The sequence below is a fragment of the Peromyscus maniculatus genome, chromosome 3 (assembly GCF_049852395.1).
Source record: "Peromyscus maniculatus bairdii isolate BWxNUB_F1_BW_parent chromosome 3, HU_Pman_BW_mat_3.1, whole genome shotgun sequence".
NCBI classification, from domain to species: domain Eukaryota; kingdom Metazoa; phylum Chordata; class Mammalia; order Rodentia; family Cricetidae; genus Peromyscus; species Peromyscus maniculatus.
This window is the reverse complement of record NC_134854.1, coordinates 162,082,473-162,226,651: the sequence shown is the minus strand read 5'-3', so window position 1 is coordinate 162,226,651 and position 144,179 is coordinate 162,082,473. Positions and strand designations below refer to the sequence as shown.

The 144,179-nt window shown below is 38.5% G+C and overlaps 2 protein-coding genes across 24 annotated transcripts; one reads left to right on the top strand and one right to left on the bottom strand.

The window, feature by feature from the left end:
* The first annotated feature begins 4,286 nt into the window (after positions 1 to 4,286).
* LOC102909057 (solute carrier organic anion transporter family member 1A4-like) lies at positions 4,287 to 52,005 on the top strand. Of its 14 annotated transcripts, XM_076568197.1 has the most exons (18): positions 4,417 to 4,441; positions 5,518 to 5,674; positions 6,688 to 6,866; positions 8,001 to 8,100; positions 12,783 to 12,924; positions 16,164 to 16,296; positions 21,395 to 21,501; positions 24,900 to 25,046; positions 25,805 to 25,903; positions 27,782 to 28,003; positions 30,419 to 30,583; positions 31,708 to 31,909; positions 32,061 to 32,093; positions 36,738 to 36,903; positions 39,233 to 39,405; positions 46,067 to 46,131; positions 47,162 to 47,279; positions 50,187 to 52,005. In XM_076568197.1, exons 4-18 carry the CDS (start codon positions 8,041 to 8,043, stop codon positions 50,404 to 50,406), a joined length of 2,052 nt encoding a protein of 683 aa, XP_076424312.1. In that variant the 5' UTR covers positions 4,417 to 4,441; positions 5,518 to 5,674; positions 6,688 to 6,866; positions 8,001 to 8,040; the 3' UTR covers positions 50,407 to 52,005. The 14 variants fall into 14 exon arrangements, with proteins under 14 accessions (XP_076424315.1, XP_076424310.1, XP_076424321.1 ...); XM_076568200.1 differs by lacking the exon at positions 5,518 to 5,674 and having other exon boundaries at positions 4,287 to 4,441; positions 8,005 to 8,100; XM_076568195.1 differs by lacking the exon at positions 5,518 to 5,674 and having other exon boundaries at positions 4,287 to 4,441.
* Positions 52,006 to 62,728: 10,723 nt separating this feature from the next.
* Positions 62,729 to 142,569, bottom strand: Slco1b3 (solute carrier organic anion transporter family member 1B3). Of its 10 annotated transcripts, none has more exons than XM_076568193.1 (16): positions 142,489 to 142,567; positions 125,816 to 125,971; positions 120,729 to 120,795; positions 102,153 to 102,294; positions 96,543 to 96,675; positions 95,107 to 95,219; positions 93,530 to 93,676; positions 92,827 to 92,925; positions 88,350 to 88,592; positions 84,102 to 84,266; positions 82,742 to 82,937; positions 75,549 to 75,720; positions 73,850 to 74,031; positions 69,095 to 69,159; positions 65,827 to 65,944; positions 62,729 to 63,947 (listed from the first exon to the last, which is right to left on the bottom strand). In XM_076568193.1, exons 4-16 carry the CDS (start codon positions 102,235 to 102,237, stop codon positions 63,731 to 63,733), a joined length of 1,935 nt encoding a protein of 644 aa, XP_076424308.1. In that variant the 5' UTR covers positions 102,238 to 102,294; positions 120,729 to 120,795; positions 125,816 to 125,971; positions 142,489 to 142,567; the 3' UTR covers positions 62,729 to 63,730. The 10 variants fall into 10 exon arrangements, 7 of the variants coding, with proteins under 7 accessions (XP_076424308.1, XP_076424309.1, XP_042130190.1 ...); XM_076568194.1 differs by lacking the exon at positions 142,489 to 142,567 and adding an exon at positions 130,184 to 130,281; XR_013050218.1 differs by lacking the exon at positions 120,729 to 120,795 and having other exon boundaries at positions 66,454 to 69,159; positions 125,816 to 125,968; positions 142,489 to 142,530.
* Positions 142,570 to 144,179: the final 1,610 nt, after the last annotated feature.

Genomic DNA, 144,179 nt, shown 5'->3' with positions numbered 1-144,179 from the left:
CACAGACACACACACTGCAGAAGGGACAGCTGGCTGCAGTTGGTAAGAGTCTCCAGGGGTAAACATTGACTTTACCACTTATGACCTATGTGACCTGAGACAGTTGTTTGACCCCTCTGTGCTTTAAATCCTGTACTTTTAAAGTTGGGAGGGCAGTACGCATGTCACAGGGCTTTATGTAACCAAATGCACTGATATGCCAAAGTTTCCAGAATAATGCTTAAAATATGTGAAGAGTAACTCCAGTTAATGTTTATTATTTATAATCTATAATCTCCCATGATGTCCAGCTTTTTCAGGATAATGTGTTATTTAAATGAATTCAGAGCTGTGTCTTTCCAATGTAGCAGTGGTTCTTAGGACTCTTTTACACTTTTCTTATGTGTTAGTCAATCAACTGAACAACACATCATACATGGAGTCCAAAATATCACGTTGAGCACTAAATAATCTGGTGATTCAGAATGTGATGGCTTGTCTCTGTTGGCAAGTGGATTTCTTGACAGTAAGCCTCCAAACAGTTAGTCTTTTCCTTGTGGACACACCATGCTCTGTGAAGACCTGGTGACTATGGCTCCTTTTGCAGTGATGCAGAAGGGATAGGTTCATACATTCAAGTCAATAAAGAAACCAGTTGACTTGATGGCAAACCTTGTGTTTAGTGTGGTTCAGAGATATGAGTATAGGAAGTGAGAGCTGCTGAAATATGTAAGGACCTGTCTCCTGATCCAGTTGGAACAACACTAAGGACTTTAAATCTATTCTATATCAGCAAATATCTGTCATTGGTTGGATGTTGCTTGTGCACCATTTTATAATATGTATTAAGCATATTTAATTCCGCAGTGAGGATTATGGTTGTCTTGTCAGTGTTTATCTAGTCTCACATATATTTTCTCCCATGCTCTATCCATTCTGTATCTCAGAGACTGACATCTGAAGACTAAGGTTCCCTGTTCATCAGACTTTGCTAGGTTGTGTTATTGGGAAATATTTGTGTAACATTGGGATTGTGGAGAAGTGGGAAAACACCAGGGCTTTCCTAGCTTCCAGTGGTGGCTTTATGATCTTGAGAACCCCAGCCTGTTCATCTCAGCTCTTTCCCTTTCTGATACAGCCTTTACCCTGCTTCCCAGCTTGGCTTTCTAACTCTTCTTGTGCATTTGTGACTGTTTTCTCACATTAAATTCTTCTGGTATCTTTCATGAACTCTATTTTCTTACCTGTACTTTAAGAGTAGGTAATATTTTCATTTGTAGATAGTGAAGTTGAGTGACCTGTTCAAAAGCATGCAGATAGTTTGCAAACAGATCTTCAAACTTGTGCTTACTCTATGAACTATTATACTGCACCCAAATGACACAGGCATGAGAATAGTTTACATTAATCTGTTCCCTTTGACATTGATTACATCATGGCAATAGCTACTCATTACCAAATAATGATCTGTCTCTCCCAATAGCATCTAAGACCTCTTGAAAGCAAGCAAAAGCTACTTATCTTCATATCCCTCACATCTACTACTGTGTTTGGAATTCAGTAAAGCCTTAATAAATAATTGTGGAATAAATGAATAATATTCACTGCCATGACAGGGTGACTGTTTCATTCTAGCCCCATGTGGGGGTGCTGATGACAGTTTTATACTTCAGTCTTCATAACAGTCTTGCATGGTAGACATAAAGATTCCTGGCTTTTAACATAAATAGGCTAAAAGCCAATATAGACACGTCAGCTCATCTGGGAATAAAGTCAGAATGATGTCTCACACCTGACACTCTCCAGCTGTCTCCTCCTTTTTACTATGAGAATAAGAAGATGCATACATAATGGATTAGGGGAAAGTGCTGGGGTTTTGTTGGATTTCCAGATATGAGGAGTACATTGATAAGAAGTAAATCTTACATCTATGAGAAAAAGGGAGTTCAACCATTTTCTTCCATGAGATTAAGTGGAGATACATACATTTGTCCTTCAAACTATGCCTGTGCAGATAAAAGGAAGAGAACAACTGAGACAATCTGAAGAAATTATAATTTCTACTATATTGCTCTCTGAGAAAAACCAGTACTGACAGTGAGTGGTGTTAGGCATGCTTTCTTCAGGAACTTCAGCAACTGCCGAGGATGCTTCAGTCCACTTCGGTGCAGTTCCGGATGCAGGGGAGATCAGTGGAGACTTACAGATGAGGGGGGAATGTCCTCGAGAGGAAACAGCATGCCAGCTGTTCTAGCGCTAGCTAAGCCAGCCTGACATTTCTTGCTGGCAATGATGAGGGGATGCAGAAATGGACCAAATATTGAAGCAACTGGGTATCAGGTATATGATGGAAGAGTCAGGGCTCACGACCTCCCACACCACACCCTGTTGTGACCTGATGGGGCCTGCCTTGATGTCCGTGGCACATGCTACCACCAAGGGCTAGGCAGGTGTCCATGGTCAGTGCTGTAGTCTGATTCCATGTAGATGTCTGTAGGCCATGCTGCCACCAGGGGCCATACTGATCTGAGTGATCTTCACTGCCACCCGAGGCCATGGTGATGTTTGGGGCTGTGCTGCCACAGAGAAATTTGTCTGGGTCTGTGGTCCTACCGGGCTGGAGGCTGTGTTTATGTCCATGCTCTGTGTTGCCATCATGTCCATGGTCTGTGCTACAGCCTGAATCTTTGTTGATGCTCATAGGACATGCTGCCGCACAGGTGGCTGCTCTGCCACCTGAGGTCATGTTGATGTCCATGGTCTGGGCAGCTTTCCAGTGCCTTGTCTGGGTCTACGGTCTTACTGAAGCAAAGGGCTGTGTTCATGGTTTGTGCTATAGCCATAAACCAAGTGGAGGCCCATGATCTGTGTCCCCACTGAGTGAAGAGTGAGGAGGCTGCCTTTGCATCATACTGATGACTGAAGATGCACAGTTGAGAGGGAGAGACACGGAAGGCTTCTAACCCCCTAAAGTAGCAGCAGCTTAGATAGGAAGCACCAAAAGGAACTCTTAAAAGTGTGATGGGGATGCTGACGAGTAGCTCTGCACAATTGCTAGATGATGTTGGAGGTGTGGGGGGGGAAGGACTCAGGTCTATTTAAGGGGTAGGCTACTACAGATTTGACCATGCTCCACTGGGTGTATAATATATAAATATATATTATATAAAATATTATTATATATTACTCAAAGTGAGCTTTTTTCTTATTCTTGCTTTCTGCTTCTTTTTGGAGGTGTCATAAGAGAGGGTGTGGACATGTGAGGACTGGTAAGGGATTGTGATTGGGGTACATAATGTGAAACTCCCAAAGAATCAATAAAAATGTGATGTGGAAATAAACAAATATTGAGCACTCTCCACACTGGCTTGGCCTGTTTCCTGCTTTAAGTGGAAAGCACTGGGTTCCACAGGACTATCAATTAGAGAGCTTAACGCTGCCTGGTGAGAACTAAGTCAAAGCTAGTGTCTCAAGTGTGGGAACTGGACTTCCTGAAATCACCCCTTCATTCTCTAGATATGTTTGGTACAGGAAGCAACATTGATGTTCAGAGCTGGCTCCATTATAGGCAGAACTTATGTTTCAAATTTCCAATTCTGCTTCTCACTCTAGACTGAGAACACATCCTAAGTCACAAACTGACTAGATTGCTGGTAAGAGTTTTGTCCAGGTTCCAGTCTTGTTTTGCATGGTGAAACCACAGGAATGGGTAATGTTCTTGATGTCTGGTTAAATTCTCCCAAGAGCAGCAAATTCCAGATACCTTGAATGTAGGATATAAAAGTGTACCTAAATATGTCAGACTTAATAATTGGAATTCAGTATTGTTTCCTTTTATTTTTGACTGGAAAAATCTGACCAAAGTAAAACAATTTTCTAGGAATCAAACAAGTAATTGTTGATTCTCCATGTCTGTTGTGGATATCCCTCTGTATAAATAAAATACTGATTTGCCAGTAGCCAGGCAGGAGGTATAGGCAGGACAAGGAGAGAAGAGAATTCTGGGAAGTGGAAGGCTGAGGCAGGGAGACGCTGCCAGCCACCGTGATGAGAAGCAACATGTTAAGATACCGGTAAGCCACAAGCCACATGGCAACTTATAGATGAATAGAAATGGGTTAATTTAAGATATAAGAACAGTTAGCAAGAAGCCTGCCATGGCCATACAGTTTGTAAGCAATATAAGTCTCTGTGTATTTATATGGTTGAGTCTGAGTGGCTTCAGGACTGGCAGGTGAGATTTGTCCTGACCTCCTGACTGTGGGCCAGGCAGGACCAGGAAAACTTCAGCTACACATGTCCTTTCTTGGCTTGGTATTGGTTGAAAGCATTTCAGCTGGCCAGCACCCAATAGGCTGTCTCTAGCAGTTACAGGCAATTTGAGGATTCTGGGGAAAGGTGCTTTCATAATACTTTTGCTTTCCCTCACCAGGTAGAGGATCGTCTCCTCAGGCTTCTTCATGTATGTACTATTCGCTTGGCCATGGTAAAGCAAAGCCTTTGTTTCATTAATTCAATAATACAGAGTAAGGTGGAATGAACAGCATGCATTTTCTGATAATCACAAACTGTGTGTTTACTGAGCATGAGTGAGTGTGTTTTTTCACTTTGTAAAGAGTTGTATTCTCCTGTGATTGAGATGTTATTAAGGACCATCAACCAAGGGGTCCCCCCTCCAGGGTTTCTGCTCAGTGTGTTTAGAGTGCCAATACTGCAAGGTAGTTACTGTTCTGGAGATTTGCTTTGTAGTATTCTCACCTAACTACTTAGAAATTCTGCACTGTATTCTTAAAAAGTTTGAGAGAGCTGACGTTCCATCATACATCTTTACAATAACACAAACAATGTAAATGGTTCAGAGTTGTGGACTCTTTTGCTCGAGAATGAGAATGGTGTGTTCCCACTCCTCATGTGGATGCAAAAGAGGGGGAGATGTGTTGTCTCCTTAATGAAAGTGTAATGTCCTGTTTTCATGAGCATTGATGACTGATGAGCATTTGTCTGTGATACTGTGTGATCCTGGGAACAGAAGTCATTTAAACAATACTGTGCTAACAGAGGGACACTGTTCATGTGGCTGCCACTTTGTGCTCATTTCTCATTTAGGTTCAAAGTGCTCAGCAAGGGAATGTGACATGATTCAGCATTGGGTTACAAAGGATTTGTTGAATCAATGACAGATGTTGCTTTGTCTCTTCTCCTCAGTGGACATATTTAAAATGCATCTGAAAAGATTTAATGTTTTTCACAGAAAGTGTTGGCACATTAGAGGAAGGTGCAGGTTAGTTTAGTAACATTGAATCTGTTTTCAAGTGCTTGGCTTTATAGGCTTTATTTACAGTCAAGACACTTGTTTGTAAAACTGCTCTGACACAGTAAAAGTGTTTTGAAAGGAATCTTCAAGGTGGTGATAAAAAACTACCCAGATGATTACTTTGTGTGTATGGGAAGAGCCATCCAGTGACCTTCTGGATGTTAACTCCAGTTTCACTTGGCTAAAAAATGAAAAGTAGATGTTGAAGATGGTTATATTTTCAGCCACTAAGGAAAGTGAAGACAGCTTTGATATGAGAGAAGAATAAGTTCTCTTAGTGGTGGATAGGAAGACTATCCCAGGCTCCGAAATGTGCAAGGATAAAGAGAAGAAAGAAATGGCTGCTGAGAGATTTACTACAGATGAGGAAAAGAGAAGCAGGTGAGGGGAGTTGAGAGGTTGATGTTTCATCTATATTTGGTGCCAATTTAAATCATTAGTTTCCTCTCTACTGGAAATTGTTCCCTTCTACCATTCTTTCCAAAATCAGTATTAGGTCCTCTCAGGAAGTTAAGTGGACTTGAGTCTGGGAGGTTTCATACTTATGTCTGTTTAAAACCACCATGGCAGTCACTATCATTTTCATCCATATTTTATTAATTTTCTTCCTTATTCCCACAATATGGAAGTTGTACCTCAATGTACAAGGCCCCACTCTATCCCAGTGTACCTTTATTTATTTTAAAGAAATCATATCTTTGCCAGAAAAAGATTATGTTCACAGGGATTTGAAACAAGCAACTTTCTCTGGTGAGTGAGGTGTCTCAAACAACTTCACCTCTCTATAGAACAGCAAGATTATCTTGTTCTTTGTTCAATCTTGATGCTTCATGCTCATAGTAGGTGTTCAATAAGTATTCATTGTAACTGCAAGGTAGTAAATAGAACTAGGGTCATACATAATCCCTCAGTTGTGACTGGAATTTGAAACTCTGGTAAATGGATTAAGTGTTTTATAAACTTATAACTATTCTAAATTACATGTTGAACAAATGTTAATCAGAGGATATTTATAAATTAGTGCTGTGGATAATGCTGAGAAATAATGCTGGTATGCTGAAATAGATTTTTTAGAATAAATATAAAATTAAAATACTTAGATCGTGATGAAAATATCCTACTTTCAAGACACAAAATAGTTTGATGAGGCTAGTACAATTGAATAGAGTTCAAATAACTTTTCTGTATTGCATATAAATACTTGTATCTGTTTAACACCTATACATATATATGTTTGTCCATACATAATATGTAGGTCATAAATAACCATGTATGGATGTGTATTTAGGTGTCTGGTCTTTCCCTAAACCTTACATTTTTAAATCTGGAAGTTTTAACTTTGTTCCCGATCATAGATTTATTTGTTGATTTTACTTAGGTTATTTTCTCCCCAGGTTATGTGAGTCAACAGTACCCCAGAAATTGTTTATCTTCTTGAGACTCCAGGGAAGTCTTGGAATGCAAAGACCTCAAGAAGGAAGCCTGGTTAAAGGGCCTTTGTGAGCTCAGTGAAGCAGAGATTGAGAACAAACACAGTGGATGTCTTCAAGTTCTTAAAGGCTACAGCCTTCAAGTGAGTTCAAAGGGCATCACCTACATCTAATTTGCTTTGCTAAAGAATTGAAAAGCTTTATTTTAATCATGTTGTCATTAGCTTAAGGTCAGAGCCTAATAAGCTCTGAGACTAGCTTTAATATCACCATTTTTCAATAGAAATCAAACAAGCCAATCTTCCCCTATGGCATTATTTTCTAGGTTAGTCAGGATAAAAAAAAAATCTTCCTAGAAACATTTTATATTATTCAAGATATTGGTTAAAATTGTTCCTATTCAAGAGATTTTTGTGTGTGAGAACCTGTGCGTATGCAGTGAATACGTACATATGGGTTTGTGTATATACATAAGTATGTGTGCAGGTGCAGATGCACATATACAGGTGTGCATATCATGGAGACCACAAGTCAATGCTGAGTGTCTTCCTCTAGAATGCTCCACATTAGGGTTTTAATGAAGTCTATTCACTGAACTTGTCCGTTGTTCATTTGGTTAGAGTGCTAGGTTGGCGTGCTGCAGTGATTCTGCTGCCTGGGTCTTCCCAGTGTTGGGGTTATAGGTAGGTGCCGAGAAGCCCTGGTTTTACTTGGTTGCTAAAACTTCAAATTGAGATCCTCAAACTTATGAATCAAACTTGTTATCCACTGATCCACCTCCACAGTTGTGCTTGACATAAGCTAGGATCATTTGGGAAGAAGGAACCTCAATTGAGAAAATGTCCCAAGAGATAGCCTGATTGTCTAGCCTGTGGTGCATTTTCTCAATTAAAATTTGATATGGGAGGGCCCAGCTCACTGGGGGTGGGACCATCCCTAGGTAGGCAGTCCTGAGTTTTTTTTTAAGAAAGCAGGCTGAACAAGGTATGAGGAACAAAGCAATAAGTAACATTCCTCCGTGACCCTGGCATCTGCTCCTACATCCAGGTTGCTGCCATGAATTCCTTCCCTGACTTTCATCAGTGATGAACTGTGAGGTAGAATTGTGAGCTAAAATAAACCCTTTCCCCTCTAAGTTGCTTTTGGTCCTGGTATTTTATCACAGCAAGAGAAATCATGACTAAGACACCTAAGAAAGTTTCTCCTACTCTTTTATGAGAATGGCTCATTACAGTTCAGTATATAATTTATTTAATAACTGATTTTTTTTTGAAAAGACAGCGGTAAGCAAAAACATCTGGAAACAATCAGAAGAACATGGGAGAAACTGAGAAAAGGGTTGCAACCCATGGGGGAGGATGCTTTTCCAAGATGAAGGTATGTATTATTTAGATGTATGCATGAGAATCTTTTAAAGCAAACATTGAAAGTCCTTGTAATGTTGCTCAGCTTATATGAAATTTTCCAACATAAAAGCCATTTTGCCTAATGTGTTGTTAATTTATTGATGTAAAGAAGTTGGTTTTATAATTAATGGATGTCTAACCAGGATTATTCATCCAGGAAGATTTATCAGACTAATTTAGAGGAGAGAGTCATGACCCCTTAGGGGGTTGAAGACCCTTTCACAGGGGTCACTTAAGACCATTGGAAAACAGAGATCTTCACATTACAATTCCTAACAGTAGGAAAATTACAGTTTTGAATTAGCAAATAAAAATAATTTTATGGTTGGAATCAACAGAACATGAGGAACTGTACTAAAGTGCACAGCATTAGGACAATTGAGAATCATAGATTTAGAGGGTCTTAATGGAGGATGGGGTTTAAAGTGTTTTAGGTGTGTATTATGTTGTGTTACAATTTAGTCTGAGCTCAGAGGTCTACCCAGTACTCAGCCATCAGGGGTTCCTGACAGAAGGTCAGGGGTAATATCTGGGAAATAGTTCCCCAACAGAAATGCTATGTTGATTTCATGATCTAGTCAAATATTTTCTTCAAGATTTGGCAATACTACAATCATTGTTTTGTAAGAAAGATGTCTCCTCTGTTCACTGTTTTGGTGGTTTTCAGTAGTTTAGAGATAACTGTCCTTCTTGTAGTTCCAAAGGCATCTTTGCAGCACCAAATGTGAACTCGTATTAACCCAAGGAATCTGAGCACTGGCCTAGTCTCTGCAGAGTCCCTCACAGGTTCCTCTCTAAGCTTCTGCCCCCTCAGTCATCCCATCCCAAGCTCCTTTACCTTAGTCACATGTAGTGGACTCCATTCATTAATGTAAAAGAGAAGGAAGCCTCAGACACAGCCCTGGAAAGTATTTTTACCTGCAGTGATGCATGAATTATTGAGACTCAACCCCCTCAAGTTATCCTTCCATTCTTACATTATTCTGAGGAGCCCAAGTCCCCTGGCTCATGACCTTTGCCAGATGCATACCAGATGTGTCACTTTGTACAGCTGGTGCAGATTGTTGATACTTAAGTGTATTTCATCTGGGAAGGGTAATGGTAGCCCTAAATGTTAGATACACACATCATTCTGAGACCTCTGTGTGTGTGTGTGTGTGTGTGTGTGTGTGTGTGTGTGTGTGTGTGTGTGTCTGTGTGTCTGTCTCGGTATGCATGTGAGTTCTTACCCTTCAGTGCCATCCTATACTGGTGGGATGAGGGATTAGACCCAGATGCTCACACACACAGCTCCTCTATCACTGATCTATACCTCCTTCTCCACTGTAAAATATGTTAATTACTTTAAATTTATGTTTTATTGTATGTATAGAGACATTTTGCCCTCATGTATATTGATACACCACTTGTATGTCCGGTGTCCTTAAAGGCCAGAAGAAGGTGATGGATCCCCTGGAACTGGAGTTACAGGTGCTTATGAACCACAATGTGGGTGCTAGGAACTGAACCCAAGTCCACAGCAAGAGCAGTCAGTGATCTTAACTGCTGAGCCACATCTTCAACTTCAAAGCTTAGTATAATGATTATTAGTTACTAACATTAATAGCATTTATAGAGAAATATCACCATCTATTATTATAAATACTACTTCTCAAAGTTTGTCTGTGGTTACTGTCTTATTAGGGTTTCTATTGCTGTGAAGAGACACCATGACCCTGCAATTCAAAAAGGGAAACATTTAATTGGGGCTGGCTTCCAGGGTCAGAAGTTTAGTCCATAATCAGCATGGTGGGAAGCATGGGGGCCCAAGGGAGATGTGGTTCTAGAAAAGGATCCAAGAGTTCTAAATCCAGATAGGCAGGCAGCAGGAAGAGAGTGACACTGGACCTGGCTGGAGCTTCTGAAACATCAAAGCCCACCCTCATTGACCCACTTCCTCCAACAAGGTCACAGCTCCTAATAGTGCCACTACCTCATGGCCCAGCATCCAAATCTATGAGCTTATAGGGACCATTCCTATTCAAACTACCACAGATACTTTGGAGTTTAACAACAGTAGATACTGGTGTGGATGTTATGGGAAAATGTTAAAACCATGAGTTTACAAGTCAAAATTTAGAAGTAATTGTTTAAAAATAAATTAGACTGCTCTGAATTTAGAACTATCTAGAATGTTAGAGTGGTGAAATTCTCTACAGTGCCAGACTGAAGCTCCTGCTTCTTAAGTTTAGAAATATAATTTTTAAGAAAAGTGTCCCAGGACAGGGAGAATGATGACCTTAATGACCTTCAGTCATGCATGCACTGATGACTTCACCAGGCACCACTGGTTAGTTCTAACCCAGTACCTACACAGATGGCTCAGTTAAACTACATGGAACAAAAAAAAAACCTAAACCAAAACTCATGAACCTTGGAAAAGGACTTGTAGGAACTAAGGTGTTGATGGGGAAGAGAGGGGGAGAAGAGAGGAAGAAAGTAATAATCAGAGATGCCATATATGTATGAAATCACCAACGAGTAAATTCAGTTAATAAAATTTTTAAAGAAAAGAATGGAAAATTTCTCAAGGGGGTGGGAGATATCTCCATCAGTAAAGTACTTGCCATGGAAGCAGAAGGACGGAGTTCAGTTCTCAAGCCTACATAGGAACTAGACATGGTGACACTAGCTACAATCCCAGTGTAGGGGAAGTGGAGTCAGCAGATACTCGGTGCTCACAGACACCCAGCTTTGCCTCCTGGGCTAATTCTAGGCAGGTGAGAATCCCTGTTATTAAAAAAAATGTATAAATCTTGAGGAATTACACCTGTGGCTGTCTTCTGTCTCCCCATGTGCATATACGCACATAAACTCATCCTACACTAACATGCATACACATACACAAAGAAAGAAAGGATGCAAGAAAAAAGAAAAAAGAGAGCTCCCTTAGGAAGAATGAAAAGACTGCTCTAAAGGAGTTTGCTTCAGACTCTAGAGTGCTGAGATGACCAGTCAGAAGGACTGGGTTTGTAAATACAGATGTTGGGTAGCAGTGGACCTGAACAAGCATGGACACTGGTTTCTTTCACTTTCTCCCCAGAACTAAATGCTTTAGAGAAGGAGCAGTGTGCTTACTACCTGTTTAGACTTCTTCTTCAAAAACATAAATTGAATAAATGACCTTTCAAAGCTTAATTTTTAAAAATTTGATAGACTGTATGCTTAAGTGTAGGACCTGAGTTATAAAACTTATATTTAAATTATCAAGTGTCAATCACACCCTATGAAAGATCTGTTGTGGGAAGAGAGAACATCTCTGCAAATGCCATTTAGTGTCAAAAGACAAACTTCTAGAAAACTTTTAAGCTATATGGAACTTGGTGTTCACATTTGCCATTTTATTTATTTTTTGTGTACTTTTTCTGCTTAGGTTAATCCAGATTAATTGGTTCTTATGACAAAAATTTCCAAGCAGTAAATACTCATCTAACACAGTACAATTTACCTATTATTTCAGATGAGATAACACAGAAGTTCCAGAAGCTGGGATGATGACATTTGCCATCAACCAGCTACTGGAAGATAAGGGAAACAGGGATATTGTTTACTACATCATTCCAAGTGAGTTCATTAGTAAAAGGCAGGTAGGGAGGAGTATTATCAGGACACAGCCACATTTCACCCTGAACCCAAGAGACCCCCAAAATGTTCTGACCTGTGTTTACATGCCATGAATACCACTTGGACTACTGAGATAAAGGGTTATAGGGCATATTGCCCCAGGAAGAAAAATAAAACAGGTCACATTGCCTCCAGCAGTGAGAATGTAGCTTGTTGTTCTCAAAAACATAAAGAAGTCAAGGTGTTAAACTGACCAAGATATCCAGAAACCAGTCATTCCTGCAGATGGAACATAGTAGGCTTGCTGCAGAAATAATGCCATGGTATAATTCTGTGTTCTGTTCCTTCCCTTCTGTAAAGTGGACAACACTTGTCCTGCATAAATAGTATATAGACGTCAATAGCTGCATCTTACATAGAATAACTTCATGTCTTTCTGTGTGAATAAGGTACACTGATACATGAGCAAAACCATATCCACCCACAAAACTCATCATTGCTAAGTAGCTATTCTAACCCTGCTTTTCCAGAGTGTAGTGGTATTTGCTCCACCCATGACCTTGGGCTATAGGGCTTGAAGGAGGCAGTGATTCTTGCCCTTGCACATGACCTCTTAAGAAGAGATGAGAGGGGTCATGTGGTCCCTTCTTCCTTTTATTTATTTATTCTGGCATGATCAGACTCCTGACAACCTGGGAATTGAACTTGGTTCTTCTGGAGCATTAGTCAGTGTCCTTAACCTCTGAGCCACCTCTCTCAGGACCACATGGTCCCTCTCTCATCTCTTTTTCAGACGTTATGTACAAGGGCAAGAAGCACTACCTCCTTTGGGCCCTATAGCCCAAGGTCATGGGTGGAGCAAATACCACTACACGAGAGTTAGGACAGTGATAGAGCAGAGATTACACTTTAAGGCTCCTTCCATGTTCAAGAGCTGTATAAGTTGCATACAATCCTATATCTCATGGTAGAGGGCTTTTTGTCAGTAGATGGAGGATATATAATTGGAAAACAAAGTCCTCACTTTTTCTGAAACGTTTTTCTTCCTAGATGTTTCTGCTTTCATTAACAATGGCATATGTAGCCAAATCACTGTCAGGAGCTTACATGAATTCCATGCTCACACAAATAGAGAGACAATTCAATATCCCCACATCTATAGTTGGATTGATCAATGGGAGCTTTGAAATTGGTGAGTTATTTTTATATTTACTTATTATTATATATTAACATTCTCTCCTCATTTCCTGCCTTAGACTATTTGATTTAACTGAGTTACATGCTTCCTGATGTGATTGAATAGCTTAGTTTGGTTGTGAAGAAACTATTATTTAAATATCCCCTAATTTTCGCCATATACCCTGATATGGTCCCTTTTTTTCTGACAACTGGCATAAGATTTAGAGTGTTAATATCTAATTCTATCATTTGATAAGTCAAAGAGAACCTCAGAGCTTTTCTTTGGCATTCGAGAAGGTTGCTGTGGGAGCCTGGAGGAACTGGGGTCCTGAAGAAGAGAGCAAGTGCTTCTCTTCCCCCACTGTGTCTGTGAGGTTGACAGCTCTCCACTCCTAGTCACTTGTAAGATGAGGGTGCTTTCCTGTGTTTGAGTTGTGCCAGACAAGATTGCTAAGAGGAGTGAATGAACTTTAGCCCCCGAATTTGTGTAATGAACTGGGATACAAGAGTACAAAGGGTGAAGGAGGGAAAGATGCCCTCTTTAGACAAAGTGACCTGGAAGCCTCTATTCTTGTTATTTCCTTCCTTCAAGGTGAAATTGTCTTTAATGTATTTAATCAAAACAGAATAGAGAACCAGGACTGTGAGGTAGTGAACCCACACTGAGGATGCGCCATCCTGTCTCCAGGATCAATCTCCTTAGTGCTTGCTCTGCCCCTGTGTCCTTGGCCTTCACAGTGCAGTCAGGATGAATGCTTTCCATAAACATTTCACAGATTTAGTCATGTTCTAGTGTGTTAGATGCAGCAAGTGCAGCCCATCGGTAATCCAAGGTCTTACAGAACACATTGTGCTAGGGAGGTCAGTCTCCTGAAATAGTAAAGGTTTTCCAGGTGTAGAAGTGGACAGGTAAATGTGAAGGGGAGTTTGTATGGAGGATGAACTATCAAATGGTGTGTGGGGGGATGTAGTCAGCTCTGTATTATGGGAAGGTGAAATGTGTTAGAACATGATCCTGGAGAGATGTTGCAGGGATGAGAAATGTGTAAAGACTGTGGCTTGTTCTGGAGTATGTATTTTATTCCTCAGGTGGCAATGAGCAAGTATGGGATTGGAAGAGGGTATTGATCTTTCTATGCTGAGGACTCATATTGAAAACTCAATGACATCTGATTTCTGGATAATACTTTAGCTGTACAAAAGGAAACTATATAGGTAAAAAGGAATACAGTTACACTGAAGTATAATTATCAGAACATTTAAAAATCTTGTTAGGAAGGAATATTTGTGCTTTTTTAATAAGGCAAAAATTATCTACATCTGATTTTCAAATAATTATTGGTTGCATGGCCCTTTACAACAACCACAATGTCAGAAGCTACCATTTATACGTCTATTGGTGACAGAATCACAGCTCCTCATATTAATTACTACTGCTTCCTACACTACCATGAACAGAAACACAAATGCCCAGTTAATGATAATTTAAAATAATTCTCACTCAAGTCCATGGAAAACTCTAATTTCTGTGAATTCTGTGGGTTTTAAACTAAAGGTTAAAAAGTCCTATTTAAAGTAAAAAATAGTAACAATACCACTACTGGCTGTGCCAGGTGACTTAAGGGAAAGTCTTACATTGAAATAGTTGTGAGAAGAAGTAATTCACATTGGCCAGTGAATGCAGCATTCAGTGGGCTTTTACAAGCAACCTTCCCCTAGCCTGGAAAATACTTTACCTCTCTCCCAACACCTTCCCACCAATTATATGAAAACCACAGCAATGTAAAAGTCAATGTAAAAGGCAATCTAAGACTAATATGAGGAAGGGATGCTTTTCTTCTCAAACAATAGCGATTTCAGACAAGATTCTGTGTGTTCTTGTTGTGCAGCAATAGATTAGAAATATACCCAGAGACTTCAAATAATGAGTATCCTGAGACATTACCTTCTGAATGATGACCTCAATGACAAGGACTTAGGAGAGAGATGGGGTAATAAGGATACAGAGGTGGTGCACATACCATTCAAAATAATGCACCATCTCTTCTACATAGAAAGCAGACTAGAGAGAAATAGAATTGGAATAAAAACAGTCTTCAAATATCTTTGAAATATTTAAGATGACTGAGAGATTTGCTGTCATTAAAGAAGTGTGTTTGAATTTTCTGATCTTTCCTTTATGTACAGTATAAGCAGGGTAAATATTCTTCATTAAACTAAAAATACGTATTTTGTGGAATGCTTACTTATATTTGCTTCTTTTCAGTTCCTTTTTTTCTGTGAATAATACTGATGATTGGGCCTAGGGCCTCCCACACATGAGGCAAACATTCTATCACTCTATCTCCAGCCCCTTTATTAACTCTTTATTTTGAGTAAGTTCTCAGTAAGATGCCCAGGCTGGTCTTGAACACCATCTGTAGCCCAGGCTGACTTTGATCTTGTAGTCTTCTTCTCTTATCCTCCCTGTGACTGGGGATGGCAGGTCTGTGCCACCAGGCTACACTGGTTCTTTCATCTCTTAACACCTTCATCAAAGGCCTCTCTGTCAGAATAATATTTCCCACTGAGTTTATTTAAACATAAGCTTTCTGCTAAACCACAGAGATGGACTCCTGCAATCTAGGCCTAAGACCCAGTTGGAGGGTTAGGACTCTGACTTTCTCTCTGTTAACCCTATTACCTGGTCTAAGGAAAGATGTGACAATAGAAGCAGACATCCAGCCTAGCCATGTTGAGTATAAGGGGGGTTTTAAATAGTAAAGTTAAAAAACATGAATCCATTTGACTCTGCATAGAGCAGACATGAGAGGAGAGGTCAGAGGTGACATGCAGGCTGACATCTGCTTTTGTATCCATTCCCAAGGGCTGGATAATCCTGAAGAGTTCTTAATATTCTCCAAAAATGGAGCAGAACCCTCCCTCAGGGTCACAATTGATATATATATTTATTAAATTGATATCTATCTCTATCTCTATATCTATCTATATCTATATCTATATATAAATAAATAAATAAACAATATATATATTTTATAAATAAATAAATAAAAAATTTATATATATTTATTTATATATATATATATAAATAAATAAATAAAAAAAAAACAATGCTCAAAGCTCCCAAGCACCCATCCTATATCCTTAAGGTAGTTGTTAAAATTTTGCTCTAGACTCCAAATGCTGGAGAGGTTCTTGACTAAGATCTGCTATTACTTTACTGAAACAAACATTCTCATTCCCCTCTCCTAGGAAACCTTTTGTTGGTTATATTTGTGAGTTATTTTGGAACAAAATTGCACAGGCCTATTGTGATTGGTGTTGGATGTGCGGTTATGGGCCTCGGGTGTTTCTTAATATCGCTACCTCATTTCCTGATGGGCCGGTGAGTACTTCAGTCTTTGATTAAATTTTAGGTTCAATATTTTCCCTAAGGACATGAGGCTCAGAATTTCTTCTGTGGAAGTAGCAATGCTCCCCCAAGGTACAGAATGCTAATATGGAATTTAGAAGACATGGTCTCTGCTCTGCCGGTATGATTTGTGTATGTTGTAACCTTGGGTCTGTTTTTTAAGGTCCCATCCTGTCCATTGTGAAGTGGGAATTTGAGACATTGCTTTCATGAAGTTGAGACACTGAACAGATTCTCTGAATCTGCCAAAGCTTGTGCTGAGTCTTTCATCAGGGTTATTAGACACCCCAGTTACAAGGGGTCTACTGTTTGATATAATCACAGATTGGCAAGAGATAGACCAATGTGAATATTGATTTTTATTTTCATGCTTACCAGATTGTCTTACACAGAAAATTATAAAAGTTAAATTATGCTATCTCTTACTCTCTTTTCTGCTTTCTGAAGAGAGTTTCAGTTCTTTCTTCTGTTTGCTTGTGTGTGTCTTGTTAGTTTTTAACACCTTAATATTCAATGGTACACAAAATATATATTGTTATGGAGCTCGATGCTTTCTCTAGACTGAATGCTTAGCTCATGTCCCCATTAGATTGACTCTCTGAGTCTCTCCCTGTCTCTCTAGCCCTCACAGGCTGGCAGGGTGAACTTCCCTCAGAACAGGTCAGGGCTGCATGGTTGTTCCGGGCATGCCTCTCGCTGGTGTCTGCTGTTCTCCACCTGCCTCTGAACTGCAAACCTCTAGGCCAGCTCAGTGCCATTTCCTTGTAATTCCCCATCATTCTCTTCCATATGAATCTGTCTGCTTTTCCCCTCCTCTTCCTCTTCCTCCTCCCTCCCCCTACTCTTCTTCATCATTTCCTTCTTCTATCCTTCCTTTTGTTTTTAAGATCTTTCATCAATTTGACTTGTGTCAGTGTTTTCCCTGCATGTATACGTGTGAACCATGTGTGCGTCTGGGGCCCACAGAGATCAAAAGGGTGTCATTTTCCCAGGAAGTGGAGTTAGAGATGGTTGTCTGCTATCATGTGGGTGCTAGAAAATGAACCCAGATCCTCTTCAAGAGCAACAAGTGCTCCTAACCACTGAGCCATCTCTCCAGGCCTGCTTCGTTCTTTTTGTGACAGGGTCTTGCTGTGTAGCCCGGGCTGGAATTCACTATGTAGCTCAGGCTGGCCTCAAAGTCTTGGTGATCCTCCTGTTTCAGCCCTCCAAGTGTTGGTACTCCAAGAATGAGCCCCCACAACTTCCTTGCTTCACCTCTTTCTTTCTCTTACATACTCACTGGAGGAGCATCCTACTCTGCTTCCCTCTTACTCTCCCTCACTTCTTCCTGTACAGAAAAAAGATTCCCTACAGCCTTTGGAGACATTGCCTCAAAGTTTGTGTGTTTTGGAAGTAGAATTAGAGTTCTAACTCCTGTGACTGGTTTCTCTTTTAGCTCCACTGTCTGACACTGATGACGATTGGTTTACGATCTTTGCCACCTCCATCAGGTGCCTTCAGTCAGGACAGTCTGTAAAGTTTTTGTACTTTTTTTCCTCTTCTCCTTGAAGATACCTTCTTCCTTCTCCCCCTTCTTCTTCAGCTCCTATTTGAGCACTGGCACCCTAGATTTCATTCATATCTTGCCATCATTCTAACTTCATGTCTTCTCATCTCTTGGATCCTCCCTGGGAGATTTAACTTTGTCATCCAGGCTCTTCAATGGGCTTGTCACTTGTATTAGCATATTTCTGAATTTTTATTTTCAAGGACTCCTCTCTACCTCACATATCTCTTCTGAGGGGACATCTTGTTATATTTGAATCCAATATCTTTTCCTGTGTGACTCTCTTCATCAGTCTGCATGTCTCTGGCCCCTTCAAGTGTACCTATTATTTGTCTTTGACTTACTGTAATAGGTGTCCTCTATAGATGATGGCACTTGGTTATTTGTCCACATCTAAGAAAGAGTAACAACAGAAAGCTAACTAGAAATTCTGTATACAAGTGTAGAGTTGGTTAATGGGATTCTTTTGACTTTTTCAGTAGGATGAGTCAACAGGTGGTTGAGACAGGACTGGCTGGTGATTAAGATGGAATGGCTGGTGATTTATCTGGACTGGATGGTGATTTATCTGGACTGGATGGTGAATGAGCTGGACTGGATGGTTATTAAGCTGGACTGGATGGTGATTAAGCTGGACTGGCTTGCAAATTATCTGGAATGGCTGGTGATTTATCTGGACTGGCTGATGACTGAGCTGGACTGGATGGTGATTAATCTGGACTGACTGGTGATTGAGCTGGACTGGATGGTAACTGAGCTAGGCTGGCTGATGATTGAGCTGGACTGGATGGTAACTGAGCTAGACTGGGTGGTAATTGAGCTGCACTGGGTGGTGATAGGACTGGACTGGCTGATTTTGAGCTATCTCAGAAATGTGTGTAACTTGTGATCCTAGGTAGGAATTCTCTGCACTTGCTAAAGAGGTAGAAACTGACTACCATCCAGAAAGGAATGAGAACATCATCTTTTAGCGTGTGGAGTTTTACAACCTAGTGTTCTTCCTTTTTGTCCTCTGTGTCCTCTTTGTACCAGTTTGGCTCCTCTCCTGTCTGTGAGCATTTCCACTTGGAGAGATGGAGGATGAGTCTGAGGATCTAGCTATTCCTTATGTGCACTGTAACCCACACTTTAGACTTTGCTTTGTGTGTCCAGCCAGGCCCTGAATTGGGAGTCTCATCATGCAGCTTTCAGTGGAGACCTGGAACATACCTTGTTGCTACCTGAAGCATGATGGTTATATTCCCCTTACCTTCTGATTCGGTGGCCATTCTCACATCCACATCCCAAACTCAAGATTTGATTGAACTTAAATTGAGCACACTTTCAATCTCTAACTTACAGGTTTTTTTTATTTTTATCTATTTTGTTGTATATGTTGTGGTGGTGGAGTGTGTGTCCTTTTGTGTGAGGTCAGGAAACCACTCTCAGGATTAGGTTCTCTCTGCCTACTCCATAGGTTCTGGAATGCAATCTAGGTTGGCAGCCTTGTACACAAGCACCTGTACATGTAGAGGCACCTGGTATCTCACAAGACTTTTGTTTGTTTGTTTCTTTATTTTTTGAAATCAAGTCTCCTGTAGCTCAGGTTGGCCTTGAATTTACTCTGCAGTTAAGGATAATCATGAACTTCTGATCCTCTCTCTTGTCTCCATCTCCTGAGTGCTAGGATTATAGGCCTGGGCCACCATGCTTGGTTTTATTTCATGCTCAGGGTCAAACCCAGGATTGGTATTTGCCAGGCACCAATGTACCAATTAAGTTACATCTTCATATCTAAATGTCTTTATCTGTGAGGAAATGGCCATTCCCCTTTTCTATTTTGATACCTTTTTTCTGCCACTTTATTGTCATTTAGGGAATAAATGGACCTTGAGTGGACAACCAAATTTTAAGTGGATAATAAACAAAGTGAAGGATATTTTAGCAGAGGTGTTTTTGCAGGGAACTGAAAATATGTGGATGGAATTTTAAAATTATTTTTTACTTTCTATTCTATTCATGTTAATGTTAAGAAATATTTGACAATTATTATGTTTTCCTACCTTCTTCAAAGGGTGATAATTCTTTGAAGCTGATCTATCCTCATTGGGTCATGAGAAGAGAGACATAGGCTCTTGTCCACACTTCACTGGCAAACTATGTAGGGACATCAGGCAGGTGTTCTAAGAGGAAGTAATTCTTACTTCTGTGTTATAGTATGCAGCACAGAAGTTAGAATTTTGGGAAGTATACCTCTCTATTCATGCACAATTCAGCAGCCCATGGTTTTCTCTGGTTGTCTCTCTTCTAAAAAAAACACTTAGAAATAAAGAAAGAAAGAAACAAATAAATAAATGAAATCCAGCATACCTACAATGGAGAGGGACTTAGCTGACACATTCTCCTCTACTGTTGCTCTGTCATTTCTCTCTAGGACAAGCTGATCCTTGGTGATCTGATCGAGTTAAATGACCACAGTTTATTAGCACATTTGTCCCCATGACACTGCATGGTCAGGTGATCGATAATGTCATCTCTTGTTATGACATGTGGACTTTTTCTTCTGCTGGAGTTAATGAACACACAGGAGATTGATTGTTTGAATTTTCAGAAAAAAGGGTAGGACCACAGCTCAGAGAATACAGAGCAGGTGTCTTGATTTGTTGTGTTGTTTTGTCTTTCTAAAACTTTTGTCTTCTCAATTCTACTTTAGTGAGTCTCTTTTTCTTTCTTTCTTTTGTTCTTTGTCTCACACTAATGATTTCTAGGAAATAGTCATTTAGATATCACAGAAAGTTGATTTTAGAGAACTGAAAGCCATGTCACCTACATGTAGAGATGAGAGCTAACTGTAAAGAAGGGGCACGTTTTGGGTGATTACTGAGTTCTTTTGATGATGTATTACTTATTTTTATTCATTCAGGTTTTTTAAATTTTGAAGGGTTTTGTTTTTTTTTTGTTTATTTTGTTGTTATTTGAGATAGGCTATTGTAAAGCCCACTCTGGTCTCAAAATAGCTGCGTAGCTGAGGGTGGCCTTGAGCTTCTGTTGCTCCTATCTCCACCTCCAAAGTGCTAAGGTGACAGGCATGGACCCCCATAACCTGTTTGTGGAGTTTAGCCCTAGAACTACATGTCCAGCTTAAAGATACAAATTTCTGTTTCTACTTATTTATTTATCATTTATTTGTTTGTTGTTGTTGTTGTTGTTGTTGTTGTTCTTGTGTGTGTGTGTGTGTGTGTATGTGTTTGTGTGTGTTCAAGTGTAGCGATCAGAAAACAACTTTATGGAATCATTCCTCTCCTTCTATCTTATGTGATTTCCACGACTGAAGTCAGGTCATTAGGCTTGTGCAGCAAGTACTTTACCTGCTAAGTCGTCTTGCTGGCCTTGCAATAGGATTTATGATGATGACAATGACTGCTGTGGAAATGTGTCTGCACAGACTTTGGATGCTATGTGTTCAGGAAACTGGAGTTAGTAATCTATAGATGCTCTCATTGCACTCAGTTCCTCACAGCAATGTTTCGTGTGTCCACACAGATACGATTACGAAAAAACAATTTCACCTGCAAGCAATTTGTCCTCAAACAGCTTCTTGTGTTCAGGAGACGGAACCCAGACCTTAACGCCACCACATGACCCAAAAGGTTGACAAATGCTTCTTATTGCTTTCTGCTCAAGACTGGGCCACAGAATATGCTTTTATTAAGGGCTTTAGTATGACACTGGGTTTAGTAGGCATGTAACACAAATGGACAAACTTTAATTCCCTCTTCAGGAAAGGAAATTGTCTAATAACATAGAATACTCTGCCTCCTGAGTTTGACTATGCTTATTAAGACTCCTTTGTTTCCTAAAATGGGTGTTTTAAAAATAAGCCAAAGATATCCACTCCAGCAACATTGATGAATTTAGTCCCACAAGGGAAAATGGCTTAGAAGGATGGATTTAGACTCATGATGAGATCTATGTGATTAGTCTAGTTTGGTTTTCTGCTGCTGTAATAAAACACTGACTACAACTAACTCAGGAAAGAAAGAGTTATCTAGCTTTTAAATTGTAGTCCACCATGAGGGAAGCCAAAGTAGGAACCTAGAGGCACAGACCAAAGCAGAGACCACTGAGGAATGTTGCAAAGCTCCTCTGGCTCACTCAACTACCTCTTATACAGTCTAGTCCCAGCTAATCAGGGATAGTACCACCCAAAGCGGTCTGTTCAACCTTACATCAGTTGGCCAAGAAGAAAATGTCACATAGACAATTGAGATCCCTTTTTCTCAGGTATCTCTAGATTTGTCTCAAGTTGACAAAAAATAACCATCACAATGATTATACAAATAAGAATTAAAGACAGAAAGAAACATTCCCAGATCTGTTCTGTGTACCTGATGTACCATGGAAAGGCACATAACTATGTCAGTTCAGAATTACTTGATTATCCAGGAATTTCTCTATTTGTCTCCTTTTCACTCTTTGGCATTACTTTACATTTCAGTCAAATAGTGGTATTTTCCTGACTTTCTAGGGGCCCAGGCACTGCGGTCCTGGCTCCTGCCCTTCATATGCTGTATTAGCAATTTTCCCATCACTGTGATCAAGACCCCAAAGAACAACTCAAGGGAGGAAAGGTTTGTTTTTACTCAGTGTTTTAGAGGGTTCAGAATATCATGGTGACATGAGTGTTGGGTGATGCTGTTCTTCACTTCCCTTTTGGGCAGGAAGAATAGAAAACGAGATACAGGAAGTGGTAAGATATAGCTCCTCTGGACATGCCACCCCCATGTCCCACTTGCTCCAATTAGGCCCACCTCCTACCTTTCAGTACTTCTCAACACTGCCAGTCTTATAACTCTATCAACAGATAATATGAGTCCATGAACAAATCAAGTCAATGATTGGATCAGAGCCATGGGGACTTGTAGAGCTCTGTACATGAACTCACAGACACAGCCAGATATGTAAAATTACTTATTGCATATATTCATTATTTTTCTTTTAATACAATACCGTGGCCACGGGAACTTATACACAAAAGAATATATTTGTGCTTATGATTCTAGAGCAACAATTCTCAATCTTCCTAATGCTGGAACCCTTTAATACAGTTCCTCATATTGTGGTGACCACCAATCATAAAATTGTTTTTGTTGCTCCTTCATAGCTGTAATTTTGCTACTGTTATGTATCATAATGTATATATATGTTTTCAGATGATCTTAGGTGACCCCTGTGAAAGGGTCATATGACCCCCAAAAGAGATGTGACCCACAGGTTGAGAATGGCTGTTCTAGAGGAGTGAGGATCAATCATGCCGGGGAGGATGGCAGCAGGAGCAGGAAATTAGGAGCTCACACCTCAACTATCAGCATGAGGCAGAAAGAGCAAACTGGAGGTAGAGTGAGGCTTCAAGCTCTTGAAGCTCATCTCCAGTGACAGTGTTCCTCCACCTCTCCAAATAGCACCATCAACTGAAGACTATTTAATATTGGAACCTCTGGAGGATATTTCCATTCAGAGCACCACAACATTCTTACAGAGGGCCTGATTGGTTCCCAGCACTGACATCAGGTTGCTCACAACCCCCTGTCATTCCAGTTCTGGGGAACTGGGTGCCCTTTTCTGGCCCTCTTGGGCAACTGGACACATAAGGTGCACATATGCACATGAAGGTATACACATTTGCATACATATTTTTAAAAGTATTTTTAAAGCCACATATGCTAACAGCCCAACACATTTCCTGAACTCATAGTTTGGAGTTGTCTCAGCAGAATCACCTCAGGCCAGAACATCTCCATCTTATGCAAGATCCATGCCAAAGAAATTACAGCAATCTCCAAGACGTGGACTGTCACTATTCTTAGGGAGTCAGTGGAGAGTCAAAGAGCAGCCATCTCTGAAGCTCTGAGCCACAGACACCCTCTAAGCAAAGCAAGCAGAAACAGTGGCCTCAATGCTAGCCTGTTCTCACCTCCTGAACTGACCTTTGAAAAGCTACCCTTTGTTCTCCTTGCATTTTGGTGGATAAGTTAAAATCTCCCCATATGCAGAGCACCCGCAAAGGATTTGATTCTTCCCAGTGTCTGATACGTTCAGTTCTACTTTAGAAGAGGTTTGAGTGTCTCCCTGTGATCTGTAGACAGAAATCATCATGTTGATGGAAGATAAGAAACTCAATTCCTAGAGATGGAAACTGGGTTTGCTTTAACCAGGAGTAAATAAGAATTAAACCTTGTGACCCAGTCGAGCTGAGGACATTTATGAGCAACCTCTGTCCAGTCCACAGTTCAGGGTACATTGTCCTTAACTTCCCTGGTAACACAATGTCAAGCTTCCATAGGGAGTGGAAGTTCATTTAGCTTAGGACAAACTTGGGAGGTGCATACGAACCTTCAAAGATGCCTCCTTTTGCCTTTCAAGTCCATTTGGCCTACTTTGTATTATTCCTCTGATTAACTGCTATTCAATCTGCTGGTTGATAGTAAAAGATAGAATTTGCAGAAAAAGTGTATGTTTACTATTTTGTACTATTCAGTTAAATATTTAGTTTCTACAAAGTAATTGAAGCTGTCAGGAATTCAAACTTGCATTAATCTTCTCTGTGTTGTACATGCTCCTTTTTCCTTCCTCAGAGTTAGAGAGGAGTGAGGTGATACACATATTAACTAACTGGGTTCACTGGTTGATGGAAAACTGAGTCCCTGGAGGTGAGGGTAAATTCCTAGCTTTTACTTTTTGCCTATTTCTATGGTGTAAATTATCACAACCAGTGTATTGTCACACTGAAGAGGTGTCTATCTATCGCATCTTCTCTTCCACCCAAGTGGTAACTGGCTCCACCACAGCACTTACACTCCATTGCTAATTATTCTTTCAAATACACAGTAGGGATGATTCACAGATTCACAGCCAGCATAGTTATGTAAGTCATGTGATGGTCATCATGGGCTTGTGACCCAGAAACACTTAAAGAAAATTTTGAATTAAATGTCAGTAACAATTGCTTGTCAAAATGCTCATTCAATTTTCTCTTGTTTTAATGTAGAGTGTGTAAAAGAAGTTAAATCCTTAATGTGGATATATGTAATGATAGGAAATCTTATCCGTGGAATTGGTGAAACACCAATTATGCCCTTGGGTATTTCCTATATAGAAGATTTTGCCAAATCTGAAAATTCCCCTTTATACATTGGTAAGTTTGAAAATCAGACTTGGGATAATTACTAGAATAGCAAGTTCTGAGAGGGTAGAAATTAGTTATTGATTTGGACACATTGTGGTTTCCAGAACGGTAAACAGAGTGGTATGGAACCATTGGTTATAAGATTGTTCAATGGGGGAATTAAACTGTAGCTCCAGACAAGCTGCTTTGGAGGTTTTGGTCTATGTCACTGGCTGTGTGTTTTGGAGGCCTGTCATGAGGCAGCTCATTATGGTGGAAGGGTGGGTGGAGTGAAACCATTCATCTTATGACTGGGAAGCAAAGCAGAATGCCAAAGTGGCTATGGTTCTACTCCAGATGACCTGAATACCCATCACCATGCCCTGTATCAGAAGGGTTCGTTCAGACTCCAGTGGTATCCCCTGGGAAACAAATCTGTAATATATGAACTTCTGGGGGTTATTCCATATTGAAACAATGAGAAATTCTTTCTCAATATTTATAGAAGCAAATGTATGTACATGCGACACATATGTACACGTAACATATGTATGTACATATAATATACATAACAAGCTCAATTTTTATATGTTGAATATATAAGAATATCTGAGGTAGTGGGGTGTAGCTCAGTTATAGAGTACTTGCCTAGCCTACTGAAATTGGTACCCAGCTCTGCAAAGGATAGAAGAGAACTCTAAGATTAAAAACAATTCAATCTAAAGGCTTTTTTTGTGCAAGCAAATCTTTGTGTGGTTGTGTAACTTCCTATCTTTGTTTACTTCTAGGAATTTTAGAAACAGGAAAGATTGTTGGCCCTTTGATTGGACTTTTATTGGCATCCTTCTGTGCAACCATTTATGTAGACACTGGGTCTGTGAATACAGGTAAAATACATTGTATTTATACAGCCCAGTCTCCAGAGTGTGGGAGAATGCTCCAGATTGCTATACCACTGCCTTCTTTAATTATTGTTTAGGCATACCATCACCACTTACAGATTGCAGACCTAAGAGGAGCAGAAGTAAGGATAAAATGTCACCTTCTGATCAAAAATCCACCATTCTCCCAGCACAGTTCAGCCACACCTTTGGTCTCAAAGATTTACTCACACAGGTTTTTCTCAATGAGGCAGTCACCAGGGAAAATGAAACAGATCTTTCTGTTATGTGATAAGCACCAGTTAAAAGGTTTTACATAACAGACAGAAATACTCATTCACTGCTGGAAAATATATTGCTGCCAAGGGGCCCATCCTCCAGCAGGCCAGAAAAACTAGAGAGGAGACAGAATGGATGAACTACTGGACAGATGCACTTGGGCTCTGAGGGCCAAAGCTTAATTCCTCATTGTATTTTTCTATCTGCTGACTGTTCTTACTCTGTTCTTTTCTGTTATGTTCATTTATGCTGTTGTTTTTCTCTTCCTCCTCCAAGCTGTTTTCCTTCTGCGTCTTTGCTGGTGTTATCCATTTGCTTCTTCCCTGGCAGTTCGCTTCTGTTCCTTCCTGATGTTTTTTCTGCTACATCTTACCTTCTCCTATCTCTTATGTTTTCTTAGTCCTCTTATCCCTCCTAATAAAAAGATACCTGTTCAAGAAAAGATTACCTCACAATCACGTTATGTATTTTCCAAGAAGTAATTAAAATCTTTACATAAGAAGAAATGGCATTAAGATCACAAGTTACATGTTTTCCTTAGAAGCCCACAAGCAGTTAAACATTTTCCTTTGTATTAATTTTCCCACCATAACATCTTTATCCTAAAGCCATGACTCTTTTATTACTTATTAACAAAGTTTTAAGCAAGCTCAGTATAATTCAGCCAGTCCCTTTTGTACTGGCAGGGAGCTGTTTGCAATTTCAGCAAAGCACATTTATATTCCTGAGAAACTTTAAATGAGTGGTCAGCCAAGAATTGATTTTTCTTTATATACAATAGAGTCATTTGATTTCCTTTCACATTGTTTTTTCACATACTGGGATCTGTGATTAATTCTGTAAGTTACATGACCATGGAATTCAGGCCTAACATTGGGTGTAGGGACATAATTCTTTAATCATCAGCCTGTTTTTTCACAGTTAGAAATCATGGCTCTACAATACATGAAACATCCTTGTTCTATCCTCTGTAAATCTCATATTTGGGGAAGGTGACTTTTTGCCTATATTTGCCTTCTTAGTATCTCTTATTGGAGCAATTAGCAGAGTAACATAAATCATGTCCCTAATCATCTTTACTAACTGTCCTAACCACCTGTATCTTTTAGGTTCAGAAAGTCCAGTTAAATCATTGACTCAACTAAGCATCATAGAGCAGCAATAACTCTTAGCCACTGAGCTGTCTCTCCAGTCCCCTTCCTCACCCACTGTGATGTTTTGAGATATGACTACATCAGGTTAAGCCCAGTTCCTTAAATATGTCTCAAATCCTTTTTCTAATGAAGCTTTAACTATTATGCCATGTAGCAATTCGGAACCTATTATTCTTAGTTAATTTTAATTTCACCCAACTGATCAACCTCAGACACTTTCTCTAAAGGTCTGAATTCTCCCAGCAGGGTGGCAGATACCTGCAATCCCAGCATTTAGGAAGCAGAGGCAGGGACCACAGTATACAGACAGCCCAAACAAGAACAAACAAGGGAATAGTTTACAATAATACATAAATTCTGTGTTTAGATGGCTTAGGGTCCTTAATAATTTTCTGCAGTTTACGCGGGAAAGAATGGTGCAAGCTAATAAAATGTCTGTATTTCTCCACAGATGACCTGACCATAACTCCCACTGACACACGCTGGGTCGGTGCTTGGTGGATTGGCTTTTTGATCTGTGCAGGAGTGAATGTCCTGACCAGCATTCCCTTTTTCTTTTTCCCTAAAACACTCCAAAAGAAAAGACTAAAGGTTAATGTGGATGTGACTAAAAGTGACAGAGAAGAGAAACACCAAAGAAAAACCAAGGAGGAAAAACGTGGAATCACTAAAGGCAAACAGGAAAACTTTAAACCCTGTATTTGGTTTAGATGGGTCTGCAGTTAGTGGAGTGTTTGTCATGCTGTGCTGAGTTAAGATAGTTTGTCACTAATGGTCCCTACTCAGATGTGTTAAACTCCTTCCAAAGTTACCACTTGGGAGCAATTGATGCAATTTGTAAGCAGCTTATCTTTGATTAGACTTTATGAAAAGTTCAAGTCAATCTGGACACTCAATAACCAAATATAATTTCCTCATCTGTTTTGAAAAGCCTATTTTATACAAAATATTAGTTCAAATTAAAAAAAAAAAACATGAATAACCAGAAATTCAAGCTAAAGATAATGGGAGAGAAATATCCTCACTAAGGCAACAGTGTAGTTTGATAATAAAAATATCAGTTTAGTAATGAGCATCTCGAAATTAAGGCTGGAAGAGAAAACATAAGAAGTAACATAATTCTCTGTGTTTGAAGGTGTGTGATAGTTTCCAGGAGAACTGTTCCCTAAGGAACAGACTGTTGTGAAACAAGCAGGAATGTTATTAACCTGAGATGCAGAGTAGTAACACTTCTGTGAGAGACTAAGGTGGGAAGCTGAGTGTTCAAGAATCCCCGTTCTTATACCTTGGCACTAATTTTACTGCTGTGTGTGTGGTGACCCCTGTAGTATTCTCAGGAGATTTGAGTTAGTGCAAAGGGGATGTGGATTGAGCTCTGGGATCCTTTCTTTCTTCCTTTCTTCCTTCCTTTCTTCCTTCCTTCCTTCCTTCCTTCCTTCCTTCCTTCCTTCCTTCCTTCCTTCCTTCCTTCCCTCCCTCCCTCCCTCCCTTCTTTCTTCTTTCTTTCTTTCTTTCTTTCTTTCTTTCTTTCTTTCTTTCTTTCTTTCTTTCTTTCTTTCTTTCTTTCTTTCATTTTTTGCTTTTTTGAGACAGGGTTTCTCTGTGTAGTATTGGTGCCTATCCTGGATCTTGCTCTATAGACCAGGCTGGCCTTGAACTCACAGAGATCCACCTGCTTCTGCCTCCTGAGTGCTGGGATTAAAGGCATGCGCCACCAAGTGAGCTCTGGAGTTCTTAAAGTGTATACTTGGAGGATAGGAAGGGGCTATTTCCTTACATGTAAAATAAGTGTAACAGCAAATCATATTTTCGGGTTTCTGTGCTGTTCTGGTACAGACTACTGTGGGGAGTTCTTTATTGATGATATCTCTGTTTCTTCCTCCACTCATAACCTCCACACCATTGCGCACTGAATAATCACACATCTCCCTAAAATGTTATTGACCATAGCTGGGGAGCCAGTCACACTGGAAGCCAGTTCAGAGGCTTGAACATTCTTAGACTCATGATCATGTTAATGATTCTCTTGAAAGGGCTAACACTGATTGTTATGTGAGGCTGTGTGGTCTGCCAGGTCAACCTGATTTTCAAAACTAGGAAAGAGCTTAGCATAGTATAAGACATAGATAAAATCAATGTGAATTGTGGAGATTTGTTTAAGAGAAAAGAGATGTTAGCAAATATGGGTGAGTTCAAAAGCTCCTGGGAATTCGACTGCAACTCTCTCATTCCTAAAGATGGATGTGGCCACTAGAGATTACTTCTTTTTATTAACTTGCTCTAACTATACTTCTAAATGATTTCTTCTTGATACTTTACTCTCAAAAAATTAGACAATTTATTAAGGATAGTATAAAATTAGAAAATAAAGGAAGAAAACATGAAGACAGGGAAAGCAAAGTAACAAGTAAGTGTGAAGTTCATTATCTTCTGTGAGATCTAATCCATTTACTAGAAATGGGCTACAAACTCAACTCTCAGTTTTTAAACAGGGAGACACTCTGGTTAAGTTAGTCAGAAGGTGGTTGTTATACACCAAATGAGTCATCATTCCTCACAGTGAGATCTCTGTGTTGAGATGTTTAAAAATACCACTAGGTGCTTCTAATGTTCTGTTGTGAAGAACTGTGGGAATGTTGTGGTTAACTGAGCTGCAGCATGATTCCTGCAGCCTTCCTAAGTTTTTAGCATGTCTGTTCTTGTACAAAAGAGTGATAGCATCAGTGTCTGAACTTAAATTTCATCAAAGAGAGTCTTTTGCAGAATCCAGAGAACAGACTAGTCACTCTGTAGTGAATACAGGATATTAATAGAAGGAAAGGAGAAAAAGAAATGAAATTGTGTGGTCATAGATGTGGTTCCAACTCCTTACAGTTTTGTTTGATGGCAATTGGGTTCTGATTCTTATATAGCCAGTTGTATCACTAACTTCTAGAAGCTACTTAAACAATGATATAGGACATTAGCCCCAAGGGGTAAAGATTTATCAAATGCATTTGTGTTACACCCAGAATCTGTGAGAAGATTTCAGAACACTGGACACAAAGTGCCAGGTTATCTTGATTGTCTCAACACTCTCTTGTTTCAGATTTCTTGCCTTTCATGAAGAGCCTCTTCTGCAATCCAATTTACATTCTTTTCAGCCTCATAAGTGTGCTCCAGGTCAATGCATTTATCATTTCATTTACCTTCATGCCTAAATTCCTGGAACAGCAGTATGGAAAATCAGCTGCAGAAATAATCTTTCTCATAGGTATGTAGTCTCATTATTTCTTTAGTACCACTTCTCCCTTCCACAGGAACATGACAAACAGTATCCCCAAGGACTTACTAAACAGTATGATAAACTGACTAGGAAATTATAAGGAAATTGAAATCTGTTAGCATATTTGTAAATTTCTTCTTTCTAGTCTCCAGGGAAATCAAGAATGGATAGGGAAAGGAAGAGGCCAGAAATACCCTCTCTGTTCTCTCTCCAACCAGAATGAAAGTCATCATTGTTATGGAAATAATTGATGATGTTCATAACAATCACTTTTCAGATAGGCAATATGTTAATTCACAGAGGAATGCAGAGTTATTTCACTGGGATTCTGTATCTTACTTCCAAATTTTACTTCTGGGCTTCAATTCTTGCCTTACTAATTATTCCTAATTCATTTGCTTGATCCCTTGGTGATCTGAGGAGTCAGTGCAGCCACACTCTGCTTTCTTGTTAGATCACAAAACCCAGGGATCCTACCCAACTTTGGATTTTTCCTTGGTTCATTTACTCTTGAAAACTGACAATCCTAGGCTGGCAGCATCCACATTATCTAGAGTTCTCTGAAAGTCCAAATCCTAGCCCCTACCCTCAGATTTATAAAATTAAATGCAATTACATGGAGCTATAAAGGATGGACAAATTCTTCCAAGTCTGGGGCTGGTGTTGTATGCAACCTAGCCAGGATTTTCTCTTCCCTTTTCTTTTTTCACTTTGATTTTTTTGGCTGAGGAAGTACAATCAAGAAGAAAGAATTTGGGCCCACATAAAGAATGCACAGAATTGCTTCATTTGGTAAACATGGATTCAGCAGTGACCTTCAAAATTACCTGGGACTGAGTCAAATTTACAATAAATATAGTGGAAAGAAGTACATGAATATCTAATGTGTGTGTGTGGTGGTTATAAGGTGTTTATAACTTGCTTCAAATAATTAACTAATGCCAGTTGTCCTTATACAGTGCCATTACAGGGCAATTGAAATATGCGAGTGAGTAGGGGTTAGGATCATTGTATATTAGAGCTAAATAATTTAAGTAAAATGTATTTAAAAAGTTGAAAACATAATTATTTTTCTTCTGTCTTTATAAATACTATTTAATTTGCATTTATAGGTCTTTATAGCTTACCTCCAATATGCATTGGATATTTAATTGGTGGCTTGATTATGAAAAAGTTCAAGATTACTGTCAAGAAAGCTGCATACATAGCATTCTGCCTATCCTTGACTGAGTACCTTTTATGTTTTTTAAACTATATGTGGACCTGTGACAATTTCCCAGTTGCTGGCTTAACTGCATCTTACGAACATGAACGGTATGTTATTTCCTGAGGAGGATCATAATATTTTTATAATTTCTATTCCATTTTCTTCAAGTGTTGTGTATGACCAGGTCATTTATTACAACTAACGGTGGTCATCTATGGTTAACTTGTATTTTTCTTCCACCCACCTATCCAATGCCAGCCCACATAGGCCATGGAGTCCTGAGGACCACCGGTAAGTAAATTTATGACTCTGTACATATCGGTGGTCTGATTTAAAGTACAATAAAGAAAACAGCCTAGAACTTTGTAGCTTAAATTATCTATTTATTTTATATCCCAGATAGCTTTACAAGGTGGCTATACAGGCCAACAAACTTTCATAGGTTTCTAAAATGGGCACGAATTAAGCATAGTTGAATTTAGTATACAGTAAGTCAAAAAATGTGTATATATATATATATATATATATATATATATATATATATATATCCAGGAAAGTTACATCTCATGTACTCTGTAATATTAGACTTTATATTTTAAGTGTTGCCTGGTCATACTCTGTGTAGCTAGAGTTTTTTTGTCTTGTTCACAGTCAGGACAAATCTCTATCACCCGCCAGTCCCACAGCCACTCAGACCCAACCAAGTAAACATAGAGACTTATATTATTTACAAACTGTATGGTCGTGGCAGGCTTTTTGTTAACTGTTTTTATAGCTTAAATTAATCTATTTTTATAAATCTATACCTTGTCACATGGCTCGTGGCTTATCGGCATCTTTACATGTTGCTTGTCATAGCAGCCTGGCAGTGACTACTTTTGTCTTCTTCTTCTTTTTTCTTTTTTTTTTTTTTTTTTTTTTTTTTTTTTGGTTAGTCCTGCCTATACTTTCTGCTTAGCCACGGGCCAATCAGTGTTTTATTTATTGACCAATCAGAGTAACTTGACATACAGACCATCCCACAGCACAGCCAAGTGTAGACCATCTCAGACACCTGTACTCAGGCCCATGGTCTTAATCATCTTTTATGCGGACCTGTTGGGTAAAGCCATGAGGCACCCGAGAACGGGCTCCCACAGGACATACAGAACATCCCACAGCACATTTCTTTTTCTTTCTTTCTTTCTTTCTTTCTTTCTTTCTTTCTTTCTTTCTTTCTTTCTAAAGGGGAAGGTTTTAACCTTAACAAAGTAAAATTATATATAATTTGGGAATTTGGGCGTAGCTTTTCTTACTACTTTTTGTTGGAGGGGGGCGCTGTATTTTATGGGGACACAAAGAAAAATTTAGGATTATGGAATAGTCCATGAGGGTGTATCATCTGAGCCAGTTGCCATTAAACCACTCTGGCTGTTGGATCATCTGGGCCATGGTGTCATCGGAGACCTTTCAGGGGGTCTTGGCTGGTCAAACCTGATTCATCTTAATCTGGAACAAATCCATAGCCTATGGCTTTCTGTGGGAACAAAAGTAGAGTCTCTTTTTTAAAGTAACATATCTTTACATCTAAATTTTAAAGTCAAGGAATCTTTAAAATATACATATTGGTTTAATTCAACATCTTTTATGATCAAATGTTTTTTGGTAGTTAAAAATCCCAAAGACAACATAATCTAGATTTTTTATATAATATTTATCTTTATGTGGCTTATTTTTTTATTAATTTTATTGTTTCTTTAAAGACTTTATTTTTTAAAAACTATTTATTTATATAACTGTATATATCACCTTTTTGTCTCTTTTAAGCCTATGTATTTTTTACATATATTTTATACATGTAAACTACTACATCTGAATCTGTCTTATTGTGAATCTATTGTTTTAAACTGCAGCATTTGTAAGACTGAAACGGTGTTATGGCTGTTGGCTCTGCCCACCTCAGTTTTCCAACATGGCGGTGGTACGTTTACCACCAGCTCTGGGAGAGTTTTCCTGCCTTGCCCACAGTTAGGACAAATCTCTGTCACCCACAAGTCCATAGCCACTCAGACCCAACCAAGTAAACATAGAGACTTACATTGTTTACAAACTGTATGGCCATGGCAGGCTTTTTGTTAACTGTTCTGATGGCTTAAATTAAGCTATTTTTATAAATCTATACCTTGCCACGTGGCTTATGGCTTATCGGCATCTTTACATATTGCTTGTCATGGCAGGCTGGCAGTGACTCCTTTTGTCTTTGTTGTTGTTGTTAGTCCTGCCTATACTTTCTGCTTAGCCATGGGCCAGTGTTTTATTTATTGACCAATCAGAGCAACTTGACATACAGATCATCCCACCGCACAGCCAAGTGCAGACCATCTCAGACACCTTTACTCAGGCCCGTGGTGGTCTTAATCATCTTTTATTTGGACCTGCTGGGTAAAGCCACGAGGAACCTAGAACGGGCTCCCACAGGACATACAGAACATCCCATAGCAACTCTGTATTACCATGTGAAATTTAAAACTTAGTTTAAGGCACAGGTACAGAATCATCCAATCAGTTAAAATAAAATAAAACATATGCATGGAAGATCCTTTAGAAGTCCTGGGGAAATGACTCAGTGGTAAGGTGTTTGCTGCTCAGGTACAAGGACCTGAGTTCAGATCCCCAGAACTCATTTAAAGCTTGTCCTTGGCACAATATATCTCAGAACAGCATGTCTGGTTATGCAAACCACTCTGTTTTCTAGGCTAAATGAAGCATCTATCTTAGCAATGTAAATGCAGATTTTGTTCCTGGCCCTTTTTCATTATTTCCCATCATGGAGATCAATGAGAGATTACCATCTTCATTTTTAACTGTAATATCACAGTATTTTTCTATGTGGTAGTCAATGTTTGATTCTGAAGTAATTGAAAAAGCAGTTATGTGACCACCAGAGCAGATAACTTGTGTGCCCAAAGCATAGTACAAAGAACACACATTGATATTTGGATGATTTCTGAAATGTTTCTCTGTAGCTAGAGTTTTCCTGCCTTACCCACAGTCAGGACAAATCTTTGTCACCCGCCAGTCCCCAAACCAAGTAAACACAGAGACTTATATTGGTTAAAACTGTATGGCCGTGGCAGGCTTCTTGCTAACTGTTCTTATATCTTAAATTAATCCATTTCCATAAATCTATACTTTGTCACGTGGCTCGTGGCTTACCAGTGTCTTCACATGCTGCTTGTCATAGCAGTGGCTGGCAGTGACTCCTTCTGCCTTCCTGTTCTTTCTTTTCTCCTCTCCGTTAGTCCCGCTTATACTTCCTGCCTAGCCACTGGCCAATCAGTGTTTTATTTATTGACCAATCAGAGTAATTTGGCATACAGACCATCTCACAGCACTTCCCCTTTTCTTTTTTCTTTTTAAAAAAGGAAGGTTTTTAACCTTAACATAGTAAAATTACATATAATTTGGAAATTTGGGCGTAGCTTCTCTTACTGCTTCCTGCTGGAGGGGAGCGCTGCATCTTATGGGGGCACAAAGAAAATTTTAGGATTATGGAGTAGTCCATGAGGCTGTATTGTATGAGCCAGTTGCCTTCAAACCATTCTGGATGTTGGATCATCTGGGCCATGATGTCATCAGAGACCTTTCAGGGGGTCTTGGCTGGTCAAACCTGATTCATCTTAATCTGGAACAAATCCATAGTCTCTGGCTTTCTGTAGAAACAAAAGCAGAGCCTCCTTTCCAAAGCAACATATCCTTACATCCAAATTTTGAAGTCAAGGTACATTTAAAGTATATGTTTTGGCATAACTCAACAGCTTTTGCAATCAAATGTTTTTCTTCAGTTACAAATATCAAAGAGAACATAACCCAGATTCTCTTTGTGGTAGCCATCTTTACGTGGCTTATTTTTTATATTACCTCGGGCCTATTGCTTTAAAGTGCACCATTCTAAGCCTGAAATGGTGCTGTGGTTGCTGGCTCCGCCCACTTCAGCTTCCCAACATGGTGGTGGTACGTTTTCTGTCAGCTCTGGGAGCCATCAACTCTCAGAAATAGTGGGTCGATGCTTCTATCAAAGCAGTGTGTAGCCCAGAAACCTCTTTTTTTTTTTTCTGTTTTGTACTACCAAAGGCTAAATCTACGAAGCACGCAGCTTAACATGCCACTTGCAGAGGCCTCATTCCGGCTGAGTGCACATGCCAGGAACCTGCCATAGTAGCTCAAACACACAGGCTGCCACTAGGTTGAAAGAGACAATTAGGAACTGTTTTTAGCTCCATTTTAGAATCTTTTTACTCAGGTTTTAGGTGGAAACTCTTGCCCTCCCCCCCCCTCCCCCCCCCCCCCCCCCCCGTTGGGCACCATTTGTAGCTAGAGTTTTCCTGCCTTGCCCACAGTCAGGACAAATCTTTGTCACCCGCCAGTCCCCTAGCCACTCAGACCCAACCAAGTAAACACAGAGACTTATATTGCTTACAAACTGTATGGCCATGGCAGGCTTCTTGCTAACTGTTCTTATATCTTAAATTAATCCATTTCCATAAATCTATACCTTGCCACGTGGCTCGTGGCTTACCGGCGTCTTCACATGCTGCTTGTCATGGCAGTGGCTGGCAGTGACTCCTTCTGCCTTCCTGTTCTTTCTTTTCTCCTCTCTGTTAGTTCCACCTATACTTCCTGCCTAGCCACTGGCCAATCAGTGTTTTATTTATTGACCAATCAGAGTAATTGACATACAGACCATCCCACAGCATCTCTTTCTGTGTCTCTGTCTCTGTCTCTCTTTGTATGTATATGTATATGTATATGTATGTGTCTGTGTGTGTGTGTGTGTGTGTGTGTGTGTGTGTGTGTGTGTGTGTGTGTGTATGATGAGATGAAGAGAAGATAAGAAAATAAAGTGGTGCTTGGGTAGCTTTTAAGTGTCCCTAACATTGTTTAAAATCATTTCAGAATCCAGCAGCCTTTGTACGTGGAGAATATGGTCCTTGATGACTGCAACACAAGGTGTAACTGCTTAACTAAAACGTGGGACCCAGTGTGTGGAGAGAATGGCCTAGCATACATGTCAGCCTGCCTTGCAGGCTGTGAGAAGTCTGTTGGAACAGGAATCAACATGGTAAACACCCTTTCAGTGATCTGGGCTGATGTTTTCTGTGCCACACTAATATGTGCTATGATCTAAGCCTACATCTGCTATAAAGCAAAATTAGTGCATGCTTAAAATAAATTAATATATTTTTGTGGACCACTCACTTTATTTTGTATATGCATTATATTTGACCTTGCATTTCCTAGATATTGTGTAAAACCTTGACAGAGTCTGAGAATTATTTTGTAATTTCAAAGCAGTTGAGATTATTATCAAGTTAATGGAGTTAAAATTCTCAGCATGAGTTGGAGAGGTAACTTAGCTATTAAGGGCACTTGCTAGTCTTTCAGTAGAACTGTTTGGTTCTGAACACCAACATGGAGCATCTCCCAACTCTAGCTCCAGACCATCTAACACTCTCTTCTGCCTTCCTCAGGCACCCACACGCACATGTTTGAATGCACACAGAGAAGCATATACATAAATAAATGTTAAAATTAAAACTTTAAAAAATCTGCCCTTTTTGTGGATCTCATGAAACCCAGGCTGACCTCAAAGAAGTTGTATAGTTGAGGCAGGCAGAAAACTTATCTTTTCATATGAGTAAGCTTCTTTCCATTATTTATTCATTTATTATGGGTGAATGCAAGTGTGTGTATGCAGGTGCATGTGCACAAGGAAGTCAGAAGACAACCTCGGCTGTTGACTCTCAGGTCCCACCCACTTTGTGCTTCTGAGACAGGATCTCATGGCCCGAATTTGCCAATTCTGTTAGCTGCCTGGCCAGTGATGCCCAGGGAGTCCCTGCTCCCATCTTCAGAGCACCAGTGTTGTGCGCACATCCTCCACACGTGCATCTTTCTCATGTGTGCTGGGACCTGAGCTCAGGTCCTCATGCTCGTGCAGGACTCTATCGACTGTGCCATCCCCTCATGATGGCTTAGCAGGAAAGAGTTAAGCATTTTCCTTGTCTTAAACTTGTTATAATACTTACAGACTTGGTTGGTAATCAAAGTGAAATATAAATTTTGTTCTTATTCAGACTCAGAAACATAACAATTCAAACAAGATTTGACTTGTTTTATTTTATTGTTAAAATAAACTCATTTTCTTGGGGACATGACTATTAGTAAGCAACTAATTATTCCATCAGCATTCTGCAACACATGCTGTTTTAGTACTTATTATGAGGGTAAAAACAAAACAAAGCAGTATTTATTTAATTTTTAAAAATTATGTGCAGGCTAGAAATTTGGCTCAGTGGGTAAAGATGTTTGTCACCAAATATTACTACTAGAACCACATCCTAGAGACCCACATGAGAGAAGAAGAGATGTGGTGGTATTGTGTTCCCCAAAATATTGTGCACTCTAATAAATTTATCTGGAGTCAGAACAGAACAGCCACTAGACAGACACAGAGGCCAGAAAATGGTGGCACTCACACTTTTAATCCTAGCCTTCTGGAGGCAGAGATCCATCCGGATCTCTGTGAGTTCAAGGCCACACTGGAAACAGTCAGGCATGGTGACTCATGCCTTTAATCCCGTGAAGTGAGCCCTTAATCACAGGAAGTGATGGCAGAAAGCAGAAAGGAATACAAGGCATGAAAACCAGGAACTGGCTGGTTAAGCTTCAGGCTTTCGAGAAGCAGTTCAGCTGAGATCTATTCAGGTAAGGACACAAAGCCTTCCAGTCTAAAGAAACAGGATCAGCTGAGAAGTTGGCCAGGTGAAGAAGCTGTGGCCTGTTCTGCTTCTCTGATCTTCCAGCATTCACACCCATATCTGGCTCCGGGTTTGTTTTTATTAATAAGTCCATTTAAGATTCCTGCTACAAAGAGAACTAACTCCCATAACTTATCCCCTGACTTCTACATGTATGCCATGGCATACTTATGTCCACCCATAGACACACACATATATATAGGTACGCTCACACATAAATGTACACATATGCACACACACATACAAGAAGAATCAAACAAGCAAATAAATACAAAAATTAAGTGTGTATTCAGTATAATTGAATTTTTGCAAATCCACTTCAAGTATTTAGGAATAAAACCACTAATTTTAAAAAAATCTCCCCCTTTATGTTTTATGATAGAATTCTGAGGTACTAAAAAAAGAGATGGAAATAAAGGGGGAAAAGAAACTCCACCTTACTCTCTTAGTATTTAGAATTTATGATATTTGTATTCCAACTTGGTCCTCATTCATGCTAGATGAGTGCTCTTCCTTGGAGTCATATTACTGGCCCCAACACTCTCTATTTTGGTCTAACTGGCTGTGTAGAAAATACTGAAGGTTTATGTCCAACATTATTCTTCCTTAAACAGACACTTTTGTTGACAGGTGTTTCAAAATTGCAGCTGCATTCAGTCTTCAGGAAACTCATCTGCAGTCCTTGGGCTATGTGAAAAAGACCCTGACTGTACTATCAAGTTGCAGTACTATTTCATCATGGCAGTATTTGGCTGTTTCATCTACTCACTAGCAGCCATACCTGGGTATATGGTTCTTCTGAGGTATAAGTAATTCATTCATTTACCTTTCTCTCTCTTTCTTAGTGTGTGCATATGTGAGTGTGTGTGTGTGTGTGTGTGTGTGTGTGTGTGTGTGTGTGTGTGTGTGCTCGGGCACGCATGTGGTGTGGAGTAGGTTCGTGTGTGCTACTAAGAGCACAGGGAGATCAGAAGACAATGTTGGGGAATCAGTTCTCTCTGTTTCTCTTGTTTTTGAGTCAGGGTCTCTCTTATTTCTGCTGCCACGCTGGCTGTGTACTTCAGCAACAACTATCCTTCAAGCTCTCAAACAATTCTGTTTTTTCCTATTTCACTATGGGAATGCTGGGATTATAGATGCATGCCACCGAATTGGGCTTTTTAAATTTTATTTACTCTTACATATGTTCCTGGGTTCTGGGAGTTAAACTTGGGTCATATAGACTTTGTGTTACGCACTTTTACACAAAGAGCATCCCACCAATGCCATTTAGATTTTTTTGGTCTCTTATTAAAATTCCTTTCCCCAAGAAAGGCCCTTGAAGTCATGGTTCCCAGAACTTCAATGATCTGAGATACCTTTATCAAGACTCTTATACTGAGCATTGTTAAATTTAACAATAATTTAAAGTTTTCTGGAACCTTTCCTCCTGTCCTTTTCTATTTTCTCCCCTTATGTGTAGCATGAATCCTAATTGGTCTTATTAATAAAAATCTGGAGTCAGATATCAGGGTGAAATTGGAATGATCAGAGAAGCAGAACAGCCAGCCACTAGTTCTTAAATCTATGAAATCCTCATCCTGAAAGGGAGCTGAGAGTCTGTCTCTACCTGCCTTTTATATTCCTGTCTCTACCTCCCTAGTGATGGAATTAAAGGTGTGAGTTACCACCACCACTTAGCTCTGCTCTCTTTTAGACAGATTGAATCTTGTGTAGTCCAGGATGGTCTTAAACTCCTGATCTTCCTGCTTCCTTCTCCTCAATGCTGGGATTAAAGGTGTGTGCCACCACTGCCTGGCCTCAATGGATAAATAGTGGCTTAGCTCTGTACTCTGACCTTCAGGCAAGCTTAGAACACAAAGAAAATATCACCACATTTTCCCCTTTATTGTCTAAAATAAAAAATATAACTAATATAATAAAAACTATATACAATAAGTACAATAACCATATACAATATATACAGGCAGTAAATACATCAACAATGTCTAGTCTGCTAACAATTGACAAAGTCAGAGAAAATATTCCATATTTATCCTATCTTGGTGAGTCCAAAAGTTTGTACCTAATTCAATTCCTATTTTAACTTTCATTACCCAAATTATCTTTTAATGTTTCTCAACCTTATATATTTTGCATCTTTTTGGTGAATCTCTTTTCTGAATCTGGTAACAAGGAAAACTATAACTGTAACTATAAAGTATTCAACTCTATCAGAGACTGGAGGAGGAAATAATATTACTTGAATAATGAGGAAGTGCAAGCAAGCAAATTCCAAAAAATGCAAGAAATGATGGAAAAACAGCTGGCTACCTGGACAGTCACTCAAGGTTCATCTGTAATATTGGGGCATCTGTCTTCAGCCTACAGGCATAGCATATCTGACAGACTTATCTCTGAAGCAGGATTTTCTGAAGGGCTGTCCTACTTTGTTTTCACAAAGTTAAATAGTCCTTTCTTGTATCCTGCTTCTCCCATGTGGGCAGCATACTATCAGCATTTGAGGTAAGGATCTTTTCTCACCCAGTGGCTAACTTTTGCCACAAAGATAGTAAACTCCATATAGACTTTCTTCTATGCCCATCATCTTCTCTGAAGTAGATTGGCGCTACCCAGAGCAGACATATCTCATTGTCATAAAAAATAACAAAGAACCTATATTTTTAAAACATTTTAAATGCCATATTCTGTAGATCTCTGAAGTGTTTGAAGACAACCTGTTTATCTAAAATATATCTCTGTTTGACCTTGAAAACATACCTAACATGACTACAATATTGATTGTAATGACTAACTACTAACTTCCATTTCTTTATATACTAATTAGTTTGTAATAATAACTTTCAAGGACTAGAAATTTGCATTACATTGTTAAATAGATTTGTATAGGTACAATACCTTGAACAAGATTAAAAATATATATACAGTATGTTCTAACAAAATTAACCTGAACTTTGTATAAATATACAAAGATCCATATCAATGTAAAATATTTAAAACAAGTAGTTGCTTTTAAAAAGTACATTTAATAATCTTTTTATCTTATCATACCTATATCCCACTTTTTTTCTTTTCAGAATAGATTCAATAATTTGTCCTATCATATCTATATTCTCTTTCTTTCCTTTAGTAAACAAGAAACCTGAATCTAAACTCCTTTGTTCAGCTTTTTCTTGACCATTGCCAATACCAACTTGTAACCAACCACCCTAAACAATTACAAATATCCATAATTGTTGCTGACTCTGTAGTTGTGATCTCGCTGTCTCTAATACCTGGGGGGGTGGGGGGGAGTAGACACAGAGTCAATAACACAGACTCCAAGAGCTTTTAAGCAATCTCTCCTTTATTAAACAAAATGCTGATGTTTATATATATGGTTTTTGGCAGGCTTTTGCTTCTAGCTGCTGTGGCATTTCTTGGTTGGCTCTGAGCTGCACATTATGACCTTTTGGTTTGGAATTTATGGGTCAGGTTTCCTTTGGCCAGAGTGCTCTATGTGCATGTCACAGGTCATTGTTTGCTTAAGGCATGGCCCAGTACTTCTGCCTTACCTGCCTCATATCATCCATTTTATTTTATTTTGCAGCTGCTAGTGGGAGTTAGAGTTCTTTCCGCTAATCTTGTTGTCCCCACTTCAGGGTCCCCCTCAGCATTTGGACTATGCCTGTCTTAGGTTGGCCTACCTAAGTGACAGAATAGGCCATTTTATAAATGCCACCTGGTGATTTTATGACTTGTATGACCTTGCCTTTCTGCCTATTAGTGTCTTTTTTATCTTTACTGAGAGATTCTGCCGGAGCTAGAAATCCATTAATTACTGCCTGTTACAGTGTTTGAACCTCCTCTGTTGTAAAGGATTCTAGAGATTTCATGGGATTGTACAATTTTTTATGTTCTTCTGAAACATATGATTCCATAGACTTTATTCTATCAATTAGCAATTATCTTTCCTCCTTATAAAGTAGCTGAATAGCATTAAAATTGCTCTGAAGAGTTATTGTTTTATCCATTATGCATTCATATTTATTATCAATAGAATTAAATCTGGTCATCTAGTTATTATTAATGGACTGAAGTTCTTATGGTAAGTTAGCAGATTCCAAAGGAAGAATCCCTTTATTTAAGTCTTCATTACTACCTTGTAAGGCCTGCATCAGTTCCATTAATGTCTCATTTTTGCTGTTATTGTTAAGCCAATTTTTCAATGATATGATGTAAATCACTATGCTAATTGCCATTATAGTGAACATTGTATACATTCCAGGAAGGTCGTATATGTCCTGTAAAATTTCATTCATAATACAAACAAGACAGTTTTTAAATTCCTGAGGTGTGATATTTTCTGCCATTTTTTGAGAAATATTCAAAATTTGTGAATAAAACCTTTATTAACTTGTTTATTAATCAGTTTAAGGTGTAAAATTATCAAGTAATTTTACCTTAGATGAAATCCTTGAGAGCTGGTGTGTCAGTTCTTGCAGTGAGTTTTGAGTGTAGTAGCACTATTTGGCTAGCAGGTGTCATAGAAGTAGCACTGAAGTAGGTCGTGAAGCGTGTTCTGAAGACCTTGACTTGTATTGGGCTTAAACAGCTACTGAACAAGTCCTACTGGTGTGCACCACCACAACTGGCTGTGCAGTGATTCATGCCAAACTCAACTGGGGCATACAGGCACCTGTGGGCGCGGCAGGGAAGACTGCATGTGGCAGTCCAGTGGGGGGGGGGGGGCAAGTGATGCAGACTGGAGGCAGCATGTAAGCTCTCGTACCCATGGGATAGCCCAAATTAGGGAATGGATGCAAGTCTGTCTGTCATGGTGCGTGGGACATAGACATGCAACTTGGGAGGGAGGGAGGGAGGGAGGGAGGGGAGAGGGAGTGGGATGAGCGTGGTGAGAAAGCAGGGATCTGAGCTGCCAGTATGCGGCAGATCGCACAAGCTGCTCACGGAGCCTGTGGGCAGGGGTCTGTGGGAAGCTATCTGCATGGGTAAAAGGCCATGGATGGCCCACCAATGCTTCCACATGGGGTACTGGATATCTGCCAAGTGGGGCAAGAAATCCACCGAGTCTATTTAATGAATAAGGAAATTAATAGGAGGTAACTCACTATATAGCACAGGTATTTATGGCAGGGTCTGGGAAAGCCAAGCTGTGTCCCACACTGATCTTCCAAGATCTGCCTGGTCAGTCCCAGCATTCAACACAACAAGGGAGTGAAGAGAGTACCCATCGTGGATATGCATCCTAGGTCTTAAGTCTCCTGAGCAGCCACACCGCAGGGCCATGTTATTCAAGGTCATAGACAGGTGTAACAGTTACCTACTACCTCACTAGGGGCAGTGCATCAAGGTCATGACCAGGACAGCTACCCATTACAAAGTTGCAGTTTTTGTTGTTATCTTTGTTTTGTTTTGTTTTGTTTTACAAGTATTCTTTCCAGTCTAGCAATCAGAAAACTGTTCAACACTCCTTTTCTTGTCTCGTTGGAATTCAGAAGCAAAGTTGAGCTAACTATGATGTGTAATTCATAACATTTTATCCTCATAGACTGAACCAAGGTTCTCATTTCTCCCTTATGGGGAACTGTACATTTTTGTTGCCTTGCCCACATTCCCTTTCCATACCCTTCCCTTCTCCTGCTTCTCCAAATACCTTTCCCCATTCCTTCTCCTTCACTTTCCTCCTCTTCTCTCCTGATGCCTCTCCTCTCCCCTCCTTTCCTCCCCTCTTCTCTTCTCTTCCCTTACCCATTTCTCTCTCCCCTCACCTCTCTCCCTTGCCTTTCCATTTCTTGCCCTTGGTTCTTCCTTTCCTCTCCTTCTACCCACCATTGATATTCGGTGGAATAGGCTAGATACATGTTCTTATATATTCATCTTCCATGGTAAGATGTTATATTTTTATATTCACATAAGCATAGATGTGGTATATCCCTTGTTTTAGTTCATACGTTTATAGACAGATAGAGGCACCAAGTATTGCTAGTTCTTAAGACTTGTTCTTGCAAGTAATGGAGATTTGGCTGTGACATCTGTCAACCCATCACATTTCAGGCTGATTCAGCTGATGTGGCTACACTGTGTCTCCTTTCTCTCTCAATACTCCAGGTGCCTCTATTCCAAAGCAGCATGCTCAATTGATAAGGACAAATTTTTCATCTATAAGGAGATGGTCATAAATAAAGAGTTTATGAGTAGCTATTCTGGCAGAAACTCCAAACATTCTCAAGAGATACTCTCATGTTACTGCACACCTATTCCCACTTCCACGTCTCACTCACATTCTCATTTATTGTACTTTCTGAAGTTGACTTTTCAATTCGGTGTAAAAATGTGGCTTGTTGATGTTTTAATGTACGATTTTTTAAAAGCATTCTGTGTGTGTGTGTGTGTGTGTGTGTGTGTGTGTGTGTGTGTGTGTGTGTGATGCACATTGAAATGAGAGGATGTCTTGCAGGAGTTGATTCTCTTGCCACCATGTAGGTTCTAGGAATTGAATGCTTAGTTTGTCAATCTTGGTGGCAAGCAATTTTACCCACTGAGCTATCTTGTAGGCCCTAATGTGTGATTTCTTGATGTAGGTATATTCAAATTATTTTTCTCATATTTCTGTGCTCTATTTTGCTGAATTGATGATTGCAATGTAAATGACAGATGACACAGTTCTACTGTTTGCACACTATTATTACTCTTCTAGTCTGTTGTGTTTTCTTGAACTCTTTCATGGAATCATTTCCAAAATGAAGTCTCAACAGTTGCATTTATTATGCTTTTATTACCCAAGGGTACATTTGGTGGGGGAAAGACCATGTTTTAGAAGGGCTTCTGTATTCCTAATTTAAGAATATTTTTTCAGGTTTTATCCTGTTTCATAAGCCTCCCTTTTGTATGTAATTCTCAAAACCATCTTGTCTAATTTTGTAGGCAGTACAGGAAAGATAAGTGTCTAAAATTATTGACACCATATAACAAAGGCCTTCTCTTAATGTCATAGACTACATGATGTAGTCTTTCTCTATTTATCTGTGGGGTCACCTTTACTATATCTTGAATTTTTATGTAACATGTGTTAGTTTTTTTATCAACATGGCAAAGTGCCTGGCAAACAACTTAAGAGAAGAATGATTTATTTGGTTTGTGGTTTCAAAGCTTTGGGTCCATTATTTTGGGTACAGTATGGTGATAACCATGGTAACCAGAAAATTATTCATCTAGGTTAGCAGCTAATATCTAACTGTTAAAGGGCCCTACCCCGCTTTATATGTGTGGAGGTCACAGGACAGCTTTCAGAAGCCATAGTCTCCTTCCCCTGTGTGTGCTTAATAGTAGAGCTGTATTATCCTCTCTTCAGGATGGAAAGCTTAACAATTAGGATCATAAACTATGACAGTCATTGGAAGGATGCTAGGACAGATATGGGTTTGCATGACATACTTTTATTTATGTATATGTATTTCTCAGGTGTATCAAGTCTGAAGAGAAATCCCTTGGAGTTGGATTGCATGCCTTTTGCATGAGAATATTTGGTATGAACAATTTCCCCAACATATCAGATCAATATCAAGTGCTTAGTATGCCAATTAATATTTTCGGGAGAAAAACATAGCAATTATATTGTTAACCCAAAACACAACCTTCACCTTAAAGGGCATTTCATTTGAAATCGAACATGAGTCACCATGATGGGAGCACAGACTCAGGTCATCCAAATAGCAAGTTCCAACATGGTGACAATTAGCAATGTTTTTAGTTGGAGAACAAAGGAAGTCATGAATATGGCACTTCTCAAATATATCTAGTAGGTTGGTTACAGAAAAGTATGGATTTCTGCTCTGTAGGCACAGATGCTATCTGATGGCATTCTTAGTGTTTTGGTGAGTGGAGGATAGAGACCTGTTCAGTCAATACATGCCGCAGAGGCTTCATGTGATAGTTACATGGATGTAAGGTAAGATACAGGGATGGGGCAATGCATAATCAATACGAAGGAAAGTTTGTGTTTGGGTCTGAACTATTCCAACTGTCCACACTGGAAGTTCCAACAACTGTGTAATATCTTTAACATACAAGTGCTCTGCCCACATAACCCTGAACTCCAGTTCACAAGCCTTTGCGTTTGGAAATGGCAACTTATAATTAGTCTGAGAATGAGGTAACTGCAGAGATGATAAATGTTTCTGCTTGTCTTTAAAGAGTACACCTAAACTTAATTAAGCCTTTGATATTTTAGTAGATTCAGGAATAAAATAAGATGGAAAATGTTTCTGTTAGTTAGATGTAAAAAAAAAAAACAAACAGCACAAGATGTTTCAGAAAATACATGAGGTTCACAGTTATGAATCCAATAGATATTTTCTTAGCATCTTATATATAATTTTCATTTGTTTTGATCGAGAAATTTTACATTAACTTCTAATTCCTAAAAGTAAATGTAGAGACTTTGATGTATGATTTTTATATTTTTTAATAGGGAAACTGAAGTACTTCCAAATAAAATAACACATCTCTCTCTTTTCTTTTCTCCTTTCAATGTTTTTCTTTCTCTCCTCACTGCAGGTGGCATTCCAGCACCTATTTACTTTGGTGCCTTGATAGACAGAACATGTTTATATTGGGGAATTATGAAATGTGGTGAGCCAGGGGCATGCAGGATGTATGATATAAATGAATTCAGGTAAAGATAATTTTTGTGACCTGTGTTTTTAGTGCATAAAATCACCCATTCATATCTAACATTTTCTTGAGTGATATGATGATATTTGGTTTCATTTTCAGAATTCACATGAGTGGTATAACTTCCTTATTTATATATTTTGATATTTTCCCATTATTTCTAAAGTACTTGATACATTTAAGTGTGAATGGGCTTCCTAACCTAACACTTCAAAGTGCTTCAGAAAGGAACAGTATGGGGAGAACTACATCTTGAGCCTAGCTAGCATGGGAGAATACTGGAGATAAACCAGACAGCACAATCCAGAGAGACTAGGGACAATTTTGCAGTAGGTGGCAACAAATATCTCAGCTCCCACTACCCCATACCCATGAACAGAGAGAAGGACTTTTCCCTTCCACAGGGGTCAGTATGGCAGTCCCAGCACATTCAAGCAGCAGGGATTCTGACGTTCTAGCTCCTGGAAATGTCACAGCTCTCTCATGCTTGCAGCCTGATATAATAAGAACCCAAATCTGTGGACGGCCCTTGCAGTTTAACAGCATGCCAGGTGCTGTTGCCAGGGGCCTCCTTGAGAAGGGGCCTGCTACCTGAATTTGACTGACGGTCTTGTCTCTGGGAACCCACAGATGCTCCATTGCACTTAGTGGTTGTCTGCCTCATGGACATTACCTGGCTCAGTAGAGTGGTTGTGGTACAAACCGGCTGAGAGTTTCACAAAGGGGGAGGATGCTGTCACACATACACATAACCGAAACCATTAACCTCAAGAACCAGCAGACCAGGGGCCTGCCTCTGAGATCCGGGTATTGCTGTTGTTTAGACTAAAGGCAGTTACCTGCATGGTTCCCACGACTCTCAGTGCTACACAGGCCCCTGTCACTAACAGTATAGGAAAGAATTGTGGGTTCACTGCTGACCCAAACCCAGGGGTCTTGTTAGACTGATCTTGAGCAAGACTTAGGCTGTTTCCTTGCTGGCCTTTGAGGGCAGCAGGCCCAAGAAAGCCTACAGAGAAACTGTGTTTGCTACAGACTGCACTGTTCTCCTCCTTGTTCCTAAAACCACTTCAACAACAACAAAAAAGCTGTAGGCAAGACCCATTCCTCTGTTTCTGAGTGAGCATACTGAAAAATTCTGGGAGAGAAAAGTGCTGGCCATTGTCCTGTCCTCAAGTGATTGATTGAGATAGCATTCCCAGCCTGGTGTGTGCATAATAACAGTGTAGAAGGATTCAGTTTCTTCTGTCAGTATAGCTGTGTGAGTTAAAGTTCCAGTCGACTTGATATCCAACAATGGTAGTATGTAACTTGGAATTGTGTTGACTCCCTCTTCCTTTAAATTTATTTTTGTCAGGTTCTTTTATTGTGGTGAGAGAAAAATACCTGAGATACTTTTTACTCTATTATCCCTCTAGTAAAAAAAATTTCAATGGTTTTTTAGGCTGTTATATCTAAAGTCTTAAGCATCTACACATATATATACTATTTTTATATTTTCCCACTACAGAAGTAGGCATAATGATTTTCTCTATTCTTTTGTGGTCCAGGGTTTACTGTCTAAGGATTGGTGCCACCCACTAAGGGGTGGGACTTTTCACCTCAATTAATATAATCAACGTTACATCAACATCAGGCCAACAAAATCCCCACAGGCCTTCACTGAAACTTCCTTTCCAGGAGTTTCTAGATTGTATGAAGTTGACAGCACTATGCATCCCACCAGATTTTTCTGTAACTATTGAGAACATGAAAGAATGCTTTCATAGTCATTTAGAAATGTACTTGTCAAAATACCTGTTTCCTAAACACATTAAATCCAGAAACCTTAAGGCACATTTTATCAAATTTACAAAGAACAGATGCTTAGAACAGTATAAAAGTTACTCTCAGAAATGTTGAAAGGGGAAATTACCTATTTGATTTCATGAAGTTTCTACAGTCTTCATGATTAAACTAGACAAGTTCAGCAACCCAAAATAATTTTGGGCTAAAGGGATGATTCAGGGGTTAAGAACATGTATTGTTCTTGCAGAGCACATGAGTTCAGTTCCCATAACCCATATTGTGCAGCTCAAAGCTTCTTGTTACAATATCTTCAAGGTATCCAGGACTCCTGAACATATATCCACACAGAGACCCAACACACATACATAGTTAAAATAGTAAAAAGATCACTATACATGCAAATTATGCATAGAATTTAACAAATTAAAGCTAAAATATTAAAATGTCTAATAGAACTTTTTTTAGACATACAAGGATTTTAATGTCATGCAAATCTGTTGATATAACACAGCTTACAAATTCTTAGTAGTAGAGAAATCTTGAAAAGTTACTTTATGATATTTTATGCATGTGTGATCAAAATTTGAGCAAATAAAAGAGAAGAGTTCTCTTAACCTGATATGGGGTGTTATCATCTCAGTATTAAAAAATAGGCAATAATGGCAGGGGAAGCATAGTGGCTTAGTGTGAGGTAATAGCAGAGGAGGTATGGTGGAGGAGAGTGAGGAGGCTGATCATCTTGCCTACTCTGTCAGAAAGCACTGAGGGCTAGAAGCCCAGTGCATGGTATTAAGGGACTTCATCCTCAGCTAAACATTTATGAAAGCATGCTCATAGACATACCCAGAGACATCTTTCTATAATGATCTTAAATCTAGTCAACTTGACAATGGAAACTAGCCATCACCAAAATGAAGAAAATACATTTAAGATTTTATGTTGGAAAAATTTTGACATTCTAATAAAGACCTAATAACTCAACAAAATAGACTATATAAAGTACATGGGCAAAATAATCACCTGGTGTTTTTCTTTGAAGAATAAATGATCTGTAAGAATACACAAAATTAGCTTTCACTGAACATGTTAAGATTTAATACAGGTCAGTTGTTTTCAATAGGAACATTTACATTGGCGTGCCTGCAGCACTAAGAGGATTGAGCTATCTCCCAGCGGTCTTCATTCTAATACTCATGAGGAAGCGACAACAACCTGAGGACATAGACTCTTCAGAAACTGAGCTTGCAGAGATGAAGCTCACAGAGAAGGAAAATGAGTACATGGATGTGCACAGAAGTCCTGAGGTTGAGAACGACGGAGAACTGAAAACTAAGCTGTAATGAGTTTTCTATTAGCCTGCACAAGCACACAGACAGAGTGTGCATTTGGTTCTTTCGAATTGTGAGACGTACTATAGGAACTCTTTTCTTATCCTTAAGGACCTCAAAAATTATTTTTAATCATGATAAAAATATTTACTGATAGCATTTTTAAAACACGGGTGTAGCACTTAAGATTTTCCCAGGGAAGACTATGGTGAACCACCCCCCACACACACACACACACACTGAACTTTAAAGCTGTCTTCATTTACAAACAGCATTTTCTCTTTTAACTTAATCAAAGCAAATGTGTATTTCTCACCTATCTTCAAAAAGCTTTAAAACTTTCTCATTCTTGAAATACCATTCAATTTCATTGTATTTATGCTTCAATATTGGAGATATTTAGAGCTAAATATTTGCATCTTGATTGTGTTACATTGAAATAATTTGTTCAAATTTATCCTTTCTCTGTGTAAGATACCTGTATACCTCTTTACCTATTTAGGAGTTGTTAACTCTCTTTTTTTTTAGTCTACACATGATGCTTCCAAAATTAGTCTTCTCATTAATGTATCATCTATTGTTTTCAATCCCTTCTTCATTACTCAAGCCACACATTTGATCACTTAGAGCACTCACAAATTTAATTAGGTTTTTAATATCCATGTAGCAAAGATGGTTGAAACTTTTTTCCCTAGTAATTCAAAGCTTGTCATGAAATTCCTTCTTAAAAGCAAGTATATGAGGAAGCTACTCCTTTCAAAGACCTTTGTAGAGATGGAGTTGTATGTCAGTGGTACAATGCTTGCCTGGTATGTGTGAAGCCCTTGGTTAAAATAAAATAAAATAAAATAAAATAAAATAAAATAAAATAAAATAAAATAAAATAAAATGGGCTGTATGAAGTGTCAGATGTTCTCAAAAGAATACTTTCTCATATTTAGGTAGACTCTTTAGCCCAGTATTCATTTTACTAATGTGTCCTTAGAGTACATATCTATTAATTTTCAAAATTATCTTAGAGTAAAACCTTTGAAGAGGGAGCAGCTAGATGGCTCCATGGAAAGGGGTGTTTGCCAGCTACCAAGCCTGATAAGATGGATTTGACCCCTGGGACAAACATGGTAGAAGTTGTTTTTTTTTCCATCTACTTCTGTACTGTGGTGCATGCCCAACCTGCAAACAAGTAAGCATGCAAACAAACAAATAAATCAACAGATAAAATTTATAAAGTTTCAAAGAGTGACTTATGCTATAAAATTGGAATTAATAATATAGAAGGTACACATTAAAAACAAAATCAAATTGTGGTTTGAATAAGAAGTGCTCCTCCTAGGCTCAGGAATTTGGACATTTGGATTCCAGATGATAACTCTGCTTGGAGAGAATTACCGGTGCTTCCTTAATCAAGGAAGTGAGTCACTGGGCTGGGTGTTGAGAGTTAAAAGCCTCACCCTACTTCCACTTGACTCTCTGCTTTGTGCTTTGGTTGAGGATGTGAAATCTCAGCTTCTTGCCCCAGTCACCTTGCCTGATGCATCTGTCATGCCTCCTTGCCATAAAAGACTTCCATCCCTCTGGAACCATAAGCAAAAATAAACTCTGTCTTCTACAGGTTGTTTTGTGGTGTTTTATCCCAACAGTGAAAAGTAACTTGTACAGAACTCGTCTTATTTTGGGGCTGATAAAGAATGAGGAGATTTTAAGGAACAACAAGCCTGTCTGTTGTTGTAGAGCCATGGTTCACGATAATAGCATGATCAAACCTTTCTTTCTGTTCCTCATTTTTCTTCGCTTGGTAATGAAAGTCCATAATATAAAGATGGCATAAATTCCTAAAGATGGGGAGGATGAAGGAAGGAAAGGTGATGGGTGGAGGTCAATATCCTGTGGTTATTTATGCATAGTAAAGTGAGAAAGAACATCTGCCTGCTAGAGCAGAATGCAGGCAGACACAATATTAAAAGCTATTAAAGGGAACCAGAATGTTCATGGGAGAGTTAAGTTGACAGTTTCTGTTACTTGAACTAACGCCAATCCACTTCCAAGAAGGAAAGCCTTATTTTGCTCCAGAGGTCTCCTGCCATGACTACTCAGCCCTGCTGCTTTGGACCTGTGCCATGCAGCACATTGGGGAAGAAATTCACAGGAAGGAATTTGCTGACTTCACTTAGGCTAGGAATCAAAAAGAGAGGGATAGAAGGGGCTAGGAGCTTCCAAGGGCTTACCACCATGGACCCAACTTCTTCCTTTCAGGCCCCACCTCTTAATGCTTCAACCACCTTCCAACAGCATCTTGCTGAAGACTAAGATTTTAACACATTGACCATTGAGGGGTTGTCCAAATACAAACAACAGCAAAGAGAAAGTAGATAACCTAACTGATGAGTTTTCTGTAGTTATCTTCATGTTGTTAAGATTTTCTGAATTAATGAGTGTGTCTTATAAAAGGAAAGTTTCATGAGGATAGAGAGAGTTCAGTAGTTAAGAGCATGTGCTGCTCTTGCTCAGGGTCTGAGTTTGGTTGCTACCATCCACATCAAGAGGCTCACAACTACCTGTGACCCAAGCTCTAAGTAATCTGATGCCTCTGACATTCCAGGTACCTGTGCTCACATGCATATACCCAGCACCTGGGACTCACCTCTTAATAAGGAAGTAGTCATTCACTGTAAGAGCACAGGTGTTTCCTTGATACTTCCTAGTAGGGAAAACAGTCAGAAAACACAGGCATTGGAATTCATGGGTGTTTCCTCATGCTGGAAGCCTGGCGATATGGGATATTATTCTGAGCTTTATTCTCATCAGGGTTTGATCATAGCACAGCAGATAAATATGGAGGAGAGGAGTGAGAAAAGAAGCAGGAAGGCCTGCAGGTGAATCAGTTTCCCATTTAACATTGTTATGTTTCTAAAGCTAACAAAATACATAATAATTTGTCACTGGTTTAGCTGTAAATCCAATGTAGCCAACATTACAAGAAGTTAAAAAGTCAATGTCGAAAAACACAGAAGCTGGAAAAACAAATGGAAAAGTAAGGGAGAGGCAATAATTGTGTCTTGTATTTCATGGGTTGGAATTCAATTTGATAAGTTAATATTCCATAGTATGTGTTTGTTAGCATGGTTGAGTACACTACCATAGGAACCAAAGAAAAGCTTGCTAGATCTCAAGTACTTGTGTCTGGGCCAATTCAGCAGGAAGAACAAAATCTTAGGCATTGTTCTTTCAATTTAATTTGTGCTTTGATTTTTTTCCTTAGTACAAATAAAACATGTTTAAAAACATTTGGTCAAGAACTACACATAAATAAAAAACAATATTAATGATAAGTAGAGCCTTGTGTATAAGAGGATGAAACTGAGTACACCATGTATTGGTTTTTGGTATTTAAATGATTGCATAAAGGATGGGGAGAACCTGTTCCATTAGTGAAGACATAGAGTGCTGATTCCTAGAATGATTAATTTGGGTAAAAATGTATCAGTTGTCACCAGCATTTGGAAAAGCACCTTCTTTTTCGTGATGCATATCTTAAGAGCCAGAGGAAAGCATTCACAGTGCTGAATACATACAATAACTGACAAATTTGCCACACTGTCCACACTACAGCAGGTATGGAAAGCAACAGATATATTGGCATGATGATGCTTATTCTTCAGGCTTCACACTTGGTGGCCTTAGTTTCCATTTCTCAGATATGTAGAGACCTAACTAATGAATAATGCATATGAGACATATAAGAATGGCAAAACATAGATTAATAGAAATGGATTGAATTAAGCTATAAGAGCTAGTTAATAATGATTCTGAGCCATAGACCATACAGATTGTAATTAATATAAGCCTCTGTGTGTTTACTTGGGACTGAATGACTGTGGGACTGGGTGGGAAACAAGAAAGCTTCCAGTTACATATGGTGTTCCAACATGGGGCAGGAATTTTCACATAAAATCTGAGAAAGCTTTAACAAAGGGGGCTCTAAAATGGAGCCAAGTACAGCTTTCTTGCTGTGGATATCGCTCTGTATAAATAAACACTGATTGGCCAGTAGCCAGACAGGAAGTATAGGCAGGACTAACAGAGAGGAGAATTCTGGGAACAGGAAGGGGGTGGGGGGACACCCGACTGCCTGGATCCACTGCCAGGACAAGCAAGATGTAAGGTACCTATAAGCCACAAGCCATGTGGCAAAGTATAGATTAATAAAAAATGGGCTAAATATAAGAGTAAGAGCTAGAAGCCGGGCGGTGGTGGTGCACGCCTTTAATCCCAGCACTCGGGAGGCAGAGCTAGGCGGATCTCTGTGAGTTCCAGGCCAGCCTGGGCTACCAAGTGAGCTCCAGGAAAGGCGCAAAGCTACGCAGAGAAACCCTGTCTCGAAAAAACAAAAAAAAAAAAAAAAAGAGTAAGAGCTAGATAATGATAGGCCTGAGCTAATGGCCAAGCAGTTTATATAATGTAAGAGTCTGTGTGTTTATTTTATAAGTGGGTTCCGGGACTGGCGAGACTTGGAGGGAGCTGGAGAGAAATTCTCCAGCTACTCTTTCTAGTTCATGTCTCTCATGCAGGCCACAGGCCAGAGACACTGTGGCATTCAAGTTGAGCATAGATAGCATAGTGGAATCCTGCTATGGTACACTGAGCTGTCTCCAAGCCATGGAGCATGCTGCATGGTGGATTTAGCTTATGCTAGTACAGGCCAAAGGAAAAAGAAAGAAAGAAAGAAAGAAAGAAAGAAAGAAAGAAAGAAAGAAAGAAAGAAAGGAAGGAAGGAAGGAAGGAAGGAAGGAAGGAAGGAAGGAAGGAAGGAAGGAAAGAAAGAAAGAAAGAAAGAAAGAAAGAAAGAAAGAAAGAAAGAAAGAAAGAAAGAAAGAAAGAAAGAGGGAGGGAGGGAGGGAGGGAGGGAGGGAGGGAGGGAGGGAGGGAGGAAAAGACAGAAAGAAAAGATTTCTGGACTACATGCTATTTGATAAAGAGGCACAGATTCACTACTTTCCCAGAGTTGGTGGTGAGCATGGCTCCCAGAGCTGGTGGTAAATGTACCTCAGCCATGTTGGGAAGTCAAATGGGGTGGAGTCAACAGCAAAAGCTGCTGCACAGCTAAGCAGTTTAAAATCTCTCCTAGTGAGAAAAGGATTATTGATACACAGTAAGACAGATTCAGATGGAATAAACCTCTAAATGGTTTACAATGTGTGTAACAATGTACATAGGCTTGGAATAGAGAAGAAAATGAGTATAGTCAGTTGTATAAAGAAATAGTTATAAAAAATAAAGTCTTTAAAGAAACAATAAAAGTAATATAAAAGAAATAGCCATGTAAAGATGGAAAATACACAGAGAGTCTGGGTTATATATGCTGTGTTTTTTTTTAATTTTTTGACTGTTAATGAGCTAACTGCAGAAAGACATTTGATTATAAAGGCTGCTAAGTTAAATATATTTAAAGGTATCTTGACTTCAAATTTTGGATCTAAGGATATATTGCTTTGGATAGGATGTTCTAATTTTCTTTCCATAAGAAATAAGAGGCTGAGGATTTGTTCCAGGTTGAGATAGATCAGATTTGATAAAGTGAGTCCTCCTGAACCTTGATAGATGGTATCTATCAACAAAGGTTATAATCGGTCTTCCCAGGACTTGACTGTTATCTCGAATTTTCTCAGGATCCCCATAAAATTGCCAGCTCCCCCAATCAGCAGGGAATAGTATGAAAAGCTATGCCCAAATCCCCAAAATATTGTTTATAAATACTAATTTTTATTTAAAGGAGGTTAATTATAAATGCAATCTCTTTCTAAAAGAAGAAAGGGGGATATGATATAGAAATGATGAAAAAAGGTAGATTATTGAATCTACTTTAATCCAAAAAAACAACTATTAATCTCAAAATACTTTATATTGGTATGGATTTTGGTTTATTGATACAAATTTAAAGTTAGTTTTGTTATATTTCTTATGTATAACAAATATATGTATATCATATGTATACAAAATAATTATGTATATTTCTACACCTGGTTAAGGTATTATGTTTATGAAACTCATTTAAAATTGTAATGTATAATTAAGAAACACAGATTAATAATTACTCATCTATAATAGTCAAACCTATAGTCATGCTAGTTAAGCTTTCTAGGTATACATAGATATATTTCAATTGGGTAGGTAATATTCAAACACTTTAAAGATCTACAGAATATGGCACTTGAAATGTTTTAAGAACTTACACTTTTCTGGACAGTGAAACACATCTGCTCCTGGCAGCAACAATTACTTCCAAAAGGATGATGGACATTGAAGAAGCTCATTATGAAGTTTGCTTTCTTTGTGGCAAAAGTTAATCCACTGGGAAAAAAAGTGCCCTTTCCTCGATTGCTTGACAGGATGCTGTTTAAAGTGGACATGTAGGACCCATAGAAAGGTTAATTATAAATGCAATCCACCCATAGAAAGGTGACCACTGAACTTTGCCAAAAGAAGGTGAGATGGTCCTTCACATTCATAGAGGAGACTGCCAGACATTCTACAGCACACAGGGAGAAGCAATTGATGAACTTTGCCAATAGCAAGAGAATCCTTCAAATTTTCTGCTTCACTAAAAAGTCTGCCAGAGACTCTAGGCCTGTAGGCTAAAAATGGATGCCCCAACATTGCAGAGGAACTTTGGGTGACTGTCCAGGCAAAAAGATGTCTCTTAACATTTCTAGAATTTTGGAAGTTGCTTACAATCCACTTCCTGTTTACTGAGGTAATATGTCTTTCTGGGGTCTTTGATGGAGTTGAAGATTACATAATTATAATTATAGTTTTCCTTAGTCATGATAAAAGATAAATTAGATATAAAACTTTAGACTCACAAAAATAGGATAGATGATAGAACATTTTCTTTAATTTTGCCAAATACAAATGGACTAGATATTGTACTTGTAATACTTGCTTGATAACTGTCTTGTTATATATAATTTTACTATGTTAAAGATAAAACCTTCCTTTTTGATTAGACAGGGGAAGTGCTGTCTTCTGTATTCTGTGAATATGTTTTGCTCTCATTGGTTGATAAATAAAGCTGTTTGGCCAATGGCATGACAGAATAAGGTTAGATGGTACATTCAAACTGAAGACAGAGAAGAAGAAGGGTGGAGTCAGGGAGATGTTGTGATGTGAGCTGCCACCAGGAGAAGCAAGATGTGAGAGAACAGGTAATACCACGAAGCCATGTGGCAAAACAGATTAACAGAAATGCATTGAATTGAGTTATAAGAGCTAGTTAATAATGAGCCTGAGCCATAGGCCATACAGTTTGTAATTATTATAAGTCTCTGTGTCTTTACTTGGGACTGAGTGGCTACAGGACTGGGTGGGAAACAGGAAAACTTCCAGCTACAGAGGGAAGTATTTTTAAAGGTAAAAAGCACAAGAAGATCTTGAGTATTTGCACAATTAGGCCAAGAATTGTTTTGCTCTGCCAAGATTAGGTAGCTTGTTTAGTACAGAAAAGCCAAATAGAATCTAGGTGATAAATTGCTACAGAACCAGGTGTGATCAGCGTCCCTTTTAACTAAACAAGTTGATTGGTTATTTCAAAATAATGATTCTTGGGCAATTGCTTTTTCTCAGTTTTTGGGCCAAATTGATAATCAGTTTCCTGCTGATCACTTGTTGCAATTCATTCAAATTCATTCCTTTATATTTCCTAAGGTTGTGATGAAAGATCCTGTAAGAGATGATTTGCTAGTTTTACCAATGATTCCTCCAATAGGAGAGCTGCTTATGTTATCAATGGTAAAGGTTACATAGTACAAACAACTCCAGCTCCAGCTCAGATAGTAGAATTGAGAGCTGACTACGGTTTTCCAGCTTCTTGTAAATACTTCATTTAATTTGTATACAGATTGTCATTATATTTTCAGAGCCCTTCAAATTATAGAAATTTTTTTCCTGCATTGGGAATAGTAATGGTCGGGTTAGGCTGCTGTTTCAGCAAATTCAAGATGCCATTCATCAAAGAAAGTTGTCATGCTTTGTGGGTCATATTAGAGTGCATTCCAATCTTCCTGGCCCCTTACCTGACAGTAATATGTAAAATTAACACAAATGGTCGCCTTGTCTCAGGTAGAATTGGCTCAATAGTCATGTGCCCTTCATCATTAAAATAGCAGAAATTTAAGAAAAAAACTTGGCCTTACCAGGGAATTTGCTCCTCAGATTGTTAACCAATGTGATGTGTGCCCACAGTATTTGCCTGTACCTCACTTTGGGGTAAATCCTCATGACCTTCTTTCCAATCATTTATGGCAAATGGATGTTACTCGTGTTGTGTAATTTGGTAAATTAAAATATGTACATGTGACAGTGAATACTTAATCAGGGTTTCGGTGGCCACTGTGCAAAATCAGGAAGCCTCCAAGCATGTGATAGCTCATTGCTTAAAATGTTTTTCATATATGGGGATTCCTAAAATTATAAATTGGATAATGGATCCAATTATATTAGTAAAGCATTTCAGCAATTTTGTTCCCAGTGGCAAATTGTGCATAAAACAGGCATTCCTTATAATCCTCAAGGACAAGGCATCTTTGAGTGAGTCCACAGCAATCTCAAATGCAACTTCCAAAAATTAAGAGGGAGGAGTTAAACCCTTAGTCACCACATAATACACTGAATCATACGCTCTTCATTTTGAGTTTTTTGAATGTGGATGCCCATGTGCAATCTGCTGTGGATAGATTTGGCATGATTTTCAGAGCAAATTTTGCTCAGGTGAAATGGAAGGATCCTTGCCCTGGATTCTGGAAGGGTCCCAACCCTGCTTTAATATGGGGTCTAGGGCATGTTTGTGTTTTTTTCACAGGGAGGAAATGAAGGCTGATGACTGCCTGAACACTTGCTACAGTGTGTGGAACAGAGGAATGCCGGCCCAGACGACATAGGTGTGCTGATGCTCCCCCAGGGGAACGGGAGTGAGATTTGCTAAGCCTGCATTCCGGACACTCCTTTGTTACATCCTGCAGTCTGGGAAGGGAAGAAATGGTTCCCAGCTTCCTGATAGACATGCTGCACAAATTTCCCAGACCTTTGTGGATTCTAACTATTCTGAATCCAGCTGAGGAACACTATCTATTTGTAACTGGGTGTTTGGCCATTTATCCACACTATATCTTGGGATGCAAAGGTCACCTTTGCCAGTATAGCGTTTATTTGCTGATTTCCCAGATGAAACAGAAAGCCTGAAGAACAGCTGCCTCAGAGATTCCCCACTGTGAGAAAGAGACCCATTGGAGCAACTGAACACTGGCCTCAAACTCATGGAGATCCACCTGCCTCTGCCTCCTGAGTGCTGGGATTAAAGGCGGGTGCTACCATCACCTGGCCAGAGTCAGCTTTTTAATAAAACAGAATAGCATAAAATAATACTTCAGTATTATCCACACCCAATAGACATCTGAATCTCTGCAAAACTGAATCCAATGATCAGAGGGAGAAATCAGAGCAAGTCGAGAACACAAAGGGCTTAGAAATAAGAAATTCTGGGCAGGAGTCAGATGAGTAGCAGAAGGAGGAACAGGGGTTTATGGTCCTCCAGAGGGCTGTGCTCTGGGGGTGCCTGCATCACCCCAGGTATGGGGTTATGGTCGGGGTGGCAATATCTAGGGCTCAAAGGTCAGTGGCAGAAGTCAACTGGGAGATAAGTAAGCAGGAAAAAAGGCATCCTTCAAAAGCAGAGCAATGGAAATGGGCTGCAAACAGGAGGCCTTAGGACTCTGATGCACCTTCATAACTTAAACAGCAGGCTTCAGTGAGTCAATGAGAGGGACAGAGACAGAGAAAGTTCTAGTCTCCACCCAGCATAGAGGCAGCCAAAAGCAGTCTGGCTCCTAGAAACCCTGAAAACTTTGTAGCATGAAGCTCAGTGACAATTTGACTGTGCTCAGCTGGGCTCCCATCTTTGCAGCAAAACTTGAAAGTACAAATCTGACACAAATCTGAGAATTGTTTTCTGTCACAGAATATTCCCAAGTACTTGAAATTGATCTTCAAAATTCATAAAAATTAATGGCAATATATCCATTCCAAAAGTGTAATAAAAAGAGACTTCTTTTTATTTTCTTTTTATTTCAGTAAGAATGTCTCAGCCATATACTACAATAGAAAAATTACTGGATAAATGCAAGTTGTACCTTTCTTTGACCTTAGCAATGAACCGATGTTATCAGGCTGACAGCTAACTCAAATCTTGAAAGAGTTAGATAAGGTGACTTGAACCTCGGCCTAGTTGGGAAATGCTGTATTTGGATGGAGATTGTCTGGGTGGGTGTCATATGTTCATGTTCATACCTTAATTTTCAATGTGGTGATGTGGAGAGGTGTGGCTTCATCAAGGTCATTAGGTCACTGGGGTTACTGCTCTCAGAAGGGACTGTTCCTTTTTAGAAAAATCTAATTCATTCCACGGAGAGTGGGGTTTTAGAAGAACTACAAGCCTGGCCCCTTTGTTGCTCTGCCTTCCTGCCTCACCATGTGATCTCTTCCACCCTCACCCACAGCCCTGTGATGTATTCTGCCACAAAACTCTCATCAGACATCATGTTTGAGTAACTTTTTCTGAGGAGCTGTGGACAAATGTCTGTTTACCCCCATAAGACACCAGTGACAGACTAAAGCAACAGTTCCACTGTCTGTCTTGGTGAACCAGCGAGCTTAGTGGACTTTTTTATGGGTGCATGGGTGAAAGGTTAACAGAACTTGGGGTACCTCAAAAGAGCCATATCACCAAAAGGTTTCAGCCCAGAAAGATTGCTGACTTCCCAGAGTTGATAGATGGAATCTCTCCTTCAGTAACATTATACCCTATACATAGTCCAGCATTTCCCAAGACTATATGAAACCAGATCTGTGGTGGGCAGGAGGGACAGATGGAAATTCAGGTGAGGGTATAATAACCATCCTGTTCCTTGTTAGATTTTTGTTAACTGATACAAGCTAGAATCTTAATTGAGAAATGACCCCATCAGATTGGACTGTAGGCAAGCCTGCAGGACATTCTTTTGATTAATTATTGATGTGGGAAAATCCATTGTGGGTTGTGCCCCAGATGGGTAAGTAGTCCTTGCGTATACAAGAAAGCAGGTTGATCAAGCCATGGAGATCAAGAACAGTATTTGTTCATAGGCTGTTTCAGTTCCTGCCTCTAGGTTCCTACCTGGAATTGCTGCCCTGAATATCCTCAGTTATGGACTCAGAATTATAAGCTGAAATAAATTGTTCATTTCTCAAGTTGCTTTTGATTAGTGTGTTATCACAGCATCAGAAAGCTAACTATGACAGCCTTGTTGTGTGTTCCACATTCTAGAACATGCTGGGACATTTCATCCTTTCTCTCTGAAGCTACCCAACATCTCCTCTCTCCCACCCCCATGTAGCTACTTATAAACAATCTGTTTTTCTCTCTTCCTCTCCTCCATCGTCCTCCACTCAGTAGTCACTGAGATTTATAGACTGCCTGCCCTGGGTTTTTTCTTCTAAATTCTAATAAAATTGTCCATGAGCTAAACAAACAAACAAAACAACAAGAAAACAAAACAAAAAAAAACCCTATATTTTGTTTTTCCTGGAAAAGAATAATGCTCACTGACCTAGCCTGTGAGTTTCCCCTGATTTCTGTGTCTATGATTAAGAGATCTTTTCTAAGCTCCACAGTGGAAGGGCAGGTTACCATGTGTAACTTCCAGATCCATTGCCAGTTACTAGCAAAATTCGTGTTGCATGACTTTCTTATACTGACTTCTGGTAAAATCTCCTACCACATGAGGGATTATTTAAAGGACTTAATTCAGATAATGTCAGAGATGTTTTGAATCAGAATCTGTGGATCAGGACTATAGTCTTTCATATGTGTATAGAATATGAGTATATATATATATATATATATGTGTATAGAATATATATATATATGCCTGTGTGACAGTTGATTAAAAAATTATTTCCCATACCTCATTTGTTTGGACATTTGGTCTCCAGAGGTGGGTGCTGTGCAGGAGTTTTATGATACTTTTAGGAGTTGCAGACTTGCTGAAGGAAGTATGTCACTGGGAGAGCACTTTGAGGTTTTATAGTCTGGCCTCAACTCATATTCCCTATGTTTCTGCTTCCTGTATGTGGGTGAAATGTGATCAGCTATTTTCCTGCTCCTGCCACCATGGCCCTCTGCCTGTTGCCAAGTCTTTACCACCAAGATGGGTCCTTTATGTCTAGAACTGCAAACCAAAATAAATCATTTTCCCTCTGAGTTACTTTTTTGTCAGGGTATTTTTTCACAACAACAGAAAAGTCATTAATGTAATAGGCAATTTTAATGCAAACAAAATGTTTTAACCTATGACAATAAAGCAAGTACAACCTCTACCATGTATTATACTAGATCCATTCTCACTAGAAAATACAATATCCAGAGATTTTTGTCTTATTCACTCTACTTCATATCTTGATTTCAGTGAGTATTTATATAATACATACATATATACATACATGTAAGTGTGTATGTATCACATCCAAAAGGAAAAAAAAACAGACAAATACAACATTGGTAAATGGTGAACTCTAGTATCCTCTAATACACACTTTGTCTGGCACACACTTGTCTCAGAGAGCTGACAGATGGAGTGAAGGCTCATTTATTCAATGGTCTTTGCTTTCGTCAGTCAGTGTGGGAATTTCCAATCCATTGTCATGGCTCTTAAAATGCATTGTATGTTAAGTTTTCTGAAAGTCATAGCTTGTAATTTTTTAATGTTTCTATTCTATTCCTCAGTACTACAAGAGCATGTAAAAAAGAAGATGCATGTGCTGTTAAACACAATTTCAAATTAATAATTCTGCAAAATATACAACTGAACATGGATACCAGAGGATGTTATGTCATGAAGTCCTCCATCAGCAGAGACTCTGGGTGTGAATAGAACTATTCAAACTTTGATTTTTAAAGATACCAGGTGTTTTCTCCTTATACAGGCAACCAATTTCTCTCCTTCCTTTGTCCCTCTGCCAATCCTATCCACTTATTTTATTGAGTTATGTATGCTTAAGTGAATATTTTTCTATTGTAAACTAACCAGTTTTTATGCTTTAAATTTGTACAGATCATATATTCCAATCCTAGCCTCTAATGCACACCTATGCCCTGACAAGGATGCTCCTAGTCCCTTTGATTTGTTGTTTCTTTTCTTTGCAAATTCATAGGATTATCCATTATTCATCATATGTAGTGTGGAAATCTTCAATGAAAGAACCAGGAAATTGGTTGGAAGCACAGCAACAGATGTATGTTTTGCTTTTCTTAAAGAGGTGTTTCAGTGTATGGTCCACCAGAAGGTACAGAATGGTATCCATTTTTATTTAATGATTCTGGAATTGCTTCATCTGTGATTTTTCCATCATTTCCCAATGTCTTGCTATCATTTCTTTCATATTTTTTCTTCATGGCATAAATAAATACAACATATAAGATAAGTGCTGGAGCTTTTAAAGATGTGACCAAACCCAAGTAAGTGGTTCTAGGGGAAAAAATGGGACAAATATTATTTTGTATTATGTAGTATAGCATTTATCTCAAGCATGTGGACCTTAAAGGCAAAAATTGAAGTTATATATAAAACATTAAATTATAAAGGCAGAAAACAAGCAGTTCCAAAATTCAAAATGGATTTTGTCCATTGGGCCATAAAGACTTTGAAATTATTTCTAAAGAATTGTCAATACACAGAAAGTAAACTCCAGCTGACTCTAACTTTCTAATGGAAGAGAGGAATATTCAGATCCTTCTCCCACAAGCCATCATATCCCACTCAATGTAAGGAGAGAATACCAAGAAATACATTTGGTTTTCACAGCCCAGCTATCTAGGACCACTGAAAGCGAGACTTAGCACACAGGACTATGGAAAGCCACTCTCCCGTCTGTGCCTTATACCACAACCCTAACGGACTATAGTAGTCTCTTTACCATAATATTTTATGTCCAATTCTCAAGAAAAGAAACAGAAATCATGCAAAAAGGAAGGAAACAATAACCATGGCTCGAAGAGAATGGAGAGTCTTTAAACCCAGTCATTGATATGCCGGCATGTTGAGATGATCAGAATGGAGACATGATACTAACAACACCCTACCACCCACCATGGTATCAACTCCATCATGACAGCAGGTCCACCATGGCAACAACACCACCATGATACAAATATCATCATGACATCAACACTACCATGATATCAACTCCACCATGGCTCCAATACTACTGGCAACAATTTGCAACACAAGAACTCTTATTTGTGGTTGGTGGAAGCATGGTTTGGAAGATAGCCTGATGTATCTTACAAACTAGAATAAGGGAGGCGTACTGTCCTTCAACACACATCATTTGATATCCATTGGCCATGGAAGAGAGCCTCTGTGGTTCTGCCTCTTTGTAGGGTTCACTTGTATTTTGTTCTTTTGGGGAGCTCAGTAGATCTAGAAAACTTCCTTATGACTGTATCACTCAATTCAGTTTCTTCTTCTAATTTGTCTTTTGTCTTTAGGTGTTGCCTAAAATAATTTCTGTCATGTAGAGTTTTAAAAATACTTTAACATTTTCTGTCACAGTTTTGAGGGATTGGGTCATTATACAAATATACTTGTGTACCCCGAATAGTTTTTTTTAAATCTGCTTTGAGTAACATCTGTTCAATAATTAATCAATATTCAAATTTGCAATTAATTCTTTTCTAAGAAATGTTGTTTCACTTTGTTCTTCTAAATCACCATTAAGTTGTCTTCTGTCGCCATGAATAGTGTATGAATACTCCTCCTTTTCCCTCTTTATAACACACCCCATGTCCTGCTTCAGAAGGCAGAGTCAATGATGTATGGGGTAGGAGCAGAGTTTTTGGAGATAAAACCATAATGGAGCAAAAATATATCTCTTTCACTTCAAACTGCCTGACTTTGGGCAAGTTATTCATTATCCATGAACCTTCCCATCTTTGTATTTAAGGTAAAAATATAAACATAAATTTACTATTGTTTCTACTAGCATTAAAATGAGATTGCCTGATACAATACTGAATATGAAGTAAGGGTTGATTAATGATAACATTAATTATTGAATTGAAAATAATACTATATGGAGCTAAAGAGATTGCTCAGAGATCAAGAACACTGACTACTCTCATGAGAAACCTGGGTTTCTGGTTATGTCCGCAGAATTCACATACTGGGTCACAAACATCTATAATTCCAGTTCTAGAGAGCCTGACTTCATATGACCTTTGCTGGCACTACACATATGTGATGCACACACATACGTGTTGGTAAACATACTTGTACACATTAATAAAAGCTTAAAAAAGAAATGACACCCCTTAGCAATTAACATAGTACGTTGATGACAACTCACCCAAACAACTTAGAGTTATATGCCCTGCATGCCCCTCGTACTCCACAGCTGGTGACAGACCACTTCATACACGTTTTGTCAATTAAGGCCCCAAAATAGATTGGAGCTAAAATTCCTCCTACAACATGAAAGGAAAAACTGTCAACCCAAGATACACGCTTCAAATGTAACTAGGGGGTGTATCACATTGATACATTATGAAGAAAGTAACAGTTGAAAACCTTGTAGAACAGTTCCATTGTTTCTGCTTTAATATGTGCAAGAATTAATGTTAGTAGTTTTCTCAAAAGATCATACCAAAGAGTAACGTCTTAAACATCTTTTATCTATCCCTACTCTTCCAACATACATAAGGAAGAAGGAATTCCATCTGCCTATAAACTCTGTTCTTGCAACACAAATTAACTGAAGCATAGTTAATGAAAAGGAGAGTGCTATTAGTAAAACATGGCCACATGTCATTTCTTTCTTCATCGGAATTATCTGGAATAATTGGAATAGAATTTTAACTTTATCATTAGTGGAAATCGTATTTCTCAAAATTCTACAAAGGTAGGAGCTTTTCAACTTTTTTTTATTAGAAAACTAAAAGGCTGGAGAGATGGGTCAATGGTTTAGAGCACTTACTGCTCTTGAAAGCATCAGCGTTCTGTTCCCCGAATCTACATCAAGGAAGTCACTGCCAGTTCCAGGGGATTTGATTACCTCTTCTGGACCCCATGTGCACGCATGCAGGTGATGCACATACAGAAAAACATGCATACACCATTACACATAAATAAAGCTAACTAGCTAAGCAAACAAATAAAATAAAGGTGAAAAAAAGAAAACTAAAAATGGAATTCTTATATCAGGAAACTTTCCCCAGAGAAATGGAGGCTCAGAATCTCCTGCCATGGGATGTTGGCTTCTAGATTCAGACTCCACCTCCTCTTTTTGGTGTCATCTGATTCCATGACCTGACATTTTCTTCCCATTGATTTTGTACATGCTTAAATATTTTTTGATGTGTCCTGAGCAGTTCAACTTGAGCCCTTGTGGGTAAATTTTGTTTTTGTGTCTTCTGATTTCAAAGTTTCAATAGTTGACCTAAACTAGTTTTTGTTGTGGCATGCAAAAATACAATACAAAGTTTCTCCAGAGCACATGTATACTATAGTGACACAACCGTTTCTTACTGATATTTAATCAACTCTGAGATTGACTCAGTTTTTAAACTGACCCCAGATTGGAGGGACATGTTAGTAGAGGTCTCTCTCAGAACCTCTTTGGTTCTTTTTCTTAGGTATTTTGATGAACAAATCTCAAATTTTGTCATGTTCGTAAGAAAGTAATTCATATATCACAATTTTACTGATTTCATAAAATTACTCTCTTTTCATTCTTATAGATTTATGTTTAACTAATTTTTTATGATCATATCTGTGCATGCTAATGAGTACAGTGCCAGAAAGGCCAGAAAAGGGCATCCATTCCCCAGAGTTCAAGTTGCAGGCAGTTGCAAACCAGTTGATATGATGATAGGAACTGAACTCTGAACCCTTTACGAACAGCACGTGCCATCAGCTACTGAATGCAATGTCACTCCAGCTCCTGTTCCCACTTTTGTCAGAGAGAGTAGTTGACAATGGCCTGATAACAGAGGCCAATGTACCCAGACAAAAACTGGTCTGAGGAACCGTGTTAGTAGTTCATGTTTCAAAAAAATTGTGGCCACCCTTTGAGAAATGAAAAATATGTATCAATGATGCATAATTCCTGTGTGATGATACTGCTGCTAATGGACTTGCTGAACTAAATATTTTAGCTAAGAAAGCTAGTGTTGGTCATTATTAGAATTTACTATTTTCCAGTAAGTTATTTTCCAAGTAACTTATTCAGTTTAGTATATCGTAGAGATGCTTGATAGTGTTCAGTGATACTGTCCTGAAGACAGTTGTCTGTGAATTAGAAGTGTCATGTTTAGAGTATGCTTTCCTCATAGAGATGTTTAAGTTTGATGAAGCCACATATTGGATATATCATTATCGAAAGTTCCTAACTGTGATGGCAAGTTCCCCTTTCTTTATGTTTTATGATGTTAGAAGAATTTCTTCTATTCTTCAAGTCTCTCTTTAGCATATCAGGAAGCATGCTAATGACACAACACTTAGGTTTGGGAGGCAGTTAGAAGTGTGGAGTTTCATTTGGGTTTGGAAGTGGGGGGCTATTGGTACATATAGAAGCTTCTAGCCTGGAGATGCACAGAGAACTACTAAGAGGCCTTCCGACCTACCCCACCCACCTCATTTCCCACTTACAATTCCTTTTTCCCCCATTGAAGATCCAAGATATTGTCTCCTACACAAGTCTTGAACAGTTTCTCTCCACTGTCATCAGCCAGGGTTGGTTTTTTCCATCTGCAAAGGTTCTGGGGGTAGACCCCTTCTGCCTCCTCTGCTGATCTTTAAATTTAGCTTTCCATCAGTAGTTGCTGCTAATTAGCTTTCTACTCCATCCATAGGTGATTGATTTTCCTTTTATTCCCCCTATTTCTTTATATATAAGCATTCAATGCCTGCAAGTCTTACAGAGGTTATGTTAGAAGTTGTGAAAGTGACAACAGACATCTAGGGGCAAATGGGGATAAGGAAGGGAGATACTTCCTTAAATCTCTGTCAATTACATCTTTTGAATATTTAGGAATTTGGAGCCTAGGGTTTCTAATCTTGACATAGAAATCACAATTCTTGAGTTTGCTTTCAGTTAAAGTCTTCTGTTCATCCAAGGTGATGATGGGTTCTAGAGCATGGGTTCTCTTTTCCTTTCGCATGCTGAGTTGCTGATAAATGCTCCAGAGCCTCCAGAACCAGGCAGTGGGAAGCCAGGCCATCATCCTCAGTTTCTGTTCTGCACAGACTCAGATTGGCCTAGTTCCCAACACTCTGAAGACACATGAGGCATTACCTAAAGATGTCATGTGTGGAAATGGCCCTTTACTCTGCTCACCTGAAAGAAGCACTCCTCAATGCAAAGGACTCTGGGAACTCCAATCCCTGTGATAACATCCTACAGACAGGATGATCCCTTGGTCTAGCCTTAGCTTTGCAGTTAGCTAATCAATTCTTTCAGGTCACTTGAATTCTTCCATCTCCTACTACTTTCATTTACTAGAAATAGAAAGGATTTTTAGGTCTTTAAACTTACCTTAGAACTGGAACTTGTTTATGTTCAGCTTTTTAAGCTTGGCATGAATATTTACTACCTGATTTTGACATGTTTACCATACCTAGCGCACGTATAACCAGCGAGTGGAAACCCATTGCAAGTGATTTCAATTCAGGTTGGACAGTCCTGCAACCAGATAAAATCACAGAGACATTTAAACACATCTTAAAAATGCTAAGTTAAATTTAACCTTGAAATGCTTGTTGGTGATATTTTTCTTTATGGTTGCATTGAAACCCTCAAGGGAATGACCCATGTGTTATAAAGGTATCATTCTGAGCCCTGTAAGAGGCTAATAGCTCAATGATAAAGATGACTCTAATTCACTAATTTGCTGTACTAGGATTTCAAGGGTGTCCAGCATCCATTTTACTTAATTAAAAAAATTATGTTGAGACTATAGCCCAGTCTGGCCTTGAACTCACAGCAAACCCCCTGCTTCAGCCTCCTAAAGTGCTGAGCTTACAGATGTGAGTAACTAAATTAGGTTGCATTTCTATGTTTTCTTCTGTAAAAATGCTGTGAAAATATCTGTAGTAAGGTTTATTATGTCTGCAAAGACATTAGTTTCCTATGGTTCATTCAGCCCAGTTTCTGGGAAGAGACCAGATGCTTGCATCTAGATATAGGTCTCAGCACACACTCTGCTTCCTTATTTTTATTATCGATGTTAACAGAGAAGTCTACTAATGTGGTAACACAAATTACATCATATAACCAGAAGAGTCAAGAAAGATAAGTATTCTGGACAATCCTGTATATAGCTGTTATGTTAAAGGTAGAGAACATGTTATCACCGTGCTCAAAAATACACTCAGGGCTGGAGAAGTGGCATAACATTAAGAGTCTTTGCTGTCCCTGTGGAGGACCAGATTTCAGTTCCCAGCATCCACACTGGGTAGCTCACAACCACTTGTAACTTTAGCTCCAGGGGATGCAATACACCCTTCCAGCCTCTTCAGGAACCTGCACTCATGTAAACATACATATACACAGAAACACACATACATATAAGCAAAATATGAAATAAATATTTAAAAAAGGTATTTATAAAAAAAGAAACACGTTCTTGTATCTACAAAGTCATCTCCATAATTCCAACTTTCTGTGTTTAGTGAGCTGGTGATACTCCCAGTTCTGTTAAAATCTAATCCACATTGAGGATAATGAAATTATTTGGGACAATGTGTGGGTAGAATGTAAGTCCTGCTTAAATACTTTTAGTTAAATACTGAATCAATGATATATTTTCCATTGCCTTCAAATACTTTATGCTTATTTATTCAGAGGGCTAAGTAGATACATTATTCAGTGAAGTAGGAGAAACCACTTAGCTTCTCTTGCCTCCATTTTCTTATTTGCTAAGTGATAACAGTTCTTCACATCATGTGTTGTGAGGATCCAATATGTATCAGCACTTTGAGCCTCAATTTTCTTAACATGTGACTGATCCTTAATCCTTTTAGGAAAGATACTACTTACTGAGGTTTTAAAAACTATATTCCAAAAATCTGGTTGCTCCCTCTCAATCCCAGGGATTATGGAAGCTAAAATAGGAAGATCTCTTGAGCAGTAGAGTATATGACAAGCCAGAGCCACATAGTGAAACTTTGTCTCAAAAATAAAGGAATAAATGAATAAATGAAGTCAAGAGAGCTTCTACAACTAAATAATTAAAAGGTTAAACATAGTGTAATAAAAATTTGAACATTATAGTTATGTTAGGATAGAAAGCAAGTACAGGTTGATGAAGGACAGTGGCCCAATGTTAACTGAACACTGCACCTAAGCAAGAGCAAACCTTGTCTCCTATTCAAGGAGATGTTTGTTTGTTTGTTTGTGTGTGTGTGTGTGTGTGTGTGTGTGTGTGTGTGTGTGTGTGTGTGTTATTGATTCTGTAAGTGAGATGAAGGAAATCAGCAGGAAGGGGCACTTGGCTTGCTCACTGAAATGTCCTCCTCAAATGTCAGATTGGTCAAGAAAGACTTGGGGAAGGGAGGTATGTTAGTTCATTCCTACTTGAGTCCTTGAACTTTAGTGTTGCTGGTCCCTAAAGGGTGGACTTGGCTAATATACTAGAAACACATGAGCTTAATTGGTTTTATAATCCACATGTATTTTCACTTCAGGAGGGTGCTTAGCTTGCAGGAGAATGGAGAGGACTTTGCTGACAGAATTAATGTTTGCTGGAAAATGGGCTGGACATCCAACAACTTAATGGGAATGATATCTGTGTGACAGAATGATGTGCATGTACAGCCGCACACTCTCCCACATTCATACGAAGGATACCCACACATAGCCAAATGCTCGTGCTCCAGCTGCATGCACACTCACTGGTGTACTTACTTGTGTGAACATTGACACACACATTACAGATGTGGCTATCTATCATTAAGCATAATTCCTACCTCACTTCTCTTATGGTGCACCTCAGTATTGTGTGAACACCTCTGAATAATGTAATAGAAACCCAAGAATCTAGATGTTTTTATAAATTAATCAATTACTGAGCAATTTGTGCTTGAGAGAACAAATGAAATCTGAATTCATTCTTTGCTCTTCTCTTTCATGACAGTTAGACACCAGGACTCATTGTTTCAGGAGATGACTTCTAAGTGAGATACAAGAACCCTAATTAGATAGGCAGCTCAGGAGGGTGATGCCAGTTTTACTATTTATGAAAGATAAAGCTCTCTCCATTTCCTGGCTGATCCACATCATTAAATTTAAGTTTAAAATGTTCTGAAACATTCTTTCTTGGGCATTTCAGATTAATATTTTTATTCATCCTAAATCCATGAGTTTTGAGGAGACTTTGTGCAACTTAGTGTATCTTTAGTAAAAAAGGAATGTTCTCCTTCTAGGTAGACTACATGATACATTAGGTGAGCTGATCCTGTGGAATTGTTCAATGTAATATGGTGTCAGAGTAGAATTTAAACAATGCAGGTTCTATTTAAATGTCTATCCTCATTTCAACAGGAATTAAAACCTCTTCTCTCCTTCCTCTTTGGCCTTTAGGGAATTTTAATAAACACACAATTTAAAAGTATAAACAGATATTAACTCAGGGCACCATACTTAGATAAATACATTTTTAAAATCCACACACAAATTGCATGTCTTTAATTTTAGATGTGGCTGAGTGATGAACTTGGTCAAATGGAGTTTGTGTTACGTGCTCTCTTCCCAGCCCTCCCACCTCACTTGTCCCACGCTCTTCTCAACACTTCCTGCCAATCCACTACTTTTCCTCTCCTAATACTTTAGCTCTTTGCATGTCAGGGTTTAAAACCCGAACCCACTTCCCTCCTAAAGTCTTCATCTGGCCACTTTTTTAGACCATAGGATCAAACTACACTTTTTTTTGAGATGTTATCTTTGAGACAATCACAGTTCCTGGCTTATCTTAAGCTAGGTTCCTTTTTCCTCATCTTCATAGCAACACTTCCCTTATAGTGTTAGGGTCATTTTAGAATTATGTGCTTGTTTTAGTGATAATTTGTTTCATGATGTTTTTTTGTTTTTGTTTTTTTGTTTTGTTTTGGTTTGGTTTGGTTTTTTTGAGACAGGGTTTCTCTGTTTAGCTTTGTGCCTTTCCTGGAACTCGCTTTGGAGACCAGACTGGCCTCAAACTCACAGAGATTCGCCTGCCTCTGCCTCCTGAGTGCTGGGATTAAAGGCATGCACCACCACCGCCCGGCACTTTGGGATGTATGGCCACAAGAAGTTATCTGTTAACTTACCTTCTGATATTCTTCAAGCACATTATTTTACCTAAATATTTGTCTAAAAAGTGAATGAATCAACTATTTCCACATATTTTTCTTTTGCCTATAGGCTATTATGGAAGAGTAGATCAAAAGTTATTCTATGGACGAATTAAAACTTTTGAAATACTATTTTTAATTTTTGAAATGATATGTTTTCATTTATTTGTGTGTACCTATCTCTGTGGGTGTGTCTTGGTGCCCTCAGAGCCCAGAAGATAGTGTCAGAGCCCATTGAGCTGGAGTTACAGGTGGTTGTGAGCTACTTGAGGTGGATACTGAGACTTGAAATAAGGGCCTCTGAAAGAGCAGCAAGTGCTTTTTATTGATAAGCCATATTTTCATCCTGGGAATGTTATTATTGACTGAAGTTTAAGTTTATCAGGTTTCCAAAAGGCTTTTCTTTTATTAAGATCACTAAACAATCCTCAAGACAGAATGGAACTGACCACAAAAGTTCTTGTAAAATCAAAGAGAGACTCTTGCAATTGAGGAAATTGCCAACAATTCTATATTTTAAGTGTCTCAGCAAGATGAGAGTTCATGGAACCTAGATTTACTAATGAAAGAAGCATACACAAAATTACTATTATAGTGATGAACTAATAAAATAATCTTGAGAATATGTGCTCTTGGATAATTAAAATGGTTCAATACATGAGCTTATGTTCCAAATATAAGACAGTAGACATCAGCAAGTATATTTATAGTCTAATATACATGACCAATATAGATGCCTTAACAATTCATACTCAGACTGGGAGGAAGCTCAGTCATTAAATCTCTTGCCTTATAAATGTAAGGATCTGAGTTAGGGTCCCTAGAACTTCTCTGCATTCCCATCTGTGATCAGAGAGGTGACCTACAAGTTTTTGAAAGTCAGAGGCAGCTGACCTGACTTCCATGGTTGGAGTAGAAGGTACTTGACTGATGCCAAAGATAATTATCTGAGCTGTAAATGGGCACCCACACATGTGTCAGCTCCCCCATGTGCACCCCATGCAAAAATACACAAACATGCACAAAAAACAAAGTATACTCACTTTATCAGAATTAAAATTAAAGAGGTGCTTCCCATTGCAACAGAGAAAGAATGAAAAACTTGAAAACCTATGTAAAAGTAGTAGTTGGTTTTGCACTTGTCTCTTGGGCATTCACCCAAATGGGCTGAATGATTGCTGTTCTGGAAACCAGAGTCTCTGATACAACTGCAGTCATAAAATACCTAAAAGACAGATTTGAAATATTACAGAATGTGTTTGCAAAATATGAAAGTTCAATAAGTATGTACCATTATATTTTTAAAAGTTTATTCCATTCTTAAAAAATGTTTATAGTTTAAAAACTTCTACATAAACACAGTTGTTTAATAGCTGAAAGACAACATAATTCTCCATATTTATTTCTGGACAAGAGCATTAAACTTGCTCCTAATAATTCATCTCCAATGTCAAAGTTATAAAAGAATTGAAGGAAATAGTGTTTGAAACTGTTCATAGTTTCCTCATTCAGATAAGTTCTTTCCCTAGTTGTCTTTCTCTGACTTTTATGTTAATATTACATTAACTTACTCCACTTAAAATTTCTGCTGTGTGTCAGTCACATTCCTTGAGGGAAGGTTGCCCAGAGACTATAGGCATTTGACAGTTTCAGTGGTACTAAATTCTGAAATGAGAGCCACCTGCACAAATGGGTTGAGCCACACAGGGTGTATGGGAATCAAGGATCCTGAAAATGTGGCAGTGCATGTCAATAATTCCAGAACTTAAGAAACTGAGGCAAGAGAATTCTGTGTGCAAGGGTAGCCTTGGCTACATACCAAGATCCTGTCTCAAAAACATTACATCATAACTGGTTGTGTATCCAATGTTTGAATTAGGGAAAGGTAAAAGGAGAAAACTGCCTAACTTTCTGAGATTTTTAATAGATTAGCAGTACGTGCAACACCATAAATGATTTTCATGCTTGGGAGTCATCAGTTGACTAAGGATAACTCATAGTTCATAGGGAAAGTTAGTTTTAACTGTCAACTTGCAACAGCCTAGAGTCAGGAGAGATGAAAGCTATGAATAAAGAACTGCCTAAATCAGATTGGCCTGTGGATATGTCTGTGAGGGATTGCCTTGATTATGAATAGCAAAGTGGCATGGTATGGGATATATTAGGCATGTATGAAAGGGATACTAGATTATCTGGGTAGAAGCGCTAGCTTTTGGCAATTTAGAACTGACAGGTGAGAATTGAACAGTCGGGTAAGCATGAAGTCAGCATTGTTTCTCAGAGAGCCAAAAGGGAAGGGAGCCCAGAATTAGATTCATAAAATTCTGTAGAACATTTTATATTTTGTCTGTGTGCTGATTTAAGATTCTCCCTTAACATCTGATGTTTAAGTAATTCTCACTGCTGACAGTTAGGTGCCTGAGTCAGAAAAATGCTTTCAGAAACCCCTTAGTATTTCCAGGTTCCAAAAGGCAATGTTCTGACTCTTGAAAATGAAAAAATTGAAAATTGAATAATCTCATATTAGAGTTCAAGGAACAGAAAAATCTGATGGTGTATGAAGCAGGATTTCATGTGGAGACTTGTTAATCTCCCAGCCTTTACAACAGTAGATCATATAGGAACCTATTTTTGTATCTTTTTCTCAGAGATCTTAGCTCTAGAAAGATTTGATAAGTAACTGTGAAATCTATAGTGCAGTTATGAGCAAGGAAAGGTGAAAAAATGAAAACAGATACTCACTGTATTATTAGGGTTCTTATCACCACTAGAATATTTGCATCCTGCCAGGCAAGGTGAAATGTAAGTCACTCCATTCTTCCCGCAGATGGGTTCCCATTGGTTTTTATCACAACTGCAGTTTGAATTGCAATATGAAAGTGGTACATCTATGTGAGAGTCCACTGAGTTCATTCTGGAGATACATGATGAGAAACATGTCAGAGAGAGACAGAGATGGAGTGAGAAGGACAGAGAAAAGGAAGGAAAGAGTTAAAAACAATATAGAAGAAAAGGAAAAGGAGAGGAGGAAGAAGAGAAGGGTAGCAAGGGGGAAAATGTAGGGAATGAGGAAGCCTGTGCAGAGAAGAGGAAAATGAGGTTAGGGTACAGGAAGGGAATGGAGAGGAAGGAAAAGGTTATTGAGCCTGAAAACTCTTACCTAAGAGAGAATTGATGAGAAATCTGTGTGTGTTACTGGTGTGTGAGCCTACTTAAGCTGCTAGCTACAGTAGATGATAAGCTTCACAGGAGCTAAATTGCCAGGACGACTTTGCTTTGTGTAGTAACAGCAGGACAGCAAAGGTACAGTTACAATTGGAGTCTAATTCCAATGGGACAGTAGCATTGCCAGTTCATAGAGCATGGGAATTCAGTTCAGTGTGAGGAACTTGTCTCTTATACAAGTATCTGTTAAAATGAACTCTAGATGAGTGTTGTACAGCCACTTTATCTACACTGACAACCTTGCCAAAATGCAGTGGGAAAGACCAAGAGTTTTGGAGTCTAAAACTCTAAATTTGAGTCCATGAGAGATAGTAAGATAATATCCAGGAGTTGCTGGCTGTATACACTGTTTATCTGTTCAAGGGGGAAAAAGGTAGCCATGACACATTGTAAACACTCTAACAATGGCATGATCAACACGAACCAATTTTTCTTTAAAGCAGAAATAAAAACTGATTTTGTGATCCCGCTCTGGAGCTCCCATCTGGATAAGAGAGCTTCCATCTGGACCAGAGAGAGGCTTCCTGAATCTGTCAGCTCTGTCTGGACCAAGAGTGCTGATAAGACCAAGAAGGAATCCACGGGGAGATCGGCAGATGTCAAGGCAGAAGTACATACAACAAAATGAAGAGCAATACAGCATCACCAGAACCTAGCCCTCCTCCAACAGCTAGACCTGAACATCACAAAATAGAAGAAGCAGAAGAAAGCAACCTTATGAATAACATCATGAAGAGGCTAGAAGCTTATATAGAAGAAATCAAAAATGAAATTGAGGAAAAGACAAAAATGGGAAGAATGCTATAAAAAAACTAGAGGAAAGGACAAATAAAGCGGAAGGAAACAATAAATCCCTGAAAGAAAATCATGATAAAGAAATGAAACAGATGAAGGAAACAGTCCAAGACCAGAAAAGGGAAATAGGAAAAATGAAGAAGACACAAACAGAGGGAATGCTGGAAATAGAAAATCTGAGTAAATGAACAAGAACTTCAGATGCAAGTATAACCAACAGAATGCAAGAGATGGAAGAGAGGATCTCTGTCATTGAAGATACGGTCGAAGAAATAGATTCATCAGTCAAAGAAAACACTAAAGCCAACAAAGTCATGACCCAAAATGTCCAAGAAATTTGGGACACCATGAAAAGAACAAACCTACGAATAATAGGGATAGAGGAAGGAGAAGAATACCAACTAAAAGGCACAGAAAATATATTCAACAAGATCATAGAAGAAAACTTTCCCAACTTAAAGAAGGAAATGCCTATGAAGATACAAGAAGCCTATAGAACACCAAACAAACTAGACCCCCCCAAAAATGTCCCCTCGCCTCATAATAATTGAACAACTAAATGTACAGAATAAAGAAAGAATATGAAGAGCAGCAAAGGAAAAAGGTCAGTGACTTATAAGCACAAACCCATTAGAATAACACCCAATTTCTCAGTGGAGACTTTGAAAGCCAGAAGGACCTGGACAGAAGTAATGCAGACACTAAGAGACCATGGACGCCAGCCTTGGCTAATATACCCAGCAAAACTTTCAATCATCATAGAAGGAGTGAACAAGACATTCCAAGACAAAGACAGATTTCAACAATACTTATCCACAAACCCAGCCCTACAGAAAGCACTAGAAGGAACATTCCAGCCTAAGGAAGTCAGATACACCTCAAAAACACAGGCAATAGATAATGCCACAGCAGTAAACCCCAAAGAAGAGAAGTACACACACACTACCACCAAAAAATAAAAAAAAAAAACAGGAATGAACAATCACTGGTCATTAATATTCCTTAATATCAATGGACTTAATTAACCTATAAAAAGACACAGGCTTACAGAATGGATATGAAAGCAGGACCCATCTTTCTGCTGCATATAAGAAACACACCTCAAATTCAAAGATAGACACTACCTAAGAATAAAAGACTTGGAAAAGATTTTCCAATCAATAGTCTTAAGAAGCAAGCGGGTGTAGCCATCCTAATATCCAGCAAAATAGACTTCAAACTAAAATCAATCAAAAGAGATCAAGAAGGGCATTACATACTCATCACAGGAAAGATCCACCAAGATGAAGTTTCAATTCTGAACATTTATGCCCCAAATACAAGGGCACCCACATATGTAAAAGAAACATTACTAAAGCTTAAACCACATATAATACCCCACACATTAATAGTGGGAGACTTCTACACCCCACTTTCACCACTGGACAGATTTCCCAAATCGAAACTTAACAGACAAATAAAGGACTTAACTGATGTTATGACCTGAATGGATTTAATTGATATCTACAGAAAATTCCATCCTAAGAAAAAGAATATGTCTTCTTCTCAGCATCCCATGGGACCTTCTCTAAAATCTACCACATACTTGACCACAAAGCAAATCTCAACAGATACAAAACAAATGGAATAACCTCCTGTGTTCTATCAGACCACCATGGTTTAAAGTTAGATTTCAACAATAACAAAAACTACAGAAAACCTACAATCTCATGGAAACTGAATAATGCTCAACTGAATCACCAATGGGTTAAGGAAGAAATAAAGAAAGAAATTAAAGACTCCTTAGAGATCAACGAAAATGAAGACACCACATACCCAAACTTATGGGACACTATGAAAGCAGTGCTAAGAGGGAAATTCATAGCACTAAATGCCCACATAAAGAAGTTGGAGAAATCTCACACTGGTGACTTAACAGCACACCTGAAAGCTCTAGAATAAGAAGAAGCAAAGTCTCCCAGGAAGAATAGATGCCAGGAAATTATCAAATTGAGAGCTGAAATCAATAAAATAGAACCAAAGAGAACAATACAAAAAAATTGATGAAACAAAGAGTTGGTTCTTTGAGAAAATCACCAAGATAGATAAGCCCTTATACAAACTAACCAAATGACAGAAAGAGAGCATCCAAATTAACAAAATCAGAAATGAAAAGGGGGACATAACAACATACAAAGAGGAAATCTAGAGAATCATCAGGTCATACTTCAAAAACCTCTACTCCACAAAATTGGAAAATCTAAAAGAAATGGATAATTTTCTGGATAGCTACCACATACCTAAGTTAAATCAAGACCAGATAAATTATTTTAATAGTCCAATAACCCCTAAGGAAATAGAATCAGTCATTAAAAGTCTCCCAATCAAAAAAAAAGCCCAGGACCAGATGGTTTCAGCACAGAATTCTAGCATATCTTCAAAGAAGAGTTAATGCCAATAGTCTTTAAATTGTTCCATGCAATAGAAACAGAAAGAACATTACCAAACTCCTTCTATGAGACTACAATTACCCTGATTCCTAAACCAAACAAGGATGCAACAAAGAAAGAGAACTACAGACCGATCTCCCTCATGAACATTGATGCAAAAATACTCAATAAAATACTGGCAAAAAGACTCCAAGAACACATCAAAACAATTATCCACCATGCTTAAGTAGGCTTCATCCTAGGGATGCAAGGGTGGTTCAACATACGAAAGTCCATTGATGCAATCTACCATATAAACAAACTGAAAGAAAAAAAACACACATGATCATCTCACTAGATGCAGAAAAGGCATTTGACAAAATCCAACACCCCTTCATGATAAAGGTCTTAGAGAGATCAGGAATACAGGGAACATATCTAAACATAATAAAGGCAATTTACTGCAAGCCAACAGACAACATCAAATTAAATGGAGAGAAACTCAAAACGATTCCACTAAAATGAGGAACAAGGCAAGGCTGCCCACTCTCCCCATTCTTATTAAATATAGTACTTGAATTTCTAGCCAGAGCAATAAAACAAATTAGGAGATTAAAGGGATACAAATTGGAAAGGAAGAAGTCAAGCTTTCCCTATTTGCAGATGACATGATAGTATACTTGAATGACCCGAAAGATTCAACCAAGGAACTGATACAGCTTATTAACACCTTCAGCAACATAGCAGGATACAAGATCAACTCAAAAAAATCAGTAGCCCTCCTATATACAATTGACAAATAGGCTGAGAAGGAAATCAGAGATACATCACCCTTTACAATAGCCACAAATAATATAAATACCTTGGGGTAACACTAACCAAGCAAGTGTAGGACCTATATGACAAGAACTTTAAGTCCCTGAGAAAAGAAATTGAAGATGTCAGAAAATGGAAAGATCTCCCATGCTCATGGATAGGCAGGATTAACATAGTAAAAATGGCAATCTTACCTAAAGCAATCTGCAGATTCAATGCAATCCCCATCAAAATACCCACACAATTCTTCAAAGACCTGGAAAGAATAATACTCAACTTCATATGGAAAAACAAAAAAACTCAGGATAGCCAAAAGAATCCTGTACAATAAAACAACCTCTGGAGGCATCACGATCCCTGACCTCAAGCTCTACTATAGAGTGACAGTAACAAAAACAGCTTGGTACTGGCATAAAAACTGACATGTGGACCAACGGAATTGAATTGAAAACCCTGACATTAATCCTCACATCTATGAACATATAATTTTTGACAAAAAAGCCAAAACTGTACAATGGAAAAAAGTAAGCATCTTCAACAAATGGTGCTGGCATAACTGGATGTCAACATGTAGAAGACTGCAAATAGATCCATATCTGTCACCGTGCACAAAACTTAAGTCCAAGTGGATCAAAGACCTCAACATAAATCCAGTTATGCTGAACCTGATAGAAGAGAAAGTAGGAAGTACTCTTGAACACATTGGCATAGGAAATCACTTCTTAAATATAACACCAGTAGCATAGACACTGAAAGAAACAATCAATCAATGGGACCACTTGAAACTGAGAAGCTTTTGTAGAGCAAAGGATATGGTCAACAAGGCAAATCAATAGCCTGCAGAATGGGAAAAGGTCTTCACCAACCCCACGTCTGACAGAGGGCTGATATCCAGAATATATAAAGAACTCATGAAGTTAAACATCAAAATTCCCAATAGTCCAATTAAGAAATGGGCTCTAGAACTAAACAGAGAATTCGCAACAGAAGAAGCTCAAATGGCTGAAAGACATTTAAGGAATTGCTCAACATCCCTAATCATCAGGGAAATGCAAATCAAAACGACTCTGAGATACCACCTTATACCTGTCAGAATGGCTAAGATCAAAAACACTGAAGACAGCTTATCCTGGAGAGGATGTGGAGCAAGGGGAACTCTCCTCCACTGATGGTGGGAATGTAAGCTTGTACAACCATTTTGGAAATCAATATGGCACTTTCTTAGAAAATTGGCAATCAATCTCCCCCAAGACCCAGCTATACCACTCTTGGTCATATACCTAAGGAATGCTCAATCATGCCACAAGGGTACTTGCTGAGCTATGTTCATATCAGCATTGTTTGTAATAGCCACAACTTGGAAACAACCTAGATGCCCTTCAGCTGAAAACTGGATAAATAAAAGGTGGTACATATACACAGCAGAGAAAAACAATGACATCATGAGGTTTGCAGGCAAATGGATAGATCTAGAAAAAAACATTCTGAGTGAGGTAACCCAGATTCAGAAAGACAAACATGGTATGTACTCACTCATAGGAGGATACTAGATGTAAAACAAAGATGACTAGACTGCTACTCACAACTCCAGGGAGGCTACCTAGAAAACAGGACCCCAAGAAAGACAGAGGGATCGCCAATGACAGAGAAATGGATGAGATCTACATGAACAGCCTGGACATGAGTGGGGGTAATGAAGGGCAAGTGTCGAGGGAAAGAGAGCTTAGGGGAGCGGGAGATCCCAGCTGGATCAAGAACAGAGAGGGAAAACAAGGAATAAGTAACCATGATAAATGAAGACCATGTGAGAATAGGAAGAAGCAAAGTGCTAGAGAGGTCCACAGAAATCCACAAAGATACCTCCACAGTAGACTACTGGCAATGGTCGAGAGAAAGCCCGACCTGACCTACTCTGGTGATAGGATGGCCAAACACCATAATTGTCGTGCTAGAAACCTCATCCAATGACTGAGGGAACTGGATGCAGAGATCCACAGCCAGGCCCCAGGTGGAGCTCCAGGAGTCCAATTGTTGAGAAAGAGGAGGGTTTGTATGAGCGAGAATTGCTGAGACCAAGATTGGAAAAAGCACAGGGACAAATAGTCAAACGAATGGAAACACATGAACTATGAACCAAGAGCTGATGAGCCCCCAACTGGATCAGGCCCTCTGGATAAGTGAGACAGTTGATTAGATTGATGTGTCTGGGAGGCATCCAGGCAGTGGGACCTGTCCTCAGTGCATGAGCTGGCTGTTTGGAACCTGGGGCTTAAGCAGGAACACTTGGCTCAGCCTGGGAGGAGGTGACTGGACCTGCCTGGACTGAATCTACCAGGTTGAACTCAATGTCCAGGGGAGTCTTTGCCCTGGAGAAGATGGGAATGGGGGGTGGCCTGGGGGGGAAGGAAAGGGGTGGGGTGGTGGGAGGGGGGAGGACAAGGGAATCCATGGCTGATATGTAAAATTAAATTATAAAATAATTTTTTTAAAAAAAAAACTGATTTTGTGAGATCTCAAAAAGTGATTATTTGGGGAATTTATAAATTGTAATTATTAACTTACTTATTAACTAACTTCTTACCAACTGTCTAACTAAAGTTTATTAGAAACTATTTTCAGCTTTATTTTTCTCACACACAGTCTTCTAATCAATTAACACATCATTCTGTTTGTAAAATGATATATACAAACCCATCATAGGTCAAGGTTAGGCCAGCAAATGGTTTGTTTTCACAGAGTAGAGAAAAATTTACTAGATGAAACGCATAGGCTACTGAAGAGGTGAAAAATGCAAACTTGGCAATTCCAACGAGGGTCAATTTGAATTTTTTAATGATGTATCCCCCTAAAAACATTCCAGTTGCCATAGTAGGTAGAGTTATAACTCCTGTAAATAAGAGTAAAATGTTATCATTACATAAGTAAGGTTTATCTGTTGTCTTTACATATGAATACAGTGTGTCTACATAAATCCTTCATTTTTGTTGCTTCTTAAGTAGACATGAATGACCAGAATAAAAATGGAAGACCATGCCCTATATGGAAAAATTAAAAAAAAAATGTCTTCCTGCCAAAAAGAATGGCCTCATTTCCTGGTAACAGAACTCAGTTGATGCCTTTGAACATGTGAATTTTGTGAGGGATACCCCACCCTAGAAATCAATAATGACAATATATTTAACCTTCAGCATCTAAAATCTTTTCTTAAGACTGGAATTATTCCATTATTTGTTTATGTATATGTAGGTGTGTGTCTGCATCGGTGGGGTGGGCATGGGTGCAGGTGTGCAGGGGCCAGCTTCAGTGGTGCACCATGTGTCAGGTCCAAAGAAAACTCTAATTCCCCAAACTCCAAAAGGCAGTCTAAATATCCAGAAATGGACTCAATCTGGACTATAGGAGGGTTTCTGGTGATTAGATAAAAACCACCATTCCTCAGAAACTTGTGAAGCTGGTTCACCTCTACCAAGAGGAGTCATTTCTCTTATTACTGGCAAAAGAGAGATATGGCTGGCTACATGTAATATCTACTAGCATACCAAAGCTCATACTGACCTCCAGGCTCCCTGGGTATCACAACTACCTGTTATACATTTCAAAGTCCATGCTAGTCCTTGCCCTTTTCACCTCATCTCCTACCCTAAACTTCCTCTGGCTTGTAGTCTATGCTCCCCAAGCTACTCATGCTCCTTATTTTTGATGTGTTCTCACCCCTCTTCAGCTTCTTTCCTCCTCCTGCTCTCTCTCTCCCTCCTCCCCCTCCCCTCTCTGTCTCCCCCTTCTATATTGTGCCCCTGTTTCTCTCACCATGTTTTCTCTATTCTTTATTCCCTGGCATCTTCACCTCTCCATAGACAGCCCTGGCCAGGTCCAGTCAGATGGCCATATTCAATCTACTTCTTTCTCTCTGTGCTCTGGACTCTTCCAGATGCCTCTGGCTATTCTCTCCCATATCTACAACAAAAATCTTCTGCTTAACTATACCATGGAGCAGTCATGTCATCAGTTTATACATCATCTATGAAGCAAACTAGGAAATAGTCTGCCTTACCTAATGCAAAGTTGGCCTCGGATGCTGACTGGCCGAACTGTTGCTCTACAAACTTGAATATGTAAGTGAAGGAGCCAATAAAGCTGCTGATTTGTAGCAATGTTAATGCCACGAACATAACATACAGGTGGTTGGTGAGGATGCTTTTCAGAGACCATAGAAAACCTTGAAATAACAAGAGTGAAACAAACATTGTAATACAACCTAAATATTCCCTACATCCTAATCTACTTATTTTATGTGTGAGTCAAAATTCTAAATACATAGAACAGAAAGTTAGAGAATGCTCTTAAATCTTGCTCTAAACAGATTTTTCAGTCTATTCTTCAATAATTTGCATATTTATATTATGTATTTGGTTAATTATTTTTCATCATAATTAATTTTTTGCCTCTTCTATTTTGGGATTTGCTTTGTTCAATGACTACTTGACAGTACATCACACTGTTAGACTTTCATAGCTGTCAATCCACTTACCTGTTCATTCAACAAATATTTGATTTTGAATTGGGTACCAGGAAATATTCTGAAATATGAATCTTGTATGTGATGGTTCCTATTCATCAGAATGTAATAATGTAATTTTTATTTCAATGAAGCAATTTGTTAAACAGAAATTTAAATAATCTGGAATAAAAACACTGATGTTCAAAAAATTGTAAACCTGAATTTATGATGAGGATTCCAACACTTTGTTCCCTGGAATGCAGATTTTCCATAAGATACTGCCCCAGAAAATAGGGTGGCATTTAAGCCACTGACCATAGGATAAAACAAAAAAGAGCAGAGGATAATAATTAATCCCAGGCCACATTAAAACAGAAACATTAAGAAACTCGCTTATGCCCTCTATGTGCTGCAATTTGAGTCATGTGCCACTACACCTGGCTGAAATTTTCTTGATATACTTTATAGGAAAAAAAAACATTTTTGTGTATGTGTATTTATGAGTGTTTATGTATGTAAGGGCATTGGAGCCTCTAGAGCTAGAGTTACAGACAGTTATGAACCACAGTGAGGGTGGTGGGAACCTAACTTGGTTCCTCTGCAAGACAAGTAAGTGCTTTTAGTCACAGATCTATCTGAGCAGCCCCCTAACATGCTGTTTTTAACATTTCTGCTAAGTTTCAAGACCTTGGGGCTGTAGAACCCTTGCCTAGCAAGCACAAAGATCTGAATTAAATTCTAGTGCCAAGAATAAAAACAAAACAATACCATGGTCTCTGCTTTCTAATTATTTACTCTTGAAAAATCAATAAAACTCTGTTCTCTAGTATTTCCCAGTTTTCATAGTTTAAAAATGGTATTAATTCTCATGTCATGGTCAGTATCAAGCTACTAATCTTGGTGAAAATTGAATTATCCTCTATTATAAAGCAATGTGAAGAATTTGCCCAAGCACAGATTGTTCTTGGGTTGGACTGATGGAGAGAAGAAATCAATCTAATGTAGAAGGGAAAGAACTAGGAAGGTCTTGGGACAGTCTGAGAACTTGTTTTTGATTCCAAAGTCAGCTTGAAAAGGTTGCCAAGTGGTTATGCTTTTGTCACAGTTACTTGTATTGTTGTTGTGACAAAATACCCTGAGAAAAGCAACTCAAGATAGAAAGGGTGTATTGTGGCTCTCAGTTTAAGGGTGCACAACATCACCATGGGGAAGTCATGATGACAAGAGTTGAGGTAGCTCATCATACTGCATCCAAAGTCAGGAAGCAGAGGGATGCGTACTCAGCTTGCTTTCTCCTTTTTGTTCAGTTTAAAACCCCATCCCATTGAATGGTGCTATCCACAGTTGCAATGGGATCTTCCCATCTCAGTTAACCTAATCTCAACAATCCCTCACAGACGTGCACAGGGGCTTGCCTTCTGGGTGATTCTAGGTTCTGGTAAATTAGCAATCAACATAAACCATCACAAAGTAAGTATTCCACTGATTTAGGGGTTTTTTAGGGGGGGTGGTTTTGAGATAGGTCTTACCTTGGTCTCAAAGTTCAGGCTAACATTGAACTCAAGATCACCAGAACCACTATAACTGGATTTAATTTGTTTTTTGTTTTGTTTTGGTTTCGGTATTTTACCAATTCCTTCTGATTCCTCCAATTTTAAATTAAAATGTCAGATTAGAATTCAGAGAAATGGCTTTCATCACAGAATTTCCATCAATATGTTTTCATTATACTTTGTTCTCAATTGTTCACCTCTCTTCTATCCTCCCTATGTCTTTCCCCTTTCTTTCCTCCAATCTGAAAACTGTTGTCAAAGTCTTATTGTCTAGGTTACTTTTATCTACCTGTTTCTGAATCACCATTTTGTCTATGGCTTCTCTGTTGCACTCCATTAACCCTCAGAAATTATATGTGAAAGGAAAAGAACCACCAAATAGGGAAAAATCCTAGGTAACTTGTGGATGCCAACTACTTTGACCACTGTGATGTTTTCAGTTCACTTTTGAATACTCTGGCAGGTAAATTTTCCAGTACAATTACCAGGAAAAAAATCTTACTCTAAATACTGAGAGAGAAACTTCTCTGAGATTTCTTCTCTTTGATCCAGGCATCTACATAAGAATAGGTGAGTTTAACCTGAGCACATTATTTAAAGCTGATTGTTATAGTTGTCTATATAATTCTCAGTGTCAAGTAACTTTCTAGACAATCATAGATTCCTAGAGAAAGAAGCCAAAATGTCTTGCAATAAAGGATTGGTATCACTTGTGGAATTAATGAATTAATTAAATATTTTAACTCTTTAAACTCTCACTGATGCTTTATACTAAATTTTGAAATAAAGATATTGTATATACAGTTCAGTGGTACAATACTTAACTAGTATGTGCAAAGCTCTGGAATTTGATCCCTAACACCAAAATAGACATTAGATGATAGATAGATAGATAGATAGATAGATAGATAGATAGATAGATAGATAGATAGATAGATGATAGAGAGAAAGATAGATAGACAGACAAAGCATTTGAAAGAATACATACATTCTTGTTTAAAAACATTTGAAAGAATTATATACCTTCTTGTGCATACCTTTAATCCCAGTACTTAGGAAGCAGAGGCAGGTGGATCTCTGAGAGTTGAAGCCCACTCTGATCTACAGAGAGAGTTCTAGGACAGCCAGGACTGTTACACAGAGAAACCCTGTCAAAGAAAACAAAACAAACAAACAAACAGCAACAGCAAAAACACTGAACATAATTGTTTATGTGATTGTTTTCTTTTATTTATTTGGTGTGTGTATGTGGTATATAAGAGTGCATGTGCATACACACACATGCACACATGCACACACACTTGCACACAGATAGGCATGACTATTGTCTGCTCTGTGCTCACAGAGGCTAAAGAAGGACAATGAGTGAGCGTCTTGCTCTATCACTTCCCACCTTATTACTTGAGGCAAGGTCTCTCACTGAAGCTGGATCTAGGATAATGACTCAGGAGCCCAAGTAATCCTCTTGATTCTACCATGTCCCCACTAGGATGGGCTTATAGGCTCACCCAGCTACACCTGGCTCTCTATGTGGATGCTGGGGATTCTAGCTCAGGTCCTCATGCTTACACAGCAAAAGCTTCTGTGAACTGAGCCATCTCCCTAACCTTCTTTTCTCCATGCTGAAAGCCATGAATAAAATCTATTCATTTTGTTCATAATTAGGAACATGATGACTTGAATAAGAATGGCATCTATAGGTTCATGTCTGAAAACTTGATTTACAGTTGATGGAACTGTTTGGGAAGGATTGAGGGCATGGCCTTGTTGAAAGAAGTTTATCACCAGGGGTGGGCTTTGAGGTTTCCAAGGCCTATGCCATTTACAGCGCTCTCTCTCTCTCTCTCTCTCTCTCTCTCTCTCTCTCTCTCTCTCTCTCTCTCCCTCTCTCTGCCTCATGCTTGTGGATCAAGATATAAGTTCTTAGCTACTGACTTGAATCATGCCTGACTGTGATTGCCCACTGCCATGTTTCCTGCTATGACGGTCATGGACTCTATCCTCTGGAACCATGGGTCCCCAAATTAAATTCTTTCTTTTATAAGTTGCCTTGGTCATGGTGTCCATTCACAGCAATAGAAAAGTAACTAAGACAGGAAATATTAATTTTAATAAGAAATTTAGAATGAGTTAAGCAAAGTTTAGTGCAGAAGAAAGCTAGATAGATGAGTTGGTCATATCGTTCTCAAGTATTCTTAGCTTTCAGTGGGATTAACATCTTCACATTGACTAATTGTGAAATCCTTACCAGTCATGTTGACAGGAGCTTTTTTCTCCTGGTTGGTCAAATTAGTCATGTGATTCTTTTCTTCATCTGTTTTGAATGCATTCAGAGATGCTGAATTTTTCCTTTCCTTCTGTGTTGTCTTTGGAATTTGAGGTAGAAAAAAGAAGGGTATGGAAGAAATAATGGATAATAGTCCAGACACCAAGAAACTGAGCCACCAGGCACCAACCCAACGAGCATCCTTAGGAGTTATCCGGATACTTCCTGGAATGAATTAGAACAGGCCAGTCAGAAATCATTCCAAAAGAAAATATTGATAACGACTGCCAGCATCCACAGATGAAGAAACAAACTATATTTTATCAATCCTAGAATGCAATCTTTTTTTTTTTAGTATTTTTTTTTAACTTAGAACTGTTAGGGTCTGAGAAAAGCGCCCAAGAAAGACCAAGAGTCACATATGCAATTGAGCAAGAGCATCTATTGTTTCCAACAGGTTGGGGTGGCAAATAGAGACCTGAAGGGAAGTCACAAGCTCCTTTTAAGTGGAGTTAGCAGAATTCCAGGGAGGAGGAATTAATTTGGTCCTGATTGGTGGAGGAAAGATTAGTCTGGGAGCTGATTGGTGGGAGGCTGTAACTAGGGGTCTGTTGGTGGGTCGGTGAGGTCTAATGGTTAGGGGCTTGTTGACAGGAGGGTAGGAAAAGCTATCTTTAGATAGTAGAAAGCAGGGGAAGGGGCATATGCTGAGCCAGCAAAAGGGGTATTGAGATGCCTGCTGAGCCCGCAGAAGGCTGGGGGGCATCTAATGATTGGTTGCCCTTAAGTTGTGGTTTTCCTGAGAATTGCTTGCTCTGCTGCAGCCTGCTCTAGTGAACTAAAACTAAATCCTGGTCTGTGTCAGGGTTACTGGGGGCTCTGACATGGCCCTAGTTTGGCCACCTGGTCCTCTCATAACCATTTTAGAATTTTTGTTGCCAGGAACCAGTCAAAGTATTATAGCTTACCACCATACAGACTCAGTTGTAACAGGAGAATTGTGAACACTAAGTATTTAATCTCCAAGATAACTTGAAAACAAAGGCAGGGCATGAGTATTCATCATCATCATCTGAAAACAGTGGTTGGTACCATCTGCTGAGGTCTGGATAGCACCAGAGAGAAGTTTAACATTGTTTCCAAGAAATGGGAAAGCTCCATTCTTCTATTTCTAGTTTTATCATATGCAGCCCTACTGATAGCAGAAAAAGTGATGAGAATGAAAAACAGTGAAAAATCTTCATTTAAAAGGACCCCCAAAAAGATGGACTAGAAACATAAGACATCCTTTGCCCATGTTATTTCAATTGTATTTTTTTTGCAGTGTCTAGAGGGATGACAGGTTAATGCTAGCTATCAGCTGGCACTCCTATAAATAATGAATGTCAGTCAGGTGATGTCTCAGAGTTTTATTGCTGTGAAGAGACACCATGACCACTGCAACTCTTATAAAGGAAAACATTTAATTGGTGCTGGCTAACAGTTTCAGAGATTTAGTCCATTATCATCATGGTGTGAAGCATGGCAGCACTCAGGCATACATGGTGCTGGAGAAGGAGCAGAGAGTTCTACATCCTGATCAGCAGGCAGCAGGAAAAATGACTATGAGACACTAGGCCTGGTTTTGAGCTTCTGAGACCTCAAGGCCTACTGATGCACTTCCTCCAACAAAGCTAGACCTGCTCCAACAAGGCCACAACTCCTAACAGTGCCACTACTTATAGGCATATGGGGGCCATTTACTTTCAAACCACCACAATTGATAATCATTAGAAGATGAGGAAATTCCTAAAGACATACAACTTGCAAAAGCTGGATCATGAGTTGGTGGAAGTCCTGAACATGCCTGTGGCTAGTGAGAACACTGGAGTAATGCTATGGGACACACAGAAAAGCCCAGGGACCCATGGATTTACTGGAGTAGTCTAGCTCTGACAAAGGCTTAACTCCAGTCCTTCTCAAAACCTCTCTAAGTACTCATGAGGAGACACTCCCAGACTCACTCAGCATGGCCAGCACCATACTGACACTGACACCAGAAGCAACAATACTCAGGATCACACTAGCTGTGGTCTAATTTTCATTGTGCAGTTGTTGGATACAAAGTTATATCAAAAATCAGCTTTCCATACTACCAAAAAAACTGTCAGGAAACAAGATTATGAAGACAGTCTCACTTTTAGTGCATCAAGAGTTAACCACAGAAGCAAAAAACATAAAATGTATTTCACTCATTACTGAATAAAAGGAGATACAGAAAGATCTGAACATTCGTTTGTAGCCATCAAATTCCCAAGAATTTTAATACAACACAGATAATTATTTCTAACTATAGCCCAAAATTTTCCAACTATCACCAAAAAAACTCTTGTCCAGCTCTGTATGAGTTTAGAAAACAAGGATTAACTTGGAAGTGAATGAGAAGAAGTGGTTTCATTAAGGGTTTGTATTGAAGACAAGTAAGAGCTTGGACCTTCTCTTGGCCTACTATGATGTGAAATCTTATCCAGAAATAAATACTTTGAAGTCATTAGAGTGCTGATGAGATAGGAAATAAGATTTGTTTATATAGCAAGCACTTCTCTGTTTAGACAGATTCCCTTCAGTGGTATCTAAAGAGATTATCACGCATTTGGTGGGCTCTGAGCCAGCAGGGAGCCAGTGAAGAGAGGCATCTCTTAAGAGAAACCATAGCCTGGATGAGACTCTCAGGACTACACTAATGGAAAGTGGAACAGAACTCTCCACTGGAGAGTAAGATTAAAGAGTCTTTTGAGCCAAATCCAGTGCCTGTGGTGTGATGCCTTGTGCAGCCTTGGTGCAGTGGGAAGGGGCTTGGACCTGCCTAGGCTCAGTGTGCCAGGCTCTGCTGACTCCCCATGGGGGACCTTGATTTGGGAGATGTGGGGATTGTGGGGTGGTTTGGGAGAGAGGCCTGGGGAATGGGAGGAAGAAGGAGGTGGGATCTGTGGGTGGTATGTAGAGTGAGTAGAAAATTTCTTAATAAAGAAAAATGAAAAAAAAAAGAGTCTTTTGAGAGTCTCACAAACAGTAGTCATGGTTACTGCAAAGAGTATCAATGAGAGAAGTGAGGGGAAGAAGAAAGAGAGTTGAATTATACAGATAAAAATGATCACAAAGAGCTATGTGTCCAGTTCTGGAGAGCCTGGCTGTTGTAGCAAAGTCTGGTCTGAAATCACTATAGGTTCACAGGCATGGATCAGATTTGTTTAGAAAGATTATTCTGGACATTTGATGACTGAGAATGGCCATCACTGGAGTCAGGTCAATAGGAAGGAAGATAATGTGATGATTCAGTCAAAACATAATTAAGTTTAAGATATTCATAAAGAGACAGACTATGAGAAACAATGTAAGTTTTAAGAATGGGTTGTGAGCAAAGTATTTGCCAGGTTGAATTTTAGATGTTTATTTAAACATCTAAAAATAGAAAAATTGAGCATATTGTTTAAAAAAACATTAGCTATTCTGTCTCATGAGCCAGAGAAATCAGATTACAGATGAGAAATGGATGGGGGAAGAGAAGTGAGAAATCTTCCAAAATCAGATTTTTGTTTTTCAAAGTACTTGATTATGGAGAGAAAGGTAAACATAAAACCAGCTAAAAAGTTGCTTGAGAACATAAAAACATCATATATGTGAAAAGACTGCATAGCTGGAGAATGCTTTATGATAAGAACAAAGTAGAGGTAGAGGGCTGAAGACAGCCAGGGAGGGATGTGGTGAAAGAGTGATGGGACAAGATCTTGAAGATGCACGATGACAAAATTGAATCCCTAGGGCAGGTCTACAAATATGAGTTGAAGGTGGGTATGATTTTTACTGACTTTTGTGGAGAAAAGATGAGAGATGTGATGTATATTGGAAGGAGGGTTTGAAGTTGATAGAGTTTCCACACTTTGGCCAGTTTCTCTGAATTATGAAGGAAAGCTTGCTTTGAGTGGAGAAAATGCCATAGGGATCACCTACTGTGAGTTCCTTTTTCCTCCAGTTGAAGGAGACTATATGCCAAACCCTTTGTAAGGATCAGAGAAAGCATCAAGCCAAGACACATGGTGGAGATGCTCAATCCCATCCAACCATCCCCCAGCCCTACAGTCTCACACCAACTTCCTGAAGCTTCAATCTGTAGTTCCTGTGTTTTTAAATCTAATCCAGCACAAAATGAGAGTGCACATGATTTGACTGTGTAACCAGCTTGTTTTGGGTCTAGTTGTATAAAATGAGATTTTTCCAAATGTCCTAGTTTATGCTGACTTGCAGTAGCTTTGCATAGGAAATGGATAAATTTTGTTTTATATATGAATCCATCCTCTCCATTTATAATTTATAAAACACAAAATCAAGAGACTATTGAAAGAGTTAAACCAGTAACTTGGAGGCATGGTGACCTGTATTTGAAAGACACTTTTCTGGCTGCCTTACTGATTCTACTTACTCAGGTCTACGAATCCAATGTCTACATACATCCGAGCAAACACAGATGACATGATAAAGCCAATGATTGGACCAATCATTGCTACTGTATTCAGAATACCTGCAAACATTTCAAAAGCATTCAATCAGAGTCCAAGTACATAAGAGTAATTTTTTTCTCATCCAAAAATATTTGATCATATTCACTGCTTCTTCTACTCACCCAAGATGCATTCCTACTTCCTTACCCACTCAAATTTGTGCCTTCTCCTTTTGTAAATCCCAACTATAGCTTGTGCCACTGTATGTTATTGGGTGTGGCCTTCTCCAGAGCATGGTCATCCTACCACAGACCACATTCCTAAAGAAAACTTACTTTCCCTCGTCCAGTAGCCACCAAATACTAATAGATCTTTAACTAGTGATGGAAATTTATTCCCACCTCCTGTCTCTGTACTGGGATTTTGTCCACTTTGACCCTGTAAGCATTTGTTTTTTATACAGTAGGTTTTAATGTATAATGTTACACAGTGCTTTTCTCCAAATACTTTTTAGGAATATGAGTTTACTTAGGGAGCTGAAAAGATAGCTCGATGGTGAAGAGCACTGGCTGCTCTTCTAGAGAAAAAGAAAAGAACTAAAGAAGAAATGACTTAGCAATGCTATCATTTCCAGGTTAGACTCAGAGAAATTAAGAACTGAGTTTCATATGTTCTGTACATTACCTAAGTACACAGAGGAGTGCCCTTCTTTTGCAAAGTCATCAATATAGGAAATCCCCAGGGGCACTATTGGTGTTTCTCCTATCCCACGAAGCATGTTCCCCATCAACACGTAAATCCACATGTGTGACTTGGATCCCTTTTCACAACCTGTGTAGACAAAAAAAAAAGTTTTATTTTAAACATTGACTATAGTACTAACACCAGGAACTCTACAAATTCAGATCTTTAATTATTCCTGGGATGTTCCACTTACTTACTCTTGCTTTCTGTTTTTAATTTTAAGTGATTCCCGTTCAATCTGCAAAGTTTGAAAATAGAAAAAGACACAAAGGAAAAACAAAAATCATGCAGAAAGCAACAAGATCTGAAATTTCTCTACAAAAAGAAAAACATTTTAATGTTTGTTATTTGTCTTCCATATTTTGGGCATACATAAAATATACATATTTCTTATATAAAATATAGAATTAAGTATCTAGTTTGTATATATCACTTTTATAGCTAGCACTGTGCTTGGACAACTTTCCTGTTTATTTGCCCTTTGTTGTATCTTGTGTCAGGATTTTAATAATGTTGTGAGGAACAACCATATCAGAATATATCCTTCATTCTTGTTATATAATGTATAACAAACATATATTTTGTCTGCATAGGTGTATGCACACCACAGGCATGCAGTATTCTCAGAGAACAGAAGAGGGTGTTAGATCTCCTGAAACTCTGGTTATACCTGGTTGTGAGATGCCATGTAGCTCCTGGGAATGGAACTAGTGCTGTTAACTGCTGAGCCATCTTATAGTCTAATTTTATATTTATAATTATAAAATATTTCAAATTTTTCTCTGTCACAAAGAGATTTCTTGCCTATAATTATAAATAAGTCTTAAGCATCTCACTGATTATTTCCTTAAAGCTGATCAGTAACAATAGAATTACAGAGAATTAGGTAAGTATTCTTTTGTTTAATAGATGTTAAAAAGTAACTTCCAGAAACTGATTAATTTACACATTCTTGACAATACAAAAAATGAAAAAGATTTAACTTCTCAATTCTTTTACTTTTAATCTTTCCATATCTGATATAACAGGTAGAATAATCTAGAGTGTTACATCTCTATTGTCTTATGAGAATACTCTAAAAAGTCTTCAACTGGAGTAGTCATATTTTTCATGAAGTACCTCTCCCTTCTTTACATACTTATGCTTTCTTGCTTGCTTGAGTTGTTTGTTGAGACAGGGTCATATTATAAGGCTCAGGTTTACCTCAATGCCACAATCCTCCTGCTTAAACTACTGTGTTCTGGGAATACAGACATTTACACAGTCAATTATTGTAGCTTTATTTTAACTGAAAATGGTCTTTCCCAACTTCCAACTGAAACAGTCCTTAGCTACATCTTAGACACTTCTAAAGGCTCATTAGTATCACATGTTCCACTATGATTATGCCTGTATGTCAAGGTCAAATGTTTATTGTTTTTAATCAAATTTCTGCTGATAAATTTTATAGGAATTTGTATAGATGTAATACATATACAAAGTTTCAAATGATATTCACTGTTAATATTAATTCTTACCTTTCCCCACTATCTCAGGTGAGGTTCCAGTGAGTGATGTAGTTTGATTGGCTAAACAGATCAGTGTGGAGTTGCTTAGAGAGTTGATGTCATCTTCTGATGAGTACCTGTAACTATAAGGACACCATTAGACTTAACATTTTATTTATTTACCAAGAATTTTTACTTTCCCAAGAAACTATTTTCTGCTTAATTGTATCTGTCTCTTCGCTGGGCTAATGAGAATTCCCTGATAACTTTCCAGCCTCAATTTTAGGACTAATAATGGATAACAGTAAAATAGGGGGAAGACCCAGTAAGTAAGGTCCTTCAGTATCACTCAGGCAAGGTGGATGATCATCTTGATGCCATCCTAGGACAGACAATACTCTGGTTATGATGGGAAAAATCCTGGATTCCCCTTTCTGCTTTGTAAACTGCTGAGTGTAATAATACTTCTGAGTTGTCTTTAAAGATGACAGTATTATAAACTTCCTTATAAGTTATATGTAATAACCTAGAGAGTCATGTGTTTAAGTTGGTCTTTAAGGCATGATAATTCATCAGCCTTTCCTATCAAAACATCTGATTTTCTTTTATGGATGTACATGTATACACAAGCTAATCTCTGACTCTGAAACTTTAATAAATTCTAACGCACTTTGACTTGACCTAGGAATATTTAATAGAAACAAAGGGGATAAAGTCAGAATAGGAACGTATGTTGTAATCCAAGAAATACTAATGTATCCTGTACTTCTATACTGGATAACCCAGTGCATACTAAGCACTCTACTCCACTTCAAAATCAGAATCAAAATGCATAGTGTTTGTGCTTAAGGACATTCATTAGAATAACTGAAACTGAAGGCAAGAGCTCCATATTATTGACTTCAGCTAGGATAAGGACATTGATGTCCACATTGATGGATGGGTGGAAAATGAGTAAGATCTTGGGGACTGCTGGTTATCTGTGTTGCAGTAAATCTGGAGCTTAGGAAGAAGCCCTTGACTTTGATCTGAATTCCTTTGCAGTTGTAAGAACAATGACTGAATGAATGGATATGAAAATAAGCAGGTGTTAGCAAAAATACAGAGTTCAGATTGTGATACATGAACAGAAAAGCCTTGAATGCCCAGTGGAGATATAGACATGGTAAATGGATAAGCAGACACTGAATGTTAGAAATAGTTACCCAATGGGAATAATGACTGGATTTAAAGTGCATATTTCATATGAGTTATTACAAGGATTTAGACTGAAGTTGGAGCAACAGAGATGTGGACACTCATGGGGGTATGGAAGGGGTTGGAGGGGGAAAGTGGGTATATGTGATTATATTTCATTGTGCACATGTATAAAGTTCTCTAAGAAATTTCTCAAAAGGGAAAGAGAAGTGAAACCCCATCACTAAGCTATCTATCAGTGGAAAAGGCACAGGGCACCCCATACTTACTATCCCATGAAGAAATGAGGCATTGCAGTCAAAATACTCCCAAGGCCCATGATGAAACATCCAATTCCAATCAACTTTGGTCTGTGTAGTTTGGATCCAAAGTAACTCACAAATATAATAACAAACAAATTGCCTGTAATGAAACCAAGTTATGTCAATTTGATTCACAGAAAATGCTTATGTTCAGTGTGCTTGGTAGAATGGAAGGCCCTAAACAGTATAAACAGAGAAAACACTTGGCCCTTTCCTCAGTTGACTGACGAGGGGAAACTCACCTTAATTAAATGGACCATAGAAAAGTATAGGATTAAGAGTATGCAGAGGTAATCTTATTTGATTTTATTTACTTATTGTAGGTTTATTTATTTTATTTTGTTTAAAATATGTGTGTGTGTGTCTGTCTGTCTGTCTGTCTGTCTGTCTGTCTGTCTGTCTGTGTGCGCACACATGCACACAAGGCCAGAAGAAAGCGGCAGATCCATTGGAGGTAGATTTACAGATGGTTGTGAGCCACCAGATTTGGGTGCTGGAAATCAAACTCAGGTCCTCAGAATGAGCAGTAATTGCTCTTAACCATTGGATTGTTTTTCAAGTCCTTTGTTTTTGTTTTGAATATCAACTTTTTATTTTGGAATGAACCTCAATGGTCATGAACACTTAAGACACTTTAAACTATACATCATCATATTTCTTCTTATCTGTACAAAAAATTCATAGGGGACATTGAGTTCTGGGTTGCAAAAGAAAATTTATTTATTTTTGTACCAATCTATAGAATATTTTTTGGAGACAATAAAACATAGTTGAATTGGTTGACAATATTGCTAAAGAAGATTTTTTTCTTTTTTAGGAATTTAAAGTCGACTAGATTGTACTAAGATGAAAACAAATAGAGAAAAATCTTCCCAATGGGAGAAAAAAGCATTGCTTAATGCAGTTTTCATACATTCCTGGCATTCTTTAAAGCCCTAATATGTAGCTGCCACAATATTTCCAGCCAAAAATATCATAAAAGAACAAATCACAAACAAGGTTACAAACAAACAATAAAGGCACATTAGGAATGAAAGCAGGTAGGTGGGCAGAGCTTGGGGGCAGGGGGATGTCAATTAATTAAGAGCTTTCATAAAATTTCCAAGAGGAAAGGCTATTTGAAATGTCATGTTGACTGTAAATTATCTAGCTTGACAATGGGAAATGAAGAACTCCAAATGCGGGAGTCAATTCTAATCTACCTGGAGTTAGACATAAACAATAAATAGATAGTTACTAAGATTTAGTGAATATTTGGTAGAAAATAAAAAAAGATACAACACAAAATTTCAAAAAGAAACAGAAAAAATACACAAAGTAAATAAGAATTAACTGGAAAGAGGAGAGACTTTGGGAAAGCACAGTATCCTTACAGAAGATAAAAAGTGGGAAACTAAGAAGAAAAATAAAGTGCTATAAAATTAAAAAATAAAAAATGCATATATTTTAATTATATAAAATGGAAGACAACAGTAGACAGGACAGGAAACAGCCAGGAAAGGAGACCTACAGAGCCACCCAAGGGTGTTGATACCAGAAGCTTGCAGAGTGAGGTCACTTGCCTACTTCTGGGCTTTCAGTGCTCAGAGCTAAGAGCAACAAGCCTTTAAACTAAGCATTTGGAGCTACAAGTATGTATGTTGTTTTGAGGTTGAAGCAATGGGTCTTAGTTCGCAGGGCTCAGAGCATCAAACCTCAGGGTTTTAAAGCCTGGAACCATAAGCCTCTGGAAACAGATTTCCAACTAATGGGGTCTCATTCATTTCTTACTGGTCACAGATAACAAAGAAAAAAATAAAGATAAAATGTAGAATCACAGATTCAAGAATCCTGTAGGTGAAGAAACATGATGTAAGGCAAATTGAAAATCAATATCTAATTCTAATTGTGAAACTGTAGCTGCTTCCATGGAAACAGTGATGTGAGGGCTGGAGATATGGCTGACTGCTTGAGAGCACAGCACATGCTCTCTTGTAGAGGGCCTGTGTTTGGTTTCCAGTAACCGTGTTGAATGGCTTGTGACTGCCTGTAACTCTAGCTCCAGGATATCAAATCTCCTCTTCCAGGCTCTGAGAACATGTTTACAAATGTATATACATACATATGCAAGGTTTTATTTTTGTTTTTGTTTTTGTTTTTTTAAGAGTCAGGGAAATCGAATATTGAAAAAGCATGAGGTATAAGATATCCTTTGCGGAGATTGCTCAGGATGAAATTCAGTTCAGAAGAGGCCTGTATTCGGCTGTCCATAGTCATTTGACAGTTATATTCCAGTAGTTAGTTATATTACATCACAATGACAGATTTCCCTTCTATTTAGTGCTGAATCCACTCTGCTCTTTCTCCTGGGATCTGGCTACTAATAAATGAGTGTGTTGAAGTGAATATGCATGCCAACTCTCTAATCCAGAGATGATCTTAGCCACTCTAAGAATGGCCTGTCCCACTAAGTTTTCATTGTTGAGATTAAGAAAAAATCTTTTCTAGGAGGAAGCTCAATACCAGAATAAGCTTACCAAGAAAACAGGTATGTGTGAGATCTTAGTCAACAATACTATCCTGATGGTTCCACACCCTTTATTCTTCCACCTACATAGTCCTGCCTGAAGAAAGCTGGGCTGCATTTAGAAGGAAGGGAGGGAGGGAAGGAGGGAGGGAGGGAGGGAGGGAGGGAGGAAGGAAGGAAGGAAGGAAGGAAGGAAGGAAGGAAGGAAGGAAGGAAGGAAGGAAGAAACCAACCTATAAAGGACAATGCTTTGCCTGAATTAAAAAGATTGTAATGAATTCTCAGCCAGCAAAAAAATATACAATCTTTCTAAAACATAAAATAATACACATACAATATCATTTGAAGTTTAAATGGCTGTGTATCTGTTCAAATGAGTTGCATTTCATGGTAGTACCCTGTGCTCCAGATGCACTAACCTAAGCAATATCATACTCCATGACAAGATGTTTGTAATGTAAAAAATCTAATAAAAGAAATTAAAATATCAAAAAAAGATATCCTTTGCATCACAAAACTTCAGGATTCATGAAGAAAAACTGATAGGTCTTCTTTTATGTAACTACTTTGAAATTATTGTGCTAAATATGTCCTATGTCAAGTTTTTAAAAAAAGACCACCAATTTGTAGGAAATATTTGAAATTCATAAAATAGACATGGCTGCGAAGCTCTCCAAAAAATTAAAGAGTTAAAAAATACTCAGCTGTTAAAAATGATGCCATCAGGAAATTTGAAGGCAAATGGATGGAACTAGAAAAAAGTCATCCTGAGTGAGATAACCCAGACCCTGAAAGACAAACATGTTATGTACTCACTCATAAGTAGATATTAACTATAAAGTAAAGGATAATCAGGCTATAATCCACAGACCAGGAAAAGCTAGGTAGCAAGGAGAGCCGAAAGAGGGATGCATGAATTTCCCTGAGAAAAGGAACTAGAAGAGATCTCCTGGGTATATTGGGGGGTAGGAGCCTGAGGGATTGGGCTGGGGGCAAGAAAGAGGGGGAGAGTAATGAAAGAGATGTCTTGATGGAGGGGCATTTGGGGGTCAGGTAGAAATGTGGCACAAGGGAAACTCTCATAAATCTACAAGGGTGACCTAGCTAAGACTCCTAGCAATAGTGGATAGATAGCTTATATTAGCCTTCTCCTGTAATTAAATTGGTGACTACCTAATTGTCATCAAAGAGCCTTCGTCCAATAACTGATGGAAGCAGGTGTAGAGGGGATGTGGGGCGAGAGAATTGGAGGAGATAAGGGAGGGGGAACTGTGGTTGGGATGTAAAATAAATGAATAAATTGAATTAATAAAAGAAAAGGAGCAGAGGCATTATATTTCTGCTGCTTCATAAGAGAAGAGAAGAATCCCTTTGAATAATTGCATGGAGCTTGGGTGTCATGGAAGAAGATGTTAAAATCAAAGTGAAGACAACAGAGTACATCTCCAATGCTGTAAAGCTCCCCTGCAAGAGTTAAAGAGCAAAACTCCAACACATATTATTCCCAAGCTGTTCTTTGCTCCTTAAATCAAAGGTACTATAGCTCTTCCAACTTTTCTTCCTTCTAGAGAGAGGGAAGGTGGGGTCTCATTGGAGTCAGAGTGAAAACAATGGGTCTGTGTAAAATCAATCTTCCAAAGTCCTCTTTTCACAGTGGCTGACAATCAATTTGTACCATTGTTGTTGGAGGGCTTCTCTCCAGGTTCCACCAAACCCCGCAGTCCCACAATCCACATATAAAATAATCACTCAGACATTTATATTTCTTATAAACTGTATGGCCGTAGCAGGCTTCTTGTTCATTGGTCTTATATCTTAAATTAACCCATTTCTATAAATCTATACCTTGTCACGTGGCTCATGGCTTACCGGCATCTTTACATGTTGCTTATCCTGGCGGTGGCTTGCAGTGTCTCTTTTTGTCTTGTTTTTTCTTTTTTCCTCTCTGTTAGTCCCACCTATACTTCTTGCCTAGCCACGGGCCAATCAGTGTTTTATTTATTGACCAATCAGAGCAACACATTTGCCATACAGAACATCCCATAGCACTTTCCCCCCACTCTTTTTATTTTTTAAAGGAAGGTTTTAAATTTAACAAAGTAAAATTACGTATAATTTGGGAATTTGGGCATAGCTTTTTTTACTATTTTTTGTTGGAGGGGGGCGTTGTATCTTATGGGGACAGAAAGAAAATTTTAGGATTATGGAATAGTCCATGAGGCTGTATTGTCTGAGTCAGTTGTCTTTAAACCATTTTAGATATTGGATCATCTGGGCCATGGTGTTATCGGAGACCTTTTAGGAGGTCTTGGCTGGTTAAACCTGATGTATCTTAATCTGGAACAAATCCATAGCCTCTGGCTTTCTATGGGAACAAAAGCAGAGCCTTCTTTCTAAAGCAACACATCCTTACATCCAAATTTTAAAGTCAAGGAATCTTTAAAATATGTATATTGGTTTAACTAAACATCTTTATGATCAAATATTTTTTGTAGCTAAAAATCTTAAAGACAATATAATCTAGATTTTTTGTGTAATATGTACTTTTATGTGGCTTATTTTTATATTAATTTTATTGTTTCTTTAAAGACTTTATTTTTTAAAACTATGTATTTTTTATGTAACTATATATTATCTTTTTTGTCTTTTTTAAGCCTATGTATATTTTATATATATATTGTAAATTATTTTATCTGAATCTGTTTTATTGTGAATCTATTGTTTTAAACTGTAGTATTTGTAAGACTGAAACGGCGATATGGCTTTTGGGTCTGTCCATCTCAGCTTTTTAACATGGTGGTGGTATGTTTACTGTCAGCTCTGGGAGCTATTTGTGGGTTCCTGGCCTGAACATCCCACAACATACCATACTTGGAGATATCACTGACTTTAACTCCTACATGTCAGTGGCACTGCTTCACAAGATATGATGACAAAAATGACTCCAGAGATACTGCTATATTTTGCAGAAAGGACAAAATTATACCTGTTTGAGAAGCATGGGCCCAGAACATGTCTGAACTGTATTTTTCCTCTATAAGTCTGGTTAGTAAAATAGCAATAAACATTACCAATTTCAAATCCTCCATCAATCAAACCGGAAGTGGAAGATGATATGTCGAATCTTCTTTCTATTTGTGTGATGGAGCTTTTCATAATGACTCCGGCTAGTGCCTTGCATATGTAGCTGAATGAGAGGGCCGCCAAAAATACCTAAGAAAAAGCAAAGGGAAGGGGTAATCAAAGGAGCACACACTGTCTATAGGACTCAATTGCTTTCCTGCTTCACTTAAAAATACAGTTTTTGTTTTTTCCTTTTTGTTTTCAATTGAAGACTACATATCAGTCTTTCCCTGGTAGCAGTTGGTATTCTCTTCGATCTTTGAATGTCATCATTGTACAGATAAGGTGTATCTTCCTAACTTGATTATCATTAAAGCAGCAAAGTCAACACTGTCAGATAATAAACTGATTTCTAATCTCTGTTGGCCAGTAATGATAATTACATAATCACTTTAGCCTGATCTTTGTGTCAGCAGATGCCAAATCTAGGGATAGGCAAGATGTTTTCAAGGGCAGTTTTTTGGGGAACCCAGATGAAAAATTGAAATCTTGGAAGTTAATGGAGGTTGCAGAGACAACATGAGTGATCAACATTTCATCTAAAGTACTCTCTTAACTATTTTTCTATTGCTGTGACAAGATAACATGATCAAGGCAACTTATAAAGGAAAGCTGTGGTGATATTTTATTTGTGCAATCCAATAAAGTTTATCTGAGGATCAGAAGAAAAAACCAGCTACTATATGAAACATAGAAGTCAGGCAATGGTAGCACATGCCTTTAATCCTATCATTTGGGAGGTAAGGATCTGTCTGGATCTATGTGAGTTCAAGGCCACACTGGGAACAGAGCCAAGTGTGGTAGCATATGCCTTAAATTCCAACACTAGTTAACCATAAAGATTTGGAGGTCTGTACAGACAGACAGGAAGTGACAGAGCTGGGTAGGAAGTGGAAATGATGTAGGTGAATAGAGAGAGCAGATGAGATGGCAGAACAGAAAGGCATATAGGCATGGGCATATAGGAAGTAGGTCTCTTTTGGAAGCTGAGGGTCAGTAAGGTGAGGTTGGCTTGTGACTTTTCCTATTCCTCTGATCTCTCAGGTTATAACCCAAATATCTGGCTCTGTTTTTTTTTTAATAAGACTGTTTAGCAATTTGTCTACAGAAATAATTTAATCAAAGGCTTGTTTACAATTTTAGAGGGTTAGTCCATGACAGTCATGGTGGAGAGCATGACTGCAGGCAGGCAAATATGTTGCTGGGGCAGTAATGGAGAGCTCATATATTGAGACAAAAAAAAAAAAAAAAAAAACAGGAGGCCAAGAGAGAACCATCCTGCACTGTTATGGACTTTTTGAAACTTCAAACCCTCTCTCAGTGACACACTTCCTTCTAACAAGGCCACATCTCCCTATCCTTCCCAAATTGTGACCAAGCATTCAAATAGGAGCCTATGGGAGCTATTCTCACTCAAACTATCATAGGTTAAAAGGTTATCAATATATAAAGTGCCTTTCATTCTAAAAAAAAAACTTTTTTAATCATCTTTTTTTCTTCCAGCCCACAACCACATATATAAGCAAATTCTTTGCTCTAATAATAAAATGTGACCACATTATGGAATGTGAGTTTGTGTCTCTCCAAATTGCAATGTTCAATCCTTAGTCATACATACTGTTGGGACTATTAGGATGTTGTTGGTTCTTGAGAGTTAAACCTTCACACTGGGATGAGTGACCTTATGATAAGAGAGAACAGAGTACTCTCTCCTCTTGCTCTGTCATGCAATGATGTTGCAAGAGGAAGTCCACCTGCACATCCAGAAAGAGACTCATCACCTGAACCTGGCTCTGGTGGGACCCTGAGTTCAACCTCCCAACCTCCAGTGATGGGAAAAATGAATTGCTGTTTTACATTGTTCTGTTTAATAAGAACATTCAGTATAAAGGGAGGTAGAGTGATGTATTCAAAGTGTTTGGGAGAAAAGTTAATAAAAACCTGTCAACAAAAAGCTGTAGTTACAAAACTGTCCTTTAGAAGTCAGAACGTAATCAGTATTTTCCTCGGATGAGTAAAATGTGTGGGAGCTTGTTACAAAACTTGCACAGTGAAAGAGGATGGACAGAAAGTAGAGTCTGATGAATGGAAACAAGAAGATGACAAACATACCAAAACACTATGGAGATGTACAGCCCCCTGGTAAAGACACATAGAGCAACCTTGTGTTATTAAATACAATAGGTCTATCACCAATCCATCTGACATAGACTTTTGTTTTTGAATCCTTAATTATAAATTAATAATCTCTTGTAGCTAGAGTTTTCCTGCCTGGCCCAAGGTCAGGACAAATCTTTGTCACCCACCAGTCCCACAGCCGCTCAGACCCAACCAAGTAAACACAGAGACTTATATTGCTTACCCACTGTATGGCCATGGCAGGCTTCTTGCTAACTGTTCTTATATCTTAAATTAACCCATTTCTATAAATCTATACCTTGCCATGTGGCTCGTGGCCTACCGGCATCTTCACATGTGGCTTGTCCTGGCGGTGGCTGGCAGTGACTCCTTCTGCCTTCCTGTCCTTTCTTTTCTCCTCTTTGTTAGCCCGCCTATACTTCCTGCCTAGCCACTGGCCAATCAGTGTTTTATTTATTAACCAATCAGAGCAACACATTTGCCAAACAGAACATCCCACAGCAATCTCTCAATTCAAAATTAGATAATTTGTATCACCAATAACATAAAGTTTTTACAAACACTTGAGCTTATTATCAGGTTAAAATGCATCTTTAAATGTAATTGCAGTGCTAACCACTAAGGACATATGTAATGTACACAAAGGTAAACAAGCAAGAAAAAAAAAGCATGTCACTCTGAGAAGCACTGGAACTAGAAAAAGACAGAAAAAGAGGAAAAGTGAAGAAAAACACCATCAAACGATAATTACCAAAGTAACAACAGGAAGCAATTCCTCTCAGTAGTTACTTTAATGTGAAAAAATTCAGCATGCCAAGGAAGCATCTGATTGTTTTAAAAGACAAAATTAAAATGTAACTGGGGCTGCAGAGGTGGCTCAGTGGTTAACAACCCTGGTTGCTCTTCCAGATGACTGGGATTTCGTTCCAGTACCCACACTAGTTCCAGATGCCATCTTCTGGCCTCCAGAGGCACCAGACATACATATGGTGCACAGATGTGCATTAAGGCACAACAAGTCACACACATAAAATAATGCCATGATAATTTAAAAAATATAAATTCATCTAAAGAGACTCACTGTATGACTATGTTCTACTAAGTCATGATGTAGTAACCTCCTTTTAATGTTGATATAGAATTATTTTTATAAATATCCAATAATAATCACTGAGCAGGCTGCAATGTTTTCTAAAGCCTTTTTAAATCACCTCATACTTCCTATTAAGCTTCATGTTCAATAGACATAGAAATATAGCTAGAAATAGAATGATAGATAATAGGTAGACACAGATAGACAATAAAGAGATAGATAATGAGATAGATGATAGACACATATAGACAATAGGTATAGATGATATATAAATAGATAGATAGATGATAGATAGATAGATAGATAGATAGATAGATGATAGATAGATAGATGATTAGATAGATAGATAGATAGATAGATAGATAGATAGATAGATAGTAGATAGGCATCATATAGGAAAGACATCTAAGGACAACAGACACCAGGTAGGAAAGAAGGAGTAGGGAAAGGTGTTTTATGCAGATAAAAACCCAAAGAATGCAGAGGAGATCATATATTCAACAAAATTTGTCTCAAAAGGCAAAACATAAAAGCAGCAAGACCAGTAAGCCATGGAGTCACAATAGTTGTAATACATATGCATTTGACATTAAAATTCCTGAGCACACAAAGTGAAGGGTGAGCAAACAAAGAGGAAAATAGCAACACAGTAGCATCAGTTCATTTTCGTGCTTCACTTTCTGCCTTGGATTGATAAGCACAGGGAAAGTGAATGAAGAAACGGAGCAGCTGTATAGCATTATAGAGACCAATCAGAGCCAGAAGAGGAATAGAGAGTGCTCCATTGAGTAACAGCAGGATAAATAATCTCCAAAATAAACCGTCATGTCACATAACAGGACTTTACAAACACACACACACACACACACACACACACACACACACACACACACACACACACACAACAAATTTGAGTGCTATTCCTGAGGTATTGCCTACCTTTTTGTATGTGTGAAACAGGATCTTACACAGGCCTGGAGCTCACGAAGTATTCTGGGAAGGCTGGTAAGAAAGCACCAAGGAAGCCTGCCTCAACCTGCCAGCTCTGGGGTTAGGAGAGCACATCACCACACTGTTATCTTTACATGAGTTCTGGAGTTCAAACATGGGTCTTATGCTTGCAAGAAAAATGCTTTACTGACTGGATCATTTCCCAGCCAAAAGCGATTTTAAACGATTAAAAAATATGAATTATTTTCCCTACCATGATGGATTTTTAAAAAGCAGCAGAATAAAGATAAAAACATCCACATATATATGACTTAAACAAAACATTCTGGAACAATGAATAGGTTATGAAGAAACTTCAAAGTATTTTAGAAAATATCTGGAAACAAATCGAAGTAAGAACACAGTATTTTAGAATAAGTGGGATGTAGTGAAAATAAGGAAAAAGGAAAGTGGATTGTGTTTGGGGACTGTTACCCAAAAGAAGAAAGATCTCAAACAACCTAATGTTTCCCCAGAATGGTCTAGGAAAAGAAGAATTAACGAAACCTAGAATTATAAAAATGAAGGAAAGAGTAAAAAAGAAAGATAACTTAAATGTCTAAAATTAGAAATGAAAGAAGAAACATATAATTTAGGACTTAGACATAAAAAAAGAATAGTAAAAGGTACTTTGAAAGACTATATACCAAAAAATTGAAATAAATTCCTAGAGGCACACAATCTACAAAAACTGACCCAATAATCAACAGCAAGTTTGAGCACACATGAACATAACAACACCTCCCAAGAAAAGCCAGGACCAGATGACTTCACTGAGAATTCTAGCAAACACTTAGAACAGAATTAAACAACCATTTCCAAACCCTCTCAAAGAAGTGAAGCCAAAAGAATACTCCCACATTCAGTGTCATCACAATCACCCTGATAAGGACACAAGAGAGGATTATGGTCCAGCAATCCTTCGGAATACTGAAGCAGCAATGCTTACCAGCATGCTCGCAGGGAGAACGCAACAGCACGCTGCAAACAGAGCAGCACAGCCAACTTGGCTTTCATGTGTTGCTCCCACTCCACTCCATTCACTTTGAAATACTGTGTTTTTACTTCCATTTGTTTCCAAATAGTTTTAAAATTATTTTGAAATTCTTCTTAATCTATTGGTCATTTAAGAACACATAGTCTATGGGGGCTGGAGTGATGGCCCAGTGCATGTACTGCTCTTCAAGGAGACCTGAGTTCAGATGCCAGCAGCCATGTGCAGCTCTGTCTATCTCCAGCTCCAGGGAAGCTGGTGCTCTCTTCCAGACTCTGTAGGAACCTACACTCAAATACACACATACATAGACACATATGTATATACACAATTTTAAAACGGGCAAAAACAAATCCTTTTTTAAAAAAGAACAAATGATTATAAAAAAAAGTTCTTGCTTTTATTCCTCTACTGACTTCTTATTCAATTCCATTATGGTAGGGGTAAATGATTGGAAACTTTTAATCTTTTAAAATTGTTTGCTGGGGAGTTTCTCAAACCACAAATGAAAGGATGACTCATTCTATGAAAAATCAGTCAGTCTCAATCCCCACATTAACAGATAAAGAACAAAAACCTTGAGATTATCTCAATAAATGCAGGAAAATATTACTTTATAAAGTACTACACCTTTTCACAGTAAAAATAGAGTATGGTGGTTTGAATGAGAATGACCACTTTAAGACTCAAATATTTGAATACTTGGTCCCCATTTGGTGGAACTATTGTGGAAGGATTAGGAAGTGTGGCTTTGTTGGAGGAGGTGTGTCACTGGGGCTTGGGCTTGAAGTTTTAGAAGCCCTGGCCATTCCAAGTTAACTCTCTCTGTCTCGTGATGTGTCTCAAAACTCTTAGCTACTACTGCAGCCATGGTTGACAGCCTCTGTCATGCTTCTTGCCATGATGGTCATAGACTCTTACCATCTGGAACTGTAAGCTCCAAATATGTTCTTTTTCCTGAAAGTTTCTTTGGTCATGATGTTATATCATAGTTATAAGAAAGTAACTAACACATAGAAACTAACTAGAAAAAGGAAGGAGCTAATGCAATATAGAAACCATATATATAAATCCACTATTAACATTGTTCTCAATAGGGGATTGATGACTTTACCTAGAAGATGAAAAGGAAGGTAAAAATCTGTGCTCTCACCACAAATATCCACCATAGTGCCAGAGACTGAAGGTAGGAAGAGGGAGGAGGAAGGAAGGAAGGAGTGGTACAAAATCCTCTCAAATGTATATTAACCCAAAACAACCTTGAGTAGTATACCTCACATTTTCTGACCTCAATAGATTCCATAAAACAGCATTGTTTATAATAGCCAAGAGGAGAAAGCAATCCATATCTCACTGTCAGATGAATAAATAAATGGGCATATATGTATACACATACATGTTAGACTTTTGTTTATGTTTCAAAAAAGAAGGAAACTGCTGTGGGATGGTTTTTCTGTATGCTGTGAATATGTGTTGCTACCATTGGTCAATAAAGAAGCTGCTTTGGCCTATTGCAAGGCATGTTAAAGCCAGGTGAGAAATCTAAGCAAAGAGACAGGAGAAGGATGGAGTTTGGCAGATGTCAGCCTGCTGCCCAAGGAGCAAGATGCAAGAAGACTGGTACCACCATGGTCACATGGCAATACACAGATTATTAGAAATGGATTAATTTAAGATGAAAAAGCTAGCTAGCAAGAAGCCTGAGACATAGACCAAATAGTTTATAATTAATATAAGGCACTCAATGGTTATTTGGGAATTGGCAGGTGGGAGAGAAACCTCCATTTACAAGGAAATCTTACCACACACTATCATGTGGATGAACATTAAAGTCATTGTGATAAGTAAGCTAAATGAACCAGTCCATGTAGCTGGAAGTTTTCTTGTGTCCCAGCCAGCTGGCAGTCAGGACAAATCTCTCCCATTCACATCCCCCAAGTAAACACACAGAGGCTTAATTATAACTGCTCAGCTATTAGCTCAGGTTTAATATTGACTAGCTCTTACACTTAAATTAACCCATAATTCTTCTCTGTGTTTAGCCACGTGGCTTGGTACTTTTCTCAGTTCTGTCTTGATATCTTGCTTCCTCTGTGTCTGGCTGGTGACTCCTGATTCAGCCTTTCTCTTCCCAAAATTCTCCTTCTCTCCTTATCCCACCTATACTTCCTGCCTGGCTACTGGCCAAATAGCATTTTATTTATCAATCAATCAGAGCAACACATTCACAGCATACAAAGAGACATCACCCATCAAGTCAGCAAAGGATAGATACTGTGTTCCCTCTTAGAAAGATTCTCCAGTAGGAGGGGCACATAGGGAAGAAGATGAATTATAGATGGAGGGGGTGAGAGATGGAAATGGAGAGTTAAAATACCCCAGGCTCCGTAAATATACTTAACAAAGTTGTCAAAGAATAAAATAACAAAATCTTGCTGGAGAGATGGTTCAGTGGTTAAGTGCACTTTTTCTTGCAGAAGTCCAATTATTCTTCCCAGGCTGTGGTTCAGTCACATGATATTGATAAACAAACAGGGAACACTTGCATCATTTTTTCACAGAGGTAACTTTGCTTAATTCTCATATCTTTTGAGGTCGGTTGCACAGTCTCTCTTTCTTTGTTTGTTTTTTCCGTTCTTTCTTTCCTGAGATAGGATCTCACTACATTACCCACTGGCCTCAAATTTCTGGGTTCAGGTAATTCTCCAGTATCAGCCCTTTAAAGAAGGACCATATACATGTACCATCGTGCCCAGCTGTATTTCCGAACTTTAAAATAATAGTGTGTGCCTTAGTTTTCAATATTTTTCATTTTTTTAAAATAAAGGATGACCTACAATATTAATCAGTGGCAACAAACTGTTCTCTTAATAAAAAAATACTTTGAATCAATTTATTAATTCATGTGTGGTTGCACAATTATTGGTCCTCCCACTGATAGATACAATTTGTCTGTGAATCTCTTTAAGTATAAACCTCAATTTCCTTTTCTTCTTTCTCTTTACCATTTTCTTTTTTTCTCCAAGATTATTTTCCCTGAGTTAATTTGATAATGGTTCCTCCAAATTAGTCTCAATATTTCATTATCTTTATTAGGCATATATCATACAGATTTGTGTTCATGCATTTTTTAATCCTCTCTCATATGGTTTAAGAGAACATCACAGCTTGAATTCCCATAGTAAATAACAGAGTTTTCAAAATAATTAACATGTGATGGGGAAGTTACTCAGAACAGCACCAGCTGTTGTTCCTAATGACTGGGATTTGGTTCTCAGCACCTACATGGTTGCTTACAATCATCTGGAATTCTACTTCCAAGGGGATCTGATGCTCTCTTCTGGCCTTTCTGGGCACCTGCATGCACATGGGGCACAGACATATACTTAAACACACACATGCATATAACATAAATAAATGAATATTTCTTTAAATGTGTATTATGCTCATCTGTCCAGAAAACACAGGACTTAAGTTCAGGAAAAGGATGATATATAATGTCATTCTCATAACTTAACAAAAATGTATTTTAATGATTCTTAATGACTTGTATGTTTCTCCCACATTTCTTCAAGAAGTAATAATTGTATAAATTTTAAAGGTTTGACCTTTCCCCATCCTCATCTTTTAATTTTTTCTATAGCTTAAGTCTCTGCTATAAGTTTATTGACATAAAAGCATAACTGCTGTGTTAATTTAGTCAAACACATTTCTATGCAAGATACTACAAAAGACATCTGCACTAATAAATGATTAGTGTGTTAACAGGATAATTTGTTGATTATCAAAGAAACACAGAACATTCTCATCTAAACCCTAACTATGAAAGCTTCTGATTCATGAAAATATCAGAAATACTTCTCGGAATCCAGGGATATCTTAGTAATGTTGACAGAAGTATAACCAAGGACAAGTCTTGTTCCACCTTTGGGTAGCTTCCAAAAGTTCAGAGCAAGGCTTTGTATTGTTCATGATTTCAATCTTAAAAGAAACATTCAACACCCTGAATTTCACAGTTAAAACCCTAAATTAGTTTTATAAGAAGAAATAGGTAGCAAACATTAACCTACTGGGTACAGGGTTCTCCAAGGATATGCCCCCAGGATATTATGAGGGTATAAGATATATTTATATAGATACAAAATGATAGTATACATAATGTTATGCTCACTATATTATTTGGAAATGGTCACTATAACCCTGTTCTTAATGTGGAACTTAAGTTTAGAGAAAGAATGATAGAAGTCAAGTGTCAAAGAAGAGAACTGAAATCTCTAATAAAAACATATTGAAAGACTAGCATGGGAAGTATATTTTTGTGTGTGAGGTTTCAAATAGAAATAAAAGTTTTCACTGCCACCCAGTAGATTTCAGGGTTTTTTTAAATTATTTTACTTTCTGTGTATCAGTGCTTTCTTTGCCTGCACATATGCCAGTATGCCAAGTGCATACAGAGCCCACAAGGACCATAAGATGGTATGAGATCCCTTGGAACTAGAGTTACAGATGGTTAAAACAAACCTGTGCATGCTGAAAACGGAACCTGCATTCTCTGGAAGAGCAGTTGGCACTTTTACCCACTAAGCCGCCTTCCCAACCCATCAGACCTTAAACTAGAGCTGGCAGGACCGAGAGGAGATAATCGATTTACTTGTGATCCTGGCAAGGGTTTATTCATTTATTTTGGCCAGAGATCTGAGCTTGAAGTCCAATGACAGCTCCACATTCAACTTGAGTCTCGTGTACAGTTTTGATCACCTCAGCTGCTTCATATGGATGGCAACTTATTTGCTCAACAAAAATTAACTGCAATGACATTAAGGCATTTGCTTTGCTCAACTTCAGTGTCCAGAATGGTGCAAATGGTCATGGACAGTAAGATCAAACCCTGAAAATTCCCAAGAAAACTAAAGCCACCTAAGGACAAAGAGCTAGAGGCAAACAATGTAATGCAGCCTAAGTCCCATAAGTCTATGTTATGAGAGGCCCTCACAGGGGAAGCTTTTATAGATGTGATCATTAATATCCGAGTTAAATCTTTAGGGGTTCAAAGACATTTACCCATTACCCAAAGAAGAAACAGCATTTAGAGAAAAACAGGCAGCAGGTGAAAGCTTCTGGGCCACCAGAGAGCATGGGGCACTTGAAAAGCAAAGAGAAAGAAAGAGACAGAGAGAGACAGAGACAGAGAGAGACAGAGACAGAGAAGACAAAGACAGAGAGAGAGAAAGAGATAGAAAGAATCTGGGAAGATACAAACAGGCTCAGCATCAGGAGGCCAGTACACATTTTAAATGTAACATAAAAATGTGATATGGCTCAGCAGGTAAAGATACTTCCTTCCAAACCTGATGGTCTGAGTTCAGTTCCCAGAACCCACATGGTAGAAGGAGACAACCAACACTTTCTTGTTTTCCTCTCATGTTCACATGTATACTACAACATGCATTTCTGAAAACACACACACACACACACACACACACACACACACACACACACACCTCACATACATGCACATACAATAAATAAAACAATTTTTTTTCAAAAAAATGACCTAGGAGATAAAATGTGTGGGTTAATTCTGACAGCCATAATGAAGATGAGCAAAGAAATCTTTACAAAGCTGAGCTCATAGATGAACAGAATAAATAATCAGGGACAGGCTGTAAGAAAGAAGACACCTGAGTTTCTGGAGGGAACCAAAGGCCATGCAAGGACAAGGGCATAGGCAGATTTTACTCTGTAGTTTCTGCTCTGCAGGGCTGTCTGTGGAGTGTTAGTACAAAAAATTGGGGGAAAAGAGGCATCTTGCAGGCAGATCTGACCCTACAGAAAGATTTGGTAGGGGTGATTTTGTGAATAGCCAAGTAAAGATCTTTAATTCTTGGAGAATTTCCCACAATATTTGCAACTTTTACTTTCTGGATGTTTTATGTGATGAGTTTCACCTACATTTGATGTCTTCTCAGTCTCAATTCTTATCCTTTGGTGACATGCTAACCAATGTCTGTGTCACTGGCTCTCGTCACTTTCATATTGTATTTTAATGCTGTTATTAAGCAGTAAGTATTTGCTGTGTTTATGTTGGTGCATACATGCCATGGTACATGCAGAAGTCAGAGGAGGACTTTCTGGAACCCATTCTCTCCTTCTACTATATATAAGTAGCTCCTGTGGTTAAATCAGGTCTTCAGGCATGGCAGCAACATCTTCATTCAACAGTGCCTTTCCTGCTGAGCTCTCTCCCAGCCTTCCTACAGTTAAGAGCTTTACTTACAAAATGAATTTTTGTCATAAATTGTTTCCTTAATACAATCATTTAATATAATGTTAAAAATTATACTAGAGTTGCATAGGATTTAGAAAGCTCACGTGCGCGCGCGCACACACACACACACACACACACACACACACACACGGACAGGCCCTCACTATACAGACTAGGCTGATCATGTATTTAGAACTGTCCTGCCTCTGGTTGCCAATTGCTAGGATTTTAGGTGTGTACCAGAATGCTTGCACTGGACAGGATTTATTATTTTTCTGAATCATTCACAAACATGGTTCTTTAAGAGAAAAGGAAACTCTTTTTTTTTTTTTAAATTAAACCTGCATAAGCCTGTCTTTACATTTCCCTTCTTCCCAAGCCTCCAGGCCCATAGATTTGGTCTTCGTTTCCTCTTCAAATGTCTTCCTTCTTGCTCCATTAAGATGCACAGGTATTTAGTACTTTAGTATTCAGTACAGATGTATAGTTTATGTTTGCCTCTGCTACTCAGTGTGAGGTTAGTGGCAACTACTGCCTGCTTAGATTTTGGTTCCAGAGGCTTGTGGGATAAAATGCCAACACCTTAGGGTTCTGCTAAGCAGAGCAGCTGAGGAGAGATTTGTGTTTATGATGTTTGGGACTTCCCTTCCAGAATCAACACCCTTGATACTCCTATACTCCTAGAATAGCTTCTTCCTCACAGAAGGCAGGAAACTCAAACCAGAACATGTTTGGCAAAGTGGGGAAAGAGCAGCCTATGGCTGATTGGTGACTAAAGTTCTTCATCTTCAGGGTCCTCACCTTCTCTTGTCCATAAAATCTTGGTCTTCGCCCTGAAAGACATCCCTAGTCAATTCATAGAAAAACTTAACTATGTCTACTAAGCCTATAAAATAGGTACAAGTGGAAAACCGTGCTTTGGGTGACAGAGCTGAAAGACATGTTTTCTCAAGAGATACTCAGAAGTAGTGTGACTTTGTCATCATTAAAGAGTAAGAAAATACAACTACCAAAAAGCTCTTGCAGGAGACTATAGAGATGGCTCAGTGATTAGAGTACTATCTGCTCTTCCAAGGGATCTGAGTTCAGTTTCCAGCACCCACATGGTGGCTCACAATCATCTATAACTCCAATTCTCGGAGATACAATGTCCTCTCAGAAGAGGACACTTCTGAGGCACCGCGTGTACATACAAAATATCCATACATATGAAAATAAATAATTTAAATATTTTTAAAAGCTTTGTAAGATATTCAGGCTAAATAGACTTACAAAGCATCATTAGGTGCAGAGAAGAAATCTGCTTTCCAATACATATATACATATACACCAGCCTAGAAAATAAAAATAGCCATAATTCACTCAGTGACTTCAAAAAATTTAGAGAATTAATAGGTCTACTCTCAGCAAAGGAATTGTGACGTCTCTGTCAGCTCCAGTAGAGGCCGTTGTGCAAGTCTTGCTGAGATACGGCAGACATGAGGAACATTAGGAATAAAGCTGATCTCTTGGACATAGAATTCTGTATCCAACACTTCAAAACATGTGCAATTGTTTCAAATAGATGATCGATGATATAACAACAGATCAGGAAATTTTAGAAATTTTCAAAAGGAAGACACTACACCATCTATTACAACAATATTATGTTTAAATTTAGCAAAAAGAGACTAAGAAAATATTCATATATGTAAAAAGAAGATGCCTACTTGCACACTAATGAAATCATAGTAAAAATTTAAGAGTAAGTCTAGAATTGATAAGATATTGACTGTGAACATAAGTGTAAAATGTTTGGCTATGTGGAGTCTACTTCTGGGTGGAAGAAGTTCCCACCCTATCCTAACAATAAGGAAAAGAATGGAAAAACTGACTTATCATGGGTTCCCAAGACATGAGGACACACGAAAAACTAGGCTCACTCTCTGGGATTGGAGAAGAGGGCCATAAACATGGAGAGTTACAGTTTGTCAAAGTAGAAACCCAAGACAAATAGGAGCTGTTGTCTGGGCAGACAACCTCAACTGTAATTGAGTTGCTGAAGGCACACAACAACAAGGTGGTGATTAGAAAATCTTTGTGTTGTCTGCCATACCCTACCCTTTCTACATCCTTGCTGTGTCTATGAGGAAGTGCTGTCAAAGACTCATCTTATTATATATTTTCTCTCTAGGAAATTGACCAGGTTTCATAGCAAACATTGGAAGAAAATCCTTGCATGAGGAAAGAAAAAGTCATTTTGAAATAAACAGTACCAATTAGAATTTTATTTGTTTGTTTGTGGACTTTTGAGACAGGGTTTTGCTATATAGACCAGGCTGACCTTGAACTTACAATCCTGCCTCGCAGACTTCTAAATACTGGGAGTGCTTATGTGCACCACCAGACCTATCCCTTTGTTCTTAATAGGGCTTACTTTGAGGAGAAGATCTCTGAGAGCAAAGCTTCATGATGAGATAAAGGAACGAATAAATGCTGAGCCATAACCAAATCTATGTGATGGGAGGCAAGTACCCAACTCCAGCTCACAGTTATCACCCTGTACCACCTCTATGTTGGGCAGCAAAACAAAATAAAACAATAAATAGCTGAGAAATGCCACAATCCAGAATCAAAGCTCAATGAAGCCTTAACACACACACACACACACACACACACACACACACACACCTTATCATCTCATTTTCACCATCAAGAAATAGTTTTTCAGAGAAACAACAATTGAGTTAATTAGTTGCCAGTAAACATACTTTGCAAGATGTCAAAAGAAATTATGTAGGAAGAGGGAGGAATATACATTAGAAACACAGAGCTAGATTAAAAAGGAACCAAGAAAGGAATGAAAGTAATATAAAGGCTATTGATTTTATAATCTAATCCAAGTGAGTAAAATTTTTCTTTTAAAAATGAACTATCTAAGCCGGGCGGTGGTGGTGCACGCCTTTAATCCCAGCACTCGGGAGGCAGAGCCAGGTGGATCTTTGTGAGTTCGAGGCCAGCCTGGGCTACCAAGTGAGTTCCAGGAAAGGCGCAAAGCTACACAGAGAAACCCTGTCTTGAAAAAAAAATGAACTATCTAGTTTATTTGGGATGTGAATGTTTTATCTATATGTATGAGTGTGGATTACATATGTGCAGTGCCACGAAGTCCAGAAAAGGCCATTGAATCTCCCAGAATTAGAGTTACGGGTGGTTGTGAGCTGCCATGTGGGTAATGGCAACAAATATGCATCCTCTAAAAGAGCAGCAAATGTTTTTAAACACTGAACTATTTCTCCAGCCCCAAGATTAAATTTTCTTGTGGTAAAATTTATAAAAGTAAAAGAATTTTAAAAATTTAAATTATAATAAAAGGTTTACTTAGGACTGCTAAGGCAAGAAAGGAGAGCAAAAGCAGAAACAGATAGAAAACATGGGCTAATACAGTAAATTTTAATACAAGCTATGTGGTCTCTTTTATTGTCATTCTCCAAATGTTCCCTTTGAAAATCTGAGGACAGTAATTCAGAAAACATGACTCCACTCTATGGTGATATTTTATTTGTACTGAAATGTGATTTTATTTGTATGTTAATAAATAAAGTTGCCTGGGGGTCAGAGCTAATAGCAAGTCATAGCAGAGCCGGGCGTTGGCGGCACACACCTTTAATGCCAGCTCTTGGGAGGCAGAGGTAGACAGATCTCTGTGTGTTCAAGGATAAAGCCAACATGGAGACCTTTAATCTCAATACCAACCATAGAAGACCTGGAGGTCTGTACAGACAGGCAGTGACAAGGCAGTCATGTGGTTGGGTTTACAACCAATGAGAAGGCAGAATAGAAAATCTATATAAAGACAAACACACAGGAAGTAGGTCTCTTTGCTGAAGAGGATAGTTGCAGCAGTAATGGGTAAGTCTCTTAGCTCTGACCTCTTGGGCTTTTATCCCTGCATTGGTTCTGTGTTTCTTATTGAATAAGATTGTTGGTTACATCTACACCATGCAGTCATCTATAATAAACTCACTTTTGGCACAAATATATAGTATTCTCTACATTATGAGAACAGATAGCTAAACTACACTCAGACTGAACAGATTTTAAATCAAGGACAGTTGTCAATGATTTTTAAAGGGCACTATATAATGAAAAGGGGTCATTTCTCAATGAATATACAGCAATTAATGTATTTGTCTATAAGATAGCAAATTACTTAAAACAAAAACTGGTATATTGGTAAAAAGAAATAGATGACTCCACTATGAGGAAAGGAAAATCCAGCAGACAGAAGCAGAAAAATTAAAATTGGCCTCAACACATCATTAATAAGGTGGATCAATAGCTACAGGTCATTGTAACCAACAACAGCACTATGAATACACATTTTTTTCTTAACTTCCCAGTGAGAAGTCACCAGTATAGACCAGATTTTCACATTTGGAGCCATACAATATACCCTAATCAGTTTAAAATAATAGCAAATCAAACAAGCAAAAAACTTTCTCTACCTCCATGGAATTAAGTGAAAATTGACAATATAAATAAATGACTATGCCATAGTATGTGAAGGTTAAGCCACAGACTTCTAAACAACACATGTCAAAGAAGAAATTTTTAAAAAATTAAAATATTTTAAACTAAATGAAAGCAAAATACATTTTATCAAAATCTGTGGATTGTAGCTAAAGCAATATCTGGACAGCATTGAATATATCTACATATGCTACAAAAGAAGACAAATATGAAAGAAGTGTGAATATTTAAGGTCTGATGATGGGAAATGAGGAAAAGAACAACTTAAATTCAGTGTAAGCAGAGAAAAAGAATTGAAAAAGAAACAATGAAATGGAAAACAGGATGTCACTAGAAGAAACTAACAAAAGCAAGAGCCAGTTCTTTTGAAATCCAATTTGTAGGATTCTAACTAGATTGACTATGAAGAAAAGAGGAGGGATACAACTTAATATTGGAAAGAAGAGCTGTCACTACAGACAGCACGGGCATTGAAAGAACTAAAAGGAATACTGTGAAAAACTATGAACACTGGGCTTGCAATTTTAATGATGTAGGTGACATGAACCTATTTTTTTGAAAAACACAATCTGCACAGAATATGAGACAAAGCAGAATCTGAACAGGCCTATATCTTTTTACAGAGTTGATTTACTAGTTAATAAACTTCCCAAATAGAAAGAACCAGGTACAGATAATTTCACTGGTGAAGCCATCTGACTAGCTAAGGGAAATATTGTACCAATTCTCCCTAGTCTGTATGAGTATAGGAACAGTATGAACACTTCACTTCTCATCCTATGAGTACTACATTACTCACATTTCCAAAATTGACAAAGACATTGCAAGAAAAAAGGGCAGACTATGATCTTTCATGGACATAGTACAAAAAATTTTAGTGATAATTAGCAAATTTAATAAAATGATACCTAACAATAATTAAACACTATGACCAAAGAATATTTATGTCAGATATGCAAGAAGATTCTATGAACCCTTAGCATCAGCAGGCTGAAAAGGAACATTTGTATGCATATATGTAAATAGTAAATTTGTTATAGAGAGGAAATTACTTAACTTGATAAAAAATTATGCACTAAAATCTTACACCCGCTAATAATAAGACAGTAGGAGCTTCTCCACTAGGTCAGTAACACAGTAGGAACCCAGTCTTACCACTGCTTGTCAACATTTTTACTGGAAGTCTTGGATAATGCAATAAGACAAGAAGAGAAATAATAGTTGTAAGATGAAGGAAGAAGGAGGATGCTGTTTTTTTAAATGACATGATGATTCTTACAAACCATTTCGAAGAATTGCTAAGGAAATAAATAGAACTGAGAAGTAATCATAGGAAGAGTTTATACATAAGTCATTATTTTCCAACGTATCAGCACTGAACAGTGACATTTGAAATAAAAAAAAGCTTATTATTTTTAATTAGCATCTCTGAAAGTTAAGTGATTTTATGAAAATTTAATGAAGTCTGATGAAAAGTACAAATTTCAAATGAGAGAAAATTTACAAAGCAAATGGAAGCTCTTCCATGTTCGTGCACGGAAAAACTAAGTGTTGACATGTCAGTTCGTCTCAGCTTCACATATACAGCTAATGAACTGTCAATTGAACCCAGCAAATAATTTAGTAGGTATCAACAAAGCAATTTTAAAGTTTATATGAGAGACAAAAGACTCAGAATGAGGAATGCAATATTTGAAGGAAGATAAATTTTGAGGACTGTCAGTACCTGACTTCAAGGCTGACTATAAATCTACAACAACCAGGCAATTTGTATTAGTGGAAGAATGGAGAAATGGATCAAAGAGACAAAATAGAGAGCTCAGAAATAGACACACAGAAACTGACAGAGGAACAAAGGAAAAGTAATTGGGAAAAGATATTTTAAATCCTTTCACAACAATTAACTCAGAATGGACCACAGACTTAAATGAAGAGTACAAACAATATTTCCCACAGAGGTGACTCTGGAGAAAGCCTACACCTTCTGAGATTTGATGATGCCTTTTTTTTCCTTTTATTTTATTTTACAATACCATTCAGATCTACATATCAGCCACGGATTCCCTTGTTCTCCTTCCTCCTGCCCCCTCCCTTTCCCCCCAGCCCACCCCCCATTCCCACCTTCTCCAGGGCAAAGCCTCCCCCAAGGACTTGGGAATGCAAGATTGTACAACCATTTTAGAAATCAGTATGGTGCTTTCTTGGAAAATTGGGAATCAATCTCCCCCAAGATCCAGCTATACCACTCTTGGGCATATACACAAGAAATGCTCAATCATACCACAAGAACACTTGCTCAGCTATGTTCATATCAGCATTGTTTGTAATAACCAAAACCTGGAAACAACCTAGATGCCCTTCAACTGAAGAATGGATAAATAAATTGTGGCACATATACACAATGGAATACTACTCAGCAGAGAAAAACAATGTCATCATGAGGTTTGCAGGCAAATGGATGGATCTAGAAAAAATCATCCTGAGTGAGGTAATCCAGACTCAGAAAGACAAATATGGTATGTACTCACTCATAGGAGGATACTAGATGTGGAACAAGGATGACTGGACTGCTACTCACATCACCAGGGAGGCTACCTGGAAAACAGGACCCCAAGAAAAACACGAGGATCACCCAATGACAGAGAAATGGCTGAGATCTACATGAACAACCTGGACATGAGTGGGAGTAATGAAGGGCGAGGGTTGACGGAAAGAGCCTGTGGGAGTGGGAGATCCCAGCTGGATCAAGAACAGACAGGGAGAACAAGGAATAGGAGACCATGGTAAATGGAGACCACATGAGAATAGGAAGAAGCAAAGTGCTAGAGAGGTCCACAGAAATCCACAAAGATACCCCCACAATAGACTCCTGGCAATGGTCGAGAGACAGCTAGAACTGACCTACTCTGGTGATGGTATGGCCAAACACCCTAATAGTCGTGCCAGAAACCCCATCCAAGGACTGAGGAATCTAGATGCAGAGATCCACGGCTAGGCCCTGAGTGGAGCTCTGGGAGTCTAATTAGCAAGAAAGAGGAGGGTTTATATGAGTAAGAATTGTTGAAACTAAGGTTGGATAAAGCACAGGGACAAATAGCCAAACAGATGGAAACACATGAACTATGAACCAAAGGCTGAGGGGCCCACAACTGGATCAGGCCCTCTGAATTGATGATGCCTTTTAAGATGCAATTTGATGGGTATAATCATGAAGGTATAATTGATTGGTTACATTCCATTATGACCAAGAACCTCTGCTGTATAAATGACACTCTCAGGAGAATGAGAAGCATCACACAAGGAGAATGAACTCGTCAAAGGTATATCTGCTTAAAATAAACAAAAGAGCAAATCAAACCCGAACAAAAACAGCCTCTTAAAATTGCTTAGTAGGGTGCCTTGAATGAGAACTCTCTCCCACGCTCTTAGTTATTTCAACACTTGGTCAACAGTTGATGGTGATATTTGGGAAGGCTTAGGAGGTGCAGTTTTGGTAGAGGAAGGAAGTCACTGGGGATGGGTTTTGAGAGCTTATGATGTAGCCCTACTTCCAGCTTGACTCTCTGCTTCATGCTTGTGGTTGAAGATGTGAACTCTCAGGAGCACAGCCTATCTGATGAGAATGACAACAGTCACAAGGCCAGCACAGCAGCTTGACAAAGATCCAGCAAAGCTGTGCCACATGATGACAGCTGTGCCACCTTTGGTTTTCATCTCCGCCAGTTGTATACTTGGGGGACTTTTAATATTTGTACAATTTGGCAATATTGGATTGATGGAAAAGTTCTTATGGATCATTTATGCCTTCTCCCAGGAGTACTTTTTCTAAGCTTCCCCAGAAAAGTCCTGAACATACTACCCCTCCCACTTTTGGGGGAGATAGCCTTATCTACTGTCACATTCTAGAGTGTGCTTTGGTGATACAGCTGTCTTTGAGTCATTTCTGCTACTGTAAGTGACTCCTCACCCATATTCATGTTAAAAAAAAAACAATAAAATTCATGGTTCACTAAGTTGTACTTTGTGGGAATCTGTACTTTGACATGTTGGTTCCCTATCTGGAGTAACTGGACATTTGTTCATGTCTTGCTGAGAATAGTGTCACACAACAATAATCAAGATAGCTGCTTTAGAAGATGACTAAATTATGCCTCAAAAAACTAACACTGTCACCATAGAATTCCACAATCACATTTTGACATTTAGTCAAGGGCAGTAAAAAAAATAAAATAAAAATAAAAACAAACAAACACCCTGAACACAGATGTGTATAGCAATTTTATTCATAATTATAAAACGTGAAAGCAACTGCGATATCTTCTGGTACACACACAGCAAAATAAAATAGCAGTAGAGTGTTGTTAATTATTACAAACAAATGAGCAATAAACTAATTTTTTAAAATGCTCCAAAGAACCTGAAGGCATATCATTAAGTGATAATAGCCAGTCTGATACAGCTGAATTCAATCATATGACATTATGTAACGGTACATCTGTGGAGATTATAGGAAGATTACTGTTTGCCATGGTTGGGTAAATGGATAATGTGGCAGAGCAAATGTAATTTTTAGATACAAAAAAAATTTATGTCATTGTATGTGTGCTTAAATTTGCAGAAGATTTAATTCCCTGAAGGAACACAAATGTCAACAAGGAACTTTGAGCAATCCTATATGCCAAGACACATGCATCAGTTTTTAAAAGAAGTACTGACCTAGTCAGGATCATTGATAAAAGGAAGGCTACACATGTGCTGTGCAGAGGATAATGACAAGATTTTCATCCTTCACTCACTCTGGTCTAGAAAAGAAATTGGGAATAAAGACATAAAGGGAGAATTTTGCTCTTGTCTTCTTTTGGTTTGAGGTGATAATATAATAGTTTTGTACTATAGAAGAAAGGATGTTTACTGTGTTACAGAGGTACAAGAATCTGAAGAGCTGAGAGAATGAGTGGTAAGCTCTCTGGAACTTAGGTAGCTCAATGCAAAGGTTGAGAGAGTGTCACCATGTATCAAAACATATTGCCATGTGACTTCATTATCTGCTTTACTCTTACACATTTGTACCCACTATATCTGTGGATACCAGTCAGGAGTGTGGGTTGTGCACATCATGGGCTTGATTAAGTGTGAAAACCTGATGAGTAACTCATGCTGATTGAATTGCTATGAAGATAAATTTTCAAATACATAGAGAAAACAGAAGTAAATAGTCCAGTGACAAATTCTAAACTTTCCATAGAATCTCACAGTTACTAACATTATATAACTCCAGTTACTTTAGTGATTGATATAAGACAGAGTTGAGATGATAGGATGTGCAATAAGACTTTGCTCCCCAACTGTGGTGGTTTAGATGGGAATGTTCCCCATAGCCTCATATATTTGAACGCTTTGTCGCCTGTCAGTGAAACTGTTAGGGAAAGATTAAGAAGTGTGGCATTGCTGAAGTGAGTGTCACTAGGAGTGGGCTTTGATATTTCTAAAGCCCATGCCAGGCCCAGTCTCTCTCTCTAAAACTGGAAGCAAGGTTCTAATTAAATGCTTTCTTTTATAAGAGTTGCCTTAATCATGGTATCTTTTCACAGCAATAGACCAATAACCAAGAACAATAACTACAAGCTTTGAGTCCTAGGATAGATACATTTTTGGTCAACTTGGCATAAATTAGAGTTAATGGAAAGAGGAACCTCATTTGAGAAAATGCTTCCATCAGATTCCTTGTAAGCAAGTCTATGGGTCTTTGGATCTCACTCTGTAGACCAGGCTGGCCTCGAACTCACAGAGATCCTTCTGGCTCTGCCTCCCAAGTGCTGGAATTAAAGGTTGCACCATCACTGCCCGGTCATAATTTTCTTGGTTGATGATTGACACTAGAGTGCCCAGTCCACTGGGGATGGCGCAATCCTCGGGCAGGCTGAGTAAGCCATGGGGAGCAAACCAGTAAAATCACTCTTCCATGGTCTCTGCTTCAGTTGTGATTCCAGGTTCCTGTCTTGCTAAATTCTGCCCTGTCTTCCCTCAGTGATAGACAGTAGCCTGGAAATGTTAGATGAAATAAACCCTTTCCTTCCCAAATTACTTTAGTCATGGTCTTTATCACAGCAATAGAAACCTAAGTAAACAAGATGTAAAAACAGCCTTTTTTTTTCTGGTGCACCTAAAGCTTTTTTCCTCATCTGTAAAATGGAGATAATATCTGTTTGATGGAATTATAATAAAGAACAAGTCAATTAGCAGGAATAAAAGAGTAGACTAGCACCTGACACACAGTAAGTGTTCAATGAATGTTAGTCATTATTAACTATTGTTTTTTCTGTCTTCTTGATTAGGCTGCAGGTAACATGCTTTACATAAACATCTAACTCTTGACACTTAGCCTCTTCTGAAATTCTGTAGGGGATATCAATTCACTATACACATGCAAATGAAACCACCCACTGTAACACAGCATAACACCCAGAAGATACATTGCCACTGCCTTATATTAACCAGTACCTGCTCAGGACTTTCTTTCTGCTCAAACATTATTCAGATATTTCATCAGAACAGACTTTGCCAGAAGTTACTCAAAACAAATAGACTTTATGTTCCCTGGACAAAGTTAAAAAGGACTGATTTTTCTTTTACAACATTCTTGCCACTGATTATTATCTCTGTTGTCTGCATTCAGCTACTGAAGACCTCAACCTCAGCTAGGTCAGGAACTTAACCTGCTGGAGGTGCCTATGGTTGATGTCTTGCCCTGGACAAGATTTTGAGGCTTTGTCTTGGGTCCATCCATATGTTTTTATTTTTTAGAATTTTTTATTTAAAAAAAAAAAGACTTTCTTTCCTTTTACATACAACCCGCCCCCTCCCTCCTCTTCTCCCACTCTCCCCACCTGCTCCCATCCCACCCCCATCCGATTTTTATTTTATAAGGTGAGTGATTAGGGTGGCTTTTCCCCTTTCATGACTTGTCTTCATGTCACACCATGAAGGGAAACCTTTTCCTGTGTTTGAAGTTCCCTATGTCATTGATTACCCATAGTTTTGTAACAAAAACAAAGGTCAGAATTATTGTTTTCAGATAAGAAAAATTAAAATACTTTATTAAGTTTTCAACTAGATTTGGTGCCAGGTCTATTTATTAATGCTAAATTCTCTCTCATCAGACTATATTCTTTCATTATCAGAATTTTTAAAAAATACTGAGAAAGTAATAAGTAAAAATAATTCAATAGTTTGAGATTATAAAATAACTTATAGGCACTAATCCTGTAGAATTTTAGGTTGATTCTAAAAATATTTTACATATCACTCATACACATCTTTTATTTTAACTACATTTGTAAAGATTTCTTGGCTCATCAAGAACCAGTGGGGATATCAAAGTATTTCTAAATTTCCAATATTAATGAATATGCAAATGTCAAAAATAACACCAAAGGAAAACCTTACCCAAATTTAAAGAACTGAAATCAAGATGTAGATCATGCTGTTAAAGTTTTATACTTTAATGATAGTTCTAACTTGAAACATAATGTTCTTTTGAATAACTTGCTTCCTTTTCTATAAGTAAAAGCTCCCTCTTTACTTAGCTTGTTTGGAACTGTGACACTCATCCCACCTTGGATCCATCGCAGTGCCTTGTTTTCTCTGGTCCTGAAGGCTGGGCCTCTGCCGTTTTGCTTGAATGCTGAGTTTGCTCCATTATTGAATAGTGGATGTGATGAGAATGTCTGCAGTCACTGTTGATAAATACTTCAGTTGAAATGATTACCTACTGAGAGGGAAAAGGTGTCATTTATTTTACTTTAACCATATACAATTGATAAATGAGAAAAACCATGCCAAAACCAACCCTTCTATCACTGATATGATGCACTTACTAATTCTCAACCATTAAACCAGGTAAATGCTGGGCACAAAATTGAGAAAGAAAAATGCGAAGTTCTAACCTCAGGGAGATTTTTAACTTTAAATCGGTAAATTTATGAAGAAAAATTTAAAACCAATAAATTCAGTATGATTTGTTTATATTTGAAATGAACGAAAACATTAAATTATAGAAACTAGAATTTTGATATCATTCTGCATGTCTAGGTTATATGGCCTAAGAAAGGAAAGCATACATTAAATTTGTCCTTAAATTTTTATAAAGTGCCAAATAGTGCCTTGCATATAACAGATACTCAAAATAAACAGAAAAAAAATCATTCCATGACTTATAACAACAATAGTGTAAGACAGTTCCACAGAGGAGAAGATCCACGGCGAAAGCCGGTAGAGTTCACACTTGGTGAATCATGAATCAGAGACACGGCCATGCTTGACTTATCTTGAGAAGTAGCGTTTATTCTCCAGGAGAGAAGATGACTGAAAACACAGAGGTTATAAACAGTCAAAAATCTTCCCTATGTTTTGTCATTGTCTTCCGAGGATTTGATTAAATAGTGTTTTCCTTTATAACAGGGATGGTACTGTATCATCAACACCATTCTGTGCTCCTTTTCCTGCTTTATACATTAAACATCATCTGTAGAAAGGGTCATCATGTCCCTTTATACAGAGACAACAGGCTGCATTGGCCATACTGTATTTAACAGTTCCATGTGGATCAGCAACTGATATACTCTAAATTACTTCATATGAGAAACAAAATTTATGAATTTCCATACCTATAAGGTAAATTCCTACATGTGCTTGGTGTCAAGCATAAGAGAAACTGTATTTTAAGTGTTTTTTATTACTCCTTTTTTTGTGAGACAGGGTTTCTCTGTGTGGCACTGGTTGTCATGGCACTAGCTCTGTAGACCAGGCTGGCCTTGAATTCACAGAGATCCACCTGTCTCTGCCTCCTGGGTGCTGGGATTAAAGGTGTGCACCACCCAACTTGAATCCCTGTTCTTAAGAGTAGGAAAATAAACAAGTTTTTTCCTTCAGTTCATTTATATTAACTAACGTGTTTTTCACTAAGATTTAGAAAAGATACCCTTGTTTACACACATGTGCATGAAGGCATATTTGTGTATCTAAAATATATATAGATGAAGAAAAATATAAATATGATTTGGGGGATGTGCTCATTTTACAGTGTGTTTTCTATGTGGTAAGTGTACAGTTTATTGTCATTATGCTAGTTACAACCTGTAAAGTTGATTAGACCATGGAATTTGAAAACATCTAAACACCGATTCTAGAGGACACATGAGGGCAGATTCCTTGGCACCTGTGTCACAACAGTTTAACCAACTAACTAATGGGTGACCTTTCTGTTGACAAGTTCTTTCCTGAGTATATGCTCAAATCATTAACAATGAAGTAGTAGAGCATAAAATACTAGGCCAAGGCAGCCTTAAGGTTATTTCACACACACACACACACACACACACACACACACACACACACGCACGCACACGCGCGCACGCGCGCACTCACATACACGCATGCGCGCACTCACATACACGCACGCACGCACTCAGATGTATAGGTTTGGTCTCTGTCAGGCACTTTTGAATGAAAGAACCCTTGATGGACTTTGCCATATTTTAAGTAGTGAACTTAGTAACACTGTAACACACAAAAATGCAGAATATTTACAAAACACATTGTGAACAGATCCTGTGTTGACACTCAAATGACAAAGTGTGGCCTCACCTCCTATAACCTCCACTAAGAAGTTACCTATGCCCTCCACTGTCAACTGGGTGACCCAGGCTTTCAAGCTAGTAACCCACAAAGCACCAGCATTCTTCATTTGGATGTCATGAATAGGAAATTCAATGAAACACAATCTATAAATAAGGAGGGTCAACTGTGTATATTATCCATTAATTTTCTTTTTTCCTTTCCTTGTGTATGAATGTGTGCATAGTCATCTATGTGCAAGTGCATTTGTATGCGTGTGTGTGTGTGTGTGTGTGTGTGTGTGTGTGTGTGTGTGTGTGTGTCAGGGGGGGCAATCAGAAGGCAACCTCAGCTGTTGTTTTTCTCATTTTTTTTTGACAGGGAATCTTACCAGCCTGGAACTCACAAGTAAACTAGGCTAGCTGAAAAGCAAGTTCCAGGGATCTACCTGTCTCTACCATGAATACTGGGATCATGAGCACATACCACCACATCTAGATTTTTTTTTATGTGGGTTTTGTGGAATGAATTCAGTTGCTTGCAGTCTTTACCAGTTTTGCATGAAAGAACCCTTGACTAGACTTTGCCATATTTTAAGTAGTGAACTTCTTAACAATATAACACACAAAATTGCAACACTAGCTCTCTACTTCCCACATATTTTGAAATTTATTCCTTTCGCATTATATCGTAACAAGTGGTTATTGCAGCACTTGGTGGTGTATGCCTGTAATCCTAGCAGTTGTGAGGCAGAGAAGTAGGACTGGCAATTCAAGGCCAGCTTTGGCAAACTCTAAACCTATGCAGACCACAGAAATGCACGCCTGTAAACAAATAAGTGAACTACAGTCATTTCATTTTTTTCACGTGTCCCAAACAACCTAGTGCATGCTTCTGTTCAGCTCCTGAGTGGAGAGGCAAGAGCAGAAAATTGATTATGTGTTGCATTGACATTATAAGAAATTCTTCAATAAGTTTTCCAGCATTTTACCATTCATGTCTTTGTTCAAGATTAAACATTAGGAAATAGCTTTTACAAGGTAATCTCATGTTGGCATGGCTTGTATAGTAGATTGTCTTGCTTTGCTTTACACCTATGTTTTTCATATATTCCCAAATCCCTAGAGGCAGCTGTTTCAGCTCTCCCATCCAAATTCATCCTGCAATGAATGAAGTTCTTTTCCTCCATCCTTGCCTGTCTCCACATACACACTCCATCTGGCCTTGGAATCTTGCAGACAACCCTATACTATGCAAAATACAATTTATAGTTCCCATCTGGTGTCCTCACAACCTAAGCCCAGCTCTTGTTTATAGTTTTATTTTCAATCTACTCACAAAGCCCTCTACACATGTAGCCACCACTTCAAGCAGATTGCTCTCCACCCTTTTGAAGTTTCTTCCTAACCTGAAATCTTCCTCATTTACAGGTTGTATATCTTCCCTAATCATCTCTCTTTAATATTCTCATTACTTCCACCAAAACAACTACTCTAGTTCTGTATTCCAGTGATGAATGAATCATTCGAGCATAACAGCATCACGTTCTATATTTCCCCCTCCTTTCTCAGACAGACTAATTCTGCATACTTCTTGACCTTGGGGGAAAATATGCAGAAAAACAGTGGAAAGATAAATATTTGTTCCAAGTTTCTCATAAACATTAAGCTGTAAACTGATTCATAAGTAACCTGGAGGTAAGAAGGTCAGTCTGGTTTGAATCAGATGACATCATTTTCTGTATCTTTGAACTTAAAGACTCATTTAGAGATGTGGAATGTATTTTTATCTGAATGTGTTGTTTCTTGGTTCTAAATGACTAAGAAGAGTATTTCAAACAAAGAACATTTGCAGATGACCACAGACATCTGAATGTACCATGCTAATATTCCCTGAGGAGAACACAGTCTTTCTGGGTAGACTGAGAGGAAGCAGGTCAGAATCTCCTGACCTCTGTACTGTATGTCTGCATTTACTACTCATGTGTCACATGAATACAACACAGACAAAAGTCAATCTGCCCAAGGAACCGAGGAGGAGAAGGAAAATGGGACTCACTTTCACCTTTCCTGTGGACCTGGGGATCCACATGCTCTATCTTCCTTTGACAGTAAAAATTTTCAGTGAGATTACCAACTAGATTTACCAACTCTATTTTAAATTACCTCTTACTAACTATAACTTGAGACTGTGGAAACCTGACCATGTCTATCTCCTGAATGGACTGGTAACAGGTTGTGAAAGCTGCATAGAAGACACAAGCCACACAACTTATACCATGTACCACAATACCCCAAATCTTTCTTTTGTATTGGATAGAAATATTATACACTGAAAAAATGTTGAAAGCAGTCTCAAAATATCTTACCCGAACTCAGACTTCTACAGCACTTGTAGCATGGCCAACATTATCCTCCCGGAAAGTTCCTCTTTAAAGTCACTCAGCCTTTTTTTTTCCCTATCAGTCCAATGATGATTAACTATCTTCTCAGGTCACTGTTCTACACAAATTGCACAAAACAAACAAAAATCTAGCTAGAAATTCACTCCTGACTCCTGTGTTTCAAGATTGTATTAAAAATTCCTCAGAATTTATACATTATCTTACACTGATACTAAAATAATATGCTTCATTCTTAGAAGGGATTTGCAGTTTTTATTCAGTTGTATTGGTTGCACATTATTTCCATTTTTTGAGTATTAACACAACTTTATTTTTTTGAAACCAAAAAAATTGAATGTTGAATTTACTCCATGCTGTATGCAAGCCAATGAAGTCTTACTATATTTTTTCTATACATGATTAATTGACTTTTCTCAAGCCAGTTTCTTTTCTTTTTTGGCATTGTGAATTGTTTATTTTTATTTTTTGCACATTATTTTCTTTGGAAATATAAATACAACATATTATGTGAGGTATTTAAAACTCTTCCCAATGGAAAAGAACCCAATGTAATTTTGAAACGTAAAGGTTGTTTTATTTCCAAAGGAAATTTTGCAGCATTGCTTAGTACCTGGATAGAGTCCTTAAAATATTTTATGTAATTATAAAATCATTTCATCATAATGGACTCAAAATAAAAACATTGCACAGCTAGATGAAGGAAGCCTCTCAAATAACCACTGTCATTGTACAATTATCATCTCTTTGGTTAGATTGTACCTAAGCTCTTATTGTTTTGGAGCAATTTTTTCTATTTTTTTCTTTTTTTCTATTTTTTTCCTATGAGAGCACATTGCTGGCATGTATTAAGGTTGCTGGTTTTTATATTGATTTTATATCCTGCACTTCTACTTTAGGTGTTGTGATATCTAAGAGTTGGCTAGTAGACACAATAGGATCTTAAAGTATAGAAATCATGCCATCTGCAAATAAAAATAATTTGACAATTTACTTTCCTATTTTCTTTCCACTAATGACTTCAACATGTCTAATTGCTATAGCTAAGATTTGAGAACTATGTTGAATAAGAAACGGCAGAATGGACCTCTTTCTCTTGTCATTAATTTAGAAGATATGTTCCCAATTTGTCTCCATTTAATTTAATGTTTGGCTCTAGGTTTGTTTTATATATAGCCTTTATTGTTCTAAGGTATGCTTGATCTATTCCTAATATCTCCAGGATGTTCATCATGAGGGCATTTTGAACATTGCCAAATACCTTTTCAGCAATTGAAATTATTGTGTGTTTTCTGTCCTTAAGTTATTTATATTAGGTATTACATTTATTGGTTTACATTGGCTGAACTAACCTTGCCTTTCTGGGGTAAAGCCACTTGGTCATAATATTTGTGTTAATATGTGCTTGAGTTCAATTTGCAAGTATTTTGTGGAGAATTTTTGTATCTCTGTTCATCAAACTTGGTCTTTACTTTTCTGTTCCATGGTACCATTGCCTGGTTTTGTTATCTGAATAATACTGGCTTCATAGGGGGAATTTATCAATGTAATATATTCTAAATATTTAATCCTCCATACATCTGCCAGATATATAGGTAACATATTTTCTCTCTACTTCTGCGGGCTTCCTCATCACCTGGTTGATTCTTTTTTAGCTGTGCAAAATCTTTTTACTTTTATGAAGTCCCACTTGTCTACTGTTGGCCTTAATTCTTGGGCAAATGGAGTTCTATTCAGGAAGTTCCTTTTTTAATGCCCATATTATGTAGGGTACTGCCTATGTTTTCTTTGATCAATTTCAGTATTTTAGGTTTCATGTTTAGATCATTGATCAATTTGGAGTTAGTTTTTGTGCAAGGTGATAAATATGAGTCTGGTTTCATTCTTTTGCATGTGGACATCTAGTTTTTCTAGCACCATTTGTTGAAGATTCTTTTCTCAAGTTAACCTTTTGGTATCTTTGTCAAATATTAAGTAACTGAAGTTATGTGGACTCATGTTCTATCTATCTATCTATCTATCTATCTATCTATCTATCTATCATCTATCTATCTCTTTCCTGTATGTCTGTGTGTCTGTGTGTGTGCCCTTGTGCATGCATGCATATGTACATATTGTCACCTTGGATCATTCTTATAAGACACTCAATAAAACTGTAATAACATATATTTAGTCTCCATTTCTCAGTCATTTGACATATTGTTAGTATTCCTTGTTAATTTTTCAAAACATATCAATATTAGGAGTAGGCAAAGAGTGGAGAAGAAGGGTTAGGAAGTGTGTGGGGAGCCTAGGAAGGCTGTAAAACTTGCTCCAAATATCCCTGTCTGCGTCAAGGCTGTAAAACTTGCTCCAAATATCCCTGTCTGCATCCTGGACTTCTGTGGGATCTTTACTACAAAATGGTCCACAGAGGAGATTCAGATCCAACAAGCCATAAGGAAGGCTTTATTTGTTCTAGACAAGATCCTCCTATGTATTCCAGCTGGCTCTTGAATGTCGAATTCTCCTGCTTCAGCCTTTCAAATGCTGGAATTATCAAGGATGCACCACTACACTGAAAAAGATACACATTCCAAATAAACATGCAGCTGTTTCTGCATAATGTTGGCTTGTGAGAGATCTGTACTGAGTTATTGAGCCTGTTTCATCATTTTAATGTATGTGCTTTCATTCAGCTTGGGTAGATGGCTTGAACAAATTCATAATGGCTTTCTCAAACATTCATTTCACTTAGGGCATAAAACTTGCTTTGGATGAAATATGTGCACAAAAGGAAGATCAAATCAGTCAGATTAACTAAGACTCTTTCCAACTCTGGACAAAAGCTGTCCTGATGAAATCTCAGAATGTTTTCTGAACCCAAAGAACATTTTCCTCTGCTTCGCTTGCTCTCCTCAAATCCTTAAGTCAACGAGATTGCTCATCAGAAAACAGTAGGGGTCATAAGAGAACCATTGCACAAGTCCTTTTGAGATCAATATCATTCGAATTGCTACAGATCAAAAAGGTTGCAAAAGCTTTCCTTAAAGTCTGTCAATATTTATTTCAGAGCTGTCCAGAAGTAGTGATGAAATAGCAGACTTTGAAGTCTGGTAGACTTTGATAGGAACTGGTATTTGCTGCTTACTTACGGGTATGTACTGGGTAACCTATGTCTTGCTGAGCATTTCCATGTCTTTCAAGTAAAAAGTGAATATCTGGAGTAAGGAACTGGCATACTTGGCACATTCTACAATCAATACTTTGCCACATTCATTCTATCTCATTCACGTATGACAAATGTTAAAGCAGCCCGTTTCTACAAAATGAATACATAAAAATGTTCCCAGTGTGTTTTCTTTCCAGTAGTATTTGGATTCAGAGTCTTGGGTAGCTAACTTCATACATCTCAAGAGAAAGTTTCCAGATACAGAGCCAACTTGCCACTGCCTAACTCAAAACACCTCCCATGCAATGAGCCTCAACAAGCTACCTCCTTATACATGGATCCTTTGCCTCTACCCACCACTGATGCTCAAAGTTCCTACATCACAGGAGACTAAGCTTATCACTAGCAATTATCTCTCGTATTAATCACCACCATAGCAAGGGGCCCCTGGTCACTCATCTTTTCTCTTCTAATCTCTCCCTGGGCTACATAGTCCTGGTTTTGTCTCCCATCTTTATAAATAAAAGTATCTTTACTTTCAACCTCTTCTCAGAATTTTCCCACATCATCTTCTTGCTGGCACTTAAAGTTGACCCTTCCCTGAAGATACCAGCGTTTCTACAATGTGACCTCTGCAGGTAGATGTGCTGTGAATATGTGTTGGTCTGATTGGTTGATAAATAAAATGCTGATTGGACAGTAGTCAGACAGGAAGATTAGGAGGGGTAAGCAGATGAGGAGAATTCTGGAAGAGGAAGGGCTGAGGCAGGTGTTGCCAGTCAGGCACAGAGGAGGCAACATGACAAGACAGAACTGAGAAAAGGTACCAAGACACATGGCTAAACATAAATAAGAATTATTGGTTAATTTAAGTGTAAGAGATAGTCAATAATAAGCCTGAGCTAATAGCCAAGCAGTTATAATTAATATAAGCTCCTGAGTGATTATTTTATAAGCAGCTGCAGGACTGCAGGGGCTTGGCAGGACCAGAGAAATCTTCCAACTGCATGGATGTTTTATTACTACTCTTCCCTGCAATGTTTGAGACTAGACTTACATGGTCTGTTTTCAAACTTGCTTCACTCTGTTGCTTCCTTTCCATTTTCCCTTTACATGCCTGGGAATCCAGGTTTGAATTTCAGATAAAAAAAAATACACTGCTGAAGAGAGGGAGGGTAGATTGATTATAGGAGCCAGAGGGGTCAAGGACATCACAATAAAACCCACAGAAATGACTAACCTGGCTCATAGGAACTCATAGAGTCTGAACCAACAACATTCTGCATCAGACTGACCTAGGCCCTCTACATATATGTGACAGTGTGTAGCTTGGTCTACTTGTGGGACTCCTAACAATGAGAGTGGGATCTGTCCCTAACACTTTGGCTGGCTCTTGGGAACCTATTCCTTATCCTGGGCTGCTTTTCTGAGCCTTAATACAAGGGGAGGTGCTTAGTCTTACTGCAACTTGATATGCCATGCTTTGTTGATACCCATGGGAGGTCTGCCCATTTCTGAATAAAACCATAGCAAGAGTGGATTGAGGAGGGGATGAAAGGGAGGTGAGGGAGGGAATGAGAGGAGAGGAGGGAGGGAAAATTGCAGTTGGGATGTAAAATAAGTAAATTAAATAAATAAATTGAGTACATTTCTTTTTCCTTGAAATCATTTGCCAAGCTTTAAGTCACTCCCACTTACATGGCAATTATAACCTGATATAAAGTTAATATATGAAAATGTAATTCATATCACAACTGTTGATTTCCTTCTTTATATGTGTATGTGTGTGCAAACAGATGTATGTGGGTCAGAGGTTGGCACTGGGTGTCTTCCTCAGTTACTTTCCACCTTCCTTAGTTTTTTTCTCTAGATACAGGGGCTCTCACTAAACCCAGATCTTACAATTTTGGGTTGATGGATGGCCAGAAAGACTCATGGATCTGCCATTCTCTACATCTCCATTGATGGGGTACAGATATGTATTACCATGACATTGTACCTGGGTTTTGGAGATCCATCATAATCCCTAATGAGTTGACCCACTTGGCCATCTCCTTAGTCCAACTGTTTGATTTCCATACTTTAAAGACAATCCTAATAACTTGACTTCTACTCTTTCAACCATATTTTCTCTGAAAGGCTTGATGTCTACTAACTCCTAAGGGAATTTCCTAAACTTTGTCATACCACCACTGAAACTCCCATTATGTTGGTATAAAGGACAGCATCACCAGTTCCTTAGACTCAGAAATTCTTCTGTGATCTACAGTCCACATACTTATTCTGTCAGATATTTCACCAAAAAACATGAGTCCCTGAAGAACTAAATCTCAACTATTCTGACTTTGAATTTAAACCTCAGAATTTAGTTGTATTCTCAAGATCCATGGTTTCTTGCCTTCTGGGTCAATGTTTTGTACTTTCCTTGTTACCTTCAAAATTCTAAAGTGTTTGCTTGTAAACCTAGCTGGGATTCACCACTGGTTTCACTAGTAAATAGAAAACTGCTCTCTACTCTGGCTGTCGGTCTATAGCAACAGTTTCCCATATTCTGTCTTGAGTAACTTGTGCACCAGTTAAGGACACCCTCCACTGGTTTAGGAGTTCTCTCTTGCCTTGTGTTTGTAAGCATATCATTTTTCCCTTTCCAAAACTCCCAGTACTACCCCCATCAGCTTATAACCTTTCTTTAACTCCTCATTTTCTAACATTTCTCTTTTGATCCCAATCTTTGCCTAGGTATTATCATTTTCTTCTTTTATATTTTATAGTTTTATCTTCATAAATTTTTATGAAGTTGACATATTGAATAATGGGTTTCATTAGGACACTTGTTATTATTCATCCTTGGACTTTCTTCACACTTAACTTCTGACCTCCTCTTGGTGGTTCCCTTACTGCCCCAAATAGTCCTCAGACTGCTTGCTTGTCAATGTATGCTTTTACCTTCTCTTAAGATCTCCCTTGTTGTGGAATATGAGTTGAAGATGTGCTACATTTGTTTATGCTATGGAATATTTATTTAATGATGCAAAAATGTGTTTTGTTATTTTATATTGCATTTATTTAATTCTGTGAAGCTCTGTTACTTTGCCTGCCTAAAACACCTGATTGGTCTAATAAAGAACTAAATGGCCAATAGCTAGGCAGGAGAAAGTATAGGCAGAGCTGGCAAGCAGAGAGAATAAAATAAGAGGAGAAATCTGGGGAGAGGTGGATCAGGAGGAGCAAGAAAAGGAGGAGAACATCAGGGGCCAGCCTCCTTCCTACACAGCAAGTCACAGAGTAACAAGTAAAGAAAGGTGTACAGAACAGAGAAAGATAAAGGCCCAGAAGCAAAAGGTAGATGGGGTAATTTAAGAAAAGTTTGCTAGAAAAAAGCCAAGATAAGGCCAAGCATTCATAAGAGATAATAAGTCTCCGTGTGATTATTTGGGAGCTGGGTGGCAGGCCCCCAAAAAGCAAAGAGTAAAGAGAAAAGAAACTCCCTCTTCTAGTTTCATAATCTTACTTGTCTTTCTGAGTCTCACTTATTTTGCTTAATTTGATTATTTCATTAACTTTCCATCTGTTGATGGACATCTAGGCTGGTTCTTTACTGGATGTTGTGAATAGTTTAGTTATAAACATGAATATTCAAGCATTTATAGTGTATATTGACTTAGAGTCCTTCTGGCCTAATTCCAGGAGTGAGAGTGTTAGGTCACAGGATAGTTCCAGTTTTAGGTTTTTGAGAAACTTCCATAGTTGTTGCATTATTTTACATTCCCACCAATAGTGTACAATTTTTCTCCTTCTCCACATTTTTAAACCTTTTTTAATTTAAAACATTTTTTTTAATTTTATATACCATAGATCCCCCTCTCATTCCACCTCCCACTCCCACCTGGCTTTTACCCCTGCCTACCCCCAATCCCCTCCTCCAAAACGGTAAGTCATCCCATAGCAGGGACTGCAAAGCCTGGTACATTCAGTTGAGGCAAGACCAAGCCCCTCCTCCCTGCATTTTTGTTTCTTGATAGCCATTAGATGTAGGTGAAATGTAATCTTAAATAATTTTTAATTTGTATTTCCCTGACAGTTGAGGATATTGAACATCATTTTCAAACATTTACTAGCCACTTATGGTTCTTCTTTTGACAAGTATCTGCTTAGTATATTGGCCCACTTATTTACTAGATGATTTAAGTTTTGTCCTGTAATTTTTGCAGTTATTTATAAATTTTACAGAAAGAAATGAAAGGGATATATATATATATATATATATATATATATATATATATATATATAGTCAAAATATCCACATCTCTAGATAACTCTACAGTTACACAACCTGTATAGGTTCCACCAGAAAGCCTTCAGAACTGATAAACATCCTCAGCAAAGTAGTAGAGTACAAAATCAACTTACTAATCTCAGCAGACTTTCCACATTGAAAAAGATGAGCTTTCTGAGAAAGAAATCAGGAAAATATATGTGACCCACAATAGCTCAAATAAATAAATAAATATATAAATAAATAAATATAGAAATAAAATACCTAGGAAGAGACTTAAGTAAGAAAGTGAAAGATCTTTATAAAGAAAACTTTACAATCCTGAAGAAAAAAAATCATGGTAGCACTGCAGGTAGAAAGACCTCCCAAGCTCATGACTGAAGGAATTACATTGTAAAAAGTGACTATATTGTTGAAAGCAACATAGATTCAATGCAATCTCCATAAAACTCAAATTATACTTTTTGCAAAACTAGTCAAAATAATTCTAAAATTCATATGTGTTCTGGCTACTTCTATGTCAACTTGACACAAGCTAGAGCCATCAGAGACGAGGGAGCCTCAACAGAGAAAATGCCTCCATAAGATTCAGCTGCAGAGAAGCCTGTAGGGCCTTTTCTTAATTAGTGATTGATGGGAGAGGACCTAGCCCATTATGGGTGGTACCTTCCCTGGGCTAGCGGTCCTGGGTTCTATAGGAAAGCAGGCTGAGCAAGCCATGGGAAGCAAGCCAGTAATCATCAACACTCCATAGCCTCTGCATCAGCTCCTGCCTCCAGGTTCCTGCCCTATCCCTATGTGAGTTCCTGACCTTACTGCTTTTGATGATGAGCTGTTATATGGTACTGTGAGTGAAATGAACGAACCCTTTTTTCACCCAGTTGATTTTGGTAATGACTTCTTATCACAGCAGCAGTGATTCTAACTTATGTTAAGTGTCTTAACAATATGGAAGTATAATCCTCCTCAAGTAGCCAAAGCACTCATTAGCAGAGGGTGCAAGACTATTTTGATCAAGGATATCTCTTACCCTTCCCTAAAGCAATTCAAGATTCTGCCAACAGTTCTCTCAGTCTTTGTTATGGTAAACATTCTAGACTTGTTTACTAACTTAAAGGTAATTAATGTAAAGTATTGATGTAAGACCTAAAATTTGGAAACTTCTAGATGAAAAAAAAAATCAAGCTATTAAGACAGACAGATAAGGACTTCCTGATAAAGAACTCCAATATCACAAGACATCACGAATTGACAAATGGAATTACGGGAAATTAAAGGGCTTCTGCACTGCAAAGGAAACAATCAACAGGGAAGACATTGTCTACAGAATGGAAAATGTCCTTTGCCAACAATTCTTGGAGTAAGGGATTAATATCTATTCTATTTTTCAATTAAAGAAAACTTTGAAGGTTTATTTATAACTATTATTTTAATTTTCTTTTCTCAAATTCTCTCTTGAATACAATCTAATCTCATGTCCCCCACCCAAACTTTGCACCTCAACTACTCTGGCCTAGATCATACCTTGTCTAAATTCTAGGTGTGGTTTTCCTTGCCTGGTGTGAAATGTTGCCAGCATCTTCAGAGTTGATCATCACCCCTGCTGAGAATATTTTTTAGGACACATCTCTCATAGCTTTCCTTTTATTTCACTGCCTATCTCTTTCACGTGGTGTTTTCTTCAGTATCTTAAATAAAATTAAGCCACTAGATTTTGATGGCTACAATAATTTTCATGTCTAAAATGCTGCTTATGTTAATTTACTATTTTAATCACTGATTTAGATTTACTTCTAAACACTATGTTTTGCTGTTAATTTATTTGGTGCCCCTCTCTTGTGCTTAGTTGACAGGTATCCCACACTTATCCCTTTCTATACTGGTCTCTGTATCTTCCACCCCAAACCTCCTCTTTAAGCAGTTTCCATTGCATTGAACTGTACTTCTCCCCTGGTATTTTCACCATGCAACACTCAGGAATCAATCTTAATGCCTCATTTCTTCTTCATATATAAGTGCAAAATTATTCAGCATCTATTTCTTTTTTAATTTAATTTAATTTTACAATATAATTTAGTTCTACATATCAGCCACAGATTCCCTTGTTCTCCCCCTACCCACCCCTCTCCACTTCCCTCCAGCCCACCCCACATTCCCATCTCCTCCAAGGCAAAGACTCCCCAGAGGACTGAGATCAACCTGGTAGACTCAGTCCAGGCAGGTCCAGTCCCCTCCTCCAAGGCTGAGCCAAGTGTCCCTGCATAAGCCCCAGGTTTCAAATAGCCAACTCATGTACTGAGCACAGGACCCGGTCCCACTGCCTGGATGCCTCCCAAACAGATCAAGCCAATCAACTGTCTCACCTATTCAGAGGGCCTGATCCAGTTGGGGGCCCCTCAGCCATTGATTCATAGTTCATGTGTTTCCATTCATTTGGCTATTTGTCCCTGTGCTTTATCCAACCTTGGTCTCAACAATTCTCGCTCATATAAACCCTCCTCTTTTTCGCCAATTGGACTCCTGGAGTTCCACCCAGGGCCTAGCATCCAGTTCCCTTAGTCATTGGATGGGGTTTCTGGTATGACTATTAGGGTGTTTGGCCATCCTATCACCAGTGTAGATCAGTTTGGGCTGTCTCTCCACCATTGCCAGCAGTCTATTGTGGGGGTATCTTTGTGGATTTCTGTGGACCTCTCTAGCACTTTGCTTCTTCCTATTCTCATGTGGTCTTCATTTACCATGGTCTCCTATTCCTTGTTCTCTCTGTCTGTTCTTGATCCAGCTGGGATCTTCCACTCCCCCAAGCTCTCTTTCCCTCAACCCTCACCCTTCATTACCCCCACTCATGTCCAGGCTGTTCATGTAGATCTCATCCATTTCTCAGTCATTGGGTGATCCCCGTGTCTTTCTTGGGGTCCTGTTTTCCAGGTAGCCTCCCTGGTGATGTGAGTAGCAGTCTAGTCATCTTTGTTTTACATCTAGTATCCTCCTATGAGTGAGTACATACCATGTTTGTCTATTTCTTATAAGTTCCACATCTACCACAATGGTTTCTAATTACTACCGTGTTCTCAATTATACATCCCAGATTGTTTCCTTATCACCTGCCACTCCTTTCCCCCATCCTGAAGTCCTCATGTACAATTCTACAGACTGGCCATAGTCATCCTTATGTGAAGTATGCCATATCATGTTACTTGTAAGCATTCAAATGACATGGCCATGAGGAATCAAACCAGGCTAGTTGGAGGGGCCACAGCAAGACTGAGACTGTGACAATATTTTTTTATTGAGAGCAATCAGACTTTTTATACCTTTATCAGAAACAGAATATAATGTCAATTACCAGGATCAATATAGTTATAGTTGCCAAAACACAATGACCTTTGTAAACTATACACAGAACACAAGATTGGTGTCTAAGCCCAACTGTCTGTCAAGCTTCCATGCTCCATTTACTTCCAAGAGAACATGCAGAGAATCACAAAGAGGCCTGAATGCTTCACTGCCTAAACATCAATCTCTCAAGAATGGAAAGGTACACAGTACAGCAGGTGCCATGGACTCTAACCTGAAAACCTATGTCTCCCAAGGCAGCTAAGTCGGGCCAACTCCATGATTCTCTCCTTTTTCCAGAATCTGGTAACATATACCAAACCCTTAACGCCAAACAAGCTTCAGGAGGATATGCAATCTGTCATTGAGCATCACTATGAATGCTTTCTCCTGTTAACATTTCAAAAGTTATGGGCACATTATTTTGTTGATTTCTCATAGCTTAGTCCTAGAGTCTTTCTGAATAATCAGTCTTTCACAATAAATATTGCCCCCAGTAAGACAAGATTTTGCCAGGATCCTCTAGTTAGAGGGAAGAAAAGCATCCTCAGAAACAGAATCAAGGAAAGACAATGTAAAAGGAGCAGTTGGTCCATATTGAGTACAAGCCTACTTAAGATCCTTAATAGTGTTCAATGAAACGGGCACACAATTTCTAACTCTTTGTCTCAGGCTATTAGGATCAGGTGTTTCACTCACCAGGAAAAGAGAACACCCCCCAAGTCTTCTCCCATCTCCTGGTCACAATTCAGAGCCTCTTGTATCAGAGACCTGTACCCTGACTTAAAAGGAATTAATTTTCTTATCAGCGGATGATAAATTTCTTTAATAACCCCAGTAAGAGATTAAGTAAAGCATCAAAAAGAAGTTTCCATGCTATCAGGAACTGCACTTGATGGATAGGTTTTAGGGACAGAGAAAATTGGAGCTGGAGGTTGGGAGCCTGGGGGCAAAGTCAGCACAAGGAGGAGAAAGAACCTCAATCTCATCACAGGGGGAGATTCTGGATAATATATCTTCAAATTCTAATTTGTCTTCTATTTCAAATGTTAGTTCCACCTGTTCCTTATCATTTTCATTTTTAATGTTAAATATGTCTTTCCAAAGCTGGAAAGCATCATTAGAAATTTTTGTTTTCTGAACTGCTCACATCTAATTCTCTCTCAATTACTCTTCCTAACCAGGACCAAGTGGTAGGATCCAGAGATCCCTCTTCAGGGAAAGAAGGCCGAAGCTCTCTAATGAACCCCAGGAATTTCATCAACTGATGGTGACCTGCTTTAACTATTCCCTCCAGCTACAAAGTCTGCAGGACTTCTGCAAGCAAACGTCACTCCTTTGACCCTGCCTGCCCCACCTTTTTACCTTCAATGAATGTTTCTGCCTTATTCCTTATTATCCATGTGTGTACATGGTTTCCAGGAGTTCCTCCTTTTCTTATTTTTTCTTAAATTCCCATATTTCAGGTCCCTGTTCTTGGCATCACCCGAAATGTCTTTGCTTACTTACTAAAGCAAGGTCAACTGATACGGCCATGAAGAATCAAACCAGGCTGGTTGGAGGGCCACAGCAAGACTGAGACTGTGACAGTTTTTATTGAGAGCAATCAGACTTTTTATACCTTTATCAGAAACAGAATATAATGGCAATTGCCAGGATCAATACAGTTATAGTTGCCAAAACACAATGACCTTTGTAAACTATACAGGAACCACAAAATTGGTGTCAAGCTTTCATGCTTCATTGACTTCCAAGGGAACATGCAGAGAATCACATATAGGCCTGAATGCTTCACTGCCTAAGGAGTGTGTCAGTCTCTCAAGAATGGAAAGGTACACAGTGCACCAGGTGCCATGGATTCTAGCCTAAAAAACCTATGACACATGTCTCTCAAGGAAGCTAGCCCACGTCAACTCCATGGTTCCCTACTTTTACTGTTCTGCTAACTTTGTCTAATGGCTTCACACATAGTTCAATGTAGACTCTAATCAATAGCTTTGGTTTTCCTTTTGAAAAGATCCTTATTGTGGTTTGGCTATAAAATGTACCCCAGAGGCCTCTGTGCTTGAATAATTGACCCCCAGCTGGTAGTGTTCAGCTCACTTTTGGTTGAGCCTGCCTCAGAAGTCATACTTTGTAGGGGATAGCTGTTCCAGCTTCGACCTTGAAACACTGCTCCTAGTGTGGCAGCAAGTAACACACTTGTCTATGACCTGCCCCTGGGATGTGGCCAAGATGAAACCCCTTAAGACACGACATGCATATGTGCTTGCTCTCTTGGCTCTTCATGGACCTGTAGGCTGGAGTGCAGACCAAGTCAGGGTTCTTCAGAGAACCACACTGGACTGCACCTCACCTCTCCCAGATCCTGTAGTTGACCCCTTAGTGGCTGTAAGTTACCCCTGAAATAAACCTCTTTTAATTACCAGATAAACTATGTGGAATTGCCTCACTAATTGCCATTATATTTGGCACCCAATGTGGGGCAAACTCCAAACAGCTGGGTTGCCTCCCTGGGTGCTATGGCACACTTTCCATGCTTCCCTGTATCCTTTAAAATCCCCGCTCCTCTTGGGGACCCAGTGGTTACACATTCCACCTACCACCAAATGGGCACCACTGCTCCTCTCCTCTCTCCCCCCCCCCCAGCTCACAGGCATGGATCCCCCTCCCCACACTGGGTTCCGTATAGCCACTGACTATACCTAGTGGGTGCCACTTGCCAAGCGCAGGTGGGCACCAGAGAAACACCTCTGTGGCAAGTGCGGTTCGATTCACAGTGCAAGGAAGCCACTGCATCCCCACCATGCAAGGGAGCAGCTGAGTCCAGTCCTGAAACAAGCTTAGCCCCCAGACTGGCGGTTCTGCCTGCTAGTGAGCTGCTGAGTTTGGCCCTTGGTCAAAAGCTTGCGATCTTCTTCGCTTCACCGTGGGTGCCGGCCTGGGTTGCCACAGGTCTTCCATGCTACACCATGGATGCCTGTCAGCGAATGTCCACAGCTGCCCTCTTACTGAACTTGCTCTGTAGCCTATTTAAGCTAAAACAGGCCAAAGACTTCAGCAGGACGTGCTTTAGCGTCACACCACCGACACCTGCTGGCCGAACTGCACTACAACACCCCAAAAACCATAGCAAGGATGGAAACACAAGCAATGAGAGTACTCGATAATTTTACACCTTAAAACTGATTAATAAATAA

Bases quoted from the DNA above. Each gene is read 5' to 3' on its own strand.
- Slco1b3 (XM_042274256.2), bottom strand. From the start codon at position 142,515: ATGGCCGTATCAGTTGACCTTGCTTTA. The intron at 125,969-142,488 runs GTAAGTAAGCAA...CCCTCTCAGTAG, and splicing joins TATCAGTTGACCTTGCTTTA to GTAATCATTTCAACTGAAGT. The intron at 82,938-84,101 runs GTAAGGCAGACT...TCTTATTTACAG, and splicing joins CGAGGCCAACTTTGCATTAG to GAGTTATAACTCTACCTACT.
- LOC102909057 (XM_076568200.1), top strand. From the start codon at position 8,041: ATGGGAGAAACTGAGAAAAGGGTTGCAACCCATGGGGGAGGATGCTTT. The intron at 31,910-32,060 runs GTATGTTATTTC...ATCCAATGCCAG, and splicing joins GCATCTTACGAACATGAACG to CCCACATAGGCCATGGAGTC. The intron at 47,280-50,186 runs GTAAAGATAATT...TGTTTTCAATAG, and splicing joins TATGATATAAATGAATTCAG to GAACATTTACATTGGCGTGC.